Source organism: Pan troglodytes, chromosome 10 (genome assembly GCF_028858775.2).
Source record: "Pan troglodytes isolate AG18354 chromosome 10, NHGRI_mPanTro3-v2.0_pri, whole genome shotgun sequence".
NCBI classification, from domain to species: domain Eukaryota; kingdom Metazoa; phylum Chordata; class Mammalia; order Primates; family Hominidae; genus Pan; species Pan troglodytes.
The window spans coordinates 61,989,451-62,133,629 of record NC_072408.2 but is presented as its reverse complement, the minus strand read 5'-3'; the positions used below and the strand labels follow the sequence as shown (position 1 = coordinate 62,133,629).

General features: G+C 36.4%; 1 protein-coding gene and 1 pseudogene across 3 annotated transcripts; one reads left to right on the top strand and one right to left on the bottom strand.

Moving 5' to 3' along the window:
- Positions 1-33,749: 33,749 nt before the first annotated feature.
- Positions 33,750-102,727, bottom strand: SYT10 (synaptotagmin 10). 3 transcript variants are annotated; one of them, XR_673435.5, is made up of 8 exons: positions 102,110-102,727; positions 88,927-89,284; positions 69,570-70,137; positions 47,941-48,061; positions 45,122-45,293; positions 42,608-42,737; positions 37,350-39,664; positions 33,750-34,427 (listed from the first exon to the last, which is right to left on the bottom strand). XR_673435.5 is itself a non-coding variant. In XM_528725.7 (7 exons), the coding sequence occupies exons 1-7, from the start codon at positions 102,258-102,260 to the stop codon at positions 39,593-39,595; spliced, it is 1,572 nt and encodes a 523-aa protein (XP_528725.3). In that variant the 5' UTR covers positions 102,261-102,727; the 3' UTR covers positions 33,750-39,592. The 3 variants fall into 3 exon arrangements, 1 of the variants encoding a protein (XP_528725.3); XR_673434.5 differs by having other exon boundaries at positions 33,750-37,565; positions 39,521-39,664; XM_528725.7 differs by having other exon boundaries at positions 33,750-39,664.
- Positions 102,728-117,079: 14,352 nt separating this feature from the next.
- On the top strand, positions 117,080-118,342 carry LOC473353 (hsc70-interacting protein-like; annotated as a pseudogene).
- Positions 118,343-144,179: the final 25,837 nt, after the last annotated feature.

The following is a 144,179-nucleotide window of genomic DNA, read 5'->3' as shown; positions in this document are numbered from 1 at the left end:
AAGAAACTACCATCAGAGTGAACAGGCAGCCCACAGAATGGGAGAAAATTTTCGCAACCTATTCATCTGACAAAGGGCTAATATCCAGAATCTACAATGAACTAAACAAATTTACAAGAGAAAAACAAACAACCCCATCAAAAAGTGGGCGAAAGACATGAACAGACACTTCTCAAAAGAAGACATTTATGCAGCCAAAAAACACATGAAAAAATGCTCGCCATCACTGGCCATCAGAGAAATGCAAATCAAAACCACAATGAGATACCATCTCACACCAGTTAGAATGGCAATCATTAAAAAGTCAGGAAACAACAGGTGCTGGAGAGGATGTGGAGAAATAGGAACACTTTTACACTGTTGGTGGGACTGTAAACTAGTTCAACCATTGTGGAAGTCAGTGTGGCGATTCCTCAGGGATCTAGAACTAGAAATACCATTTGACCCAGCCATCCCATTACTGGGTATATACCCAAAAGACTATAAATCATGCTGCTATAAAGACACATGCACATGTATGTTTATTGCAGCATTATTCACAATAGCAAAGACTTGGAACCAACCCAAATGTCCAACAATGATAGACTGGATTAAGAAAATGTGGCACATATGCACCATGGAATACTATGCAGCTATAAAAAGTGATGAGTTCATGTCCTTTGTAGGGACATGGATGAAATTGGAAATCATCATTCTCAGTAAACTATTGCAAGAACAAAACCAAACACTGCATATTCTCACTCATAGGTGGGAATTGAACAATGAGAACACATGGACACAGGAAGGGGAACATCACACTCTGTGGCCTGTTGTGGGGTGGGGGGAGGGGGGAGGGATAGCATTGGGAGATATACGTAATGCTAAATGACGAGTTAGTGGGTGCAGCACACCAGCATGGCACATGTATACATATGTAACTAACTTGCACATTGTGCACATGTACCCTAAAACTCAAAGTATAATAATAATAAATAAATAAATAAATAAGAAGTCATGATAATTAATTGATGACATTTGTAATTTTCTTCTTCATAGAAATCATCTGCAGAGCTGGTAAACTAAAAAAACAAACAACAACAACAACAACAAAAACCCTGAAGTATAAGCAATCAGGCAGCCATTAATTTTAGTACACAGGTCACTCTGACATTACATGAAAAACAAGAAGCTACAAATCATCAGGGTACATTTAAAGATCATTGCCATTATCATAGTCAACTTTAGGTACGTTTAATATACATTAAGATCCTTGGGTAAATTGCAAGATTGAAATGACTACAGACCAGTTTTCCTAAAGAAAATTGGATGCTAGCCTGTCAAATTCATACCTGTCAATTTGTAGGAATTGTACACTACATATGGTGCATGACATCAATTTTCAATGGACCAGATCAACTTTGAGTTGCATCATGATTATGCTATTGGCATTTACATGCAACCAGCTTTGATTTCTGGCAGCTGTTAGAACAATGTGTACCGTACCATAATTAAATAAAGATCGCACAATTGTAGGGCCTATTTTTCCACCACAGTAACATTTATGTGTTTTTGAAGTAAAAGAAATTAAAAACTGACATGATTATAGACAAAATATTCAAGGATCGATATAATACATTCAAATTTGAGTATCGTATTCTCTTTACAACTAAATTTTGCTGGTGAAACACTAATACTACAACATTATGAGTCAGGAATTTCTAAAATATAGCCCCTTTTGGCTCTTTTCCCTTCTTATTCTTAGTTACTAAGGTATATATTTTTCATTTTTTTTCTTTTTTTTGAGGTGGTCTCACTCTGTTGCCAGGCTGGAGTGCTATGGTGCGATCTTGGCTCACCGCAAACTCCACCTCCCAGGTTCAAGTGATTCTCTTGCCTCAGCCTCCCGAGTAGCTGGGATTACAGGCACGCGCCACCACGCCTGGCTAATTTTTTTTGTATTTTTAATAGAGACCAGGTTTCACTATGTTGCCCAGGCTGGTCTTGTACTCCTGACCTCGTGATCCGCTTGTCTCGGCCTCCCAAAGTGCTGGGATTACAGGCGTGAGCCACCGTGCCTGGCCTTGTTGTTTTATATTGCCTGAAGAACTAAAGAAAAAACAAGTCTGACCAATTACAGCTAAATGTTAAGACATTTGCCATGAAACTTCCCTTATGCAAAACAAAACATAAATCCTTAAATTTTTAGAACTTTGAGATCACTAAATTTTTGCTAGGGTATCCCTATCAGTAATCTTTAAAGATGTGTCTCATTTTTCCCAGGTTGACAGGTTGAGATAGTCAACACTGTACTTGGTGATGGGCTGTTGCCCACATAACTTGTACAATTGTATTAAGAAAAAATGCACAGGTGCTGGAGAACAGATGGAGGTCTCTGACAAACCAGCCAGGGGAGCAAAATTATAAGCTCTTGCTTTTGTTCAATTTGTACTACTTTCTAGATATCCATCAGAACTTCCTCAAGTTCCTCTCAGAATTAATATCACCTTTCTTTAAATGATCCAATGAATATGCCAGTGTTATGCATAGAGATTGGCAAATACTAGACACTTTACAAATGTTTGTATCTGACACAATTGCATTTTGTACACTTTTAATAAGCCTTTTAAGACATTCTGCTTGATGTTAGCGTTGGTGGAAGATTTGTCTCTGCTAGGAAGTTGTCAACTTGTTCAGGGTGGGACTTGATTTTGTTTTCACACAACTCCTCCATTCTACATTATTCTGTCTCATATTCAGGCTGTCTTGCATGGGCTTATTTATGGCTTTTTCCTCCTCCACTAGACTATAAGTTCCAGGAGGACTAAACTGTGTCATCTTTATTTTAATGTTCCTCACAGTACCTAACACTGCTTGGTATATAATGAGTCTTTAAAAACTATGTGTTGAATTTGAACGTTATCTCCTCTGGGTAATTTTATTTTCAAAACATTCACTTTTGAACAGGACTTGTTTTATAGCAGCAATTTATTTTGCAGATTAAGGAAACTGTGAATTAAACTAGAAGACATGAAAAACTTTAAAGTGCTGCTTCAAACTTCATTAGAGATTTAACAGGAACAGTACAGTATAGTAGAATGCATACTTGTCACTTGATACCTAGTCATTTTCAGATTGTATTTTCTCTGAGAGGGTCACACACCTACCTCATCAGGCTTTTTTTTTAAATGCATATTCATTGTGACAAGAACACGTAACATGAGATCTACCATATTAACACATTTTAAAACATACAATACATATTGTTAATTATCAGTACAAAGTTAAACAGCAGATTGCTAGAGTTTATTCATCTTGCTTACCTGAAACCTTATGCCTATTGATTAGTAATTCACCGTTTCCTCCTTCCTTGGGGGCTTTTTAAAAAATGAGATAAAGAAGCCTTAAAGACTATATATATTTAAAAACCACAGATTCTTTATATGCAAATTTTGGCAGGATCAACTTAAATTTACATACAAGAGAGAAGAACCGCTAGGAAGCTAAGCCAGACATTTCAATCAGTCAGATAACTGAGCTTTTTGAATTCTCAAAGAGAATTGTTTATTCATTAATTGGTTGCATATGGCTGATATCTGAGGCAGGAAACTTATCAGGAAAAGGTGATACGAGAGTGAAGGAAGTTTTAAAAATTACGTGTTTCCTATTCTTTGACCCTCATTCCTAAAAAGTACCAATGTTAAGTTCTAGAAAGATTTAAAAAATTTCCCGCTTGTTACATAAAATAGGCTCACATGTATAGAGTATGTTTTTAAAGAAATTTGGCACATGTGTTTTCAACAGATTCAGTCTACAGCACTCAATTTCTAGAGTGGCTCAATCAAGGCTGTCTTAATTTCATTTCAGAATTGAACATTGATTTGTTTGATTATTCTATGAAGACAATAATTTGACATCATTGGGATGATCAAAATTAGCCCTGAAAGTTGGAAAGTTTGGGACTGAAACTGAAACGGGAGAGTTCCCTGACCCCCCTCGCAGGATGTCAGGTGTGTCTCATCTGTTTGGCTGCTATGTGCTCAAACCACTTACAGGAGGAGGAGCACTTAGATGGGCAGTTGCAGGAGCCAGGGCAAGTGATTTTGCACTCCAGCCCCACAGTAACCTCTAAGGGTGGGTGTTTGTGACTCTGGAAGCCCCAGTATGTGTGTTACAGTGATTTTTTCACTCTGTCTTCTGCAGACAGCTTAGGTGTTAACCAGCTCAGTGCCCTCTTGGTACCTAGGTCCTTGTCCAGTGTCCAGGAAGAATCAGGTCACACGGACAAATTAAAGGATGATAAATGCAGGGGATTTTATTTCCAGATGGAGGTGACTGTCAGTGGGAAGGATGGGGAGCTGGAAAGGAGATGGAGTGGAAAAATGATCATCCCCTGGAGTTCAGCCATCCCACGGCTCATCTCCTCTCTGACCACCCCCAGCCAAACTCCTCTTGACGTTCAGACACTCCTTCTCCTCTCTCCTTCTGTGCCACACTGCTGTTCTGCTCCTCTGCTCTTCTGCTCGTAGAACCTGGGGTTTGGGGTTTATATGGGTACAGGATATGGGAGTGTGGTGGGCCAAAAGGCAACATTTGTGTGCGAATACAGGAATGCCTATTCACATTTAGGGGTGTGGGTTTCCAGGTTTTAGGGTGGGGCCTTTGCTGGGGAACCACCCTCTTCTATCCATTATTTCCCTGTCTCCTGTCTGTATCAAAACCTTGTTGTTCATTGTCTCTGTAATCCAAAAATCAGCTAGTTTTCCAAAGGTCAGAAAAGGCCCAGCATAGAACATCCTCAGCAATGGATTCATTTAATCTCTTATTGGAGATTTTTGGTGTTTGAATGTAACCAAAATGCAAGTTAGTTGCTCACTGCAAGTAGAGTCCAATTAACAAGACAGAGGTCTTGTGCAAAAAATATGAATTTATTCTGAAGCTAACTTGGAGGAAGGGGCACAAAGTGTGCTGCCTTTAAATGTGCCACTTCATCTTTGGAGCAGAAAGTGGATATTTTTATAAGGTAAGAGGGGAAATTGAGCCAGGGCAGGGGACCCCTCTACTAGCTTGGTGCCTTATCTACAGAACAGTTGAGTTGACACCTTCTATGGAAGAAATAATTTGTAAAAGTGGCCAACTGGGCATGCTTTTGACATGCCCTCCTGGTGCATGAAAGTCCCAAGACAACCCTGGAGAGTGGAAGTTTGAAGGCAACCCCCTGGAGGTGAGAGTTCTGTGGTGGGTATGCTTTGGTCTGCAAAGCAACTGTCAACTCTCAAGGAGAGACCTGTCTTGGAGCAAAGAGTTAGAACTTGCATTGCAGGAAATGTCTGGTAAGGGAGATGAGAAAGAATATATTTGCATTTTTAAAGGGCTAAGTAGGAAGTGGGGAACCAGAAAAGAAGAAGAGAAGAGAAAGCAAATAATAATAATAATTAAATCACCTATTAGAAAAATGAGGGATACTCAGTTACATGAATAGGTTAAAATGTATGCAGTTTTCCCAAGAGCCACGAATAAAATTACAATTAGCAGCCAACAGTTAGCAGATATCTTCCCTGAAGAATTCATCTAGGGAAAATCTAGTTTTGAGATCCTATGGATATAGACCAACTCTGTCTTTGAAAAGGTACTTCTGTAATATTAAAGTTAGACCTCATTCTATTCTGCTGGTGGATCTGTCAAACATAATTTCTCATCTAAATTGAGACACTTGAGAGCGAAGGGTGCCCTGTAAATAAACACACAAAAATCACAGTCATATCCCAATGCTGTCTCAAGGCATATATGGCCATCACACCAATAGAAATTCTCATATTATACATGGTTCTATTACCACCTGTGTGAACCCAAAGTATCTGAGACAGGTGTCCAACAATTTACAAAGTTTATTTTGCCAAGGTTAAGGAGGTGTCTGTGACACAGCCTCAGGAGATTCTGATGACATGTGCCCAAGGTGGTCATGGCATAGCTTGGTTTTATACATTGTAGGGAGACAAGAGACATCAATCAATATGTGAAGATGTACTTTGATTTGGTCCAAAAAGGCAGGACAACTTGAAGCTGGGTTGGAGGGGTTGCTTCCAGGTCATACGTAGATAAGAGACAAAGGTTGTGTTCTTTTGGGCTTTGATTAGCCTTTCACTAAAGACAAAATTTACATGTGAGAAAGGGGTAGAGTAATAGTCACTTATGTCTTAGTCTGGCTCAGTGAATCTGCATTTTTACATAAACAATAGGGCAGAGGAAGCAATGATACACATTTGTCTCAGGCGAGCACAAGGATGACTTTGAGTTCTGTCCTTTGTCCCGCACCTGTGAAGATAAGCTAACAATTGACATCACAAGGGTGAAGTCCAGCAGAACTGTTTTAGGGTAAAGATCTTGAGGCCACAAGGAATTTCCTTGTGGGTTAATTGTGAGGGAGGTATGTAGCTTTTCAAATCTTTGTACCTATCTTATTTAGAATAAAATGGGAGGCAGGTTTGCCTGATGCAATTCCCAGCTTGACTTTCCCTTTGGCTTAGTGATTTTGGGGCCCTGAGATTTATTGTCCTTTCATACCCGAATCCTTCTTTACTTCTTTTCTCTCTTCCTCCCTGCTTTCTTCTTCTTCTTCCTCTTCCTCCTTCTTCTCTTTTTCCTCTCTCTATCTCTCTCCTTTTGCTTCTTTCTTGTCTAGAGTCTAGACTAGATACCATACTGGGAAGTTTTCAAAAAAGAAACTCTCTTTTTTTTTATTTGAAGAAACAGTAGAATACTGTCTTTTACTTATTCCACATACAACTATGTTATAGGAATAAAGGAAAATATACAATTATTTAAAGTATTTTCCTTCCATTTCCACTTCTATTGCATCCCTGAACTCCTTGTCCCTTTTGCTCTGGGTTCACAGTCATTCTTTTGTGTCTATAAGACCCTCAATATGCTGGGTATAGCAGAAGAGAGACTGCAAGAATCCGAGAGGTTCTCATCATCAACATAAGAAACGGCAAAAAAGGACTTAGAGTAGAGATTGGAAGAGTTTAGTCTGACAGGGGAAAGGGAAGTAAGAAGAAAGTGAGGAGTTCCATTAAATTTGCAAATAGAAAGGTTTAAGAGATGTGGGTAGTTACTTTTGAAAGTGAAACTTTGAGGGAGTTTGGAAAGTTTTACTCTCCGACATGCAAATTAATTCTAATACATCTTTAGGTGAACCGCAATAAGTGCCAGCAATATTCTCATTGTTTTATGAAGCTGGGGTTCTACATTTTTTTTGACTGTAAGAAGTAGCACTAGTTTTACTAGATATACCTACTAAGCACATATCAAATAACAGGCACTCAATTTGGAGAAGTAATGTTGAATAAAGCATATGTAACAGATGATGCTTGTGGAATGAATGAACAATGAATGCATAAATCAGTGATCATACTTGAAAAGTCAGAAAGTTTTTCTCCTCTGAACAGTCTGAGGGCAAGTGGCATACCTCAGCCCTTTATCCCTAAATATTGTAATGTGTATTTTTGTCAGAGTAAAAAAATCACAGTTTTAATTACTCTTTTAATCAATTTGATGGCTTTCTAGAGCGAATATGGGGAGATTCAGAACTGGGTGGTTGCTATTGTTTTCCTGAGAGTTGTTTATTAATAATGTATTTTCTCATACAGATATAACCAGAACAATACACTGGGCATATGCCTATGTGCCCCTTCCTTACCTCTCCGGAAATCACAATTTGCAAGAGATCAAGCTCTCACGTTCATCATATTGTTTCAAATGTGCTAGTGGTATGAGCAGACCATGAAAATAGTTCACAAAAATTTTTTCCTCATGTAACATTAATAATAATAGTGGTTCCCTTCAAATCTCAACTCCTTCTAGCAGAAATATGCTCTCATTAAGCTATTCTCCACAAGTTAATTACCTCCTGTATCCAGTTCCTCACAACTGCCACTCACTCCCATTAGCACCCCCTATTGTGTTCTCATGGGCCTGGGAATTCTCTTCTCTACCCTCTTCCCCTCTCTTATACATGGGTCACTAGGGTATTGCCTGAACATTGTTCTCCCTACATTTCTCATGTATTAACTTTAGTCACATTTTTACAGTTTCTATTTTCCTACTTTCCAACATTGTGTTAATTATGCCTTCACTTTCTTTTTTATCTCAGTTCTGATTTTGACTCTTGTTCATTCTCTTTTATTTTTCCTTGCTTATGCTTATGCAGTTTTCAAGAAGGGTGTTTAATATTAAATCTCTGAGGACACCAATGTATTGTTTACTGGCTCTTCTGAGAAGTTTTTCCAAATCTTAGAGGACTCCATTGGTGGTTCAGGAAAACAGGAGGAGGCCTGGAAGGATTGAAGTTTGTGTGAGCTTCCAAAGGTACCTTACGGGAGAATTTGCGAACTCATTACTGGCAGGTCAAATCTAAGCTGCAAGACTGACATTTCTTCTTTTTTCTTTAAAAAAAATTGGCCCACACAGTAACTTAAACAATTTTCAATTCGTTTCCAGCATTTAACATAGAGATTTTGGCTTCTCTTTAAAATATGTATCTGTAATCCTGCAGGGTAGCAATAAGTTGCAGCTGAGAAACTCCCGACCTCTTTAGATGGGGTATATAATTCGGAGTTTGCCACAGTCTCCATCAGACCCATTTAAATCATTTCTATTCCCTTCCTGACCCCTGTAGTCAGTTGAGTTTTTCACATTTGTATTAAAGTCTTAGGAGCAGCCTGTTTCGAGAAGTGGAGAACAGGGCCCTATCAAGGCGATAATTGCCCTCCAAGGACACAAAGAACCCGGAGTATTTCCACTGCTCTCCTTTGCCTTGTTCCCTACTGTTTGGTGATATTTTGTTGAAAATGACTGACTGACTGAAATATCAAGAATCATGGTGATACCATAATTTTATAAACCTTTGAAAACTCAGCAGACTTAGTGTGGAATTTGCAATCCTTTCAGCCCTCAACATTAAGAGTTGTGAGGGAGGAAGCAGTGCTCTGGCTTAGGCACAGTATTCTCGCATGAGGCCAGGGCCAGACTCAAACACTTGGCTTTACAATCTGGATTAAAACTCTTCTTGGACTCTGGTTGCATTTGAGGAATGTCACGACTCCTTGTTAGGTGCCCTCTGCCTCCTCACTTCCCCCATTGTAGCTCCAGGATAATCTCATACTCCTCTATGCCGTGCACTTCACTTCACGCAGACCTTCAGAGTATGTAAAATGCTTGGAAGCAGCCTGTTTGGGGAGGTGGAGAACAGGGTTATGTCAAGGTAATAATTTATCCTAAAAGGACATAGACCTCAGAGCAGGTTCTTCCAGGACATCAGTCTCTTCCCTGCCTCAGATACTGGCATTTGCTGTCTCTGCTTTCATTTTTTAGCTCATCTCTTGAATTGTTCTTCTCATCTTTTAGGTCTCAGCTTAAATGCGTGGTCCTCAAAAAGATATGCTCTGCTTATCTTATTCAAAATAGGCCCACTCGTTTACTCTTCATCAAATCACCTTATTTTCATCATAGCAGTTATCATGATCTTTTATTATATTTTTGTTTTTCTTCCTCAGACAGGAATATAAACTGACGACAGTGACCTTGTCTGCCCACTTACTCATCTATTTCTACCACCTAAGCAGTGGTAGACACCTAAGCCAGTGTCTGGCTCATAGCAGTCATTTGACAAAGATAATAGAATAAATAAATGCAGACTGGCTGGGCATGGTGGCTTACACCTATAATCCCATCATTTGGGGATGCTAAGATGGAAGTATTGCTTAAGGTCAGGAGTTTGAGACCAGCCTGGGAAACATAGTGAGATGCCACTCTCTACAAAAAATAAAATAATTAACTGAGCATGGTGGCATGTGCCTATAGTCCTAGCTACTTGGGAGAAATGCTTGAACCCAGGAGTTTAAGGGTGCAATGAGGTATGGTCATGCCACTGCAGTCCAGCCTGGGTGACAGAACAAGATCCTGCCTCTTAACAACAACAACGACGACGACAACAAAAAGTGGACCACACGTTGAATCCCTTTTGTGCCTTTGATATTTCTGCTTCCAATAATATAGTTTCTAGAGACAAATGATACTATTGGAGTATATTAATTATTTTCACCATACATATAAATTAACTTAAGAGTGCCAAAGCATCAAAGACTATAATTTACTCTAATCAAATACTGATATACTTTTCTTAAAATATGAATCAACAGTGCCATCTATTCCAATTTCTAGTAACCTTCTCCCTTGAATCCTTTTGGAGGTGTTAATAAGTTTAAAAACAGGAGAGTACACCCCTCATGCTAAAAAAAGACCCAAAAAACTAGGTATTGATGGAACATATCTCAAAATAATAAGAGCTATTTATGACAAACCCACAGCAAATATACTGAATGGGCAAAAGCTGGAAGCATTCTCTTTGAAAACTGGCACAACACAAGGATGCCCTCTGTCACCACTCCTATTCAACATAGTACCGGAAGTTCTGGCCAGGGCAGTCAGGCAAGAGAAAGAAATAAAGGGTATTCAAATAGGAAGAGAGGAAGTCAAATTGTCTCTGTTTGCAGATGACATGATTTTATATTTAGAAAACCCCATCGTCTCAGTCCAAAAACTCCTTAAGCTGATAAGCAACTTCAGCAAAGTCTCAGGATACAAAATCAACCTACAGAAATCACAAGCATTCCTATACATCAGTAATAGACAAACAGAGAGCCAAATCATGAGCAAACTCCCATTCACAATTGCTACAAAGAGAATAAAATACCAAGGCATACAACTTACAAGGGATGTGAAGGACCTCTTCAAGAAGAACTACAAACCACTGCTCAAGGAAATAAGGGAGGACACAAACAAATGGAAAAACATTCCATGCTCATGGATAGGAAGAAGCAATATTGTGAAAATGGCCATACTGCCCAAAGTAATTTATAGATTCAATGCCATCCCCATCAAGCTACCATTGACTTTCTTCACAGAATTGGAAAAAAAATACTTTAAATTTCATATGGAACCAAAAGAGAGCCTGTATAGCCAAGACAATCCTAAGCAAAAAGAACAAAGCTGGAGGCATCACACTACCTGACTTCAAACTATACTACAAGGCTACAGTAACAAAAACACCGTGGTACTTGTACTAAAACATCTATATATATATTAATGGAACAGAACAGAGGCCTCAGAAATAACATCACACATCTACAACCACCTGATCTTTAATAAACCTGACAAAAAACAAGCAATGGGGAAAGGATTTCCTATTTAATAAATGGTGTTGGGAAAAACTGGCTAGCTATATGCAGAAAACTGAAACTGGACCCCTTCCTTACACCTTAAACAAAAATTAACTCAAGATGGATTAAAGACTCAAACGTAAGACCTAAAACCATAAAAACCCTAGAAGAAAACCTAGGCAATATTCAGGACATAGGCATGGGCAAAGACTTCATGACTAAAACACCAAAAGCAATGGCAACAAAAGCAAAAATTGACAAATGGGATGTAATTAAACTAAAGAGCTTCTGCACAGCAAAACAAACTATCATCAGAGTGAACAGGCAACCTACAAAATGGGAGAAAATTTTTGCAATCTATCCATCTGATAAAGGTCTAATATCTAGAATCTACAAGGAATTTAAACAAATTTACAAGAAAAACAAACAACCCCATCAAAAAGTAGGTGAAGGATATGAACAGACACTTCTCAAAAGAAGACATTTATGTGCCCAACAAACATATGAACAAAAGCTCATCATTACTGGTCATTAGAGAAATGCAAATCAAAACCACAAAGAGATACAATCTCACACCAGTTAGAATGGTGATCATTAAAAAGTCAGGAAACAACAGATGCTGGAGAGGATGTGGAGAAATAGGAATGCTTTTACACTGTTGGTGGGAGTATAAATTAGTTCAACCATTGTTGAAGACTGTGGCGATTCCTCAAGGATCTAGAATTAGAAATACCACTTGACCCAGCAATCCCATTACTGGGTATATACCCAAAGGATTATAAATCATTTTACTCTAAAGACACATGCGCATGTATGTTTAGTTTATTGCAGCACTATTCACAGTAACAAAGACTTGGAACTAATCCAAATGCCCATCAATGTTAGACTGGATAAAGAAAATGTGGCACATATACACCATGGGATACTACGCAGCCATAAAAAGAATGAGTTCATGTCGTTTTCAGGGACATGGATGAAGCTGGAAACCATCATTCTCAGCAAACTAACACAGGAACAGAAAACCAAACACTGCATGTTCTCACTCGTAAGTGGGAGTTGAACAATGAGAATATATAGGGGCACAGAAAGGGGAACATCACACACTGGGACCTGTCAGAGGGTGGGGGCAAGGGGAGGGATAGCATTAGGAGAAACACCTAATGTAGATGATGGGTTGATGGGTGCAGCAAACTACCATGGCAGATGTACACCCATGTATCAAACCTGAACATTCTGCACATGTATCCTAGAGCTGAAAGTATAATTAAATAAAATAAAAAAAGAAAGAAGCTGGCTAAAACCCACAGAAACCAAGATGGTGATGAGAGTGACCTTTGGTCGTCCTCACTGGTACAGTCCTACCAATGCCATGACAGTTTACAAATGCCATTGCAATGTCAGGAAGTTACCCTATATGGTCTAAAAAGGGGAGGCATGAATAATCCACCCCTTGTTAGCATATAATCAAGAAATAACCATAAAAATGGGCAACCAACAGCTCTGTCTATGGAGTAGCCATTCTTTATTCCTTTACTTTCTTAATAAACTTGGTTTCACTTAAAATAAATAAATAAATAAATAAATATTGCCATCTTCCAAAGTTTTTGTCCCACTGAAAACACTTGAGAAAAAACTGTAAGAGTTTGGGATATTTTCATTTCAAAAATTTATCATTGGTTTTAAGTTTCTTCAAGGCATGTTTTCCCCTATTGTTTCTGCCTGAATTTGAATATTCCAGAATTCCTTAGAGAATTATATAGTTAGGAAAATCCATCAGTACTCTAAACTTAAAAACAAAGTTGAAAAAATAATATATGCTGGCCATATATCCATATAAATGTATATATTTCAACTTATCTGTGATTTTTATTTCTTTGCCTTAATAATAGACATTGGTATAATTAAAAAAAACAGGAGAGTAAACTTTTTGGATAAGGTTATGTCAAGGCGATTTAATTTGAAGCATATTTATTTGAGACATATGAGACTGTGTTCATCACATGAACTGTATGATTATCAAATAGGTTTTAATATCAAACTAAAATTATTTTAATGCAATGTACTCTTTGTGATGATAATAGCCTTATTTCCTTGTTGTCATAGGCATTTTTCACTCTATGATTCTCACTTATTTATTTATTTTAAAAAACTAGCCAATTTGACTTTCAGAGAATGTAGTGGCTCTTGGAATTTACATCTTTATATTTCTCCAAGCATAAAATCTGAAGTCATTCAATACCTGCTGGAAGTGTAGACATAGTCCAAATTTAAGTATAAATCCTAGCATAAGGCAAAAGAAATGTGGGAATCCATGTATATTAGGCCATTCTTGCATTGCTATAAAGAAATACCTGAGACTGAGTAATTTTTAAGAAGAGATTTAATTGGCTTAAGGTTCTGCAGGCTGTACAAGAAGCATAGTGCTGGCATCTGTTTCTGGGGAGGCCTCAGGAAGCTTACAATCATGATGGAAGGTGAAAGGGGAGCAGGCATCTCACACGGCAGTAGCAGGAGCAAGGGGTGGGGGAGATGCCACACACTTTTAAACAACCAGATCTTCTGTGAACTCAAAGCGACAACTCACTCATCACCAATGGGATAGTGACAAGCCATTCATGAGGGATCTGCCCCCATGATTCAAACATCTCCCACTGAGGCACCACCTTTCAATACTGAAGACTGCATTTCAACATGAGATTTGGAGAGGACACATATTCAAACCATATCGTCATGCCAGTTGCATATCCATTCAGTAGGCCCAGAGATTCCCAACCATAGTGATGAGCTTTGCTGCCCATGAGGCCATAGAGCACATCTGTAGTCAGTCAGGCTCTTACTGGCTGTTAGCCTTTTCTGACCCTCCATTTGTTGCTTTCCCCACCATTCTTCTAGATCTTGTCCTTTACTCTTGTTTATACTAATGTACAGCTTATTCTATCCCCCTTTGGACATGCACCATGTATATGAGAAAGATTGGTTCTAAACACATTGGTCCTTTCATTGTGTTTCCTGTGATTTTAGTCATGGCATCATGCTTTGGATTACTTTTACAAATAAGCCCATATGAAAAATACAGATATCATTGCATTTATATGATTCACTTTGATTTTTGAGTCTCATTTAGAAATAGAGCATTGACATTTTTAGGTGTTCTTATTTTGATGATAGGTCTCTTGGTGAGTTACTCCATAGTTACTTCACCTCTTATTGAGATATCCTTCTCGTTTCTAATTTTCTTAGGCCCACAGAAATGTCATTAGTATCTTTATTTATACTCACAGCATTGTCCAGTACCAGTTCCACAGGGGATCTTATCTAAAATCTAGCCAAACACCAGTGATATCCTATCTCAAACTATCGATTTTCCCTCACTTCATTATGATTACCTTTGATTTCCAGTCTTAGCAAATCTCTATTCTCTGTGATAGTGCTGACTACCAAGCTGAGAGGGTTATTTCTGTGATTAAAATTTCATGGTTTCTTGCATCTGAATTCTTTGCTAGAGAGAACATTGAATATTCTCTGGAGGGAAAAAAAATAGAGCATAACAATTTTTTGTTGCAGAAATTTACCATTACAAATTCTAGGGAGTGCCCTTTCATTAGTTCTCTCCAGGAGAAATCAAATAATGGTAATAAGCTGCACAGCAAGGTTTTGACAATTTATGTTTATAATAATGAAATAATACATTTTGCATATACAGAATAATATTTTATCCAGATTTTTATTTCCAGGACCAAATAGAAAATAAAACATTTGAAACAATTAAAACAAGAATATTCTATGAAAAATTGAGTCCTACATTGTGCTATTTCTGGTCCCTCTATGGTTTATTGACCCTGCTAATATAATCATGTTTTTTTAGCATTTAAAAAATAAGCCATTTTTTGTGCAATTAAGAATTTGGAGGGATATTATAAATTGAACTAATAATCCTCAATTTTCTAATCAAAGCAATAATAATTTCTTATAATCCTGATGTGTGGCTAATTCTATGTTATATACTCTAAAGAAATACATGGTCTTTGTTGCTGCAAGTTTCATAACTTTGACAAGAAAGCAAGTAAAAAGAGAAGTCATACACACACACACATATACATAAAATAAAGTTCTTATTTTATAGCATAAAAACAGCAAAATTAAAAATATTCTGTATGCTGGAATCCTATAGAGGCATTAATGGAGGGGTGTGAGATTTTGATTGGCCTTAGAGTATAGGAGTTAAGTTAATGGGTGGGTGAAGAAGGAAGAGCAGAGGACACAGTAGAGGAGAGGTTAGTATCCATCAAAAGATATGCCAGCTCCTTTCACCTAGGACTGCAGATCTTTGTCTAACGCTCAAATTTTGTTGGACAAACTCTTTGTGATATGTATAGTGTTCTCTTGAGAGCTGTAGGATTTTAAGTTTCTTGTTTTTCTTAGAAATGGATGGGCTTGCTGAGGTGATTTATACCAAGTGAATTAGACCAAGTTCAGTGATGTTCAATTTTGCCACATGAGTGGACACAGCCATAGCTCTGGAAGTTATTTAGATTTTGTGTCAATAATAGGAGGTTAACTGGTAAGGTCGCTTTGTGATTCAGAATAGAAAGACAAAATGTTCTGAACTGGATAATAAAATACAGCTGGACATGTGACCAAGATTGTTCTCGGGTACTGATATCTGAAACATTTTTTGTAATGTTGGAGAAAAGCAACAACATAATATGGTGAAATATGACACAGATAAGATTTAACATCTGATGTTGCCATTGTCTGCTTATAGCACACATTTGACTTCAAGTAGCTGCAAACAAGAGGAGATTTTTGGAATTGAATAGAGATATTACAGATCCAGTGTCTTCTGGGTAGTCAGAAAACCAATATTTTAGGCTCTTGAATTTTGCTTTTTTTTTTAACCAAAATTTCAGGAGCTAAAGACTCTTCCTGGTATTGTAGTGCAGCTAAGAAAGAAAATAAAAAATAGAAAGGAAGAGATAAAAAGAGGATAGAGCTAGAGAGAGACAGAGATATAAAGACAGAGAGAAACAGGGAGAATAAGACCATGGGAAAGACAGAGACTGGATGATACATATGTATGGGCTGTCAGCTCCCTTCCTGAACCTAAACCTAATACTCAGTTCTATGAACTAAATTGAGTTCCCTCTCCCCTAAATTCATATGTTGAGGCCCTAACCCCCATTGTGATTATAGTTGGAGATAGGGCCTTTAAGGAGGTAATTGAGGTTAAATGAGGTCTCAAGTTGGAGCACAAATCCATTAGAACCGATGTCCTTTGTCTATAAGAAGAGGAAGAGACACCAGGAGTCTATTTCTCCGCACAAGCACAGAGGAAAGGCCACATGAGGACACAGGGAGGAGGCAGCAGTCTGAAAGCCAAGAGGAAAGGCCCACCCCGAAACCGACCCTGCTGCTACCTTGCTCCTTGGACTTGTAGTCTCTAGAACTGCGAGAAAATAAATGTCTATTGTTTCAGCCATCCAGTTTGTGGTAAAGTATTTTGTCATGTCAGCCTAACCAGACTGATATACTCACTATGCCAGTAAAGGAACAGTGCAACTACCTCATCCTTGAATAACCAAGCCATTTTCTCTGCCAAAAGGAGAATGAGGAGTACATCTTGGTTTGTGTCTAGGTGAGTTTGAGGGGACATCACACTGGAGTTGGCTCCAACTTTGCTAGCATAAATAAATGTGTTAGATGATCCAGCAGCTCAGGAAGATCGTCAACTGCATCCCCATCCGAAATGAGTTACGGAGACTTTCCTTAACGTTAATTCTATTATGTGTCTAATATCAAAGACTGCAAGTCAGTTGGTGGTGGTTGGAATATATCAGTAGAGGTCCAAGCAGCAGTACAGGATAGGTAGAAACATTGCCTGTCGGGTAATGTGTAACTGTTTAGATTTGGCTGTGATCTAAGGGAAGCCCTCTAATCAGCCTGAAGCTTAACTGCTGGGAATGGGTGATGGGCAGGACGCTTGGAAGAGTGGGAAGGGCAGACTTCCCCTACTGCCAGGTCCTTGGATAAAATGCTCCATCAGCAGGATCCTTTGCTTTATAATCCCTCATTCCTGACCATATGATTTATTTGTGGCCAGCCTTCTAATCCTGCACTCAACTCCCCTACCACCCAGTCTACAGAAACTTGTAGTCTCATAGGAATTGAAGTGCCAGGAAGTTCTTCCTCGATTTGACTATGTCCTCTCCATGCCTCAATGAGCACAGCTTTTGAAACGAAAAGGCCAAGAAGAAACTCCTGTTTTCCTCTGTTATATTTCTCACCTGAGAAAATAATCATGGAAAATCCAGCTGTTTTGACTATGGCAAGCAGAAGAAGAAAGGGATGGAGTTAACTCCAAGGAGGAAGAAAGAAAAAGGGATCATATTGGTAAATATCTAAAAATATTATTCTTTCATACTTGTTATGCCACCTGCTATACACATGCATGTAAATTGTTATAAGCTCCACTTTCTTGCTCCTTAAATAAGAATTTAGAGAACCAGTGTCCAATAGGTGCTACTACAGATATGTCACACAGACTTAAACCATGGAGAAAGAAGTAATGTCATTAGATCAGTGGTTACATATTTTCAGGTGTTAGAGTCCTGTCTCATTTAATGAGAAAGAATGAGGGGTGCTAGATGTTTTGCAATATTTAGGGCAGTCTGCACAAGAAAGAACTGTTCAGCATCCTGCATGACTTTCGTATCTTAATAATTAAAATTTAAAAAATTTTTCAAATGGACAAAAATTCTATTTGTGGTGTACAGCATAGTGTTCAGATATATGCACATATTGTGAAATGGCTAAATCAAGCTAATTAACATGCATTATCTCACATACTTATCTTTTTTGTGGTTAGAACACAAAAATGACTCCAGTAATTCTCAAGTACAAAATATATTGTCATTAACTATAGTCACCGTAATGCACAATAGGTCTCTTGAATTTATTCCTCCCGTTTAAGTGAAAATTTGTGTCCTTTCACTAACATCTCCACCATTCCCCAAATCCCAGCCTCTGGTACGCATCATTCTACTCTCTACTTCTATGAGTTTGGCTATTTTGTATTCCACATACAGGTGAGATCATGCGGTCTTTGTCTTTCAGTGCCTGGCTTGTTTCACTCAACATAATGTCCTCTACATTCATCCATGTTGTCACAAATGACAGGATTTACTTTTTTTTTTAAGGCTGGATAGTATTCCATTGTGAATATACGGCATTAAAAAAAATCTGTTTAATCATTGATGGCTACTTCAGTGGTTTCCATGTCTTTGCTATTGTGAATAATGCTACAATGAACATGGGAGTGCAGATATATCTTCAACATATCAATTCCAATTCTTTCATATGTGTATACCAGAAGTGGGATTGCTGCATCACGTGGTAATTCTATTTTTAGTTTTTTGGGGGAACCTCCATACTTTTTTCCACAATGATGGCACTAATTTACACTCTCACCAACAGGATACAAGAGTTCCTTTTTCTCCACATTTTTGTCAAAACTTCTCTTTAGTCTTTTTGATAATAGTCGTTCTAACATGTGTTAAGTGACATCTCACTGTAGTTTTAATTTGCATTTCCCTGATTAGTGAGGTTGAACATTTTTTTCATATATCTGTTGTCCATCTGCAAATCTTTTGACAAATGTCTATTTAGGACCTTTGCCCATTTTTAAATTGGGTTTTTTGTTTTCTTGATATTGAATTACTGAATTCCTTATGTATTTTGGATATTAGCCCTTTATCAGATGTACTGTTTGCAAATAGTTTCTCTCATTCAGTAGCTTGTGTCTTTACTCTGTTGATTATTTCCTTGGCTGTGCAGAAGCTTTTTAGTTTGATGTAATCCAATTTGACTATTTTTGCTTTTGTTGTCTGTGCTTTTGGGGCCGTATACAAAATTATTGCCAAGACTAATGTCATAGAGCTTTCCCTCTATCTCTATATTTTCTTCTAGTAGTTTTACAGTTTCAGGTCTTAAGTCTTTAATTTATTTTGAGTTGACGTTTGTATATGCTGTGAGATAAGGCTCTAAATTGTCCCAAACTTTTGGCTAAGGTATAAATGAGGCAGAGGTTTTGGGCAGAAGTTCAGTTAAGTAACAAACATCTGGCTGAAGTTTTTTTTGTTGCTACTTCCCTTGAGAAGCTCAGAGCAGAGCCTTTGTTTGGTACCCTCCACACGCAGGTTAGCAGTTATCTAACAGCCTAACTCATATAACTTTTCATATCCAGAGTGAAAAAAATCACATTACGTAAAGTGATTTTGAAGTGTGTAGTCATTGCTTTCATGATATAGGTACAATTTATGAGAGTATGCACATGACTCATTTAGCCAAAATGGATTGCACAAATTGACTTTTACCAAAAATAACTTACAATAAAAGAATTGGTTAATGGAAGACTGTATGATACCTCAGCAGAAGAGTCTCCATTTATGGTGGAGGTACATACCACTTTATCCAAAGTTAAGTGAAATCAAGTAGCAGAAAATAAAAATTCATACTTTACACTGGAGAGTTTGTTTTTTAGATCTGCCCACAGGGCACAGGGGTGGTCCTTGGGGATGAAGTGACTCATGCTCCCAACTGTAACTAAAAGCTATTAATCTTTCTTCTTTTCCAGAAAACTGTTAACTTTTTTAGAGAATTAAAGGACAATTCAACTTGTTGGATAATGCAATTTAATGCAATAAAAGCTTCCCAGGAGCTTCCCACAGCTGTCACCCCAAGAGATCAAGAAAGCATGCTCCCTGCCGTATCGCAAAGAACCAAGCATCCTTTCCAGACTTCAGCAGCCCTAGGCAACTGAGAGCCCACCACCCTCCAGAGTCTACTGGGGTAAAAATCTGCTGCTTGGCATTCCTGCTATTCTCAGACCTATATTCATCCAACCACTCCCGAGTGTTTCTCATAATGCCCTGGGGCTCCTCTCCACTGATCTGGTTTCTTACTCCTCTTACACTTCCCTAAACCCTTTCACTGTGCTATTTGGTATTCCTGATCTACGATCAGGAAATTCTTACATAGTCTCAGCTTCTTCCACATATTTGCCTTAACCAGACCTCCTCCTGCAGCATTCTCAAGCAGAAGTTGCTCATTTACTCACCTCCAGGCCAGATCATGTGAACCATGCAGGCTATTAATGACTTGACCACTTGTCTCAAATGGTGTTCTCCCATCTACCTGACATTCTCACTTCCATGGGTGTGTCTTGTACCTTTTCTCATCCCCAACTGTTCCATTTTAAAATCCCCAATGCATTTCATTGAAAGGCCATAGCTGTCTATATTTCTTGTTGGCTTAAATAGCCTATTGGGATAATTGTTTTATTTTTATGCTGTAGCTCCTCAGCACCAGTCTTAACTCATGCAGCTTTCTCATAACTACTTCAGAATTGTACTCTTTATCCGCAAAGACCTAATCCCTTCCCTTCTTTCCCCCTTATTCTTAGCAAATGATTTGGACTTTAATATTCATCTACTTGACATAGACATTTAGATGTCTCAGTCACTTCAAGCACAGTGTGTAGAAAAATACCTTTTGAACTCTTCTCCTCCATCAAAAGTGCCCATCCTATCCCTTGAGCCCAGGAGTTCGAGGCTGCAGTGAGCTATGATCATGCTACTGCCCTCCAGCCAGGGTGACAGAGTGAGACCTTGTCTCTATAAATAGATAAATAAATAAATACCCCTCTTTCAGTGTTTTCTGTCTCTCTCTCACTCTTGCACACCTCTGATCTAGTCACTCAAAACTTTAAAGCTGTAAACTTGAAATGTTCCTGTCTGCAGGCATCTCATTGCCCCTATTGGAAAGGCCATCTTCTTAGTAGTCATATCACTACATGGGCTGGCTCCTACCTATTTCTGTCCAGCCTCATCTTGTGCTACCTGCTCCTCACTCTGTGAATCTTTTTATTCCACTCATAGTCACCATCTTTCATTTCTTCTAATGCACTCAGCATCTTTGCACGGGCAGTTTTCTCTGTTTACCACTATACCAGCAACTAGCTTACCCTTTTCATTCTTCCTGGCTCCGCTAAGATACCCTTTCCTCCAATGAAACCTCCACTGACCAAGCTCTCTACAAGACTAGGTTAAGTCCTCCTGTAATAGAATATAATAAAAAGTTGCATATCTCGATTAGAATGATTGATTATTAATATTTATTTCCTACCCTCAAAGTAAGCTTCATAGTACCAGGGTCTGGGACCATTGGATTCACCTATATAGGTGTTCAATAACATCCATGGAAAAAACAAACAGATGACTTTGAATCAGGCTGTTCACTGTATTTTACAAAGTGTAAGTGTGATGTCTTTATTGTGACTCACAGTGGTATGGTTTTCTCTCCTCATAGAAGATACGAATAAATGCAACCTCTCTATCATCTCAATTTAAAGCACTTTGCTCTTGGATCACTATCTCCTATCTTTCCAGCTCACTTCCTCTTTCTCTTCTATTCCAAAACTTTGTGCCAGTACCCCTGGAGCTGAGCATGACAGGAGAAAAACATAGAACAATACTGACTGTTCCCACTTTAAAGTCATTCCATAAGCCTAAAAAGAGACCCTTAGTTCTGCCTAGCAGGAGGAGTGCCTTCCCCTTGGATGGTCACCCTCTCATTTTCCTGGAAGATTTTCCTACCCCCTCCTTTCTTATCCTTGGAATCCTTCCCTTGTGACCTTCCTTCACAACTGGCATTCTTCCTTCTCCACTAAGAACACTGAAGCATGCAGAAAGGGAGAAATTAGCATGGGAAAAGTAACATCATGCTTGTGTGGTGTTGGGAATAACAGTGAAATAAGGACAGTATAATGATACGAGAAAGGGGACAGAATTTCTGGAGCAATGTCTTTACATGGGTGAGCATAAAAGCACAATGTTATTTTTACCATCTTAATTTCTCTTAAAAATCTATAAAATAATATTCTGATACTATTATTTTCCGAAATGTGATTTTTAAAATGCAGTATGTCATAATTTATTTTGGCAAAGTCATATTGTTGAAAATATATACTGTGTATCTAATAGTATTTGCTATAAATATGTGCGGTTTTCTACTTGTTTATATTAACTAATATTTAATCCTATGTTATCTTTTTATATAATGTACTTTTTTAGTGGTTTCTTGTTGTTTTCCTTCTTTTTGTGTTTTTTTCTTTTTGCTGTCTAGACTACTTTGTTTTTAACCTCTATTAACTTAGTATATTCATTGTTTTCATTGTAGATATATGCTTGTAGGTAAATATAGTGTAACTATTATTTTTTAAAAATATTAGTGCCAATTAGCCACCCATGTATTATAATAAATTCAACCCCCTTTCTTTTCTTCCGTCTCTTCACTCATTTCATATCTGCTTTTTTGGTGAGGAAATCTCAAATTTTAGTTCATGTTATCATTTCATACTTTTTATATTATGTTTTTTTTCAAGATTTTTCTACTATATTTTGTAGTAAATTAGTATTTATTCAAACAATTTCTATTTCAGTAGTTTTATTTCATAGAGACAGTTTCTTTATATGATGACTTTTCTGTTATTAAAATCTTTGTTTTTTTATTCTTTTCTCATTTTGTTGAATTACTTCTTCAATTATCCTGCATTTAGCGTATGGGTATGCTATACTCTGAACACTTGCACATTTAAAAATATATTTTCTTATTCTTACAGTTGAATGCAAATTTAGCCTTGTGTAGAGTTCTTTTGTTATAACTGTTTTTTACAACACAATAACAACAAAAATAACATTGAAAAATTTCAGAATATATGACATTAAATACATTAGAAATTGATGTAATTAAGGACAGATTGCCAATTTCATGATAGAACTGTTACTAATAATTACAATTATATAATTACAATTAAAATGAAATTATATAATCACTTACAACAGGTTAAACAAATAGAACACACCTGAAATTAATAGCAGACTATATTTATTCAGGCAACCATGTTTATATTTAAGAAAGATAGGCCAGATGTGGTGGCTCAAGCCTGTGATCTCAGCATTTTGGGAGGCCAACTCTAGGGGATTGCCTAAGCCCAGGAGTTTGAGGCCAACCTGGGCAATATAGTAGGACCACATCTCTACAGTTTTTTTTTTTTTTAATTAGTAAGGCATGATGGCACCTGCCTGAAGTCCCAGCTACTTGCGAGGTTGAGGCAGAAGTGAGCTGTGATTGTGTCACTGCACTCCAGCCTGAGCAACAGAACAAGACTCTGTCTCAAAAGAAAAAGAGAAAGATAGTGTATTTTATTGTGAATACCCTCCATAAAAGGATAATTTTTTCAATGTATGAGTTGATAAGCCATTCCTACAAAATTGTGCAAATTCAAAATAGGATTATAAGGATTAGAATGCCATATGACACTGGTAATTATATCCTTGCTGGCTTATTTAGTAGTTTCTGATGGAAATATGGATGTACAAATAAATGACAGCTGTCAGTTCAGGTAAGACAGCTGAATATAAAAATTTATTTAAAAAGAGATTCTTAAATTTTATTGTTTTGAAAAGACAGCTGAAAACAGTATCAATAGTTTCTTAGAATGAGTCTTTAACAAATCAACATTCATTTGAAATAAAATCTGTGTTTATATTTAAGGCATTTACATAGGTTTGCATTTTAGTAGGGATGTAGAAAATACATGTTTCGGATTGAACAATGGTGAGGCTTCATAAGGAGTAAAATAATTCCAAAATGTTCCAGACTTTACATTTTTTTTTTTTTTTTTTTGAAACAGAGTTTCACTCCTGTTGCCCAGGCTGGAGTGCAATGGTGCAATCTCAGCTCACCGCAGCCTCTGCCTCCCGGATTCAAGCGATTCTCCTGCCTCAGCCTCTCAAATAGCTGGGATTACAAGCATGTGCCACCACGTCCGGCTAATTTTGTATTTTTAGTAGAGACAGGGTTTCTCCTTTTATATAACACTATGCATCTGAGATATGGCAGGCATTTTGTTTCCCAAAATATTTGTGAAAAAGGCAAATGTGTACCATGTAGGAAATGACACTGTTTGTTGAAAACATATCGAATTGTATATCATTGTATATTGTGGATTACATAAAACAATGTTGCAAAAATGAAGCTTGGCTGACTATTGGAATGGTTTGCTGAAATTGGCTTTCAGATTTGAATTTCATGTTTTCCTTGAAACTTCTATATCACATGTGAAGGGTTTGGAATTTTGCCATAAAAGTTCCAAAGTAAAAGTAATGTCATTCCCTTCTTTCTTTCCAAAAGTAGAAGCATTAAAGAGAAGCAAACACACTTAGGAGAGTAAGGAGAAGTTTTGCAAAATCAAAAACCAAAACCCAAACAACCCAAAAGGTAAACATAAAATTCTGATATTTCAAAGTTACAAGAATTATAAATAACAAAACAAAAATTTTAAAATTAAATATTTTGTGAGACTACTTATAAACAATGTTATGTAAAATAATAACACTCTTCCCAATCTCTACTCCACTGCCAGTCTTTATGTGTCAGCTTTTGACCAACAATATTTCTATCACCACTCTTTCTTTCCTTTCCCCATAGTTTATATCATTATAAAGAATGTAGTGGTAAATGAAAATGAACCAGGTAAATTTAAAAGGAAATATGAATATGGGGTAGATAGGAACAGTCAGGGAATTAACATGGATGCAGTTTGTCTTTATCTTGGGTGAGTGAGATTTTAGAGATCAATGCCTGTTCATTTTTGCATTTATCACTTTAAGTAGTAAAATTACATTTCTCTCTCTCTCCCTTTTTCTTTTTTTTGATGGAGTCTTGCTCTGTCACCAGGCTGGAGTGCAGTGGCGTGATCTCGGCTCACTGCAACCTCCGCCTCCTGGGTTCAAGCGATTCTCCTGCCTCAGCCTCCTGAGTAGCTAGGACTAGAGGTGCATGCCACCACGCCAGCTAATTTTTGTATTTTTAGTAGAGGCAGGGTTTCACCATATTGGCCAGGATGGTCTTGATCTCTTGACCTTGTGATCCGCCTGCCTCGGCCTCTCAAAGTGCTGGGATTACAGGAGTGAACTACCGCGCCCGGCCCATTTTTTCTCTTTTTAACAGAATTAATTAACTACATTTGATTCACTGATCTAGTTTTGTAAACTGAGATGTGATACATAAAATATAACAAGGTAGATGTTAATTATATTAAAAATGGACCTCAGTTTTATAGAATTGTGTTCATCATCATGTTTGGTTTGTAGACAAATTATTTTCATTTGTTAATATAAAGAAAGTCCTCTTTTTGCTGGGCACGGTGGCTCACGCCTGTAATCCCAGCACTTTGGGAGGCCGAGGCGGGCGGATCACGAGGTCAGGAGATCGAGACCATCCTGGCTAACACGGTGAAACCCCGTCTCTACTAAAAATACAAAAAAAAAAAAAAAAAAATTAGCCAGGCCTGGTGGTGGTGGGTGCCTGTAGTCCCAGCTACTCGGGAGGCTGAGTCAGGTGAATGGCATGAACCCGGGAGGCGGAGCTTGCAGTGAGCCAAGATCGTGCCACTGCACTCCAGCCTGGGCGACAGAGCAAGACTCCGTCTCACAAAAAAAAAAAAAAAAAAAAAGGAAGTCCTCTTTTATTTTATGTACGCAGATAAGAGTGTGTATGTATGTATTTGTTAATATAAAGAGCAACCATGAACTCAAACCTTAATAATTAACTATACTGTGGCACACGCCTGTAATCCCAGCTAATTGGGAGACTGAGGCATGAAGAATCGTTTAAACTTGGGAGGCGGAGGTTGCAGTGAGCCCATCGTGGCACTGCACTCCAGCCTGGGTGACAAAGTGAGAATCTGTCTCAAAATAATAATAATAAAAATCTAGACCATTCTAGTTATTTGTATGAATATATTTATTCATCTTCATTCTATCATTCCAGTTACCACCTCCAAATAAACTCTGTCCTTAATTTTATGTCTATCATTTTCTTGTTCTGTTTTTGATAACAGCATTATTCAAATATAATTTTTATAGCAAACAATTTACATATATATATAATTTGTGTTGTATTCACATGGTTATACAACTATCACCACAATCAATTTTAGAACATTTTTATCACCTCAAAAGTTAACGCTATATCCTTTGCAGTCATCCTCAATCTTCTCATCTACTGCAACCCCAGGCAACCACAAATTTACACCCTGTCTCAATGGATTTGCCTATTCTGTATAAGGTATTTCATATAAATACAATCCTAAAAATATGTTGACTTTTGTAATCAGTTTCTTTCACTTAGCATAGTATTTTCAAGCTTTGCATGTTGTGGCATGTCCCAGTATTTTATTCTAAATAACATATTCCATTGCATGAATATACCATATTTGAGTTATCCATTCATCAGTTGTTGGGCATTTAGATTATTTCCTTTTTTTTTGACTATTATCAACAATGAAGGTATGAACATTCATGTACACCAGGAGTCCCCAACCCCCAGGGAACAGACTGGTACCAATTCATGACCTATTAGGAGCGAGGGTGCACAGCAAGAGGTGAGTAGCAGGCAAATGAGCATTGCTGCCTGAGCTCCACCTCCTGTCAGATCAGTGGCAGCATTAGATTCTCATAGGAGCTCAAACCTTATTGTTAACTGCACATGTGAGGGATCTAGGTTTCATCCTCCTTATGAGAGTCTAATGCCTGATGATTTGAGGTGAAACGGTTTCATCCTAAAACCATTCCCATCCCAGTCTGTGGAAAAATTGTTTTCCACGAAACCAGTCCCTGGTGCCAAAAAGATTAGGGAATGCTGATGTACACTTTATTTGGTGGACATATGTTTTTATTTCTCGAAGTTATATATTTAGGAGTGGAATTGCTGGTCATATGTAACTTTATGTGTAACATTCCTACCAACAATTTGTGAGGTTTCGAATTTCCCCATATAGATGTCAATGCTTGTTATTATCTTTTTAATTATAGGCATTTTAGTGATTGTGAAGTAGCTACTCATTGTGGTTTTGATTTCCCTGGTGACTAATAATGATGAACATCTTTTTATGTGCTTATTAGTCTTTTGCATCTTTTTTGGAGAAATTTCTTTTCAGATCTCTTACCCATTTTAAAATTGGATTCTTTGTCTTTTTATTATTGAATTACAGAGGTTCTTTGTATATTGAGACACAAGTCTCTAATAAGATATGTGACTTATATATAATTTCTCCCATTTGGTGGGATGTCTTTTCACTTTCTTGATGGTGTCCTTTGAAGCACAAATGATTTTAATTTTAATGAAGTCCAATTTATCTATTATTTCTTTGGAATTATCGCCAAATTCAAGGTCATGAAGATTTACGCTTATGTATCCTTCTAAGAGTTTTATCATTTTAGTTTTTACATTTAGGTCTTTGATTCACTTTGAATGAATTATTGTTTATGGTGTGAGGTAGGGGTCCAACTTCATTTATTTGGATGTGAATATCTAATTATCCTAGCATCATTTGTTGAAAAGATTATTGTTACCCTATTTAATTGTTTGACGCCCATGTTAAAAAATGATTGACCATAAATGTGAAAGTTTTTTCCTGAATTCTCAATTTTCTTCCATTGATTTATATGCCTATTCTTGTTCTATTATCAGTCTTTATTCTCTTGCTCTTTCAAAGTAGTTTATGTGCAGTTTTTGTTTGCAGTGACACAATATTCTTTAGAGATTTAAAAAAAATTGTATAAAGGTATAACTATACATATTCTTTAGGGAGAGTGTTTTCAGTCAACATTTTCTAAGATTTATTAAGAGTTTAAATTAAGGCCAGGCATGGTGGCTCGTGCCTGTAATCCCAGCACTTTGAAAGGCTGAGGTGGGCGGATAACTTGAGGTCAAGAGTTTGAGACCAGCCTGGTGAACATGGAGAAACCCCATCTCTACTAAAAATACAAAAAATTAGCCAGGTGTGGTGGTGGACACCTATAATCCCAGGTACTCGGGAGGCTGAGGCAGGTGAATTGCTTGAACCCAGAAGGTGGAGGTTGTGGTGAGCCGGAATCGCACCACTGCACTCCAGCCTGGGTGACAGAGTGAGACTCTGTTTAAAAAAAAGAAAAAAGAAAAAAAAAGAGTTTAAATTAAGATTTATCCATGTTTTAGGTAGAAATAATTAAGTGATTCCACTATTGTTTAATATTTTGTTGTTGAATATACCACACTTTCTTTATCCATCACTCTTTTTATTGGCATGTGAGTCATTTCTTCTCTCCCCTCCTTGATTTTGTGCAGTTTTCCTATTAAAATTTGGTATGTATCTCCTAATCCAAATGGTTGAAGTTTTCTCTGGGTATAGACTTGGGAGTGGAATTGCTCCTTCCCATATATGTGAAAGTTTAATAGATACTTCTAAATTGTTTTCTTAATATCACTCTCCTAATAGAAATGTATTAGAAAGTCTATTGGTTTACCACCTTTTTGGAGTTAGTGTTGTGAGACTTTGTGACATTGTCAATTAATATTATATATTGTTCTCATTATAACCCTGATTTGCATTTCCTTGATTCTTAATAAGATGGAGTACTTCTTTATGTGTTTGCTGCCCATAAGCATTCCCTCCTCTGTTAAAACCTTTCATGTTTTTTGCTTACTTTATACTGGGTTACTTAAGCTCTTCTTACTGATTTGTAAGATTTGTTTACATAACATGCTATGGACTCTTTGTTAGTTATATGAGTTGTTAATATCTTATCCTCAATTTGTAGCTTGTTTTCATCCTTTTTTTGTTTTTAAATTTTTTTTAATTTTTAATTTTTTAGAGATGGGGGTCTCAATCTGTTGCCCAGGCTGGAGTGCAGTGGCATGATCATAGCTCTCTGCATCCTTCAACTGCTGGGCTCAAGCAATCCTCTCCTTAGCCTCCTGAGTAGCTGGGACTACAGGCCTAAGCCACCACATCTGGCTGCTTTTTTACTCTAAGTGTTTGTTTTGATGATGACAAGTTGTTTATTTAATGTAACAGTATTCATCGCCTTTTTCAATGTGGAACACATTTTGTGTCTTTAGAAACCATTTCCTCTTTCTAACTTATTTATACTTTACAATAGAATTTTGAAAAATTTAACTTGACATTTGAATGCCACTTGAAGTTGAATTTAGTATGTAGACTGAAAAGAGGATCATGTTTATATTTTTCCCATTTTTAAAACCTGCAGTTATTAAATAGTTCCATTGTTTTCTCACAGCTTAGTATATCCCCTCTGTTATATATCTAATTTCCATATCTATGTGGCATGTTTTTACTCTGTCAATTTGCCTAACTTCATACTGTACCACACTGTTTTGATGACTGTAGCTTCAGGATAAGACAATTTTTTTTTTCCTTAGGTGAAATCTCAACTCCTCTTCTTCATTTTCAGCAGAATGTCTGCTCATAGACCTTTGCTTTTCCATATGCATTTAAGAATCAGCTTGTTAGGTTCCATTAAAACAAAAACAAACAAACAGAAAAGTTGTTGCAGTTTTGATTAAAGTTGCTTTGAAACTCTGAGTTGTTTTGCAGTCCATTTGGAGGAAATTTAAATCTTTAATTTTGTGTGTTTCTATAATTGTCTTTGGTCAGTTCTAAGAAACTAGAAAGTTTTGGCCAGGTGTGCCTACTCCAAGGTCACAAAGATATCTTGCTTTTTCATCCAGAAGATTTATAGGCTTAAGATCCATTTAAGTGTGATGTAGATGAAGTTAATTTTTATGTATGATAAGAGGTAGGGATAAGAAAATCCATATTTTCTTATGGATTTCCAGTTGTTCCACTACCACTCTTTTTTCTTTTTAAGGTCATGTAGGGTTTTTGAGTAAAAGTATGGGATGCTCAGAGATGCATTTTCTGGAGATGGAGCTGTATAGTGGAGAGTGAGTGGCCTTTAAGAGAATCTAGAGATTTGTAAACCAATTAGCAAGATTTATAAAATGCAGAAAATAGGTTTCATGGACTGAGATATGGTAGTGGCAATGGGAGAGATTTTTTTTAATTGAGTATGATTAACAGGAGTCTATAGAACTTGAGCCTATTGACTAGGCTCCTTCTCTACTCTTCATTGCTTTTTTTTTTCTTTTTTTTCAGGTCAGGGTCAATTTGGCATTTATCCCCTTCTTAGTTACTTCATCTGCACAAACACCCATCTTATGGCTTTAAAAAATATCCCATCTATGGGTTCTTCCTATTAATGATGGGAATGAAGTCAGTACAAAAACTAGTACCAACTATAGTTTTGCAGAATATTTTACATATTACAAGATGGCACATACATTAAGTGGTAGGTCAGGCAGAAATAACTAATCTCAATTTATAGATGAGTAGATTAAGTGTTAATGAGGTTTATATAACTTTCATCTTAGTGATTGATCTAAAGAGGCAAATTACCTTTAAATCTTATTTTGTTTCATAGTTTGAAGGCAACTAAAAAGCAACAGGTCATAAAATGTGCATGTAGTTTGAGGGCCAAAGACCTAGATTTGAGGTCCAGCTCCATAGTCTACTACAAGACCTTGGGCTTTCATTTGATCTCTGTTAACCATGATTAGCTTATCTGTTAAATGGGTGTGATGAAATCCACATGCCTTGTGATAAGAATTAAGAAGCAGTATATGTGAAAGTATTTTAAAATTGTATCAGTATGAGTTGTTATATTTCATGCCTTGTAGAGAATAAAAACCCTGATTTAGGAATGATTTAGCCATATTTGCAAGGTTGTGCTCTGCCGTTAACTACAGGTGTATCCACTTAATCAATCTGAGCCTCAATTCCTCCATCTTTAAAATGTTCACAATAGGCCGGCGCAGTGGCTCACGCCTGTAATCCCAGCACTTTGGGAGGCCGAGGCGGGCAGATCACGAGGTCAGGAGATGGAGACCATCCTGGCTAACACTGTGAAACCCCGTCTCTACTGAAAATACAAAAAATTAGCCAGGCGTGGTGGCGGGCGCCTGTAGTCCCAGCTACACGGGAGGCTGAGGCAGGAGAATGGCGTGAACCCGGTAGGCAGAGTTTGCAGTGAGCCGAGATCACACCACTGCACTCCAGCCTAGGCGATAGAGCGAGACTCCGTCTCAAAAAAAAAAAAAAAATAGTCACAATAATACATCACAGACATTTTGTACACAGAGATTAGGAATATGAGAGGTAATGAGCACAGTGCTTGGTGCATAGCACGTATTCTGTATGTTTTAGGTGACCTGTCCAATAAAAAACAATTTCTCCTTTAATTCTCAACTCTAGCTTTCAATTTTAACTTCTGGGTGAGTTAACTTTGTACCTATTAGTGCTACTTATGCCTTGTTATTTACTAATTAGAGGTTGTTAGAGTTGTGTTCCTGGAAGCACCATTTACATAGACCACAGGCTGTTCTATTCCTCCTGGAGTTTGTGGCCTGTTTGTGCCTTGTGTTCTCGGTGTGATTTTTATCTATTAGCCCCTTCACTTTTTGGGTTGAGTTTCTGTTATTGACTCAGGTCTAGATTCCCATTTAAAGTAAGTTTTTTACTCATGTATGTTCTAAAATTAATAAAAAAATTACTTGCTCATAAAAATGCACACAACCTAATCAGACTCACTAAATGCATTCCTAGTGGGAATGAATTCATTTCTGTTCACATAATTTATACTCATAGTTGGAACTTGGATGATTTTTTTTCACTTGGAGAAATTTTTTTTTTAAATTCTAACTATAGCATGAAAATGGAAACTGCTTGTCAAGTGTCCTATTCGTGGTTTCTGTTTAGATTTTTGGTTTTATTCTCTGTGGACATTACCGGATACAACTTTACTCCCTTCTGTGTCACTGTACAAGTGGATAGAATCAAAACTATTCAAATTTAGCACAACAAGGGATTTTTAAGCAACAGCATAAATAATGGGTTATCCATGAAAAGGATTTTTTTCTGCTTCTTTCAGACACACTGGTGGGTGACAGTCGAAATCATCCTGGAAATTGCCAGGATAAGAACTTGTGCTTTTCAGGGGAAGATAATTTTGTTTAAACTTTGCTTTACATTTCGTCACACATATATTTCGATATGTACTTTTTACTTATACATATTGTATAAATGTCCTTTATAGATTATAACCTAATATTTTGACATCTGCTTTGAAGAATGATTAGTTTGAGATATGCGTATATGGAAAATTTATCTGCATTAAAAAACAAAATAAAAACCTCTAAAAATAAATAAGGAAGAAAATCCTAATGGAAGAATGGGAAAAGACTTAATGAAATCCAAATTGCCAGTCATTATGTAAAATATGACCAATCCCTCTAGAAAAAAAGGAAATAGAAATTAAAATTTTTTTCATGTTCAAATTGGCAGATTCAAATAATAATGGCAATTGTGGATGAGGGTACTTGGAAGCTCTCATATATTGTTAGTGGGAATATAAATTTTAAACCAGTGTGAATATGATCACTTCCTGGGGAGAAATTTGGGAATACTACTAAGAAAATTTTTAAAAGTGGCAACCTGGCTACTTTTTTAAAACAGCAACTTAGATTTCATTCAGGCTTTTCATACTGTTTGAATATAGGGATTTCAACAAGGCCAGACAGGTCAGGTCATTGAGTTTTTATCCTGCCTCATTCTGGGACGAGGCATATATATATATGTATTTTTTGTTTGTTTGTTTCTTTTTTTGAGATGGAGTTTCACTCTTTGCTCTTGTTGCCCAGGCTGGAGTACAGTGGTGCAATCTTGGCTCACTGCAACCTCTGCCTCCTGGGTTCAAGTGATTCTCCTGCCTCAGCCTCCCAAGTAGCTGGGAATACAGGCATCCACCACCATGCCTGGCTAATTTTTTGTAGTTTTAGTAGAGATGGGGTTTCACCATGTTGGCCAGGCTGGTCTTGAACTCCTGACCTCAGATGATCCACCTGCCTCAGCCTCCCAAAGTGCTGGGATTACAGGCATGAGCTACCACGCCTGGCCTTACATATATATATATAATTTTAAATAAACAATGACTGTAGGTACAGAACATCTGATTTGCAAACAGTTATGATTTTCTTTGAGTCAGTGCCTTGTTTACTGTCTAAAACTAGTAGCTATGCCTGTACTCTTGGTGAAAATATTTTGAAAATTGGAGGCAAAGCACAAGAAGACAAATGACCCAGCAAAATATCTGATACACCCCAACTGCTGAATCACCTGCTAAGGTATTTCTAGGGGCTTGGAATTTTTTTGGGGGGGTAAAACAAATTTAGCTAATGTGTGTCAATGGCATTTGCCGCTTTTAACACTTGACTCATGCTTGTTTCATTGCTTCTTGTGGAAATAATCAAAAAATTTAAAGAATAATTTTGTGATAAAAATGGAATATATTACAGAAGACCTTTAACATATATTCAGTGCCTGAATTATTGGATTATTGATAAATATGTCATTCTGCACTACTAATGAGTGCCACAAATAATGTCTATTAAAGAAAACCTTAATAATATAAAGGTCACAAAATTAAATCTGGAAAAGATATTTTCTATAAACACAGACAAAAATAATTTATAATCACTTTATTTCTTTTTCAAAGTACATATGAAACAGAGTAAAATTATATTTCAAATGCTTTCCATTTTCTTTTACAAAAGTAATCATAAACTGTATACTTCATAACAGCTTTGAGGTTTAATTGTTACATAATTCATCTGAACCTGACAATATAGTCACACATTCTAAAGAAGACATTGTAAAAATACTGCATTGTGTAACATCTTTTAAAGGTGGTTGCAAAAACATTTGTTCTAAGTAATACAATTATATGCTGTCAAGTTTCACAAATGACTGTTTACCATGTACAAAAGCCAGAAACACGAATTTCAAAAGATTTTAAAATTTCTGTTCTATAATATGGAAATCAAAGATATTGATTTGAACAATGGCCAAGTATTAAATCACAAAATTCAGCTGAAGTCACCTTATGAACAAAGACTAAAGGTACAAACAAATCAGATATAATGGATCCAAATAATTTGATGTCGTATGTGAAATGATGAATTTTAGTGGTTCCTGGCAGTTTAGAATAATTGGCAACATCTTGGACTATTCGTTAGTGGACTCATCACATTTACAATGTGAGGCAGTTGTTTTCGACTTTGACTTCTTTTTCCTGAAATAAAGGTTTTGCTTCATTGTCCATAATTTCTCCATATTTTGCAGGTGAATCCAATCACTTCTTTCCATTGGAAAGGTCAATAACAAGTTAATGTGAATGGCACCACTTGGGCTGGACTTTTTGTCTATAAAACAAACTATAAATGCAAATATTTTGTATATTAGAGTTGGTCTACCTGCTTCTTATTTATACAGTGATAAAATTTATGAAGCTATTCACACTGGAGATTACTATGTTCTTTAAGTGGAAAGCTTCAAGGGTATTTTAAAAGAAAAACAAAAATTATAATGAAACTCACAAAATGATCTATATAAATATAAATAGAACAGATCATGCAATTTTTGTACAGAATAATTTAATGACCAGTTTGTACATAACCTAGGGATTATAGGTTGTTTTGGGTCCACCAACTTTATTCCATGGAAAAATCATAGCCGAATATAATTCATATATTGATGCTCAGATTAGGACAATTTAAAAAAAAACAATTTTGAAAGAGATGATGAAATAAACATCTGAAATGCATTAACCTTCCAACATTGAGATTGATTTCTCTTAACACTTTTGGCTTATATCTATAATATTCATTAATATCTAATAAATTATTTTTGAGGGAACAAAAACCTGAAATTGAATAACTGAAATCCACCACACTGTGCAGTAAATAAGGGGATCTGTATACATATAACAGATTACTCTTACAGCAAAATTTCAGGAGAAAGTGGCTTATTTTTACCCTATGCCTGACAAGATCAGGCATAACTTTGCTCTTTGGAGAGGGCTCTCATGGTACAGGTGAGTTTAGAAGAAATTATTGTCAGTTTGAGATAAAAATATTTCCATACAAATGTATCTATCAATAGCAAGTCATTTCTAGTGTCTCAGCATAGAATCATCGTAATAATTCCTCCTGGCAGGTATATGTTTAAATCATTTCAGGCATGAAAAAGGCTACCCTTTCTCTTAAAAGTTGTCTACTTATTTTTCAATCACCACTTCTAGTATTCAAAATGTTTGCATTCAGTAAACTGTTAAGTCACACTTCCACTTCAGCCTTTAATTTAGTGCTTGATTTTTCTAAGTCTCTGTAGCATGATGTTGTTGTGCCACCAAATCATACCCTGCTTTCTTATGATGAACAGGATGAAAGTGAAAATAACCTTTTACTTTGATGAGAAGACACTTGAACTGAGTATTAATTAACTGCCACTGTTCAAATACACATCTTTTTGGTTAACTGTTAATGGTAGATGACAACTAATTACTAATACATCTTTTATTAAATTACCGTTCACTTTAATTAACAGAATATTGAGTAATAAAACATAAAATTCTTACCTAAAAGGGTGTCACTGAATAATGTATTGGAAACAACATTTAGTTTAATTAGCTGTTTCTCATATAAAATATAAACTCATTCTTTTCTTCGAAATAATGGGTCTTTACAGCAGGTTCAGATGAATCATATCCTGAGCCATGTCACTGAGTTAACGATTAAATCCTCTGTCATAGGTTTTTTGGGAACAATATTAAATCATATACATTTCTCTAAAAGTTAAAACACACGTCTTTTGATTTTGCATCTCAATATCATATTTCCATATGCTTTAACTTCTTTGCTCAACTGTCATTTAATTATTTTACTTTCATTCTTTGAATCATTTCTCATTGACACCAACACATTTTTAGCCTAAAGTTTATAAAAATTTAGATCAAGTAGTGTACCTCAAAACAACTAGAGTAGCTTCAAGAACAAGTGAAGAAAAGTCTGCATTTTCTTTTTATTTAGTAGAGGTCAAATGATGTTCTCAAATCCTTAACAACTCCAGGTGTTTTTATTATCAGGCAATTAAATTACCTGGTAAGTATTACAACTAAGGTGGCAAAAAAAATCAGGCTAAATTCTATAAAAATATACGTTCTTAAATAATTTCAAGTACTCTTTTTGAGGAGGTAAAGAAATTACCGCACGTTCAATGTTAAGATTTAGTGTTCCTTTATTTGTAATAGTCTTTGGCTCTTTTGGTAACTGATCCTCGAATAAGTTACATATGTTTTTATGGATGGTAAAAGTTGACCACAGGTTTGGAAGTTTGGCTTTTTCAATTTTCCAGTAATTAATCTTTAAATGAATTCTTTAGGAGATTGATAGCTCTTTATTGAGTTGCAAAATTTTAAAATAATAAACATTAGAGGAGAATAAACACAGTTGGGAATGTCAATTAAATATCACCACCAAATAGGTTCAAATATATTTGCTTTTATTTATCAAAAACCTGAGTCAGTATTGATCAGTTGTGATCTCCCTGCAGTAACTACAACGTGCACACACTTCCCAAAACTGCATAAGAAAGTGAGTGCTTGGCTCTGCTTTCCTGTCTTTATTCCCCTAGCACTAGTCCTCATGATATTTGTTGCTGAACTGTGAATATATTCAATAGGGAAATTTTTACATGTTAAATGAAGTATCAGAAACACAGGGTTGGCCTGACAAAAACAATTGTTGGGAAAAATATTATTCGGAAACCAGTGTGAAAAAAACAATGTTCTGAGTTTTATGAAAAGATATACTCCACAAACATGAGTGTTCTTTTCATATTCAATTCCCTCATCGCCCGATTGCCTGGTTAATCGGTTAAAAACAACAACAAATCCCTCCCCTAAAACTAAAAAGAATATCAATGTTATAATGCTAATGAATCAACCCTTACTCTTTTTTTTCCTAGACTGATATTTGGTAAGTCCCTGAAGAAGTCCCTGAAATTAGATGTTCATTATATACCTGAACTGCAACTTCATAATGTGTCAGTACTGTCATTAAAATGTGATGTCCCACACAAATGAGAGGGGATTTGTAATATCAAACCTTATTTTAAATACTGAAACTGAAAATATTTCATCTTCAATTACAAGCAGAAAGATGGTAAGTTATGTGTATATGAATGTGTGGGCTGTGTAGAGTGAGGCTGTGTTGTATTAAAAGTGTTAGGATTACATTTTAATAATATGAACTGTCATTTTTAACAATCATGCCTTATTAATCTGAGCAGAAACCTACCTCCTGAATTACATGAAAGATGAGTTGTGGTGAATTTCCTCTCGCTGATCTCTTTCTCAGGATTAACACATATCCTTGCATGATGAGTTTATTCTAACTTCAAGGAAACATTTAAAAAATTCTTTTAAAACTTATTTTAATCTACAATTCCCATATTAGAGTCTTCTGATTGGCCAATGGTTCACATTTTTTCATCACAAGCATTGGCTTTTTCTCCTTAGGGAGTAAAGAAAAGAGAGTTTCTAAGAATCAACAAAAAGTCCTTAAAATGTGTTTTTGGGTGAAAATAATTATACTCACTTAGGAAACGTAATTGCTAATTTACTTTAAGCTGCAGTTATATCTACTAATAAAACAATTGTCTCCAAAAATGTCATTCTATTAATAGTATAACTTTTTGTCTTCCTATTTGAAAAGTTTTATTTCCCAATAAAACAAATAATTTCAAAATGCAAGTGTCATCTTTCATTTTACCTATAGCAAATAATTCTTTTAGGCTCGACAAGGTAGCCAAATGTTTCCAAACAGCTTTCTTCTATTATTTTCAATGAGAAAATGTTAGCTAGGAGTACCTGTTTTCCTTAGGGTGGTATAAGCATTTTTGAAAAATCTGAGGCAGAACTGTGTTTGCCTTTAAAATGGTAATGTGCAAAATATTTACCTCTTAGTTAACAGTAATGCCATCACTATAAGAGATGTCAACAAAATTTCAAGGCTTTTAAAACTTTTTTTTAATATTTAGAAATAATGGGATTTTACAAAAATAAAAATTTCATAACCGCTGATAAAATTTTCTCATCCAGGTAAATATGTTTTTATTTTCTTGCCTCTTTTTTAAAAAAAACCACCAATTTTGAAATAAGCTTGAAATATATACTATCTATACCACACATCTTAAAAGTAAGGTTGGGGTAATTCAGTATAGATACCTTCCAACAGGGCCTGAAAATGGGACAAAATATGTTGACCTGACTTAAAAGAAAGTTCTGTCTTGTAAAAACACTTGCATAGTTTTTACATGTAGTGGCCTGAACCTTGATCCTTATGAAGGCAAATGCCTTTCATGCAAGGACTGGAGGCCTGGGCCTTTAGAATTAATTTGTTTATTATTATTAAGCATTGAAGTTGTATTATTAATATTTATAGTATATTTCTATATGTTGCTGAAAATAAATCATCCTTTCTTTAAGAAAATACTGAATTCCAATGATGAGCTTCTGACTGGGTTTAAGAGTAACCATTACTGTGTACAATCTAAACGGTGATGAACACAGACAGTGTTGTTGTTCCTTTGGTGTCTGTTAGTATGGTCTATCAGAAATACAGGATCTATATGATAGCTTCAAGTCACAAAAAATACACGTCACAAAAAAATACATGTCACAGTACTTGAGAACCTTACAAACACTTAAAAAATTAACTTCTGATTCTGTTCACTTAGAAATACTAATGCTACATTTGAGATGAAGATTATTAGAATTTTAAAAATATCAGTTGAACAGTGCAACAGATATTTGAGCTAACGTTACAGTAAAACAGTGTAAAATGGTAGCCACAATGGCTCAGCCTCCGTTTTTCAGCCAATAAGTATTACTTCTTAAATTTATATTCAAAATGATTCTTTAAATTTACAGCTTTGTCTGTGTATTTTAAAGAACAAGCTTGAGAGACAAGTTTTGAGTTTAGCAGAGCCAAACCTCACCAAGAAAGTAATTTTCTGAGAATGAAAGAAAAGTATTATCAGATAAGTAACATTAATTTGATTGCGCAAGGATTTAATGTTGTGTAAGTTAAGTTCAAAATCTCCTTTTAAGTTTATACAGAACCACGTGCACAACTAGAAATGAACACAGTATAACAAAATCAAACCCATACATATATGACATGTGCTACTTTATACAATAGCAGCATAAACTATATTTAATTTTAGGTAAGTATGAACTGTTTAAAAAAACATTTCATATGCAAAGAATTACAACATAGTAAAACACTCTTTGTGCTAACAGGCATTTGATACAAAGGATAAAATGCCTTATGCAACTAAGGACTATATGTATTCAAGTAAAATGTATTGGTGTTCAAAGTTAAAAAATCAACAATAAAAGCAAATAAAAAAGTGCACATCAAGTTTGTTCATTAGTACGGATATATTTTAAATGAGGAAACCAAACCTTCCACTTTTTTTCTGATTCAATGAGCACGTGATCCTAGATGCTTAATATCATGGTCTCATTTTGGAGGCATTATGGTGTGGAAGGTGGTTTAGGAGAAGGGCAGGATCCTTGACTATCAAAACTGGTCGCCCGGCCAGGTAACTGAAAGACAAAAATTTCATAATGTATGATCTAGTACAGAAATAGAACACAGTGGTTAGTTGTTGCTCCCTTTTAATAGTGAATATTCAACCATAATATGCGAATCTCTGAAGAAAGGAAATACATAACTCCCTTTGCCCTTCAGAACTTACCTTCTCTGCTACAATGAAGGGACATGGATGTCTCATAGAATGTAGGCAGAGCATGGTACACAGATGTACATGGAGCAGCCCTGGGTAAACAACATATTTATGACTGCAGAATAATTTCAAATTTTACAACAGGGTTTTAGCTCTTTTCTATAAAAAATAAATGGTTTACTTTAGTAAACCATTCATCTCGGCTCACTGCAACCTCTGCCTCCTGGGTTTAAGCGATTCTCTTGCCTCAGCCTCCCGAGTAGCTTGGATTACAGGCGCCTGCCACCACGCCCGGCTAATTTTTGTATTTTTAGTAGAGATCGGGTTTCACCATGTTGGCCAGGCTGGTTTACTTTAGTGAGGGGCGATTTCTAGGAAAGAGCAGTAAGAGGTTCTAAACACAAGAGACTGCATTCCACTTGCTTTAAGGCAGGAGGTGATCATGGAGGCAGTTAATGAGATGAGAACTGCGTTTGGCAGATGGGATCCCCAAGTGACAGAGATACTTTCTCACAATCCTTAAATGCCTGTATGTATTTAAAAAGTTTAATTACAACAAAACAAATGATTATCTAGATAAATGGAACCTGATTTTCTTTTTCTTTTCTTTTCTTTTTTTTTTTTTTTTGAGATGGAGTCTCACTGTTGTTGCCCAGGCTGGAGTGTAGTGGTGAGATCTCAGCTCACTGCAACCTCCGCCTCCTGGGTTTAAGCAATTCTCCTGCCTCAGCCTCCCAAGTAGCTTGGATTACAGGCGCCTGCCACCAAGCCCGGCTAATTTTTGTATTTTTAGTAGAGACGGGGTTTCACCATGTTGGCCAGGCTGGTCTTGAACTCCTGACCTCAAGTGATCCACCCGCCTCAGCCTCCCAAAGTGCTGGGATTACAGGCGTGAGCCACCGCACCCGGTGGAGGAACCCGATTTTCTACATGATACTTTAGTCTTTGTTGTACCAATGGACACAACTCTCAAATAACTGTTCCCTTCTCATATTTATGCTTTCTGTGACAATAACATATATAATTATATACTTATTTTTCCTATAATGCACAATCCAGCTAGTTCTTAGGTCCCTAGTCCGTATATTCTGTTTGACTAGCGAATGTAGGAGCAGGGGTTAAAAGGAGCTATTTTGCTGGAGAATGTACATTTACACAATCTTGTTCTCAATAACTATCTGGGATCTTTTTCTGATGACTATATTGTAGCTTATCTTCCTGTATATTCAGTTATGACAAAAAAGTGTCTACACATTCTCAAACACAAACATGTGCCTATTACACAATTCCCCTTCATCAGAGAAATGTAAAGCTGCTTACTAAGCACTAATAAATAATTAATATGCCTTGGGTCATAAAGCACCTTTCTCTCATTCCTTGAGAGTTCTTGCTCACATTATCTCACTTCTCCCTGCATCATCCCTGTGAAGCCGGTAGAGGCATGCAGTTCTATTTTTGTTAAATATGGAGAAGTGTAGTTGGAGACGGAGTGAACAGGCTGCTCAGAAGTAGACAGCCAGAGAAACAAAATTAGAATCCACCTCTCCATTCAGAGTGAGTTCCTGCCCAACATGGCTTTACTCTCCTTTTTAGATTTTTAGAATTAATGTTCACTTTTCATACTTAAGAAAAGATCAGAACCAGGAAAAGAATACTAATTATACAATAAGCAGTAAAGTGTACTTTAGACAACATCCACTGTTAAAACAAATAATAACTTTCCAAGCCGTGAGCTACTCAGAGAATACACGTCTATACTTATAAAGTTCTAGGGGAAAACACCAAGTGACTGGGTATCTGTGTGTGTGTGTGTGTGTGTGTGTGTGTGTGTGTGTTTGTAGATGCATTTGTGTGTGTGTGTCTGTCTTTTATGATTTATACTAAATTATGAAGTCAGATAAAGACGACGCATTCACATATAAACAGATATTGACGATGACAGTTCACCTGTGTGAGCATGCAATGCTCATTTGGTGTTCATCCTATTTCCCTTAACATGTCCTGAGTAACAAAGCCAAGGTCACTTTTTTTGTGACTAAACTGAGATTAGAACCTCGTCCCACTGATATTTAGTCAATGGGATACTGCACAGCCTCTCCCATTCAATCCAGTCCCTAGTGCCAGAACAAGAAGCACTAAGCACTTAATATTCACCATTTCTTTAGTTTTACTCTGAGTTTACCACTATTTCAGAGTCATAGCAGAAACACAGAGGGTAAAGTAACTTGCCCGAGGTTTCACAATAAGCAGTCACACAGCAGAGCCAGGCCTTGAACTCGACTAAACTGACACCTCAATATTTTAAAAACCTGTGGGCAGTTTTACTTCCTGACCAGAGCTGAGGGAGACATATCTTTCCCCTTACGCAGAAAAGTTATATTAGGTGACAGCACCTTTATTTAGGGATTGTGGAACACTTTAGGTAAGGTGGCTGTTTTTTACGGAAGAGAAGGACAAAAATGCAGTTTCCAGTTAGTAATAAACTTATTAGATTGCTCCAGCACTCACTGATGTAAGTTTTCAGGCTATGCAAAAAAAAAAAAAAAAAAAAGAGACTTGCAAATGGCTTACTGTCCAAAAGAATATGAAGCCCAGAAAATGTACTGTTTTTTAAAATCCAGGAAGGCACACAGAACTTTGAATATTAAATGTTAGAGAATGTGGGACAAAAGCAAGAACAATCTTTTCTATTTTTTTTTAACAAGGGTGAATACATAAAATATCAGATAAAGGTTAGCAAATAAATAATATTTAAGCAAAAGAGACAACAAAAAGAGCAGACGTAAGGAACTCACAAGCTTACCTCCAGCAATGGGTGCCAGTGTGTTATTGGTTTTCGATGATAGGCCAGCATTTCATTCCAGTGGTCTCGCCCAAGACCCTCAGCGTCCAGTCCTGTTCTGCACACTCCTATGACCTCATTGTGTCCTACCCTATGATTTGTGGGATATTATATTTTCATTTCCAACATTCAAAGATAAAGGGGGTTTCACAAATCTTAGTAGAATTTTAAAAATATGATTAAAACATTAGATTCTGTAATTTTGCAGATTATGCTACTTCAGACCGAATGAAATCTCTTAAGTAAATCAACATTTACTAAACAGTATCAACATTCAAAAAATGAATGTGTATAAGAGGCACACACAAACCATTTCAGTGCTTTGTAGTTTAAGCACATTTCATCATAATAAAAATGGCATGAATGAGAAATACCAGTAGGTCTTTACCTATATGATGAGTGTCTTTCTTGGAAGCAGTCTTATTTGATACAAGTGATGTAAAACAAATCTTGTTCTTTCCACAAAGCTTAATGTTTTATAACGATGTTTAGATTTCTCACCAAGAAATACAGTACCAATTTTCTTTAATTGACTCTAAATGATACCTCAGTGTGTTACCACTTGTATTACAATTAAATAGGGCAGGATTATGTTCAGTTGCATGGCATGTGATTTATTTTTGCATAACAGAAAACATAGTGGACAGCATTTGTATATTCTATTCAGGTCCTGCTTTCATAGCAATGAATCAAGATGATAATAATAACAGTTAATATTTTTGAGAGCTTATTATGTGCCAGTGTTCTAGGTAGTTTAAATGTACTGACCCAATTAATTCTCCCACCATGACCATGAATATCATTATTATCATTCTCTCATTTTATGAATAAACTAAATGCCCAGAAGATTAGGAGCTGGCCTGACTTTACACACTTAGTAAGAGGCAGAGACAGGAGCTGAATCAAAGGAGTTGTTGGCTCAAGAGCACTTGTGGTTAAGTTGCTTCTCAAGAATGGAATGTCATTGAAAGGAGTTTCAATTTTGACAGACATCTCCAAAGATACTTTTGAGATGATTTTAGAACAATTTCATTACTTTTTTTCCATCATTGATGTAGATATGTATATGTAGTATTATTTTCTTTAATATGAAATTTCCCAAACAAGCATGTTTTTAGGTACAAAAATTTTGTCTTCCTGTGTATATCTTGTTAGCATCCATTTCCCTAAAATTGCCCGAGTGACAAATGCTCAGTTGTATCTACCTACACTTATTGCTGTGAGAAATCAATAGGGGTAATTGGCAAAGCAGAATAGGGCCCCTGATGAAAACATCTGCAACTTTTTTAGTTTGAAATTTCAATGGATTCAAGAGTTCGCTCTCTCTTTCTAAATAGTAGTCACAAGTTAAAATTTTTTAAAAATTATAAATTCATTTCTAGTAGACAGTGCTTGCAAATGTTATTTTTCAGTGTTTTCTCCCCCTAGCTCTAAGCCAGAGGAGAGCACATTAATATCTCTCAGTTACAGGGTCCTGGTGATGATACTATAAAATGGACACTTAGCGTGTGTTTGTGCGTTTTAGAACAAAATAAATATACTAAGGTACTGTTTATGTGCTGATAATTTTGTAGGTTAAAAACACAAGTATTCATTTCCAAAGATTTTATAAATATAAAGGGCAAAATAATAAGAGAAAGTATATAGTAAGGCCCAAATAAGAGACATAAACCACTGATGGGACAAGAGTTCAGAGGAAGAAGAGGATTGGTCAGCAAAGCAAGACTTACAGAGGTGCTGACATAAGCCAGGCTGTGGGGTGTTGGTGGGACATGATACACAAAGCTGGAGGACAGTCCAGGCAACGGGGAGAGTGGGAGGGCAAAGGTAAGAGCTGCAGTGGGAAGGATCTTCAGAGCTGCATAGGGGAGGTTGCAATGTTTTCATGAAAGCAGGAGTGACTCAAAGAGTGTGATCTGGAAGAACTATCCATAAAGCAATGCTTTAAGATTGATGTGAAGGCATCAAAGCTGTATCCTTATGACTACTTATTCACTTTCCACTCTTACTCCTCGTTGTTCACAGTTCTATATGATGCTTAAGTTTTACAAATGGGAAAAGTGATTCTCAAAGTGACTATGTAACATGTCCTCTCATGCAGCTAGTTAATGATAGAACTCGGGTAAGCATCATGATATTCATATTCCAGCCTAGTTGGTAAAACAAATTCTGTTGATTATAATCTCTGTTGTTACTATAAAAAGACTCCACAATAGTGCTTTCTTGAATATGTTCTATACTACTTCTGGACCCATTCTTTCACCAGTCCCCGGTGAATTTTAATTTAAAGATGACTTCTTTTGGAAATGAAAATCCAGAACTATAACACAGAAAACAATGAATTTTCAAGGAATCATTATTCCCTCCTCCAATTTAAATTAAAACTGTTGTGGCAGTAAATGACCTGAAAAGCTAAGTTTGGCCTGCGCATGACTAGACATGGCTGCTCTTCAGTGAGAAGAGAGATACACATACCTATCGTAATCCATGACCGCAATGGAGAGGCTGACCTGGTCCACGTTCTCTGGAGGGATGTCAAAAATAATGGCCTCATTGTACACAGGGTTTAGAGTGTTTTTCTTTGTAGTTGTTTTCCTCTTTTTTAATCTTCGACCTTCACACATCAGGGACACTTTGACATAAGGATCTAGGAATAAGAAGATAACTTTATTAAAATAAAAGTAATAGTACAAAGCATAAATAAAACTGCAGTTTATTTTTACTAAATAAGACCTATAGTACTAAGGCCTATATTAAGACCTTTAGTATTACCAATTTTAAATTTGTCTCCAAAAAAAAGAGTAATTGTAGTCAGGTTAGTTTCTTTCAAAATGGTCTAGAGTAAGAAGATCAAAACTTGTGAAAGACTTAGCAACTCTGTACCTAGACAGATAGAGATGATCACAATAAGCAGAAATTAGAAAGCAAAAGCTATACTTGGAATTTTCTTCAATTACTGGAAAAGGACCTAAAATTAAAAATATCATTTGCTTGATAAGGAACTTGGATGGAAAAAAATGATACTTACAAGTGATTTATTGCATGCACAACAGTAAATGATAAAAGGGGGGATATTTGGTTTAAAGATGGCCACACAAAAAGAAGCCTCCTGATATGACATTGTCTACATCATGCCAATTACGGGGGAAAAATTTAGTTGGGCTACATTTTTACAGGCCAAGGGGATCAGATAATTGTTGACAAGTTCTGCTACAGCTGACTTGACATCTATCCTATTACCCTTACCATCTTAAATTGTAAAACTGCTATAGTATTATAGAACATTATACGATGGTTATACAAAATTTCCAACAAGCCTTACTTTTGCACCTTTTATTCAAAGCAGGCACGGTTTTGGGAGGTGATACTGACATTGGGTTGAGTACACTAGATAGTTAAACAATCAGTGTTTGCTATCAATTTTTTTTCATTCTGACCATCCTCTAACTGTAGCACCAATATTTCTTTTTTCCTATTTCCATAGTAATACATTTTATTTCCATAGAATAAACCAAAATGATGGCAATATTAATTTATTTGAGCATGTGAATACTTCTTAGACTCTTGAAATATGTATCTGTGTATTTCCAAAGTATTCCCATCAAGAAGCAAGGTATTCGTGGCTGGAAATAGGGTATGTAGAGGAAAACAAGATAACAGGGTCATGTTAATGTCTGTTTCTTATTTATTTTTAAATTTTTAAATAATATGAAGTATGTCCTAAGGAGAAGCTCATTTCTGTGATACAGCTTTGTGTTTGAGCCCACAGGCCTAGGCCTTCTAATGAACAGTGAGAATGAGAGGCATAGATTACCCTTTGTAACTCCCGTCACGTCTCTGACTACATTTCTCTGCTTGTGACAAGGATAATTTACTGGCTCTTTGGTTGATTCACAACCCTGTTGTGAGGATTAATGAGGAGGTGCTCTCAAAGCATGCGCTCCTCCGATGAAAAGTTTCATATAAATAAAATGTAATCTTGCACTTAATTATAACTTTGATGTTGTTTTCTTGTCTCAAAATTTGATCTCTTTTCATACATAGTAAAAAGGAGTAGAATAAACAATTTGCAGAGTACACTGTTTATCTTAAATTCTTCAACATTTACTGACCCAAGACTTTTTCACCAAAATTAATGTAGAATTTACTTGTTCTACTTTCACATACACACTATGTATCGCAAATTTTAAAAAGCGAACATCATGACATAGCTCAAAAATCCATGATAGACAGATATACAATAAGTAGTGTCTCTCTCATTTGTCTTCATCCCTCTTCATCCCTTAGTTTTTGTATATCACTTCAGTATTTTTAATACAGATATTAGCAATATGAATATATATTCCAAATTTCCCCATTCTTACACAGAAGGGTGCATAATATTCATGTTAATTTTTTACCTCCTTTTTAAAATTCACTTGTACATCCTGGAGCTATTTCCACACCAGAACTTACAGCTCTCTTATGTTTTTTTGTGATGCAAATTTAGGTTTTGTTGTTGTTCTGCAAAACCACAAATTATAGATCTTCCCCAAATGTCATCCTTTATTTCCACCACGATTTCTTATTTCTGTTTACTACAACAAATACCTACCAGTCTCCCTACTGTTCCCTTATCATTTTTCTTCCACAGAGCTGTGCCAGTGTTTATGTATTAAATTCTAAGTAATTACCCAGAACTGCAGTGAATTAAATAAAGGGATGAAGAAGGATGATGTATCTTTATCTTTTTATCAAAGTTAGCACAAGAAGAATTTCCTTCAAGAATTTCTTTCAGAATCTTCAAGACGCATTAATTTATTTTATTATTTATTTCAGACCCTACAGATGTACAAATTTTTAGTTAGGTGGAAAAAATGCAAATGCAAATGATAGTCGTGGAACATGGCTATTTCTCTGCAGATCAGGTGAGGGGAATAAATTCAGACTAAACATATCTTCACATGGCCTCACTCATCGCTTAAGCCTAAGAATCTTCCTTTATAAACAACTGACTAGCTGAAAGTAGGGGAGTAGATGGTAAATTATGTATTTTTGAGACAGTACTAAATTGGTAGTGGAAGAAATAGAAACAAGAACCCAAATTCAGATCTATTTGATAACACCTTTTAAAAATTTCATAATGATAACATATATAAAAGAGATGAATTGGAACATTTAAATTTGTAATCTTTTTTTTCTTTTGTAATACTCCCATTATAGACAAATAATTCAGTAGTCATGTATCATTTTTAGATACATGAAATATTTCATTTGAGATTGTGCCCTTGGTCCTATGGCCATAGTGTACATACCTGATGAGCCAGTAATATCCATCGCCTTCAGATTTCTGCACTTAATGACTGTCAATGTCATACGCCCAGCCGTCGGCAAGTAACAAAGGGAAAACATGATTTCACCCAGGTCTATACTTTCCTAGAAAGGCAATCGGCATGTTAGCAATTTCAAACATTGAAGGGTGAAAACCAAAAATAATGAAAGATGTTGAATACAAAATCATTTTAGTAGAATCCTGGAATGTCATTTTAAATTGTTTTATTGAGGATAATACAGATAACACTGCAAGAAAGCTATTCTGAATGCAGTAAGCAAAAAGAGTGTATCCCAGTTGCTTATTTGCTATCTCCACTAGTATTTACAACAAGAATCTCAAACAACATAGTCAAAACCAGACTACTGATTCCACCCATGCCCCATCATCTTCCAAAACTGATTCTTCTGTCAGTGTTTCCGCAATCAACAAATGGCATCATAATTCACCCAAAGGCTGAAGCCAAAAACCCAGTAGTGACTATTATTCTTTTATCCTCACCCTATGAGCAACCCATGGGCAAGTCCTGTCTACACTATCTACAAAATATATCCCAAATCAGTGACTTTCTTTTCAGCTCTACTACTGCCATTCAAGCCACCATCACCACTTGCCAGGATTACTTCACTAGCCTCTAAAACAAAATTCTCATTCCAGAAGTTAATCTTCACACAGCAAGGTGATCATTTATGAAATGCAAATCTCTTGCTTAAAACTGTTTAAGGGATCACAACTGCAGTGGAATAAAATCCAAACTCCTTACCCTGGCATGTAAGTGGAATAACTTCAAGTCCTGGTGTACCTGGGACATTCCTGGTTTATACCTATTATTACGGTGTAATTATTAAAAACATCCCCGTCCACATTTGTTTTTTGAGACAGAGTCTCGCTCTGTTGCCCAGGCTGGAGTGCAGTGGTATGACCTCGGCTCACTGCAGCCTCCACCTCTGTTCAAGCAATTCTCCTGTCTCAGCCACCTGAGTAGCTGGGATTACAGGCATGCAACACCACACCTGGCTAATTTTTGTATTTTTAGTTTCGACTGTTGGCCAGTCTGCTCTCAAACTCTTGACCTCAAGTGATGTGCCCACCTCAGCCTTCCAATCTGTCCACATTTAAATATGTCTTTGTTTGGCTAATACATTAGAACATCACACACATTAGGTTTATGTCATCTGGGCCCTACCTTTCTCTCTAACATTTTTTCATTCCTTTCCCCTCCAAGGTCTGATGCAGACACAAATGTCTTTCTGTGTGTGTGTGTGTGCATGTGTGTGTGTTACTCAAACAAATGAAGTTTGTTCCTGCTTTGGGGCCTCTGTGTGTTTTTTTTCCCTTTGACTAGTACTTCTTTCTCTTAAATCTTTATATGGCTGACTTCTTACCATGCAGAACTCAACTCAAACAGCATCTCTGCAGTGGGGTCTTCTCCCATCATTCATTCTGAGACTGTACATCCTTCATATCCTATACTCACCTCACTCCCAGACCCTTCACATATTTTTGTAGTACTTATTGTCTGGTATCATCTTTAAATTCTTTTTTGTTTTCCTGACTCCCAGATATAACACCCAGGAGAGCAGGGTTCTTGGCTGTCTTACTTTCTACAACATACTGAAGTGCATGGTGCATAGCTGATACATACCAGTTCATATTTTTTGAAGAACTGAATACGTTATTTAATTAATCTGGATAAAACTTGACCTGTTTTGTTTCATTTTTATAAAGCAGAACTGTCCACAGTACCCTGATATAGATTTATATGTGGTCTTTGACTGCATAGATGGTGGACAAATGAAAATGAATGTGGACAATGGGCAATTTAGGATGCTCCTTAAAGAGCTGTTTACAGGATTCAATGAAATCATGCCTGGTAAGAAATTTGTGGCAGGTTTAGTTTTGGGGGAAATAACTCGCTGATTATGCACCCAGGTCCACAGAGCTGGGGTCTTAAACTTTTTTCATGATACACTATTAACATCTATTGGGCTTACTCATATAGCTCAGGTTCTGATTTACATGATTCTCATGCCTTTATTCATGGTCTAGAAGTTGTACAGACCAGTAATTCAGAGAAAAAACTAATTAAATTTGTGTTTGACCCCCAGTTTTCTACTTTCTAAAAGTGAGGTCCTGGGAAATTCAATTAAGTTTTTAATCTCCAAAATTTCATTTTCAAATTGAGAATAACGTTCACTTCACAAGGGTTGTAAGCATTAAAGGAGATAATGTAAATAAAGCATAAGGCACTTTATACAGGGTTTGGCATGTGTTAAGGAATGATGTTTTGTTTACTACTGTATTGCTAGCACATACAGCAGTGTCTTAGACATATCAGGCATTCAGTAAGTACTGGATATATGAAAAGCTTAATAATGGAAGTGATTAGTATTGCAAGACCATTAATAAACAAAAACTATTTCGAAAGAAAGGTATATCCAACTGGATATCCTTTGGGCTAGTGGATTGCTGTAGACCAAAAATAGTGAGCAAGATCCCATAGAAGAGGGTTGAGGAAAAACAGAAAGAGCACAGCCTACTGCTGAAGAAGGAACATCCTTCTCTTCCTTCTAACATGGTTTTTTTTTTTTTTTTTTTTTTTTTGAGACAGGGACTCTCACTCTGTCACCCAGGCTGGAGGGCAGTAGTGCAACCATTGCTCATGGCAGGCTCAACCTCTCGGGCTCAGGCGATCCTCCCATCACAGCCTAGCTGGGATTATAGGCATGTACCACCAAGCCTGGTTAATTTTGGTATTTTTTGTAGAGACAGGGTTTCACCATGTTGGCCAGGCTGGTCTTGAACTCCTGGGCTTAAGCATCTACCTGCCTCGGCCTCCCAAAGTGCTGGGGTTACAGGCGGGTCCAATCTCACACATGCAATGTGGAGATGGGGAAATTAATAGCAGTAAGTCTAGTGAAGACAGCAAGTAAAAATAGCTACAAAGACACAAAACTGCTAAAAAAAAGAAGCAAATATTCTAAAAAGAATAGCAAATTGGAATCATTTTGTATTAGGGGTATTAAACAATAATAATGCCTCAGTAACTTAAACTCAACATTTTATTACAGACTTGAACAGTAATTAATATTTAAAGTAATGACCTTGAGTCATCAAGGTAAGGAAATGTATCCTATATATTCTGTTCAAGAAAATAGAGACATGTATACTATTTTTCAGGATTATTTTTATCCAAAATGCTTAAAATGTTTAAAGTGGTATTATAATTTCAGCTTAAAATGAGTAAGGCTTTGAGTTTCTGAAAATTGCGTGTAGTCTCATTTTTCTACAATTTTATATAAACATGAGTTTCCCATATCAACCTCTGAAAAATTCTTGTATTTTGGGGCAAATAACCATTTGAAAGCCTGTTATAAAGTCTAGGATGCAGTATTCCATAAAATTTATTTCGGGTAAGAAGATTTTTATTCCATTCTCATACACACTAATTTATTTCGCTGAACAATCACAATAATAATCTTCAGAGTTCCTACTTGGAAAAGGAGCATATGAAAAAAGGGTAACACTGAAGCTGGCTCAGAGGTTATAAATTTGATTTCTTCATGCTGGCTCCACCAGAATGGAGCTGGGTAGATAAAGACCATTTTTTGATGATTGGCTATAGTCAACCTCACAGACTGAGTCACAGTTATAAAGTTTTTTCCATGTAGTCTCTTTCCAAAGTAAAAATAAAAGTCAATGGAAAGATAAATTGACATGCAAATATTTGCATTGCACATCCTGTTACAGGACTAAATAGTAAAATCAAGCTGTAGCAATGGAGTGTAAGAGATGGAGAGAAGGCAGATTAAAGCCTCCATAACTAGAAGGTCTATGAACCAAGAGTAGTATTCCTGGAGGAAAATAATCATTAGGTTGGGCTTAAAGAATTAACCAGATGGGACTTCACAGGGTGATGAGGAATAATGCTGTATGTGAGTACTACGATTATACTCAGAAATAAAAATGGTCAGTACGCATTGAGAAATATGGAGTTTGGAAACATGTTAGAGGAGAGTTAGGCTTGATGTAGTTGTTTGATGTCTTCTATGGGCAAGGTGTTGGCGACATGAAAGGGTGGGAGCTTGGCAGAGTGGAAAGGGCGTAGGTTCCTGGGTCAAAAAAACTGGAGTTAAAAATACCAAATCTTCCACGTTCTATTCCCAAGCACATGGCAAAAATACTTGACCTCTCTGAGCTTGAGTTTAATTGCAAATAAAATGGAGACTATAATAAGTAACTCGAAAGGTAGATATCAAACATGTAAAGTGCCTGGTGTAAACAGGCACTCAAAAACAATAATGATGTTAATGAAAATAATATTTGAAAAAAAATTTCTTTATCTTGAGTAGGCTAGATTAGGATGAAAAAAGACGTAAGAGAGAGAGGCCATTGAAGTAAAGTTGGTGTGGGAAGATGTTGGCTGAGGAAAAGTTTGAATTCAGTGATATATTAGGAAGTAAGAATCATTAACACATATTGAAAAAAAAACTAAACAAACAATTGGTTGCTGTGGTGATAGCAGTCATCACATCAACTTAGCACCTTCAGTGCAGGCTGTCTTCCACATTTCCTTGGTGGTAAGAAAACAGATGATTTTCTTCACACTGTTAAAAGTGAGATGTAGAACTAGATCAAATGAGCTTCTTCATCAAGTTACTAGTCCTTCATCCACCTGCCCACACAATAAGCTACAACAAAATACAGACCCAGAGTGAGTCTATTGGATTCAAACCACTGTAAAATGTATTTCTCCCTGACCTACACTTCTCATTCACCTGGAATTTAACCTTGAACAAGCTACTTAACCTCACTTGACCTCAGTTTCCTTGGTATAACATGAGGTGCTCAAAGAGATGAGCTAATTTATTTTCCAGCTCTAAAATTTTGTAATTTTAAGCACTGGTAAAAAATGAGAACTAAATAACACATAGAGTTTAGGCATGTTGGAGAATGTCTGGTCAAGCCCTTTCAGGCTTTGTTTGCTATAGCCCTGGCAGAGCCTCCTTGAAAAGACCACAAACAATCACTGATGTGAACAGATAAATTTATAGGTCAAGAACAAGTAGTCATAAAAAGTGGCTATCATTTAAACTTCCAGATAATATGCTAGAGGAGGAAGGATCCAATCCTCAAGGCTGAGCGTATCAGGCTTGATCTAGTTGGGGATTCATGAGGAAAGGCCATACGGGATAATAAATGTGCAATGTCATTTATATGATCTTCTGGCTCTGCTAAAATTCTCAAGAGGATTATCTCATGTGTGGTGGACACGCAGGATATACAATATGAAGTCCAAACTATTTGACATGACACATGTGGCCCCTACTAATCTAGTCTCTACATTTTTTTTCTGCCGTCATCTTACAAATTTTTTGTTATGCTCCCACAACCCAAAAACTCCACCCTCCATATATATATAAAATAAATAATTTGCAAGGTAGATAGCAAACATGTAAAGTGCCTGGTGTAAACATATATATATGTATGTATATATGTATGTGTATACACACACACACACATAATGTCTGGTCAATCTCTAAACTTTCATTCATTCATTAGCACGGTCATGTTTACTGAGTGCATAAAAAATGCCAGGCACTCTTCTAGTCATGAAGAAACACTGACAACTAAGACACAATTTTTCTCCTCCTAGGGCTTATATGTGATTTTGGACAAGTTACTTAACCTTGAAGAACACCACACAATTAATTAGGGGACAAGCTTTAACGATAACACAGGTCTGCATAAGGTTAAATTACGTTTTTTTTGTTGCTGTTGTTTTTTTGTTTTTTTTTGAGACGGAGTCTCCCTCTGTTGCCCAGGCTGGAGTGCGGGCAAGATCTCAGCTCACTGCAACCTCTGCCTCCTGGGTTCAAGCAATTATCCTGCCTCAACCTCCTGAGTAGCTGGGATTACAGGCACATGCCACCATGCCTAGCAAATTTTTGTATTTTTAGTAGAGACGGGGTTTCGCCATGTTGGCCAGACTGGTCTTGAACTCCTGACTTCAGGTGATCTGCCCACCTTGGCCTCCCAAACTGCTAGGATTACAGGCGTGAGCCAACGCCTGGCTGCTTATTTTTTTATTTTTTTAATCTTGTTTTGTAAACGTTTTCTAGAGAGATACTTGGATTTTAATTATGGGAAGAGCGATGAAAGATATTTGATTCTTTCCACGACGATCTAGGAGGGCATTAGAGGTGGGTGACAATGTAAATGATGAAAAATGAGTAAAGGCAAAGGGAATTAGAAACAGAGGGGTCAGCTTATAAGGAGGCTGTGAGGGGAGGCTTAGAGTGCTCAGTGATGACCAGAAGGTCAAACAGAAAGCACTGGCTCTGGCAATGCCAGAGTATGATTTGAATGGCAACACAGTGGCCTTATTCTAAATGGCCTCTCCTCAGGAGCACATAATCAAATCACCTCTGGCTGTCTCTGCAGTCAGGATGAGATCCATTTTTATGGCTAATAACAATTATGTGGAGGGGTTGCAGTTATATTTAAAAGGGATAATATACAAAGACAATATATGTCAGAGTGCAGTTTGCAGCCTGACACACAGTAGGTGCCAGAAAACATACTACTTTTCTTTTTTGCTCAAAACCATGTTTCTGAGGTCAGTGATTATCATAAGGTGAATGTTCATACAAAAGCTTACTAAATGAGTAAATAAATAATAAGGTATCAGGCCAGGTCATGACTTCCGTTAGTTGCAGGAGAGGCATCTACTGTTTGAAGGAGTGAAAGCTACCAGCAACTAGAAAACAAGTGACGAAGACACTTTTTACCGGTGTTGTGGTTTGTGTGAATGAAATTTCCTAAAATTGTGCAAGTGCTTGCCCACGTAAGATGACCTTGAGAATACAATAAACCAGTCATAATAGTTTTGAGCCATTTAAAGATACATGCAAGGTTTGGGGAGCTACAGTTAGAGGATACTTATCTATTAGTTTTATTGGACCTTATTTCTCTATAGAGCTCTCTAGTCTTGTGTGATATGGGATTATGTTTGCTGTAATTCTATAGCACACTAAAATTTCAGAATCAAATGTATCCCTAAGGTCTGTAAATTGCTCTTTTTCCTTACATATCTGGTAATTTCCCCCAGCCAGCCAGCACATGCAGTCTACTGACTCTAGATGGCAAATGGGAGGGAGGAAGAAGCAATTTGATGGAGTACAATTAGGAAATGTAATTAACATTGTAACCCTTTTCCAGTTTCTAGCCCACTTTCCCCTTTTCCTTCAAAGAACCACAATTTTTGCACAACACGCCCTCCCTGCCTTTCCTCTTCCTCCCAGTGATTCTGATTCAATCAGGTTTCATTGTGTTCCATAGAGGTCAGGGAAGATACAGGAAAAGGAGGCTTCTATCACAAAACCTAGTGAGATTATTGGATTTTTTACATCATATTTTCATTATTCACTCTTTTCTGCCTTCTCTACTTGAAGATAAAGAAAATGCTCACCAGGTGCCTTTTAGCAGGACCTCCTTGTGTTTCTGCACGAAAGAAGGAATGAATTTTATACTAAGCACATAATCTTAAGCATTGTGCTTGGCCATGGCACTAAATCCAGGTGAAGCATAGCTGAGGTCAGGGCAGGAACGGGGCAAAGAACATGGCTGTGTTAGAGACAGGATAATTACAAAACCCCTCTGGGCATTAAGCGATTAACAGCAACCACCCAGAGCTACTATTGCCAGGACACTGTTTAAGAATGCCCACGTTTCTGCTCAATGGGAGATCCATTTTCAGTTCCCTTCCAAATGGGAAATAACTACTAGTTTGGTGCAAAAATAATTGTGGTTTTTGCCATTTAAAAAAAAAAAAAATTGCAAAAACCGCAATTACTTTTGCACCATCCTCATAGATGCCAGAATGGTTTAGCTCTTGTCCTATCCAACACAACCATGGACTTTAGCTATCAGGAGCCACAAAGTGACAGAGCTGAGGCTTTAAAACAATCCTTCCTTGATTTAACTAATCAAGTCTCAAAATTAGCTGTGTAATGAAGACAGTGAAGTAAGAGGGAATAGCCCAACATAGATACTGAGACAAGTGCAACTTGAGACACAAAAAAAGGATACAAATTTCATAACAACTCTTCTCTTCCTCATACTGGTTAAGAGATAATCATAAGCTTCTGGATGCAAAAAACCAGAGACTTATTCTCAAACTTCCATCATCATTTACAGATAGGGGCATGAAAACCTGTGTAATAAACTATATACAACTCTCCTTAGACTGTTTGATGCTTTTAAATATTTTTACAAAATTCTTAAAGGAGTCCCTGTAAGTATTGCTGTATATAGACACCTAGACTGGATGAACTTGGCTCCACTATTTTAGAGTCTATCTTAAATTGATTGACATTGTTCCACTTCTTGCTCTCAAAGTTTCTTCTCCACGTAATAGCCACAGATCTTATTGATTCTAAGGGAGTCTATGGCTCACTTCTCAACAAAAGCCATCAATAGCCTCAAATGTCACTCAGAATAAAACCCAAAGCTCTTTCCATGGCCTGAAGACTCTAGATGACCTGACTCTCGGCTATCTCTCTGATTTCATCTCCCATCACTCTCATCAGACAGTTCTTATCTGAGCACTCTATCTAGGGTGGCCCCCACTCCACTATAACTGCCTAGTTCCTGCCCTGCCTCATGTTTCATATAGTACGTGCCTTCATTCATGTGCATATTGTATATTTCCTTCATTATTATCTGTCTTCTTTTCTAGAATGTTGGCCTTATAGAAAAGGAACACTTTATGTCCTAAGACGCTGGGAAGAGTGTCTGGTAAACAGGAGAACTAAATAAAAGTTTGCTGGGTTGATGGGTGTAAGATCCTTGCTCCTCCCTATATAAGTAGATTATACATTAGAACATTAGCAGTCTACTTGTTATGATAACAGTGTGTTTGGGCACAATTTTCTGTGTCCAGTTATCTACACGCTTCCGTAGACTGGTATTTGATAGGTGCCAGCTTCCTTTTACTTACCATGGGGTGTGAGATGATAGATATTGAAAAATCTAAAAGCACTGTAAAAGCATGAATAAAATGGGTATCCAGTCAGTAAGGTCTCTGGTTTACTGAATTAAATGTGCAGGACTTAATGCAATATGTGTCATGGCATAGTCTTGTATAATATTGCCACATTTTGTTCATTTTTTAAGATTTAGGAAAAGAGTTAAGGCATCAGTATCTCTCATTCATTTTTTCAAAATATGAGGGTAATACATTTAAGAAATCTAAATATTAGGGCAAGAACTTTAGGACATGGAAGTAGCTGGGATATTAGCAGTCGAGCGGATAACAAGAAGGTGTTTTCTCTATGTGCAACATGCTAGCATGTCAGGGATAACTGACAATTAGAAACTTTAAATTTTACAAACATTTTACATTTATTATCTAATTTTACTTTCAAAATATTCCTGTTGGGTTGATATTATTACAAATCTCTTTTTGTGGATGAAGAAATAATTTCAGAAATGTTAAGCAACTTATTCTAAGCGATACAGCTAAAGGTAACCGTCCCAGGATTCTAATGAAAGGATACTCATTAGCATTTTAATTCCTGTACTTTCCTACTTTACTCTGTGGCTTTACCTAATAGAAATAGTGCTTACACAGGCACGGTGGCTCACGCCTGTAAACCCAGCACTTTGGGAGGCCAAGGCGGGCAGACCATGAGGTCAGGAGATCGAGACCAACCTGGCTAACATGGTGAAACCCCGTCTCTACTAAAAACACAAAAAAATTAGCCGGGCGTGGTGGTGGGTGCCTGTCGTCCCAGGTACTCGGGAGGCTGAGGCAGGAGAACGGCGTGAAGCCAGGAGGTGGAGCTTGCAGTGAGCCGAGATCACGCCACTGCACTCCAGCCTGAGCGACAAGCGAGACTCCGTCTCAAAACAAACAAACAAACAAAACAAAACATAAAAAGAAATAGTGCCTACAATTTTAGTGGCCAGAAAAACAAAATTGTTTTTGTGGTCTTAGATTTCAAAGCCAGCAGATAAGGTACTATATTTCTTTGAAAAAGTTTTTTATAAATTAGAAAATCAGATACTTGATTTATAGCAAACTGCTTAATGCAGCCTGTTACAGAGGAGGAGAAGAATTATTCTGAACATTTGCATTTAAAAAGCATCTGCATATTCTTGTCACTATATGAGTGTGTTAATAACTAATAATAGTTATACTGGTTAAATGCAAGGAAGAAATAGAACAACTTTTAACAGTATCTTTGGAACCTCACTAAATTCCTAGAACTTACATTAGGGAGCTAAATAGCTTCTCTTTATCTCCTACAACCTTCAAGCATTAAAATACACCAGGACACAGCTGATAGAATAATAACCCAAATATGGATTTTTTTGTTAATTCCATCTAAAAGAGAAAAATTGCCTGTACATTTTCTGAAATAACATTGACTCCAATTGATTTTTAAAACAAGGCAAAGAGAAGCATTGCTTAGTTCTCTATGCATATCAGTCACAGTTTTACAAGACAGATTTGACAGGATTATAAGTTTTAAAGGCCTTATGCATATGTTTTTGCCACAAGTATTATGTTACAAATTTCTGTAATTCAAATTATATTAGTTTTGGCAATTCCAATTCTGTAAGCCAATAGTTGGACTTCCGTGTTTCACAAGAAAATTCATTTCTTTTCCTTTCTCTTTAGTATATTTCAAATATGGTAAAACTCTAATATCATTCAGGGCAAACAACTGAACTAGAAATGAAAGATTTAAAACCTAGTTTTGGCTCTTCTACTAATCAGCTTTGTGAATTTTAATTATTTTCTTAACATCCTTGGGCTTCAGTTTTCTAAACTATAAAAAGAAAGGATTAAACTTGGACTCTTTACCAATTCTAAAATAATGATTATATGATCTAGACATGAGACTCTCAAAATCCTGCCCAGAATATGCCCATGAACTTTTAAGGTAGTATGAAAAGACTTCTGACCTATTACAAATCTTATGCACTTTCTCTGAGAACAAGATCTCAGGTCATATTTAAGATATTGATTTTATTTATATACAATTATGTAAGTTGGGTATTTGATTATTCAACCTGAAAGCAACAAATTGGAGCAGTAAGGAATGCAGGAAGCATGCAAACTTATAACAGAGATGAGATATTTTAAATATAAGAGAACATTGGACAGAAATGAAAATCTGCTTTCTAAGTTTATATAATTAATGGTCACAAAGATCACTACTGTTAATAAAAGAGTAATTTACATTCAGAATACTCTAATTAAAAAGCAGAAACATCTGCGGCATTTTATAAGTATTTATATTTTAAATTTCTAAGGTAAGAAACTGGGAACATAAAAATATGTTTTGGAACCTATAAAATTAACACAGAGAGTTATTTTTTCCAGGCTACTCTTAATAAATGACCTATAATCTGTGTCTGAAATCTTAATTTTAAGAGGCAGAAATTCTTACTTTTTCAATTGCAATGAAATGTGGAATTCCACTTTTTTTTTTTTTGAGATGGAGTCTCGCTCTGTTGCCAGGCTGGAGTGCAGTGGCGTGATCTTGGCTCACTGCAACCTCCACTTCCTGGGTTGAAGCAATTCTCCTGCCTTAGCCTCCCAAATAGCTGGGACTAGTAGAGACGAGGTTTCACCATGTTGGCCAGGATGGTCTCAACCTCTTGACCTCGTGATCCACCCACCTCGGCCTCCCAAAGTGCTGGGATTACAGGTGTAAGCCACCGTGCTGGGCCCAGAATTCCACATTAAGGAGATCCTTTGAAGTTCTTTATGTAATAAAGTGTAGAGTGTTTTAGCAATGATCACGGCTCTTTCTAACTTTCTGTGGTTGAAGCCTTGTCTTATCATCAGCCTTTGAAGGACTAATTTGATTTCTCCTAAGGTAATGAGCACATAGATATACAGACACATACACAGCATGGTCCAGAAAGGTTATAGGAAATTAGCCAGTTTGTAATTAGGAAACATTTTCTTTCTTTAGAGTATCAGTGAGGGATCCAGCAGGAAACAGATGGCACACACAAATCAGAGTAATTCCAGAGGGCTTCATGAAGGGCTACTCACAGAGATGTGAGCTGGGAGGAGGAACCACAAGAGACAGTTACCCTGGAGTGGTAACAGCAGAGGCTGTCATGACCACTAGGACTTAAACAGCAAGTGGGGACAGTTACCTGGATTCAGAAAGAAAGTGGTCAGAAAAAAGGCCTGCTTTGAGAAAAACTGTACCCTCAGATGAAGGGCATAGACAGCCTGAGGTTTTCTTGCAGGGGAAGACAGCAATGGACAGAAATATATTTCCCAAGGTCATTCTTCCGCCCTTTCTGTCTTGCCTCAGGACAGAAAGTCTGAACCAAACCGACCAGCCTTTTGAGGCACCAAACAGGGTAGAGAACAGCAGACACTGAACCTAAAGACACACCTAGGAGATATCCAGCATCTTCAGCTTCTGAGGTTTTATAAGATGCAGACTGGTGAGGGAACAGAGGGAACAAAGTGCCTAATGGAAAGGGAAGAGAGCCCTCTTCCCCTAGGAAGAAGCCCAAGGAGCCCCCTTCCTTGGGAGAAGTCTGACTTTCTCAAGGAAGAGAATATGAATCTGAGTTGAGAATAAAAAGATGAGTGAGGCTTCCCAGGCAGAAACAGGGACAATGGACATTTCAGGCAGAGGTATCAGTCAATAAGAAAGCTTGTGGGCCTGGAAACCTATTGCTTTGAGTGAGGTGAAATTGATGCAGATAAGTCATATAGGAGAGTGGCAGAAATGAATAGGGAAAGTTAGAACTAACTGCCAGTTCATAAAGAATAGGTAGAGTCAGAAATTGGAAGGGATGGGAAGGATAGGCAGTGGAATAGGGTGTTCAGGAGGGTGATACCCAGAGTGGAAGTGGAGAGAAATGAAGATGCCAAAATCCTCAATGAATGTGTGAAAAATAATTGGGATACTGTCTCCAGGTAGGAGAGGAGGTCCAGGCCAGACGGCATTATGAGTATACACATCATACATTATAAAAAGAAGCAATAGTATCAGGCCGGGCGCGGTGGCTCACTCCTGTAATCCCAGCACTTTGGGAGGCTGAGGCGGGCGGATCATGAGGTCAGGAGATCGAGACCATCCTGGCTAACACAGTGAAACCCCATCTCTACTAAAAATACAAAAAATTAGCCGAGCGTGGTGGTGGGTGCCTGTAGTCCCAGCTACTCGGGAGGCTGAGGCAGGAGAATGGCATGAACCTGGGAGGCGGAGGTTGCAACGAGCCGAGATCGTGCCACTGCACTCCAGCCTGGGCGACAGACTGAGACTCCGTCTCAAAACAAACAAACAAACAAAAAGCAATAATATCTACTCACTGAATCACAGCACACAGTAACTAAAAAGAATTAAAGGAACTCTGAAAACTTTCTGACTTGAATAGAAAAATGTAACACTTAAAATTATCCCTTATGATACTACTACTATGATATAATTTTTAGCATCAAGGTCTTTATTCCTATTTAATATGATAGCTATCTAAACAATAACCAAAAATCTACCATAAAATATATCCTATGGCATATATGGAACATTTACAAATATCCAACTCTGCTAATCACTTATGTTATTTAGTCCTAACAACAAACTATGGTTAGCCTTCTCATAATTCCCATTTTACAGATACTATAATTAACACTTAGAGAGATTTAGTAACTTGGTCAAGCCATACACAGATAAGTGACACAGCAGGAGTATAAAGCAATGTGGGTTTGTTACAGAGACTTCATTGCTTCATTAAGCACTTACAGGCTACATTGCCTCTAACTACAGACACAGAGAAAGAGATAGTCTCAAGGATATAGTGGGGAAGCTAGATGGGAGTTATAATCTTTACCAGTACAACCATGTAGGAATTTAAATGGGAAATTATGTAGATGCGATGAATTTAGGCAAAAAATCATCCTTTTGCTTTTCAAACAACCCCAAATATTATGACTAAAATACGGTTGGGAGCTATTCCTTAAGTGGCTGATTGATACTCATTTTCGAATGACACCCTTCCAATGAGTCTATCACTGGAAGCACATATCATACTGTGCTTACCCAGCAATTCTAGATTTATCTAAAAAGCATGGCATCAATGCTGAATTACATTTAAAACTGGTGGCACAAATTTAAGTTTCAGATTTTCATTAACTTTGACTTTTTTGTTTTCTAAAACAGAAGGCTGTAATCAATGTTACAGGAAGCTGCTCTTTAAACTGCTAATAAGAGGCTAATATAATAATTGTTGTGGGCTATTTTATAGCCGCTTACCTACAATCTTTCCCATGAAAGTAAAAGTAGTCAAAACACACTGATCAGACAACAAAACCTTGTTCTCTAAATGTGCATAGATGTGATCTAACCTGAAAATAACATAATAAATTATGATGATTTATTTAATATTATTCATGAGACAAAGCTCCTTTAAGTAGGCTGGCTGAGTGAGGCAGATGTTAAGGCCAAGAAAAATCATACTTTGGGAACTGAACTCTCTTGGTCTTATGATAGCATATGAAGGACTCTACTATTTTTAAACTGAAGTTAAATTTAATTTTAAATTAACATAGATGCTTCCCATCAATTCTCGCAAAGTAAAAGACCTTACATACAGGTTCATGGAATTTACTTTCATCATTTGAGTTAATCTATCATCAGTTACTGGTGGCCCATAAGCAGACGTGTAATCTGTGACACACCAAGGCCAGGTTTATCGCAGAGATGAAACAGAAAACTAGGAATGTTCATAGAGGAGCAGATGTGGGTTCATTGTCCCAACCTGCAGGTCGATAGCTACAGTACTGACTGTTACACCCCAGGAGACCTGGTAAGACAGACAGCCCCTGACCAGAAAGGTTTGCTCCCTACTGCCCCACTTTCCATCATACTCTTTTCCTTAAAATAAAACTGGAATTTTGCCACTCTTTAAAATGTTATTAGCTGACACATATTTCATAGTTAATGAACTTTAGAAGATAATTCATTGATAGCTAAATGGGAAAAATATATAGTATTATTCTGATCCTATGATTGATCCAGGATGATTGGGGGTAGAATTAAAAATACACCTCTAGATTAAAAATAATTTTAAATATTAAAAAATTTTAGTAATGTGTAATAAAATATGTTATTTCAAACTGAAGCTCAGCAGGTGCATCCAATACTCTGAATTGCTGATACAATGAATACAACAGTTCCTTTGTACTTGTCCTGTCAAGGTGTACTCTTTCAAACAATACCTGACAGATGCTTAGTTAGAATATAATAGATTCATTTTATAACTGTAACCAGGTCAATGTGATATACACAAGCAACTTCCTTACTTGCAAGAATTTTAAAGTGTGTAGAACACAGTTGGTGCAAAAAAAAAATTTTCATTGAATAGGTAAGTAAATAAATACATACGCAAATGAAGGTAGTTCTGTTAAAAAAAAAGGAAATCTTTTCCTTGTCTACCTATATTTCCAATGGCTTCTTGAGTATGCATAGGAAAACTACATTTAAATATTGAAAATACATTAGTCTTGGTCAGGTGTGGTGGCTCACGCCTGTAATCCCAACACTTTGGGAGGCCGAGGCAGGCAGATCACCTGAGGTCAGGAGTTCGAGACCAGCCTGGCCAACACGGTGAAACCCCATCTCCACTAAAAATACAAAAATTAGCTGGGCATGGTAGCACATGCTGTAATACCAGCTAATTCAGGAGGCTGAGGCAGGAGAATTGCTAGAACCTGGGGAGGTGGAGGCTGCAGTGAGCCGAGACCACACCACTGAACTCCAGCCTGAGGGATAGAGTGAGATTCTGTCTCAAAAAAAAAAAAAAAATAGTCTTTATAGTGATTGACTTTCTAACAAAATTCAACATAATGTTATGCATAATAGCTTAAACATAAAATGTATATAAAGCCACATGCTGCAAATCATTCTTTTTCTATAGTCATTCATCCAGTTTCTACCATATATTCATTCTATCCAGTTGCCAATAGGTAACTTCTACTACTAAATTCCTGTGTGTCTTTACATAGACTTTTTTGTATATATAACTGAATATGAATATGTATTTCTCCTTTACATTTCAGAAATAGCAGCATAGGGTACACACTGTTTTTTAATATGATTATTCCCTATGCTGGAGATGTTTCTATGCTCGTATTAGAGGTGGTTGGCTTGCCAGATTTGTGATATATAGTAGGGTGATTGCTAAAGTGAAAACTAAATTTTTGCACAGAATGAAGATTCACCTTTATTGTTTCTTTTGTCAGTATCAAATTTCAAAACAATTGCTACTTCCTGAAAAATATTAATCCTTCATATATAATTTATTATTAATGAAATCATAAATACAAAATATATGCCTCTTGTTTCAACCTGATAACATTTTTCTTAATAAATTTAAAATGTTCCTGCTTGATTTCATGTATATATGGCTGCCATACCCTGAATATTAAAAAGAATTTGTCTACAAAAAGTAGCTAACATTAACAAAGTACACCTAAGCATATCCTTGTTTATTTGTAATCAATAGGGTACAACATCCCATTGTTTTTTCCTCTGGTAGTGGTAGATCTGTATTTATACATCTCTACACTTAATCTCATATGAAAATTTGCTATGTTAAATAACATTCAAAAAGCATTTATTCATTAACCACTAAGCACTCATACTATGTAAGGGATGCAAGAGATACACAAGATGATTTCTGCTTTCCAGAAGCTCAGAGTCTAGTGGCAGACATAAGACAAATACCTGCAGAATGTTTAAATAAGTGCAGCAGACAATGGTTCCATTAGCATATATTAGCTTCTTTCCATTCTCATTGCTACCAGCCTCAATAGGCTTTGTCCATCTCATCTTGTCTGTGGTGTTAGATTCCTACCTGAGCACTACATTTCACAATCTCCCACTCTGATCCATTGTACACGTGGGTTGCCATATGAGATAATGGCTTCAGTGATTTCACTCTTCTAATAAAAAACAAAACAAATAGAAACTCCTATGACATTAAATGTCCTCTTGATTATAGATTAAATATAACATTCTGGTTTGGGTTCCCTTTAGTCTCTTCATTTCATATTCACACTTCACTTTTCTGCCCTCTGAAAACATGCTACAGTCTTGATTTATTTCCTTTTCCTCATGCTGTTTTTTTCTTCAAGAATCATCCAACACTTTTCTTCAGAATTCTATCATCATGGAAAGGCAATGTGAAATATTTTCATATGGGATATAGTCTGTACCAAAATTGTGTGTGTAGATAAGACCACATTTGTGGAGGCTATCAGGAAACAATTATATAATAATTTACACTGAGGCATATACTTTATTTCTTTGTTATTTGTCTCCTTTGTTAAAGTCCTTGAGTAAAACTTGTATTTTACCAGTCTTTCTGTCAATTTTAGAACTAAACTTTGTTCACAGGAAGTTCTCAGTAAATATTTATGTAATCAAATTAAAGTTATTTGAATCAAATGCAGTAGAACAGAAAATTTTAGAGAATGAACTGTTCTAGGAAGATTTTTTTGGGTAAGATCTTGCACAGGCCTTTGGACCTGTGGAAGAAAATATGACAGAGACTCTGTAATGAAAATTTGTAGGAATGAGACACTTAAGACCTTAAAAACAACAATCACAAAAGCCGCTAGTCTGATTTTCCTAGAGTCTTATTTTCAACAATTATGAGATATAATTATATAATTAGCATGAAGAAGGAAAAAGAGAGCCATGGCATTTACAACAATATGATAATAAAGCAAGTCTTAATGATTCTGAGAAGAATCATTAAAAATTAAAGATACACCAGCTAGTGCTTTTCAAACTGATAGCAAAATGGTATTTTTTTCCCCAGTAAATTTTGGTCTAAATTACATTGGAGATTTGCAATTATACAAAGGTACTCTTTAAAAATCTCATAAATGATTATTTCAAATAAAAACTTTAGTTATAAGAGTTCTTAAAATTATAAAGTTATAAGAATTATAAGAATATTTATATTTGTCATTATTGTCTCTTAATCTGATAGTCTTTTTTTTTTTTTTTTTTTTTTTTTGAGACAGAGTCTCACTCTGTTGCCCAGGCTGGTGTGTAGTGGTGCCATCTTGGTTCACTGTAGCCTCCACCTCCCAGTTCAAGTGATTCTCCTGCCTCAGCCTCCCAAATAGCTGGGACTACAGCTGCTTGCCACCATGCCCAGCTAATTTTTTATTTTTAGTAGAGACGGGGCTTCACTCACCATGTTAGCCAGGCTGGTCTCAAAATCCTGACCTCAGGTGATCCACCCCCCTCGGCCTCCCAGACTGCTGGGATTACAGGCATGAGCCACTGTGCCCGGCCAATAGTCTTTTAATCCAGTATTTATTTTATTTGTTACATAAACTCTTTTATGTCTGTGTCTGCATAGTTTGATTTGCCTCTGTAGGTTTCCGCAGGACTTAAACAAGTGAGAGCATATACTACATTTCTTTTTATTTATTTCCTCTTATTCTCCATTTTTCTAGAAGACTCAATAATTTCTGCATGAAATTCTTAAAAATTAATGACGTGTGAATAGAAAAAGAAAGTTTCTTAATGAAATTTCCACCTACATCATTTTTTTTTCATTTTTACTAATAAGAAGATGTAACATTGCTTAATGATTTTTCAAATGCTGAACAGAAATTTTAATTAAATACTACCCTAACCATAATATTTGGCCACACAGTCTAGAAATTTAGGTTTCATTATTATGTTCCCAAACAAAAACCCAGAAGCAATATTCTGAACAATGTGTGGTTCAATGTTCTAGTTAAAGGAGAATGCCCTTTTATTAGAATAATCTAAGAATACATTTTATTTTCTGCCTACTTCTTTTTATATTCAGAATTCTGAAATGAGAATGTCTGCAGATGTGGCAGGTGGAATAAACGTAGCCCCAAAGATAGGCATGTCCTAATTCCTGGAATCTGTGACTAATGTTACTTAAATGGCAAAAGGGGCTTTGTGGATGTGATTAAGATTATGGATTTTAAGATGGGGAGATTTTCCTAGATTACCCACTGGGGCCCAATATAAGGCAATGAATGCCTGTGGCCTCTAGAGTCAGGAAAATGCAAGAAAATGGGTCTCCCCAAGAGCCTCCAGAAAAGAATGCAGCCCTGTCAACCACATTCATTGTATTTAAGTTAGTAAAATCCACGTCAGATTTTTATTTTTATTTTTATTTTTTTTTGAGATGGAGTCTCGCTCTGTTGCCCAGGCTGGAGTGCAGTGGCTGCGATCTCAGCTCACTGTGACCTCCGCCTCCCAGGTTCAAGCAATTCTCCTGATTCAGCCTCCCAAGTAGCTGGGATTACAGGCATGTGACACCAGGTCTGGCTAATTTTTTGTATTTTTAGTAGAGATGGGGTTTCACCATGCTGGCCAGGCTGGTCTTGAACTCTTGACCTCGTGATCCACCCACCTTGGCCTCCCAAAGTGTTGGGAATTACAGGCGTGAGCCACCACACCTGGCCCCATGTTAGGTTTCTAACCAAACTGTAAAATGTTTGTGTAAGACTAAATTTGTGGTAATTTCTAACCAAACTGTATTTCTAACCAAACTGTAAAAGATTTCTAACCAAACTGTAAAATGTTTGTGTAAGCTAAATTTGTGGTAATTTTTATAGCAGAAATAAAAACTAACATACAAGGCATATGGGAGAGTTGCAAATAAATTTAAGTAATTTATTAATATTTACCAAACAATGAATAAATATTATTAGCAATGAGAAACTAAAGTTTCCACAAGGAACTCCTACTTTTTTCTAAGTAGAACCAGTTTGGAAAACGTATGAATGTTTAAAAAAAAAAATCACAATCAATCTCCTAGTCGATTATACTAATTTTTTAGATTTCATTGGCAGATTATTTACCTCTGAGCCTGAATATATGTACATAACATACTTTACTTTTTTATAGAAATGTGTTTGTTGCAACCCTAGTACTTAGAGCATGCCAAACATATATAGGTAAATATTTGTTGAATAAATAAAAAGTAATAATAAGACTGAGGAATCAAGAGAAATAATCTAACAATTAATTGCCATCTGCATTTGTAGAATTCTAGAAGGTGTTATTTTTAAAAACAATAAAAATTAGTATTCATCATGTTTTCCCCGTGGGAATATAGGTAATAAAATGAACACAAATGTGAAATCAAAAGAGCCCCACTGTGCATTTGAAATATGATCCCCTTTCAAAATTCCTTCTTTGTTCCTTAATAGATATTGCAATAGAGATTATGACACAAAAATCCAACAACCAAAAATGTTATAATGCTGGAATACAATATTGAACTGGCAGTATAAATTTTTAAATTAATTTATCCACATAATTTACAATGACAATATAATTATCCCATATACCGATTGTAATTAGTAAAACATTCATAAATGGAAAAACACGAGCTATTTTGAATTAAAAAATGCTTATATTTTAAATAATCCCTTGTCTCTGTTCAAAACTTCAACATTTTAAACTTGTAAGTTGCGATACAACTCAAACAAAAGACAGTAAATATGTAAAAACAACCTGATGGTAAAAAATTAAATGTTCCCATTTAAAAACTAATAAAGAAAACAATCTAACTTAAGAGATCACTCCTCTAATTCCACTTCTATAATTCTATACCGGACAAATAATCTTGAAAAAAAACAGATTTACAAAAAAAGAACATAAATTTTCATATAACAAAATTTATCCCTAACTCAAGTGTCTAACAGTAAGAAAATGGTTAAATGGATCATGTATTTCAACATCATGCACTAAAACAAATATAGAATGAAAGAAAATTGGCTTGAAAAAATTAAACTTAGTATGGTCTTAATATTTTAAAATATGCATAGCAAAAAGTTGGAAAGCAATATGCCAAAATATTAAATATAATTGGTAGCACTGTAGATTATTTTAATTTTATGCTACGTGTTTTTACTGTTTTTAAAATTTTCAGTACTAAAGTTGGTATTATTTTATAATCAGAAAAAGTATTTTGTAATGAAAAAGAAAAGTTTTAATGTAAACAATGATTACTTCTTGATCACTGATCATTTCATATATTGTAATTGTGTGTATTCCCTGAAAGCTTCTGAAATAATGGGTTGTTTCAGATCAAACCAAGGACTTTTCCAAATAGCATCAAAGTACATTTTAGGTTTGATCTGATGAATTATCTTAAATAATGAAGTCATTATTCTTAAAGAGTGAAATAATTTCTAAAATAATGAAAATAACAAAATTACCTTAAATAATGAAAGTCAATACTAACTGTGAGGAAACTCGGTGCTGCAGATAGGATATTTATATTACAGATGAATATTTTAAAGGAGAAATAGCCTACCAGTTCTGCTAATTTATAAGAGCTATGTTTTTTTATTTACACAATCACTAGGGTTACCAGTATATTCAGCATTAGGTGACTGAATTATTATTAGTAGAAATGAAATCCTACCTTTGCAGGATCTTAGACATAAATTCCATAACTCTGCAAGGCTTATTCCGATAATCTGGGTAATAATTAGTCACATAGCATTGTAAGTCAAATAAAAAACAATATATTGGTGGAATTACTACTTACTGTGGTAGCACAGTGAATATCTTTCCATACTGTGGCTTCCCTGGAGAGATCAGAGACTTCAAACAAATTATCGAGAATCACTTCCCCAATCATATCATGTCTAGAAAATCTGTCAAAATCATACACACTGAAATGTAGTTTTCGGTTGCTTAGTTGATCATATGCTACAGGAAACTGAAAAGTTTCATCAAATAGAGGATTTAAAGTCTTTCTGTGCACGCGGGTCTGAAATTTCTTTTTCCTATCTGGAAGAAGATACATCTTCACATAAGGGTCAGAAGTTCCTGTGAAGTCTTTAGCAGGGAGATCTAAAGCTTTGATAATTTTAACAACTAGAAGTTCATTTTCATAATCATACTGGAGGGTAAAGTTAAGTTTCCCACAGATTTTGACATCTTCGTTTTGGTTGCCCTCAGAGTCAACTGATTTCTGTTTGTAGAGTTCTGGCTTTATCCTCCCAATGCTGGTTGTTGTTTCTCCTCGTTGTAAAACAGGTTCTGTGCCCATGCTAAAATCAACACTGGAAACCTGCATTTGCCTCGGCAGGTGTCTTCGGAAGGAATTGTGGCTGAACACACACACATATACACAAAATCATTGAGGGAGATCATTTTGATGAGAATGTTATACAGTGACATATAAACTCTTCCCCACCCCCAGAATAGTGAAAAGATATCTATATCTACATAGACAGACATATACATATAATCAAAGAGGTTCTTTTGAAAAAATAAAGAAGTACAATATTCAAAAAGAAGTCTCCTAAAATTCCAGAACATCTGAAACACTTAAATGTTCTTTTTGTTTGTTTGTTTTATTTTGTTTTTTGTTTTTTGAGACAGGATCTTGTTCTGTCACCCTAGCTGGAGTACGGTAGTGCTATTATAGCTCACTGTAGCTTAAAACTCCTGAGCTCAAGCCATCCTCTGGCCTCCGCCTCCTGAGTAGCTGGGACTACAGGCATGTGCCACCACACCTGCCCAGTTAATTTTTAAATTTTTTGTAGAGACAGAGTCTTGCTATGTTGCCCAGGCTGGTCTTGAACTTCTGGGCTCACGCAATCCTCTCACCTCAGTCTCCCAAAGTGCTGGGATAACACAAGTGAGCCACAACACGTGGCTGGCCAATGTTAATTTTCATATGCTTTTGGAATTTTGTACTCTCAATCATAAGCACATAATTAAAAACAATTCTAAAGAAACATGATTAGCAAAAAAATTCAATATTCCACAGAAAATTGTGAATGTTATCAATCATCTGTGTCTATCTAGATGTAAGTATTATACAGACAAAATCATTCAGATGGCTGGTTTCTTTTCATCTGGATATTTGAGTCTCATGAATTTCACATTTTAGTGACTATAGTATTAAAATTAAAAACATGTTATAGGTCCACATTTTCTTATAATGAGTTGTTTCTAATTCTTAATCTAACTAAATACATATTTACTTTTAAAAAGAATATATAGTTGTGGCAGCCAAAAATGAGTACATTTTCTTTTTTTCAACATGCTGTGGTCTTCAGAAACTCTAAGGATAAAAACAAACGTAGAATTTTAGAATTTGAGCCCAACAAAACAAGTTTTTAAAAATTCAGACTGAATTTCCTATAGTCACTATTACTACTCATCTAGTCAACATTTCCAGAATATTAAATATATAAGCTTACTAATGTCTTCTACATGTGACTTGCATTAAAGATCTGCTGCTTTTATACTTACTCCATGCTTTCTGGCACGAACTGTGCCAAACTACCCATCTCCTCAAAGCTTAGTCCCACGTCTTTTGTTATATTTCTTGTCAGTCTGTCTATCAGACTAATCATCAGTTCTTGGACTATAATTATTGTCTTGAATCTGATGGTTTCTCAGATAAATCCCAGCTACATAAACTTCTAGTCCCGTATCTCTAAATTTCTAAGGAAGATTTCTAAACAGATGTCTTCATTTCTCCCCAAATGCAACCAAACTCATCATTTTCTCCCTTTTGCTTGCAAATCGGTTCTTTATCCCACAATCTCTGACAATAGCACTAATATTTTTTATCAGTCACTCATGCTTCCAAGAATGAAGTATGCTTTGAAGCATTCTCCCTTTACCCATAGGATTTACTCAGTTTTCTAAATCCTGTTGCTTTTCCTTTGAAACATCTCATATAGTTGTTCATTCCACTCCTTTTCCATTGCTGTGGAGTCCAGATCCTTATCTCCATATATTTTGCTTTCTCTAGTCACCTTCAGCTGGCTTTTTTTTTCCTTCCAGCTCTGTCTTATACTTAATACTCAGTCAGTGCACCCTCAGAACACTCATTTCAAAATACTTTATTCACTTCTGTTGTCTATTGCAGCAGGTCTACACCTGTTACAGCACTAAGTAATATAGATGACATTGCATGATTAATATTTGATTCACTGATGCACACACGAAGCTCGATTTCTTTTTTTTCGAAATGGGTTCTCACTCTGTCACCCAGGCTGGAGTGCAGTGACACAATCTTGGCTTACTGCAACCTCAACCTCCCAGGTTGCGGCGATTCTCCTGCCTCAGGCTCCCAAGTAGCTGAGAATAGAGGCTCCCGCCACCGCACCTGGCTAATTTTTGTATTTTTGGTAGAGATGGGGTTTCACCATGTTGGCCAGGCTGGTCTCAAACTCCTGACCTTAAGTGATCTGCCCACCTCCACCTCCCAAAGTGCTGGGATTACAGGCGTGAGAACATTGATTTCTTTTCTTTTTTTTTTTTTTTGAGACGGAGTCTCACTCTGCCGCCCAGGCTGGAGTGCAGTGGCGTGATCTCGGCTCACTGCAAGCTCCGCCTCCCAGGTTCATGCCATTCTCCTCCCTCAGCCTTCCGAGTAGCTGGGACTACAGGCGCCCCCTACCACGCCCGGCTAATTTTTTGGTATTTTTAGTAGAGACTGGGGTTTCACCATGTTAGCCAGGATGGTCTCGATCTCCTGATCTCAAAGAAGAGTTTACAAATTAGTGACCATCCAGAAGTGAGATGCCTGGCCACAATACCATTTGAGAAGTAGTGACATGAGCTGAGGATGTTGAACCTAGAAAGGAGAAGCAGTTGAAGAATAGGGTAAAGATGGATTAAGGCTAGCTGTCTTCTAATGCCCGAAGGACTGTCATGACAGCATTTAGGAATTTATGGAAGGTGCAGGAAGATAAACTTTAGCTTAATATAAAGGAACGTTTAAAATAATCTAGAGCTATCCAACACAGTGAAGTAGTGAACTTCCTCAAGCTGGAAATGTAGAACAAAGATTAGATGCTGAAGAAAAATATTTCTGCCTCACGTAAGATTTTGGCAAGTCTAGCATCTCACTTGAGGCAGGAAACATTAAGTGTTTTCTAACCTTAAGTTTATTCTGTGATTCTCTTTCATTCTATAGTCCTTCAGTAATTTTACGGGCCTAAATGTTTACAACGCAGTATCAATATTATGTGCATTAATAGAATGGAATTTGTTAAAATCAGAATTATAATCTAAGGTGTTGCCAAGTTCATTCTCTTACATTTAATTTGCTTATTTACTTTAACTGGACTGAACTGTTGAGCAGTAATTCAAAAAACACCATAAGAAGTGCTTAGGGCTGTATTGAAACTAATTCAACCTCTCTCTATGGTCCCCTTTCATACAGATAAGGAAGACAAACTGAAATGAGCTGTGAGAGTATCAGTAGCTCTGCTTGTTTCTACTGTACTATTCACAGACTTCTCAGACATTTGTTTAAAGGACCTATGGTTCAATACATATATTGCAAATTAAAGATTCAAACTAGTAAAGTGGTGGAAGGGTGTCACAGGTGAAACTAAACTACAGTGTTTTTGAAAGATCTCGTCCTCCACATTCTGCTCAGCTTCACCCGAAGAATGAGAAGCTTTAGTGTGCTGTCACAGAGAATTATATGGATAAAAGGAGAAAGTCTATGGAAAAATGATATTCCAATATCAGATTAGTGCTAAAGTATGCCAAGAATTAGAATATGAAAAAAATAATGTCAAATACAATTTGGAAGAAAATAAAAAATAATAATAAAAGATGGGAAAAAATACAGAAATATACACTAAAACATTTTCACAATAAAAAGTTAGGATGCCTTTGCTCTTCAGATGTTGCCAGTAAAAGCTAACATAGGAGTACTTATGATGTGGCAGGTAGGGTATAAATTCTTTATCAATTCAACTGAGCCTCATGTAACCCAATCAGGTACTTACTATTATGTTCCCCAATGAGGACACTGAGGCACAGAGAAGTGAGTAATGCATTCAAAGTCTTGCTGGTAAGCAGGTGCTAAAATTAAAATTTCACTGAGGCAGTCTGGGTCTAGTGGCCACACCCTTAACCACCATGCTATATATACTGTCATATTAATGGTTATCCTATTTGATTAAATTACTTCAAAAATCAATTATTCTACTAAATAACCATATAAAATATTAAAGTATCATTTTATATGCTTTTATATGTTTTCCACTTAAATATTATATATAACATAATTATGTAATCCACTAAGATCTCAAGTTTATTTGTTTAAGATAGCTTGATATGTTTTTAGAGGTGCTTTTAACTTATTTGACTTGTTACCAAAAATTGGAAGGGAGCACAAATGTTTAATTTGTAAATGAAATTATGATCAGACCATTGTGTACAAAATTCTTATCGAGTTTATAGTTATGATATATTTTATTGGAAATGACATATTTTGAAAATAACAACAAAGTAAAATTTGTAAGGCGATTTGTGGTATATCATATATTAAAAATGACTTTTAAAATTTGACTATAATTGAAAAACCGTTACTATATAGAGAAACATACTAGAACTACTTTATCTCAGGTGAGAAAATTAGCTCCTAATTGAAACTACACTGGCTTTATGACTCGATATTTTAGTTTCTGTATCTAAGTGAGTATACACGTAAAAAAGTCTTTGCTAACTTAAATCTTGAAGTGATTTGTTTCTTCAGATATATGCCACTCTAATGCATTAGGCATGACATGAAATGTATTTTGACCTCGAATCTACCCCAGATATGAAAGATCAGGAGCTTAAATTAGGGTTAGCAAAGGTCAGAGGGAATTTATGAAAATAAAAAGAATATAAAAAGGAATATAAGTAGTATATATTACTGTGAAATATTAAAAGGGTCTAGTATAATCTAGTTTGCATAGTCAATATTCTTAAGATATTTAGGATATTTTATTGAATAGAAAATCTAACATTCTTGCTAAAATCACTTTCAGTTATGCAACAAGCTTTTGATTTTTGGGAGCAAAACCCCTAAGAAGTTAATTCTTTATTTTTTTATAGATTTATTCCATCATTTCACACTCCCTTGTGCTTTTCAATATTATAAAACTTCAATTTTCTATCCTGTGTGCCAAAATTAGTAATTTCTTCTTTATGACTCTGATTATATTTTTGCAGCTGTAAAGTCCCTTATAAGAATAAAAAAGTAGTAACATTTTTGTTCTAGTAAGTCAGTGTCCTAATAATAGGGTAAATAGCACATATTCTAAGTCACAGTTTAGCTAGTCAGTTAAGACAAGCTTTAATTATTACAATGTTTAAACTATTGCCATGACAACACAGATCTTCTTTTTCTTCTGGCTTTTTTTTTTCTCTTTTAGAATGACAGCGATTAGTGGCTATATAGTCTCACACAAATATCCAAACAATCACAGTGCAAGTCATTTGACTGTTACTAACGCCATTCTTATCCTTCAAACCTAGTATTAGGTTGGTGCAAAAGTAATTGTATTTTTTGCTGTTGAAAGTAATGGTAAAAACCGCAATTACTTTTGCACCAACCTGCAGCTGAGGGTCCTCACTGTTAGAAGGAAAACCAACAAACAGAAAGGACATCCACACCAAAACCTGATCTGTACGTCCCATCATCAAAGACCAAAGGTAGATAAAACCACAAAGATGGGGAAAAAACAGAGCAGAAAAGCTGAAAATTCTAAAAATCAGAGCACCTCTCCCACTCCAAAGGAATGCAGCTCCTCGCCAGCAACGGAACAAAGCTGGATGGAGAAAGATTTGGATGAATTGAGAGAAGAAGGCTTCAGACGATCAAACTTCTCCTGGCTAAAGGAGGAAGTTCGAACCCATCCAAAAAAACTAAAAACCTTGAAAAAAGATTAGACGAATGGCTAACTAGAATAACCAGTGTAGAGAAGTCCTTAAATGACCTGATGGAGCTGAAAACCACGGCACGAGAACTACGTGACGAATGCACAAGCTTCAGTAGCCGATTTGAACAAGTGGAAGAAAGGGTATCAGTGACTGAAGATCAAATTAATGAAATGAAGCGAGAAGAGAAGTTTAGAGAAAAAAGAGTAAAAAGAAATTAACAAAGCCTCCAAGAAATATGGGACTATGTGAAAAGACCAAATCTACGTCTGATTGGTGTACCTGAAAGTGACGGGGAGAATGGAACCAAGTTGGAAAACACTCTGCTGGATATTATCCAGGAGAACTTCCCCAATCTAGCAAGGCAGGCCAACATTCAAATTCAGGAAATACTGAGAATGCCACAAAGATACTCCTTGAGAAGAGCAACTCCAAGACACATAATTGTCAGATTCACCAAAGTTGAAATGAAGGAAAAAATGCTAAGGGCAGCCAGAGAGAAAGGTTGGGTTACCCACAAAGGGAAGCCCATCAGACTAACAGCGGATCTCTCGGCAGAAACTCTACAAGCCAGAAGAGAGTGGGGGCCAATATTCAACATTCTTAAAGAAAAGAATTTTCAACTCAGAATTTCATATCCAGCCAAACTAAGCTTCATAAGTGAAGGAGAAATAAAATCCTTTACAGACAAGTAAATGCTGAGAGATTTTGTCACCACCAGGCCTGCCCTACAAGAGCTCCTGAAGGAAACACTAAACATGGAAAGGAACAACCGGTACCAGCCACTGCAAAAACATGCCAAATTGTGAAGACCTTCAAGCCTAGGAAGAAACTGCATCAACTAACGAGCAAAATAACCAGCTAACATCATAATGACAGGATCAAATTCACACATAACAATATTAATCTTAAATGTAAATGGGCTAAATGCTCCAATTAAAAGACACAGACTGGCTAATTGGATAAAGAGTCAAGACCCATCAGTGTGCTGTATTCAGGAAACCCATCTCACATGCAGAGACACACATAGGCTCAAAGTAAAGGGATGGAGGAAGATCTACCAAGCAAATGGAAAACAAAAAAAGGCAGGGGTTGCAATCCTAGTCTCTGATAAAACAGACTTTAAACCAACAAAGATCAAAAGAGACAAAGAAGGCCATTACATAATGGTAAAGGGATCAATTCAACAAGAAGAGCTAACTATCCTAAATATATATGCACCCAATACAGGAGCACCCAGATTCATAAAGTAAGTCCTTAGAAACATACAAAGAGACTTAGACTCCCCCACAATAATAATTGGAGACTTTCACACCCCACTGTCAACATCAGACAGATCAAAGAGACAGAAAGTTAACAAGGATATCCAGGAATTGAACTCAGCTCTGCACCAAGCGGACCTAATAGACATCTACAGAACTCTCCACCCCAAATCAACAGAATATACATTCTTCTCAGCACCACATTGCACTTATTCCAGAAATGACCACATAATTGGAAGTAAAGCACTCCTCAGCAAATGTAAAAGAACAGAAATTATCACAAACTGTCTCTCAGACCACAGTGCAATCAAACTAGAACTCGGGATTAAGAAACTCACTCAAAACCACTCAACTACATGGAATCTGAACAACCTGCTCCTGAATGACTACTGGGTGCATAATGAAACGAAGGCAGAAATAAAGAGGTTCTTTGAAACCAGTGAGAACAAAGCCACAACATACCAGAATCTCTGGGACACATTGAAATCAGTGTGTGTGTAGAAGGAAATTTATAGCATTAAATGCCCACAAGAGAAAGCAGGGAAGATCTAAAATTGACACCCTAACATCACCATCTTATTCTTCAAATCTAGCACTGTCCAAGCACTCTACCAGAGAAAGAAAAACTTGCCTCATCTAACCTGGAACACTGAGGGTAGCTAGATATAGTCAACATTAGTTGATGGCACTGGAATATAATGTATTAATATGGTCACTTTCAAATATTTACTACAAATAGATCCTTTCCTTCCAATAAAATCTGAGGCCAGAAGTTGACTATGTAAAGACGGAGCTGCTCTGGTTGACATGTGGTTAGAGTCCTGGAAACTCACTGGAATACGAGCAAATTCTTCCCACCTATCAGAAGAAAGTGTTTAAAGACTTTTACAAAGAGATGACATGGAAAAAGTGTTGGACTAGAGTCTGCTACAGTTTGGTTCTAGCTTCCCTATGTAGTGAGGGCAAATTTAGGCACATCACTTAACTTGTTTGAACTTTATTTTTCTCATTTATAAAATGGTTCTTTTACAGTTTTTGAGAAGATTAAACGATATATTATATATGACTTTCCCAACTATCACTTTTCATATTAACATTAGTTATTACTTTTATAATTCAGGATACAAGAAGCCAAAGTACATATGCCATAATGGTTTTGACAAGCTCAAATCTAGGCTTCCTGGGGATGCAGAGACAGCTCAAAGTCATTTCTATGTGAGCATGTCGTGGACCACCTCCCTGGTCTAAAAAGACCCCCTGACTTCACATCTCAGCATCTAATGGGAAACCTATATCCTCTTGCTTTAATTTGCAATGTCTTTACTATCTATTAAATTAACCTTAGATATTGCTTAAGAAATCACAGAAGAAAAGTAAAAATATCTTTAGCAGCTTTCTATTTATTTAATAATTAAATGTTTAAAAGAAATTTATCTCTATTTTAATATTAAAATCTGCATCAGAAACTCTCATCATATATTCAGTTAGATCACCATTTCATAAAGAGGCTTGAATAGCAAGACGAAATCAAGTTTCTGGTAAACAAAGTTTTTATTCTGTTTCCTATTTTCTCCCGTTCAATTTGAAACAAAGAAAAGAGTGATTCATTACACAAATATCTGAGCATATACCATGCAAAAAACTATAGGGAGAGTAAACTGTATAAAATGCCACAGTGGATTTTTAAAAATAATCCATTGACCTCTATATCCTTAATCCCTTTTTGGAATGTTTCTCACCTTATTACCTGGTAGAAATCTGGCTCTTCCCCAAGGACATCATTTCATATGTGTTCCTCTCACATGGTGGCTGTTATTTCCCCATGGCCCTTATTCCACCAGCTTGCCAGTGAAGTAACAGTTTCCTTTTGACCCCCATTACCACTTCACACCATTCTCTTTTATTTGTTGTTGTTGAGACAGAGTCTCACTCTGTCACCCAGGCTGGAGTGCAGTGGTGTGATCTCAGCTTACAGCAACCTCCTCCTCCCTGGTTCAAGCAATTCCCTTGCCTCAGCTTCCCGAGTAGCTGGGATAACAGGAGTGTGCCACCACGCCCCGCTGATTTTTTTTGTATTTTTAGTAGAGACGGGGTTTCATTATGTTGGCCAAACTGGCCTCCAAATCCTGACCTTAGGCAATCCACCTGCCTCAGCCTCCCAAAGTGCTGGGATTACAAGTGTGAGCCACCACGCCCGGCCCACACCATTCTCTTTTAAGGTACCACACCCATCTCTGAAGCTCAAGTCAAGAAATCACACTTCCATTACCACTTACTGTTAGTGATCTATTGATATTGAAAACCCTTTCTATAAAGTCTTCATTATCTTAGTCTTCTGGTTCATGAACATTCTCTTTTACAACGTTTCTGCTCGAATTCCGACAATCTAAGTGTTTCTTCCAACCCTTTGGCCTCTAGGTTCAATGAACTCCTCTCTTCCAATGATGTTCTCTACTTAACCTCAGTCACTATCATGTAAATAGCCAGATTTTGTCATCATCAACAGCAAGCTCTTCACAACCACAATTTCAGGCATGCTTCCCTCTGATCAACACTTCCTACCTTTTCAGGTTCCTTTAAGATAGAAGAAATAATGGCATGCTCTTGTGCTGAGGATACTAATAAAATAGAGAGGGAGAAATAATAATGCAAGCATCAGAGAGGAGGATTCTTAGAAGTGACAGGAGGTAAAATGGGATCTAACATGAAAGTGGAGGGATTCGTTATAGATAGGAGCATTGATAGTTAATGTACTATCCATCAGGAAGGCAAGTATATGGGATAGATCCTGGTAAGAGGGTTGATGATGTGGTGGGAGCCTGTGGAAGGTTTCTGCCATTTGCTTCAATTTTCTTAGTAAAATGGGAAGTAAGGTAATTAATTAAAACTGAGAAGAGGAAGAAGGTGATAGAAGTTTGAAAAAAAGTGAGAAGGTATAAAACGGTGTGGTTTGAATGTCCCCTCCAAAACTCACATTGAAACTTAATCCCTGATGTGGCAGTATTGAGAGGCAGAGCCTGTACTGTAAGACATGACTAGGGCATAAGGGCTCTGCCTCATGAATGGATTAAATCCATTCATGAATCAATGGATTAATGAGTTAATAGATTTGTGGATGATCACGGGAGTGGAGCTGCTGGCTTTATAAGAAGAGGAAGAGAGAGCTGAGCTAGCATATTAGCATACTCTGCCCCTTTGCCTTGAGATGGTCTGCACCACCTTGGGACTCTGCAGAGTCCTCACCGGCAAGAAGACCCTTGCCAGTTGTGGCCCCTCAACCAGGGACTTCAAAGCTTTTCTAACTGTAAGAAATAAATTCATTTTCTTTATAAATGATCCAGCTTCTGGTATTCTGCTATGAGCAACAGAAAATGTATCAACACAATAGTCTTGTGACTCTCAAAAGATTGAGAGGGAAAACAGATTGCTGTGCAGCATTAGCTAGCTAAATGAGGAATGTGGTCATGAATTTCAAGTGGATCCATGAGAGTTGTTTATATTTTTTCCAGTCATACTCATTTGCACATGTGCAAGTGTAGAGATGACAGAGCAATGAATTCAGCTAGGGCTGTGGTTTTGCCCTGCAAATACAAAAATAGAAAGCAACAAGAGAATTGAGGGTGTACACAAGAGAGTGGCTCTGATTGACCATGGAATTGAAACTAAGAAGGAAACAAAATAATATCAAAGATATAGGAATTATGACATAGTGACAGAATCAATGGATTGGAGGTTTTGGTGAGTTGGAAGGGTTGTCTGAGTTGGGATGTAAAGTTAAAAGAACTTTCTATTCACCCTACTTTCTCTTTGCTGCTCTGTTTCTCTAACATATTTGCAGCAAAGCTCTTTGAAAGAGTTGAGGACAGTATATTCACTGTTCAAATTCTATTTAAACTTACTCTAATCAGCTTTTCATATACTGTACCACAATCGCTCTTGAAAATGTGAACAATGTCTCCCCAATATTGCTAAATTCAAACAGGTCCATTCACAATCCTCATCCCACCCGGCCTTAGCACACTCCTCTGACAGCTACTCCCTCCTGGGAGCTTACTTACTCTCCTCACTTGGCTTCCAGGTTCCGCCCTCCCAGCTTCCCTCCTACTTTACTAGCCTCTAGTTCTCAGTCCACTTGGCTGTTCCTAACCTCTCAACGCTCAGAAATTTATCCTTTTTCTTCTTTTTCCCATCTACTCTCAACTATTTGATGATATCATCTCCTGGCTTAGGACATAATCTACATGCTGAGGATCCCAAATTTATATATGTATCACAGATTCACTTCAGAGTTCCAGAGTCATTACCTGGTTGCCCACTGAACTTGTCCACTTAGATTTCTAACAGAATCCTTAAATACCACAGGTCCAGATCTCCTCTTCTTGCCTCTCTAACTCACTCCATTCACAGTCTCATCTGTCTCAACTTGATTTTCCCAGACGCTCAGTCCAAAATCTTCAAGTCATTTTTGACTCTTCTTATTTCACTCACATGCCTCAGCTCATCTATCAGGATGGTCTGTTTCTTACACCCTCAAAATATATCCAGTCAGTTCTCATGAACATTATTAACTACCACTTCCCTGGTCTGAAACACCATCACCTCTGGCCTGGATTAGAGCTTCCTTAGTGGACTTTCTGCTTCTATCCATGTGCCTTCCTCAATGTCTATTTTCAATACAGCAGGCAGAATCATCTTTTAAAAACAGGTCATGCTACTCTTTTGACTTAAAACCCTCTAGTGGCTTCCCATATTACTCAGAGTAAAAGTCAAAAATAATGTAGCCCCCTCTACCTCTGCTTTTTCTCCTGGATTTCTCTTGGTGGGAACATGTAGCAAGGGTTCTAGCTTCAGGGCCTTTGCAGCGCCTGCCTCCTCTACATGAAAAGCCCTCCCAGACTCCTCAAGGCCCACCTCTCTACCACTTTTGAGTCTTTGCACAATTTACCTTCTCAGCAAGATCTGTCCTGGCTACAATGTTTAAAATTGCAACACTGCCTCCCATTCAACCTATCCAATCCCTTTATTTTGTGCTATTATTTTCTGTAGGACGTATTACCTTGTAATACATCATATAACTTATAAGAATGTGTGTGTGTGGGGGGACTTTTGACAGTTTTGTGCCAAATGTGTATCAAATTTCAAGAAAAAATGTCTATGACATAAGTGTTCAATAAATATTGTTGAATAAAGAAAATATTTTCTCTGAAAAATTTAGCCATGTGACTAAATAGCAATTGAATAATAATAATAAAAGCTAGAGAAACAACTGGTTTTCTTCTCAATTATTTAAAGAGATGGCTAAAATCCCTTCAGTAATTTACCTTTATTCTGTTCAAAGAATTTACAGGCAATTGGTTCTTTAATAAATTTAATGAAATAAATGTTCAGTTATTCTGAACTTAAAACCTTCAGATTATGAGAATAACATACTGCCTACTGTGCTAAGGAGGCAATTCAGTTATTCTCAAAATACTTACCTTGACTTCTCTCCATGTTTAAAAAAAAGACATAAACACCATAAAAAGAGATGATAAGCAATTGCTTTTCATCTAGCATATATTTAAATGAATGTATATGAAGTAATTAGCTTGGAAAATACTTCTTCATAGCTTTTGATCTACAGATAACGTTCTGAGAACATATTATATTACAAGAAAAGAAGTAAATATAGACTGAAGCCTTAAACATTAAAAAATTCTCAATAATAACTGGTCAAAATAATAAATCCAAGAACTTATTTTTTAGTATTACTTGATTCCTAGAAGGTCATGTGACCATAATTCTAGCTCTGGATCTCTATGCTCAGTGTGCAATTTTATACCTTCCCCTTACTTTGTAATATGTTTCTGACTCTCATGAGCTTACCTCCTGGTGAGCTCAGCTAGGTTTTGGAGAAAAATAGTGATAGCTCTACAACCAGGTTCATGTACCACTCTTGATGACACTTCATCTGTGTCTCCACATCTCCTCGACCTTACTGCAAATAGTGTATTGAAATTACCTGTTTTCAGATTTGTCTTTCACTCTCCAAGACTTTCTTCTAAATTGTGGTCTTTATTATGGCAGAGAGTATTATTCATCTTTTAATGTATTTCATCATAAACATTTACTAGGAACTAAGAAAATGTCTGTTGGAGTTTGTATGAAAATAATTTACCCTAAGATTCCTGTGACTAATAAAATCAAACTTCCCAAGCATTTATTCACATTACGTAGAAGACTAGGAGGCTGAGGTGAGAGGATTGCTTGAGGCCAGGAATTCAAGACCAGCTTAGGCAACATTTTGAGACCTCATCTCTAGAAAAAAAAAAAAATAATAATTAGCTGGGCATGGTGGTGCATGCCTGTAGTCCTGGCAACTTGGGAGGCTGAGGCAGGAGGATTGCTTGAACCTAGGAGCTCAAGGCTGCAGAGAGGTATGATCATGCCACTGCACTCCTGCCTGGGCAACAGAGTGAGACTCTGTATCAAAACAACAACAACAACAACAGCAAAAAAGAACCAAATCAGTGTTTGCATATAAGACAATATTTATAACTACCAGAAAACAAACTTCAAATTTCAATCATTTTGTAAGGATGTGACTCTGGCCTTAGTTCAAAGAGTCATCTCTTTTCAGAAAAGAAGCAAGTGTGTACACCTAATACATTTCTTTCATGAAGGGAATTATTTAACCACCTCAATTTCCTGCAAAGCATGTTTTATGAACTTCTATTTCAGGGAGACAGATCTCAGGTCTTTCCATTGATCTGGGCAAGTGTCGCTCCTTGATACCCTAGCTAGCCATATATCTTTTAAACTCCCCCTTTTTATAATATCCCATTTTTCATTTCTTACAGTGTTTTAGCATAGATAATTTCAATTTTTGCTATCTTTTCAGAGAAATTTAATTTTTTAAAAACATTCCTACAGTAAAGTTAACTATGGAGTCTCATTTTATGTATTTTTACATAATTCTTAATTTTTCTTATAATAATGCACATTAAGCGTTCTTTTGGATACTATGCATGATGATTTTAAGCATTACGCTTCTAATCAACCATAGCTAATTGTAAATATTGTAAATTCATCAGCACATATAAGTCAGTGATTTCTTCCCATGTACATTTTCCTGTTTTTGTTTCATGTTCAATTTGTTCTGCTATTACAGTTCCTAATTATTTTCAATAGGTACTTAGAGTCCTAAAGGTGATAAATCTATATAATTCCTCATCCTCAACAAATTATTTTGCCAGTTACTATTCACCTCGTCTTTACGCCATTAATAAATTCAAAGAAAATTGGTTCTCATACTCATCTGTGAGAATACTATCATTAACCTCTTTCTAATAGGAACACAGTGTTATCTCACCACTCATCATCTCGTGTGGCTTTTAAAGATGATGTATTTAAAAAGGCAAAATGAAGTGGAGGATGATCAATCAATCAAAAGCATTCAATTGACACTTATGTGCCTACACAGTGGTGGAATAGGAGGGCATAAAAGTGGGTTACACACGCTTAGATGCTGAAAATTTAGCATCTAGTTTGGAAACAGCTGGAGCTCAATATTAAGATAGAAAATAATTGCTAGATTGTAATTACAGCTTTAAATAATAAAGGATAATAGTTAATAATTGGGCAGAGAAAGTGGACTCTCAGATGCATTTTCCTTAAAGATCTTGTAGTACATAAAAACGAGGTTGTTATTCCACACAAGGAAAGCAGCATGAACAAAAGCACAGAGGCAAAGAGAGTCAGATCTTTAGGAGGATGGTAAAAAGACCAAGTACCCTTCTAGTGAGCAACCATGGAAGATCAGTAAGATAAACAAGATGAGGTCATTGAATTCATTTATTGATTCTTTCAATTCAGTAAGTTCACTTTGAGTTCCTACAGTGCTTTGTTAAGGCATCAAAACTTAAAGTATTAAAAAAAAAGTTAAAAAAAGCAATATAGAAGTGAATACGGCTGATTTTCTGCCTAAGAAAGCAGCATAGAACTCTATATGTGGGGGTATATGGAACCAAAATGCTAATGGTAGCTTGGTATAATCATAGTATAACAGCTTTAATGACTTTTAAAAGATTTGGACTAGACATGGAATTATTGAAGTGCCACTTAATGTTTTTTTACAAGGGATCTTAGATTTTCCTTTACACATTTTCATATGTTTCTTTTTGTTGTTGTTTTCTATTTCCTGATTTTTATTACACTTGAACATAATAAAAATTACAAAGTAGATGTCTTCTCCTACAGTCTGTCTTGTAAAGTGTTGCCAAGTGAATTATCCTAAAACATAACACTTACCCACAGAACTCCTCTGCTACAAGTATTTTGTTTTTGACAAGAGAGACTCTGAACATGTTGGCCATGATTTCAAGGTTTCACTATACTTCAATTTCAGCTGATTTTATCTTCCATTATTCCTTCACTTTACTCTATTTTTTGATCACAATACCTTATCTGCTGTTTTCTTAGCAAAATTTCCTACTCCATGATTTTTCAAATAAAATATGTCCATCTAGAATGCACATCCTCTCCCAATTGCCACTTATCTGAATTTCCAGTTTCCTTCAACTCAGCTTAATGGCTCTTCTCCATGCCTTAGCTGGAAATAATGTCTCAATGTTCTGAATTCCACATTCTCCATCACATAGCTGGCACTTGTAATTCCTTATATTGGTATTACATGTATTGTCTCCACATTATATTATAAATTTACAGAAATTGTCACAGATCCTTAGAGTTTTTGGAGTGGAAAGAGTGAAGGATACGTTGACTATACCCAGGATTAAATATATGTTGAATAAGGTTATTGGATGAATAAACAATCAATCAAGATGACACTTGAAGAATATTAGTAATGAAGAAATACACAAATGCCAGCTGGGTTGTTTGGTTGCCTGGCAGGCTGATAGGGCAAAATGTCCACATACTTGAAAAAGGAGATGATAACTTGAAAAATGTGGGAGTTTCCAGCAATGCTGCTAACTTCTAGGCCCATCAGGATGCTATTTAAATACAGAGACAAGTAAAACTTGAAAGACTATGATGTCTGAGCCAAATTTTAAAGGAGTCCCAACAGACTGGAGCTGGGGCATACTAATAAGGTGAGGAAACAAAGTATTAAAGTTAAATTCAGTGTGTGTGTGTGTGTGCATCTGTGTGTGTTATGTGTGTGTGTGTGTGCGTGCCTGTGCATGTAGGTTTGATTTTGCTACATCTCAGTGAAAAGTTGGCATTTGAGCAGAATAATTTGATTTATAATAATGTACCCTTGATCTCTGTGTTCATGTGGACTACATAATGAACTCAGCAATTTCCTCTTCCTCTCTCTATAAAGGTAATTTCTAGTATGATGAAGTAATTAATGTAGATAAGGGTTTTGAGAACTAGAAATAATCATGTTTTCTGCAAGGAATTCATCCCAAGGCTAAACAAGTTCAAATAATGACTCTAGTCATTCATGATATTCATATACAATTCCAGATTTTTAATTGAGTATGATGAACAGGAAGATGCTGTTATTCTCCAGCCTTCAAACTACCTGTCCTAAGCATACTTTGTAACCAACATATTTAATTGCAGGAAAACTACATCCCTTTGGCGTTTATGCTTAATATGTGTTCATCCATCTGGATAAATTTGAATTCTTACTCTTCCCAGCTGCATGACTTCAGGCAAATTTTTAAATCTCTCTGGGTTTCAGTTAACTCACATGTCATGGGGATAATTAATAATACTTACTTCATGCAGGTTGGTGAAGGATTATCAGGAAGGGTGTCTTGGCATAGTGACAAAATTGCAAGTGCTCAAAATTCTTTTCTTCTTCTTCTTTCCCCAACCACTCATATAAACAATGAAAGTCAGAGGCAGGTGAAATGATTGATATCAAAGTTCTAGCAAAACTCTAAATGTGTGTTGCAGTTTTTCCTCTTACAAAATATCAGATATATACAATCTAATTTTTATGATTTTAAGGTTGAAATTTTTATGTTTTTCTGATTTGTTCAATTTCACATAATTACTGAGAAATTCATAGCTAGCAAAATGAAGTCTTTGCTCACGTGTTTTCATTCTCCTCTAGCTAGGGATAATCAAATAAGTGGTCTCTTTATACTCAACAGGTAATATTTTGGAGATAGTATTTTGTTTTTCTGAGGTTCCAAAAAAACATTGATTACCTGAATTTGTCTTCATTGAGTATCCACATATAATCTGTACATATCAACTAAAGAGTTGAATGATTCTGAATGCTAAGCTAATATACATTCACAGTGGTTAGTATTTTTAAAATGTTTTGCAGATTAATTGAAGATTTTTACCTTGAAATTTCTGAGTGTCTTTAGTCTTCGTGGCTATAAGATATCATATGTGGCCAAAGTTTTCCGGGATGGTAGTGATAATCAAGTAAATACATGAGGTAATTTTAAAGCAGTTTTCCCCTATAAGTATAGCGAGACCAATGTCTTGGAAAAAAGGAAGTTCCTCCCAAAGACATTTTTTCCCCTATTTGTAAAACATGTTTAAAAAAGTGGTTTATTGGACAATTATTTTATAGTTCAATAAATATATATAATTCAATAAATATATATAGTTCAATAAATATAAAAATTAACATGAATATTTATTGAGTTACATTACATAAAGATCATAAATAAGAAAATTTAAAATGAGCCTAAATGTCATTGCTCAGGAAAACTTGTCAAAATAAAAACAAAATATGAGGCATTCCTTAGTTATAAAATTTAAGTAGCCTAGAAAAGTGTAACATGAAAAAGACACTTCCATCCAACCTCCTTATCTCAAAGTCCCTTATCTCAAAGGTAATAATTATTCTTACTTATCCCTCTGGAATACATTTAAGTAAGAAGTGGATTTATTTGTAGATATAATTCTCCCATTTACACAAAATACATATTGAATAGCCTTTCAATTCTAGTAGCCAATATGACCCAGTTTTTCAATTTGATAGATTTCTAAACCCTTAAAAGTATTACCATATTGGAAAACATGGATGCATCTTCGGTTTAGAGAGATAAAAAGGTAAGATTAGGAAGTCAATCAGTTTGCAGGAAATACAGTTACCTCTCAATAAGAGACCATTGATTTTACCCTGCCCTAGAATAAAACTAGTTGCTACTTTTGGCAACCCGAGAAAAACTGCTAACATGCAATTTGTTTTAAGAACTGATGTCTCTACTTAGCAGAAAAAAATGCCTCTTTACAGGAATCATTTTTTCCTTTATAGTTAATACAATTAGAATATACTGTGGTTAATTATTTTCAACAAAGTTTTGTTGATTTTCCCAGGCTGAGTTAAAATGTATTTCCTTAAGGAAGTCCTCTTCTTCCTCCTTTTAATGTACACTCCTCCATATGCCCATGATATTTGGCCTCTTGTGGAACTTATACTTTGCCCAGTGTAAGAATCTGGTCTACATGAGCTCAAACACACAATGAAGTTTCATGTTTTTGGTATATGTGTTAAACAGTTGCAGACTAATGAATCTGTTAGCTGTGATTGTGAAATTCTAGATGATTTCTGATTGTGTAGAGCCTCCACGATATGCATTTCAAATGGCTTTCTTAATATTTATTGGTCGAATAAAATTAAGTTGGAAGACTACAAGTAGCAGCTATCAACTAATGATATTTCAGTGGAAAGAGTTTAATAATAATCTGTAGTTACACGATTTTACTGAGACCTCATATTCTGCTAAGCCCCTTTCATGGTCCTGCTCCTTATTTGGCTTCTTTGTTCTTAGTTTCTCTCTCTCTGCCCCTATGTACTCTGTCCTACCCTTTCTCTCTTTATTTAATTATCTATTTCCTATGTCTTTCCCATTTCTCCTGTTTCTCTTTTCTCCCAACTAAAGTTTTTCTCTCTTATGAAATTTCACACACACACACACACACACACACACACGCACACACACCAGTTTTATATATTTAATCTTTCCTTACCGGGATGATGACGTAGGCTCAGTAATTTGTCTTTGCACACGTGCATGTTTAATTAAATGTTCTTTTAAAGCAGTTTGGACTTCTGCTGGGATGTCAGGGGAAGTGTGGCTGATTTTTATTGCAGGCTCAATAGCTTTTACGGCTGGCTTTTCATTTTCCTTAATTTCTTTTTTCTCTTCAGTCTCAAAAACTTCAGTAGGAGCACTTGAAATGCTCTGTGGAAGGGTAGTGATGTTGGAAGTCACAGGTTTGCTTTTCCAGCATGGCCAACACAGCTTCCAGAAGACAAAAAGTGAGACAACCAACAAGGCCAGTCCACAAAAGCTGACAACGACTGCTAACAGGCTGACCGAAATATCTGGAAAAATTACAATGTAAAAATGATTAATTAATATTGTACATAAAAAAGCAGAAATGGAAAGAAAATTTTACATCATAATTGTTATTCTTTCCTGATTCAGAATTTCAAAAACTCAATTTTAAGTTATCTTTGTAGGAAGAAAAGGTTAATAATCATTCCTGGAAATTCTCAAAGGAGGTACTTGAAAAGTTCCACCCCGGTAAAAATTCTAATTATATACAGGAAAATTATGATGTATGCACATCATTTCCAAGTACACTATGATGGGTTCAAGATTTTGCAAACAAAGATTGAAAAACTGCAACCTGCCATGAAGCCATGAGGCAAGAAATTCTAAAACTGCACACAATAGGAAACTCTTGTTTGCTTCATCTTTGATCTAAAGATGCAAGCTTCTCATTCTCTAGGCAGAGAATCATTAAATATTTCTGTAAACTGTTTTCAACAGTATAAATGAGAATAACACATTACTAATAGAGAATGAGACATTATTAGTTACATTTTTCAACCTCCATAGATTCTTTCTGATAATTTTGTATTATTTTTGTTTCTAATTTCTCTTAATTTCTTGAGTCCTAAATTAATTAATGAATTGTGCTATGGCCTGAATTTTTGTATCACCCCCAAAATTCATATGCTGACATCCTAATCCCCAAGGCCATGGTATTAGGAGGTGGGACTTCTAGGGAGGGCATTAGGTCATGAGGGAAGTCTTCATGAGTAGGATTAGTGTTCTTATAAAGTAGGCCAAGGGTGCTCTTTTGCCCTTCTACCATGTGAGGGCATAGCAAGAAGGTGTCATCTATGAACCAGGAAATGGGCCCATGGGACTAGCACAGGCATTCTCCATGGGGACTTGACCCTGTACATTTTACAATATAGAGAAGCAGAAAATTTTTGTTTCCTGAAGATGTCAAGCTTTTTCCTCAAAGAAGGGAGAAATTGATATATCATTTCTCAAGGATGGGGGTGGGTCAAGATTCCATCATAATTACAATGTTGTAGCTCCTTGCACCCAGAGACATAAGGCATGGGAGAAAGTGAATTCTGCTTAATAGAAAACAGTGCAAGAAGTTAGATTAAGTAGAATTTTATCCTGAAAAATAAAACGAAAATTATGCAAACAAGCTTATTGTATTTTATTTATGTTTTGCATTGCTTGCCATAGCAATTATGACTAATCATTAATAGTATTAAAAATGAAATCAAGCGCTTAATGCGTAGCTCTTCATGACATATTTTTCTCCCAATAACAAGCCTTGTTTAACAAAAGAAAAATAACCTATCAAGAGATTGAGGATCTAGGAGAATTTATAAAGTCATCAAAAAATTTTAAATGACTTTTTCATGTTTGTGATTCATTTAACTATGACATGAAGTACACTATGAGTTTGGATTTAATTCAAAGAAAAATGAGTAATCCCAGAAACATTTTAAATCAAGGTGTTGAAATGAAAATATGCATTTCAGAACTAACATTTTGACTAAGGAGAAGATAGAAGTGAAGGCAAGACTGGAAGAGGAAACACTAGTTAATAGATTACAAGAGCTATCCGTGTGAGAGACTAGTGGTTCTGAATCAGGGTTGCTGAAATGGGAAAGAAAAGATTCCAGAGAATATCAAAGCTCTAGTGAAGGAGTGTGAAGATTAAAAAGGACAAGAATGTGACTCAGTTTTGCTCGTACTGAGTTTGAAGTACTTATGGTCATGCAAGTTGAAATTTTGAGTAGGCTATTGGTCATGCATAAATGCAACTTAAATAAATTGCAACTAATTTAACTTCCTTAAGTAGTGGGATCTGAATCCATAGAAGATAAATGTTCCTCAACAGAATCCTGAGTACACCAATATTTAAAGAGAGTTTCAAGGCATAAGAAACCTGCACAGAAGAATGGAGAAAAGGAGAAAGAAAGACATGCAAAAAAATCAGGTCAGTGGGTATTCACAGAAGCTAGGAGAATATTTTAAGAAATGATAGTGTAAATCATTAAAATAAGTTCAATTAAAACAAGAGTTGAGAAGTGACCATTAACTTTAACAAGTATGTCTTTAGTGAATTCTATGAGGCCAGTGAAGCAGATGTTGTGTTAACCAGATTACTGTGGATTAAGAAATGACTGGCGGCCAGGCGCGGTGGCTCACGCCTGTAATCCCAGCACTTTGGGAGGCTGAGACGGGCGGATCATGAGGTCAGAAGATCGAGACCATCCTGGCTAAAGCGATGAAACTCCGTCTCTACTAAAAGTACAAAAAATTAGCCAGGTGTGGTGGCGGGTGCCTGTAGTCCCAGCTACTCGGGAGGCTGAGGCAGGAGAATGGCGTGAGCCTGGGAGGTGGAGCTTGCAGTGAGCCGAGGTTGCGCCACTGCACTCCAGCCTGGGTGACAGAGTGAGACTCTGTCTCAAAAAAAAAAAAAAAAAAAAAAAAAAAAAAAAAAAAAAAAAAAGACTGGCAGTGTGGAAATGGACTCTGTGAGAGTAGATAATTCCTTCAAGAAATTATACCTAGGGAAGGAGGAGAGAGAGGGAGCAATAACTACAGCAGCACGTGGAGTTGATGAAGGTGTTTTCATTAGGATTTGCAATACTTCAGCATGCTTCAGAATGGTGAGAAGGAATCAGTGGACAAGAATGGATAGGCAATTAAGCAGAATAATTAACAGTGAAGTCCCATAAAAGGTGACAATGGATGAGATCTGAAGCAAAGATCAAAGAATTGGATTGCTTCTTTCTTTGTAAGAAAAAGAGAATAGTTCTGGATGCCAGTAAGGTTATAGGTCTCGAGGCAGGAAGTCAAGTGAATTCTTGTTTATAACTGTATTTTTCTCTCCAAAGGAGGAGTTAGGGTTAACTGTCAATTATGTTGGAATATTTGGGAATAGTTTGGGATATTTGAAGAGCATGAGAAAAGTTTGAAATAGGAACTATAGAGAATAGGAGAAACTTGAATAGGAAAACATTAGATGCCTGGTCAGAATATACATTTCTTTCAAAATTGGAGACCAATAAAGTGATACTAGTCTGCCTGGTTTTAAAATATTCAGCAGCTTTGGTGTAGGGGCAAAGAGACAAATAAATGCATCCATGCATAAGGTTTTTGGTTTGTTTATTTTTCCAGAAGAATGTGATAGACCCCAAAGGAGGAGTGTATTGGGCAGATAAAATGATGCATCATAAGTATGACATCATACTTACTGAAAGAAATTTCAGAGATAAATAGAAAAGTTAATATACTGGAGTTTCTAAATGAGAAAGATGAACTCATAGGAGATTTTGGTTGGGGATTGAAATATTTGGATTTACAATGCTATGGTAGTATTGTTCACCATAATGACAAGGGTTTGAGTATGATCATAAAAGAAAAGAGGTAAGTTGAACTAGAGAAGATCACTGGAGGAAGGTGGCCAATCACTGGGAGGCCAGGGAGATGAATCTGAATGTCCTGGCTTTTCTACACAGGCTTTCAAGTTACCCATTCCAACGGGCAAACTTGATGACTAGGCTCTCTAGCTCTAATTTTCACTGTCTCCGGATAATTAAAAAGAATCCATTACATAGCATTCATCCTATCATATCTGGAAAGATTAAGAGCTAATGAAATAAACAGAAATTAGATTAGGCTCTGAGATAATTAGGTTTAAAATTGCTCGAACTCTGGTTTGATTACATACACATGCATAAACATTATTCTGCCACTGTCTATATGTCTGTCGGTCTGTCTGACTATATATCTCTAACTAATTTTAGTCAGAAACATTTTACTCTTTTATCATGTTTTAATATCCCAAAATAAAGTGACACAGTTCAGAAAAACTGAGAAAAAGATCACTGTCATCAGAAAATACAGGGAACTTCTAAAATGCGAATTCCTCAGAAACTTTTAGCATAGCAGAACTTTGCTAAAGTCTGTATAACCAGGCCACAACATTTGCATGATCTTGTCCACTGAAACTTATAAATACTGCTAAGTCCAATTACCTACTACCCATGCAGCTAACATGATCATGCAGAAAAGCACAGGCCAAGTGTCCTGTTCTCAATTCCAATTTCTGCATGATCATGCAATTACTACTGCTTGAATTGATATTCTCCTCTGTGTCTATCTGTATCTTTTTAAAAATTTTAAAATTCTAGTTCATTTTTAATTTTTCAAAATGTACAAAATCTACAAAAATGTGATTTCCAATAATTAATCAGAAATTATATATAATTTAGTTCATCGATATTTCAAGCCCTTTGTTTCTTTCCTGCTTCCTGTTGTTGCCTAACCACAGTCCATATTTGCTTATGGCACCATTTCATAGAGAAAGAGGGGGAATAAAACTCACATCAGCAACTCTTAGTCAAAGATGAAATTTTGGGATTATCTTTGAAGTTAATTTATTTATACTATTCATCTGATATTACCATTATAATAATTAGGGCATGCTTCTGATTTCTATAACAAGGGACCAAATTAATAGTGACTGAAACAAGATAGTTTATTTCTCTCTCATGTGAAGTGAGACTGTCCCAGCATAAACAGGCCATGGCAGATTTATCAACTCTAAGGTGCCTGGAATTCTGGTTTGTTTTACATTTTTGCTCTACTATTCAAAGGTCTTTGCTTCTCTTTGAAGTCCAAGATGGCAAGCTACTACGTCCATATTTCAGGCAGCTGGATGGAAGAAGAAGATGGAAAAAGGGAAGGTGAGGGTATGTCATTTCATTTTAAAAGTACAAATTTGAAGTTGTGCACATCATTGCTAATTTCCCAAGGGTCAGGACTTAGTCATGTGGCTATACCAAACTGGAAAGGGACTGAAAAATGCTCTTTTAAAATTTTTTATGCTGCCATATTCTTAAGAAAAATAAGAGATCCTATTGCTGTGAAGTAGAAGCGGGAGATGAATACTGGGAAGCAACTAGTAGTCACTTTCTCATCTATAAATCTAATACATAATATCATCAATCAACAACAATCCTTTCACATTGCCTCTTATAATGTCCATTTTAAATTTATTGACCTTTGCCTTTCTCTTGAATTTCAATAAATGATAACAATTACATTAATACTATATTTAATCCATTATAAAATACATACTTTAAAACATTTTACATTTTTGAAATCAGAATGTTATCTTAGTATTGATGGCTTGTTACAATAGCTAATAGCCAAGCAGTAACTATGTCGTAATTTTCATTATTTGTGTATGCGCTAAAGCAAAAGCATCAGCATCAAAATTCATAGAATAAGTCCAAGTGGCTTATAAGAGAATATTGGAGAAAATAGTGAAGCACATCCTTCAACCTTATAAGTCAAATTTTTGGAAATGGGTGGTGAAGGTGGTGAGTCAGATGTATTTAGAAACACTGCCAACATCCCACATATTTGCACAGTTAGCTTTAGAGCACAGTACCCTTGGCCTGTATATCTTTTATGAATTATGTTAAGAAAAAAATGCATCATTAACACTTTTTATGACATAGAATATGATAATGTGTGGAAAAACAAGGACATCATTAATTCTGAATCAAAAAGCCATTCAGAAGAATCAGATTCAGAATTTTAGTTTTAAAATTACTTTAACCTATTTCTTTTACGTTTTCCTTCCTATATTTGTGTCAGAGTGATATAAGATTTCTTTAAAAGTCTAAGTTTTAAAAGAAGTATTTCTATACATATAAAATAAAAATTCCACGTGATTAAAAAGCATTGTGCCATAGTTTATTTGGCAACATTCTCTTTCCTTTCTTGGTGCCACATAAAATAACGGTGCATCTTATAATCAAAGGCATCTTCGATTTGATAAAACGTGGTACCAAGTATGGTATTCGAATATCTAAATTTATTAAAAAGCTTTACATATGCTCATAATTGAGTAAATTATTTATAATTGGTGACTGTATATTACTCATATATTTACATTAACTTGAACAACACACATAGCACCACATACATTTAATTAATGGCTCTAGTACATTTAATGCTTGGCGCAGTGGCTTTCACAGAGTAAGCGCTCAATAAATATTGCTTGAATAAAAGCATAATGCTAAAACCACTTCTCAGGTACATTAACAGCTTATATTGTAACAGATTAGAAATTATAGGCTTCTGAATATTGTTTTGTCCATTAGTCCTATAAATCCATGACTACTAAAACATCACTAAGGGAATAATATTAATAAATACTGAAGAGAAAACAACAGTCCTTGTTTAATTAAGACAATATTGTGGTATGGACAAGTTGACATTTACAAGGTTTTAAAAATTGACTGTCATGTTATCTAGTCAACAATGGAATAATAAATTAGACAGTAGATCATAACATACATCAAGGTCCATCTAAGGAAAAAAAAATCATTAATATCGGTTCCTTTCTATTCCCCTTAGGATGATTCCCCCCTTCTGGCTCCAAGGCCATTACAGCACAATTCCATAAAGAAACAAAGGTGTAAAGAGTTTTATTAATTTCTGGTAATAAACCCATAAGAGCTTCTACTTTTTTTCCCCAATAGTCTATGTGAGGCATGTTGATGCCAGCTCTTATAGCTTCAGTGACTACTTAGGATGTATTTAACATTATGAAGAAAAACAAAATTACCCTATAAAATAATAAAAGAAGCCATCTCTTTAGTCAGGAATTCTGTTTGTAAACTTGGTCAGTGTTAGATATTCCACCAACAGAGGAAACTGGCATTGTGCCAGTTAGACAAAAGACCTATAATAATAACACTCCTTATCTGAAGGTTCAGTTTGATAGATTCATACTAATGATGCCCTGAGATTTTTGAGTGGGTGGCTCTCAGCTCTTTTTCAGTTACATTTTGTCTCCAATGCCTCATAGTACTGAATTTTAATAGTATACACTGTTAATTACTTAACTTGACCAAAATATGGTAGGAAAATACAGCATACAAGATTTTAATGAATTATTTTTTCTAATTACAAATTAACAAAAACAATGTAACTGGTAATATAATATCTGTTTTCACTACAGACTTATTTATAAACATATGAAAGGAACTATATTTAGGATTATATGCGTTCAAAGTCGTGCATTTCAAACACACTAAAAATCTTTTATGTGATTTTACAGTTGACACAAATCAATTATATTTGGCCAAGAAGATGTAAACACCTACTCGTGTACACTGAAGTACACATGTGTGCATAGTCAAGTAAGAAAAATGAAAAACACTGCTTGTTATATTTGAATGATAGAAAATCTAATAGAAAGGTTTGAGATATGGGTCATAATTGCACACTAATAAATTTTATTGGCCAGTAATTATAGCCAATAATGTAATAATATTAACAGCTTATCTTCACAGACATTTTTTCCAATGCCCTTCAGCGCCAAGGATGCCCCCAGAATCTCCTCTTCCTATTCCTACTCTTTGTTAAACCTAGGCTAAAATCTAGGAAGCCCTGGTTTCTTAGCCTATCTCCATCACTAACTAGTGGTGATTTGAAGGGAGGTTAAATTTCTTTGCCTTAGTTTTCACATCTGCAAAGTGATGATTCCTACTTTCAACTGGAATGATTAACAGCAATTTGAATCATGAGATAGTTACTTTTCCCCTGCCACTTTCTACTTAGCACACTAACATGCTTTCCTTTTACTGCCATACGTGAATATATTGAACAGAGATTCTAGAACTTGTAGACTCAGTGCTTTATGCAACACTTACAAATTTAGTCATGGAATTACAGATCCAGCTGAACACACTCTGAAGAAAGTCAATGGATACCTGTATCAAGTTCAGTTGCTTTTTCATGAGTATATTGCTGACTGAATTCTAGCTTTTTAATGTTGTAAGTGCTCTAATTTCTGCTATTATCATAAACTAGATATTTTGTATGTCTATACAGGATATTGTATTAGATACTGGTGACACAAAAATACAGATGTATACAATTTAGTTGCAGAAGAGATTTGGAGGTTATTAAGACTCATTATCTTACAAATAATAAAGTTGAAGCTTCTTGATAATAAATCCCTTGATTCATTCATTCATTTAAAAAATATTAATTGGGCCAGGTGCGGTAGCTCACGCCTGTAATCTCAGCACTTTGGGATGCAGAAGTGGGCGGATCACCTGAGGTCGGGAGTTGGAGACCACCCTGGCCAACATGGAGAAAACCCCCGTCTCTACTAAAAATACAAAATTAGCTGGGCGTGGTGGCACATGCCTGTAATCCCAGCTACTTGGGAGGCGGAGGTTGTGATGAGCTGAGATCCCGCCATTGCACTCTAGCCTGGGCAACAACAGTGAACCTCCATCTCAAAAAAATAAAATAAAAATAATAAATAAATAAAGTAGCTAGTATGAACCACAGATTTTTCAAGGCACTGAAGATAAAACAATAAACAAGCCCCTGCCCTCAAAGAGCTGACATGCTATTGACTTAATGTGTACAACGTTAGTGGAATAAAATGTAGATTGGGAAGAATATAATCATATGTTCAAAATAGAAATGATTTTCATTGGCATTGGAAATTACATTAAACATTTATGGTAATGATTGTCTTCTGCCGGAATTTTGTATTTAAAAAAGCTTGTAAATGAATGCAGATGCATCTCAAACAATTACCAATTTTTTCAAAAAGCCAGTATTACAGTAATGACTGTTTTTTTAAAAATGTGATTTGAACTTGGTATACAAAATCACTCATAAGAATTAGATGTCAGAGACTCACAGTTCATAGAAAAAGGAAATACAGCTTTTAATTTGTCACAAAGGAAAAAGAAAAGGTTAAAGCAAAAAGAAATTCCTGCCAATACTGCTAACATACTGGGATTTAAGAATAAATGTTTGCTGAGATCTTCTTGGCTTTGAAGATAGGTCTCCATTTGCATTTGAAGTAAATCAGACCAAGCACAAGGTGATCATGTGACAATGAGACTAGACATAGTAGAAGCTGGCCACTCTTCAGTGGAGTGACAATGTGGAGGAAGGAAAAATATCCTCTTATATATTCTTCTTCAAACAGGCCAATCATTCTGAATTCACTGTGGCTCCATTATTCTTTTATAGACCTACAAGTCTCAAGGAAAAAATTCTACTGATAATATGTTTGTAAATTGGAATTCTTTATACAATCACTAGGATGTGTAAAACCCCGTTATGGTGATTAAAAAATGATAACTCAATTAATTGGGTAGTCATTTGCTTTGTCCCTCTACTATGAAGTCCCTCTACTAATTTTAAAACTTTATCATAGACCCACTATGCCTGATCTTAGAGGAAAATTATGTTGTAATTCTTATAATTTTACTTAACTATCCCTTTTCTTGTCAGTTAAGTACTTTAATCAAATTATTTCCCATATACCTACTTTTATCCCTACCTCTAAGAAACTGAAGAACATATGTATGAATTTAGAAGAATTTGTCTAAATGTTTATTTTATAATTTTTAGTCCCAAATTAAAATTGTGTAAACATGCAAAATTAGAACATTGATTAATTAAATACTTATGAAAATCTTTAAATTAAGGTTAGATCTATACAATTGTGATGTGAGCTCCAGTGACTGTGAGCTTAAGTGGGATTGATTAGCTGTGATTTATGACGTCTGCCTTTTAAGCAACATAGGTTCCTTGAAATTGATGAGGATTTGAGCAGCAATTAAGGAGTAATCAGAAATTAAGCTAAATCCAGTTTAAAAATGATTATATGTATTCAGTCACAGTATGCCTGAAAAATAACTTTTGGGCCCAATATGTTGCTTTGTATTTTCCCTAAGCATTCTAATATTAAATCATATTGTGCATTGAGATTAATTTAGTGGGTGACATATCTATTTCGGGAGAGGGAGAGAATCCATGGTAAAAAGACTCAAAATATCTGATATTCTAAAAAGTGCACATGGTGAACTTTCTAGAATATTAGTAATGCTGGCACATATAATGACTCTGACAAACTACGCCAAAAGAGTAAATGAACTTGTGTTGGCAACTTTAGTGTAAGTCTTCACCAATTTTATTAAAGTATGAGATTGGTCATGTTGTGATCATATTGTGATTGTGAGATCCTCAATGGCAACAATACTGCTGCTGCTTCTGCTACTGCTGATATGGTAAAAATAATGGTGATACTTGCACTTCACCAGCATTTGCAAAACCCGTAAGATAATATCTTACATATATACATGATTTGTAGCTCCCTTCATGTAGAATGATTTTAACTGGAATTACCTGAATTTCTCTCCCACTATCTCTATGTGAAGGAATTAAAAATATACACAATTTTGGAGCTTGTAATTATCACTGTAATGTTAGAACAACCAATACCATCTGGGCAGTGCTGATTAACTTTCAAAGTAAATAAGCACTGTGCCATTCAACATTGTTGATGTCTTCCTACAAAAAATGGCCTTCTCATTAAACGATGAGTAGAAGGATCACTGGAAGTGCTTTATTTAGGTACCTATAATAACAAGCATGAGAGCACAAGTTATAAGAAAATCTACTTTAAAGGACAGTGTGACGCTGGGTGGCTAAGAAATATAATTAAATATTTGGCAAACAATCTTTAAATCCACTTCATAGATATCTATTAACTTTGAGTGTCTATTTGTAGATTAAAGTATTTTACTTCTAACTGTTGCTTGGATTCGCAAATGAAAAACGTATAGCAATCTTGTCTTTATACGTCATACACAACTTAGTGGAATATCTTTCCTAGTAACAGCCAATAAATATGTGTGTTCCTATATTATAAATCGAATACCCCACTTGTATATATTATGTAGTCTATTTTTCCTCTTAAGGGGAGGAAAATATTCTTGCAATTGTTTTAGACTAATTTTTCTCACTTTTTATTCCCAAGGGGAAAAGTTCAAAAGGAATTCAGACTACAACTACTTCTTGCAGTGATTAGGAAAAACTGAGAACTATTTCTATAATTCATATACTATAGTTTATCTGAAGCTGATACAGTTGTGCATTTTGGACAGATTTCAGAGCTGGGATTTGGTTTCTAACTTCCACATATTTTCCTCATTACCAGCCAGTCTGAGACCCGGGAAACCACTATTTGGTGTGTGATCACAAAAGGGCAGGAAAGAGGAAAATCAGTAGTTTTATTTACAGCATCAACTGTTCAATTACCAAAGCACAATCTTCAAACTTAAATACTCTCATTTCGTCCAGTGTAGCCCCTTCTCTGAGTGTTACCTTTAGCAAGTGGGTCACTAAAGACGTTTCTGAAAAGCTTATCTAATATCACCACAGAGGACTCTGAGGTCACACTATTCTGGTCTTTACCTCATACTTAGCAACGATACGCACGACACAGAATACAACATGCTCACACAGTGCCTTCCACTGAGTTTCATACACTCCTAGGAATTTAACACCTACTGAACGAATGGAAATGATTCTCAGTTGTGTTTATACACTGAGAAAATTTTAAAGTTTTCCTATCCAGGGTCCAAGCAGCGGCATCTCTTCAAGCTCTGCCAAGTGCAGACAGAGCCCCCTTGGCTCACCTTGCCGTGGATCAGAGAATACCAAACCCTGCAGCTACCCATGTGAACGATGGAATGTAAAAGCTAAACTAAACCCATTCCCACTCCCCGCTTGGCTTTGACGCAGGGGTGGTGGTGGAGAGGATTCACTAAGTGTGCCCCGCTTTGCTCCCTCCCAGCACGCAGGGCTCCATGTTGTCCTGAGCTTGGCTGTCCAGCTCTTGTTGCCCTGACTACCTTCAACTCTTAAAATCCCGCCAGGAGATCAAAATGACAGGAAAAGCAAAGGGAAAGAACCTAGAGAAGGAATGGCAACCTTCCAGTCGAAAATCCCCAAAGCAGTGTTTTTTGACTCCTAGTGCAACAAGTGACCCTCTCAAGCGGCTCTTGAAACCACGCAGCCCGCAACTCGGGGATCCACCTCGCGTGCGCCCGAGCAGCACAGCAGGCTGGACACACCAACCTTTTCCCCAACCGTGACCCAAACAGTGGCTTGGATTCGATCCTTTCCACCCCCAAGCCTTGAGGAAAATCCACTTGAGACTTTTTTCCATCTCCAGATTTCCGACGGTCGATATCCTCCTGCATCCAGCCCATTTCCTAGTTTCCTGAAGGGTAGGGAGGACGTCTGAGTTGGATGTCTGAGAGCGTGCGTGTGCTAGGGATTTTAAACGTTTCCCCTCTCTTCCACTTCTTCGATATGTGCTCTGAGCTTTAGGTGTCGCCTCACAAATGGGATCAATAATCCCTGTTTTACCAACTTTGTCATGAAACCCTAGAAAATCATATATATTAAAAGGGCTTTAGAAATTGTCAGGTGCCCGACAGGTTGCAGCCGCGAGTTACCTCGGAGGCCAAGGCAGCCACCTCTGCAAGGGAGTTCTGCGTCCAAGCATGGCTTGTCCGTCCAGCCTGGCCCCCATCAACAAGGCCGGGACCAGCGGCCGGTGGAACGAGCGAGAGCAGCCCTAGTCCCACAGGTGAGCCGCCCCCACAAGCAGCCAAGCCGCGAGCCGTCCCGGCGCCGTCACCGCCCGCACTCACCTCTCCACTCCGGGAGGGAGATGGGAGGCGCGGGAGAACGCGGAGAGGCGCGGCGAGGCTGGGAGCGGGAGACGGCGCCGGGAGGCGGGAAGCGGACCAGAGAAAGGGAGAAGCCCGGCAGGTGGACAGGAGGAAACAAAACCCAAACGCCCCACCCTCGACGTCGTCAGGAGCTGAGCGAAGGAAGGAGCGAGGTAGGAAAGCGCGGCGCCCCAAATATGCCCTGGGAGCGGCGCGGGAGGCGCAGAACCCCGGAGCTTGCCGCCTAGCGCGCGGGGTCCCAGCGGAGCGCGAGGACGCGAGCGGAGCCCTCCCGGTTACCTGTGCTGCTTCCGCCCTGGCTGCCCCTGTCCCGAGGGAAGATGCCCGAGCACTTCTCCCACTCCACCTGGCCGGCGAAGCACAGCTCGGTGACGATGTGCAGAGCCTTCTGGCACAGACTGTTCACTCCGTCCTCCTTGTGGAAACTCATCGTTTGGCTTTTCTTTCGCTTTCTCTTTTTTTCCCAGTTAGCCGTCTTTTCCTCTTCCCGTACCTCTAACCCCTCTGGCGCCCTAAGCCATAGTCCGCCCGCGGTGACTTTGGCTGGAGATTGCGCCGCTGAGAGCCGGCAACTCTTAGGAGCCCCACGTTGGCCCCATGGCGGGAGCGGAGGGCGCAGGGGAAGGAGAGGCGCGCGAGGAGGCTGCGGCTGCGGCGAGGTTTGCGCCAACTCTCCCGCCGCGCGAGCGAGCCGAGGCGCCTGGAACTAGAGACCCGGCATGGAGTGCTGAGGGGAGGGGGGAGCCGTAAAAAAGCCAAAGCAAGCCCTCGACTCGCAAGCACGCCCCACTCCTCTCCCCAGCGCACTGGTGTTTCTGGCGGGTGCCTGGCGGCGACGCGTCCAATCGCAGCCCGGCGCGGGCGCTAGGTGACAGGCGGCGGAGCGCGCAGACCCGGCTCCCCGCGTCCTCTGAAGAAGGGACTCGCGAGGGAGGGAGGGAGGGAGGGCGGGCGGCCCGGCGCCCCTGCCGAGGCCGGGGATGCTCATCGTTGCCCAGAGTTGGCCCGAGGAGCCCTCTCCGTTTTCCCAATACTTTTCCCTGCATCAATGCAGCCATCCCCGCCGCCTTTGTCTCTCCAACTTTTCCACGGATGTATTCTACTTTCTGTGCTATCTGCTTCTGCCCTTCTGGAAAAGTCATCCCAATAGAAGAAAAACGGAAAAAGTTAATTAGAAAAAAGAATGCGTGAATAAGCAAACCCTCTTAGGTAGATCACAAAATAAAATGTTATTTGTACTAATAATCAGATAAGATTCTGTCGATTAATCCGTAATTGGTGATTGAGAATGCACAACTTGACTCCCTCCATCTCCTTTCTTAGCGACTTAAAACAAGACATGGGTGTTAAAGGGAACAGGATTAAGTTCAAATCTGTCACACATCTCAGCCTAACCTTGAAGTTGTTTTCAGGTCTTGGCGATCCTCCGACTTCAGCCTCCCTAGTAGCTAGGACTCCAGGGACTCCAGGCGCTATCTTTTTTTAAAACTTATTGTAAAGACAAGGATCTCACTATGGTGCCCTGGCTGGTCTTGAACTCCTGTGCTCAATCAATCCTACCGCCTTAGCTTCCCAAAATGCTGGCACTAGCCACCACGGCCGGCCTGCTTTCGGGTCTTTGCCTGAGTCTGTAAAATGGGAGATTTGGACTCGGATGTCTTAAGCTCACCTGTTTTTATAATTCTTTAATGCAAATGGGTGCAAATCACTAGAACTAAAGCGACAAAATAAAATTAATAAACATGGGCTTCAGGATATAATATGTTTATATGGTTTTTAAACTGTTTTCGGGCAGAGTTTGATCCCATATCATAACCTGAGGATTGATTTAACCCTCTTGTGATGAGGGATTCTTTATTTTTGAAGTGGGATACATTGAACTTGTTAGCGTGTCTATGCTAGTAGAATAAGTAGTCTTTTTTAAAAACAGCTAATCAGTTCATGGTAAATTATTTGCTTTGCACAGGACTATGGTAAACCTACTATAAATATTAGGCATAGCACTCCAGTAGGGAAGCATTCATTAGTTGAATCATTTTGACCTGATCCATAGGACGATTGGTTTAACTAGGACTATTTTTACCACGAATTAAGACAAACTAAAATCTGCAGGCTTCATTTGGTTTTTGTCTTTATGCACACTGACTTGGGTGGTTTTTAAGTCAAATTGTCTAAAGAAATAATTTCACTGTCAATCAAAAAATATTAAACATCTACTGTATGCCCAAAACTAAATAACACACTTTAATAAGGCCCTTTCCAATTGCCTTTTGCCCCCCATTCTGCTACAGTCTACACAGACAGACCGGTAGAAAACAACCTGCAATGCAATGCTGTACTTTCATATTTACCATATGAACTAATTGCTGTGTAGGAGGACCAAATGAGTAATTATCTTTATACTACTTACAGATTCTAATTGCTTAAGTGGAGTAATGCAGAAGGTCTCCCTAATGACCCTCTTGTGTTTGATTTCAGTGTTAAACATTAAGTAAACAGATTCTGAAAATAACTTTCCTGGTATTTGTTTATGCTGTTCCTGGCCTGTTGCTACTCTTACTGCTGTGTTTTCACAACAAGCAGAGTTAATTTCACTTGGATATTCGTTTTTCTGAATTCATTTCTCTGAAAAAAATTTTCTTTCATCTAAAATGAATATCACAGGTTTTGATTTTTTTCTTTGTTCTTTGGACCATCTCACAGCTCATTAGCAGGCGAATCAAAACAGTTTTGTTTGTCACTAACTAAAAGCTCAGGTAAGAATTTTGGGCAAAGTAAAAACTGCATTGAAGGTCATCTTTTTCAATGCTGAAGGATAAGATGACAAGAATTTCAATTTTCAGTCTTTAAATTTTTTTCCAACTATTTCAGCTACCAAGAACCTAAAAAGTAAATCAAGCAATACAGATTTGCATTTACTTCCCCACTCACACTCTGAAGGAATTGGTGAAATAGTAAAAGGAGAGGAGTGCAGGTTAGACTGATATTTACTGAGCATTGTTGGCTGTGCTAAGTACTATAGTAGCCATTGTTAGTCAAAAAAATACTGGCTGTAATGATCTCTGTCACAGCTTCTTTCTGGATGACCTCTACGTTATGTAGAGGAGGGATTGGTTTGGAAATAAGGAGCCCAGGAAAAACCCGTGTGAACTAAGCATACCTGTTAAGTGAAAATTTTAAACATTCAAAACTCTGATTTCCCTACTTGCTCAATCCTCTTTCAATTCCTTCTTGCCCTTTCTCGTTCATATCGTGGGGGAGGGAGAGTTAACTTGTTAGGCAGAGATCTCTCTACGGTAAGGGGAACTTGGGAATCACTCTAACACTATAATTTTAAATATTATTTGACCTCCAAGACAGGAACTAAGAGAGTAGGTAAATGAAGAAATCTCAGAGCAGCTGAATGAAGATCACAGAAAATTATTAAATTTGAACTTACTTCAAGTGTTACTACTTTCCCTTTCTGTATTCTATTGGCAGCTCAGATTCACAACAGACCAGTTGTAACTTTCTGTATACACTTGGGGCTGGTCCTGTATTCCTCAATTCAGAAAATGGAATTGCCACTCACTCCCAACTGGTGATCATGATGACCAAACTTCTGGCTTGCACAGAAGAAATGAGAAGTCCAGTTCTGACTCCAGATCCTTTTTTCTTTTCTTTTCTTTTCTTTTTTTTTTTTTTTTGAGACGGAGTTTCGCTCTTGTTGCCTAGGCTGGAGTACAACGGTGCGATCTCGGCTCACTGCAACCTCTGCTTCCCCGGTTCAAGCCATTCTTCTGCCTCAGCCTCCAGAGTAGTTGGGATTACAGGCGCCCGCCACCATGCCCATCTAATTTTTTTGTATTTTCAGTAGAGGTGGGGTTTCACCATGTTGGCCAGGCTGGTCCTAAACTCCTGACCTCAGGTGATCAGGCCACCTCGGCCTCCCAAAGTGCTAGGATTACAGGCATGAGCCACTGTCCCCGACCCTCCAGATCCTTTTAATACAACCCAATTCATCACTCTGGAAGATTTGGTGTCTTCTCTTTTTCCATTATGTTCAATTTGTTCATTTTTCCTGATGGATACCCAGTGAGCATTTCAATCTGAGACTCAATGTTGAGTTCTTCAATTCCAAGAATTCTATTGATTTATTCCTTCAGTAATGTTCTAACTTCCATTTTTTTTTATGTGCAGTCCCTTACTAGAACTCCTTTTTTGTTGGATTTTTGACTGCTAGGACTGAATCGCCAATTTTCACTTCTCTTCTATTTTCCAATTTTGTCACCTTACTCCTTGTGCTCTAATTTTGGGGAGATTTCCTTTGACCTTGTTCTCTGAGCTTTCTATTAAACTACTATGATTTCATCTTTTATAGTTCTAAGATCTGTATACTTTTTGGCTTAGTGATTCTTTTTTCTTATTTCATGAATGAAAATCTTTTCTTATTTGTCTGACCATATTAATTATGTATATTTAACACCCTTTCACCCTCGTTTTAGTCTTGTCATCTTTTTCTCTGAATAACTCTTTTTTTGTTGTTGTTGTTCTGTTCTTTATGTTGGAGGATTTTTTTCTCAGGTGTCTGCTGATCCCTGGATCTCCATTTAAAAACACTGTAATATGGATTTGCAGGACCAAGTGCATCAGTAAGACATAGAAACAATGAGCATCACTGAAGGGCAATTCAGAACTGAGCTGTACTTTTAATTGGAACACCCCAAATATCCGTTATCAACAGCTTTATTCTCTGGAGTGATTCAGTTCTTTTCAGAGAGGGACTATCTAGTCTCTCACCAGGGTTGTAAGGTAGTAATTAAAATCTGCCTGCTTTTACTTAATCCTCCTTCTTCAGTCTCTCGCCCGACTCTGTCCTCTTTTGGGTCTGGTGTCCAGCATCTAGAGCCTTTCAAGGTTAATATTTCTGGGCAAAACAAAGCATAAAACAAACCTCTTTTATTTGCAATTTGGGGAAGGGTAATAATTGAGGATGTGTGGGTGGAGACTTGAGCTTCAAGACATCTTAAGAATTACATTGACCCCCAACCCCTGCCTTTTTAGCCTCTTGTCTTACCCCCACCTTCTGCAGAATGAATATGAGGTGTTTCCATCTCTGTTTTTTTTCTGGGTCTCTCTGGGGTGAATCACTAGCTTCTCATTGCTGTCTGCCTCTAGAGGTTTAAGCTCTCTCTGCTTAGCAAGTCAGTGACTGCTTCTTCACCAGCTTCCATCTTCTAAACCTATTAACATCTTTTGTCTTTTTTGTCTTTTTAGTCTTTTTGTTCTTTTGGGTTTATAGCCTTTTATAGCTTTACTCTCATTGCAGTGTCATTTCAGGAGCAGGAACACAAGCACACAAATTCTTAATTTATCATATTTAGCTGTTTAAAAAGGCAATTCTCATTGTGACACTATTTAAAACTTTCCAGCGGCTTCCAACTGTGCTTTAGATTTATTGAATACCTTCAGTGTGGTCTGTAAAGCCTTATCTGACCTGACTTCTGTCTATCTTCTTTATTGTTTTCTGAGTTGACTGTGTACTTTCTTTTCATCCTCAATTTCTCCTTTGCAGCACAAATCATAATTAAAGTCAAATAATTTGTTGTAAGCTCTGGAAGGAAGGAAACATTTATTGCTTTATCACTGCTTTTTTTCTAGTGCTTCACACTGTGCCAGCAGTAATAGCTATTCAATAAACCTTTGTTGATGAGTAGATTGTTACTTCTTAACCCTATCTCTTTCTCTGTAGTTATCATCAGTAATAAGAGCCATTAGTTACTTATTTCAGAAATATATAGTATATTAGTCTGCTCTCACACTGCTAATAAAGGCATACCTGAGACTGGGTAATTTACAAAGGAAAGAGGTTTAATTGACTCACAGTTCCACATGGTTGGGGAGGCCTCCCAGTCATGGCGGAAGGCGAATGAAGAGCAAAGTCATATCTTAAGTGGTGGCAGGCAAGAGAGGTTGTGCAGGGGAACTGCCATTTATAAAACTATCAGATCTCATGAGACTTACTCGCTACCATGAGAACAGTATGGGGGAAACCACCCCCATGATTCAATTATCTTCACCTGGCCCTACCCTTGACACATGGGGATTATTACAACTCAAGGTGAGATTTGGGTGAGAACAGAGCCAAACCATATCACCAGGGTATGTAATAGAAACTAGTAAACCATTCTATTCCCAGGAAGGAAGAAGGACCACAAGGAAGAGCAAGTGGCAGTAGTGCAATATATCCTTTCAGAAGGAAAAAGATGGCCATTTATATCTCAGGAACAGTCACCCACCCTTGATACCTGTTTTGTGTCATGTCTGTGTTATATGTTGTACATCTATGCTTAATAATCATAATCATAATCATTATTATTTGATATATAAGCTATATAAAACTAGTTTTCAAGCTAGTTGTTATAGTATTAATATCTTATATATGAGCTCATTTAGAATAGTGGCAGACACAGTTCTAAGCTTTTTACATACATTTGCTATTTAATTTTCACAATAAACTTGTGTAATAGATATTTTTATTCATATTGTACAGTTAAAAAAACCACTTCAGAGAGTTTAAGTAGCCTCTCTTAGGGTATATAGCCATTGATAATAGAGTCTGGTTTCCAACTAAGACCTTAAGTTGCAGAATTTAGGTTCTTAGCTATTGTTGTATGCTGCTGCTTCTCATCTATCCTCATAAGGTGTCTACAGAGCAGGCAGAAAGGTATTAAAGGATCATTCAGCCAGGAAGGTGAATTGATAAAAGCGTGAAATGATAAAAGTATGGCCTTTATCTATTTCTCCATTCACATTAGCAACCAATCCATGACCCTACTAGTTATACCATTTAAGAACCTAGCATGAACCTTGTCATATTCGTTTCCTCTCCCATATAAGTAAATAAGCATATGGATAGACACATGTATAGATGTTACACCGTTGTTGTCTATTTTCCAAAATGGTGCAGTTCTTACCCAACTGTAACTAATGAAAATCCCTTCAGTTTGACTGATGTAGTTTTAATGAAATATTTTTTCTTGCTTTTTTGAGGTATAATGGACAAATAAAAAAAGTACACATTCAAGGTGTGTAATGTGATGATTTGATATAGCTATACGTGGTAGATGATTACCACAATCAATTTAAATAATATATCCATCATTACTCATAGTTACCATTTTGTGTGTGTAGGGTAAGTTAGTGAAGACACTACAGATCTCCAGGAATACCTGGGAGATATTGTGGGTTTGGTTCCAGATCACCTCAATAAAGTAAATATCATAATAAAGCGACAAAATATCATCAAAAAGTCACAGCATATTTTTGGTTTCCCAGTGCTTATACAATTTATCTTTACACATACTGTAGTCTATTAAGTGTGCAATAGTACAATGTCTAAAAAGCAATATATATGCCTTAATTAAAAAATACTTTATTGCTAAAAAATGCTAATGATCATCTGAGCCTTCAGCGAGTTGTAGTCTTTTTTGCTGGTGGAGGGTCTTGCGTCGATGTTGATGGCTGCTGACTGATCAAGGGTGGTTGCTGAAGGTTGGGGTGGCTGTGGCAATTTCTTACAATAAGACTGCAATAAAGTTTGCTTCACCAGTCAACTCTTCCTTTCACAAAAGATTTTTCTGTGCTTTTTGATATCATTTTACCCACAGAAGAATTTTGTCCAAAATTGGAACCAATCCTCTTAAATCCTGTTGCTGCTTTGTCAACTAAATTTATGGAATATTCCAAATACTTTGTTGTCATTTTAACAGTGTTTCCTGCATGTTCATCAGGAATAGATTCCATCTCAAGAAACCACTTTCTTTGCTCATTTATAAGAAGCAACTCTTCCTGCGTTCAGGTTTTATCATGAGATTGCAGTAATTCACATCTTCAGGCTCACCTCTAATTTTAGTTCTCTTGTTATTTGCACCACAGCTGCAGTTACTTCCTCCACAGAAGTCTTGAACCCCTCAAAGTCATCCATGAGGGTTGGAATCAATTTCTTCCAAACTCCTGTTCATGTTTATGTTTTGGCTGCCTGCATGAATCATGAATCTTCTTAATGGCATCTGGAAGGGTCAATCTTTTCCAAAAGGCTTTACATTTACTTTGCCCAGAACCATCAGAGGAATCACTATCTACGGCAGCTATGCCCTTATCAAGAGTGTTTCTTAAATACTCATGTCCTTTGCAGCAACAAATATGCAGCCAGAGGCCATTATCCTAAGTGAGTTCATGCAGGGACAGAAGACCAAATACTGCATGTTCTTGCTTGTAAGTGGGAACTAAACATTGGGTACTCATGGACATAAAGATGGCAACAATAGGCACTGGAGACTACTGGGGGTGGGGGAAGGAGGACAGAAGGGGTTGAAAAATGAACTGTTGGGTACTATGCTGAGTACCTGGGTGATGGGATCATTTGGACCCCAAACCTTAGCATCATGCAATATACCCAGGTTACAAACCTGCATATGTACCCCCTGCATCTAAAATAAAAGTTAAAAAAAAAAAAGAACCGTGAGAGCCATGTACAGGAAATGTATCAAAATGGAATAAGAACAAAAGCTTAATGAATCAACATTTATAAAAACCCCCACAACAACAACAACGAAAAGTATTTCTGAAATAAAAGACTTGAAAATCAAAATTACTCCTTGGTACATGGACGGCAGTCATGAAAACAACATTAATCGCTTTTTATATCTCCATCAGAGCCCTTGGATTTCTAGGTGCATTGTCAATGAACAGTAATATTTTGAAAGGAATCTTTTTTCTGTGCATTAAGTCTCAACAGTGGGCTTAAAATATTCAGGAAATCATGCTATAAACAGATGTGCTGTCATCCAGCCTTTCTTGTTCCATTTAGGGAGCCCAGGCAGAGCAGATCTAGTATCATTCTTAAGGGTCCTAAGAGTTTTGAAATGGTAAATGAGCGTTGGCTTTCACTTAAAGCCACCAGCTGCACTAGCCCCTAATAAGAGAGTCAGCCTGTCCTCTGAAGCCAGGCACTGACTTCTCCTGTCTCCTATGAAAGTCCTAGATGGCATCTTCTTCTAATAGAAGGCTGTTTCATCTATATTGAAAATCTGTTGTTTAGTGTAGCCACCTTCATCCCTGATCTTAGCTAGATCTTCTAGATAACTTGCTGCAGCTTCTTGCTTCACCTTGCACTTTTATGTTGTGGAGATGGCTTTTCCCTTAAACCTAATGAACCAGTCTCTGCCAGCTTACAACGTTTCTTCTGCAGCTCCCTCACCTCTCTCAGCCTTCATGGACCTGGAGTGAGTTAGGGCATTGCCCTGGATTAGAGGTTTGACCTTCTATCCAGACCAGTAAAACTTTCTTCATATCAGCAACAGGCTGTTTTCACTTTCTTATCATTTGTATGTTCACTGGAGTAGTGCTTTTAATTTCTTTCAATAACTTTTTATTTGTATTCATAACTTGGTTAACTGATGCAAGAGGCCTAGCTTTCAGACTCTCTTGGCTGTAGACATGCCTTCTTCACTAAGCATAATCATTTCTAGCATTTTATTTAAAGTGAGAGATGCGGCCAGGTGCGGTGGCTCAAGCCTGTAATCTCAGCACTTTGGGAGGCCGAGGTGGGCAGATCCCTTGAGCTCAGGAGTTCATGAGAAGTCTGGACAACATGGTGAAACCCCATCTCCACCAAAAATACAAACATTAGCCGGGAATGGTGATGCACTCCTGTAATTCCAGCTACTTGGGTGGCTGAGGCAGGAGAATCTCTTGAACCCAGGAGGCGGAAACTGCAGTGAACTGAGATTGCGCCACTGCACTCCAGCCTGGGTGATAGAGTGAGACCCTGTCTCAAAAAATAAATATATTTTAAAAATAATAATAATAAAAAATAAAATAAAGTGAGAGATGTGTGGCTCTTCCTTTCACTTAAACACTTGAAGGCCATTTTCGAGTTAGTAGTTGGCCTAATTTTAGTATTGTATCTCAGGGAATAAAGAGGCCCAATGAGAGGGAGAGAGATAGGAGAACGGCCGGTTGGTGGAGCAGTCAGAACACACAAAATATTTATCAGTTATGTTGCTGTCTTTTATGGGTGTGGTTTATTTTACTTCAAAACAATTAATATAGTAATATCAAAGATCACTGTGTTAGGCCATTCATTGTTGCATAGCTATAAAGAAATACCTAAGACTAGATAATTTATAAGAATAGAGATTTAATTGGCTCACAGTTCTGCAGGCTGTAGAGGAAGTATAATGCCAGCATGTGCTTCTGGGGATGGCTTAGGGAAATTTTATGCTGGAAGCTGAAGTGGGAACTTGCACGTCACATGGTGAAAACAGGAGCAAGAGAGAGGGTATTGGGGATAGAGGTGCCACACCCTTAAACAACCAGATCTCATATGAACTTAGAGAGAGAGCTCACTTATCACTAAGAGGATGGCCCAAGCCATTTATGGGGCATCTGTCCTCATGATCCAAACCCCTTTCATCAGGCCCCAACTCCAACACTGGGGATTACATTTCAGCATGAAATTTGGTCAGGACAAATATCCAAACTGTATCAATCACTGATCACATATCATCATAAAACACATAGTTATGTTTTAAGTTTCATAATTTTCAAATATTTTGTGTGTTCTGACTGCTCCACCAACCGGCTGTTCTCCTATCTCTCTCCCTCTCATCGGGCCTCTTTATTCCCTGAGATACAATACTAATTTTAATAATAATGAAAATGTTTGAATATTGCAAAAATTATGAAAATGTGACAGACATGAAGTAAGCACATGCAGTTGGAAAAATGGTGCCAATACACTTGCTCAAGGCAGGGTTGCCACAAACTTTCAACTTGTAAGCAGCACAATATCTGTGAAGTGCAATAAAATGGAGCACGATAAAACGAGCTATGCCTGTCTTCTCAGCATATTTCAAGTAAACAATACGGTATTGTTAATGATAGCCACTATGCTGTACATTAAATCTCCAGTATGTACAGCATGATGAGTAATTATTTTTAATGACTAGAAACATTTCAAGATGATGATATACCATAATTTATTCAACTATTTCCCTACTGATGCAGATTTTTTAACTTTAGCTATTTATCACAATGGGCCATGTTGCAGTGAATTTACTTGTAATATTTACTTAAATACTGATAATTTTATTTACTTTATCTATATTTCCAAGGAAGAGAATTCTGCTATATGAAATTACATTTAAATTCACGTTTCTACCAGAAACATATAAGATTATCCTTTTTTGCACACCCTGCTTACAAAAATAGACGTTAGTACTTTTAAATTCCTGCCATTATTTTGAGTGTATTATTTTCAAAGACTGCCCTGTGTTTATATGTAAACACTTATGCAAATTTTTATTTATATAATGTATATGCCTATCAGAGAAATTAAAATTAAAATGTAAAATATATTTATTTGTAATTTAAAAAAGGAATGTGAGATTAACCATTGCTTCTTTTCTAAACTTATGATCTCAAACCTTAGCATGTGTAAGAATCATTTGGAACGGTTGTTAAAACATAACTTGCTAGGCCCCACTCCTGGAGTTTCTAATTCATTTGATTTGAGGTGGGGACGGATAATTTGCATTTCTAAAAATTTCCCGTGTGATACAGATAATGCTGGTCCCGGGACCACACTTTGAGAACCACCCTTCTATATGGGCTCTTTAGACCAAAACGTATCCTTAAGAATTTACGTAGTATACTTACTTGCTTCTGGTGTAATATCTGGTCAATTCAAAATAAGCAATCTAAAATAACAAAAGATTGAGGGCATTAATTGAAATTAGGTAAAAAAAAAAAACCACATAGTTATGTTTTAAGTTTCATAATTTGCCAGCTGTGTAATGGATAACTTACTCAAACTCTTTGAACCTAGCTTTTCTTTTTTTACTGTTAGAATAATATCATGTTTTACTTTCATCAAAGGATTGCCCTGATGCTCAAAAGAGGCAGTGAATGGGAAAGTACTCAAAAACATTATGCAAATATAAATTATAATCATCACTCTGTGGATTAGGATTATTTGATCTATAAAGCAGTTATAGCTCAGCCTTTTTACTCTGTGTCAAATATTTTTCTCAAATTGGTATCTCATTCGTTAAGTAAAATAATTGGGCCCCCTAAAAGTTTTAAGAAGTAGCAAAATGCCTTTCTCAAGAGGCAACAAGTGATGAATTACCTCACATAGCACATCATTAACCTCCCTAAAATTCCTATTTACACCACATTCTTCCTCAATTCTCACTCACAGAGGAAGTTCCAATCATTCTAAATCATGTTAGAATATTCTATTATCTCTACAGCAGTGGCCTCTCTCTGAAATTATCTTGCTGGTTTATTTATGTGTTTACCATTTATCTTTTCCATATGAGATTACAAACTCCCTGACAGCCAGATCTGACTTTTTCGCCACTGCATCCCAGAACTGAGAATAATTATGGGCACAGAGCAGGAATGAAATGGCAGTTTAGTTTCTTAGTGATCATGTGAAGCCCTATAATAGCTCTTAAGTAGGATTTATCTGGGACTGACACGTTTGAATTAAGAGCTTAGAATGTACTGTGTCAATTTCTAAACACCAAAATCACATAAACATTACTGGTTATTTTGAGAAGTTCAATAAAGAGGATATATTGATTAAAATGATTTGTAAATCACTAGGATTACAATTCATTCATTAAACAAAGTTATATAGTTAATACATGATGATATAAATAGTATGTAAGTTCTCAGGAAATTTTTATTCTCAGCTTCTCTCTTGGCAGAAAGCTGGCCTAGAAAATTTCAATTTAATTTGTTGAGTAAGTTTTCTGCAGAAGAATTTGTAATATTTTTTATTGTAAACATTAAAGAGTAAGTGCTAGAATATGGAATATGACTATAAAGTAAAATATATTGGTTTTCTGCATAGTTACTTTTATGGACTCACCAACAATTTAAAAATGCTGCATTTAGGCAAATTTTTTTTGGAGTGATTCTTTTGGTATTAACTTCAAAGCCAATTCACATGCTACAAAACACAAACAAAAACAAACAAAAAGCAGCCAGATTGGAAAGGAAGAAGTAAAACTATCTCTATTTGCAGAGAACATCATCTTATATACAAAAAATCCTAAGGAATCCATATTAAAACTACAACAACTAATAAATGAATTTAACAAAGTTGCAGGATTTGAGATCAATATAAAAATATTGTTGCTGTACAATAGTAGTAAGCAATCCAAAATGAAATTAATAAAGCAATTTCATTTATGAGAGCATTAAAATAAAAATACTTAAGAATAAAGTTAACAAAAGAAATGTAAGATTTGAGCCTTGAAAACTACAAATATTGCTGAAATAAATTTTAAAAGATAAATGAAAGATATGTTCATGAATCAAAGACTTACTATTGTTAAGAAGGCAAAATCCCAAAGTTGATATACAGATTTAATGCCATCTATATGAAAATCCTAGCTGCTTTTTTTGCAAAAATTAATGAAATGATCTTAAAATTTAGATGGAACTGTAAAGCACACAGAATAACTCAAACAATCTATTAAAAAAAGAAGAAATTTGAAGGACTCATACTTCCAATCAAATTTACTATAAAGCTCTAAAGTAATGCAGACAGTGAGGTGTTAGGATAAGGACAGATATACAGATCAATGAAATGATAGTCCTGAAAAAAAAACCCTTATATTTATGGGCAATTGACTTTTCAATAAGGTTACAAACACAATTCAGTGGAGGAAAAATCGTTTCTTCAACAAATGGTGCTGAGACAACTGGTATACACATGCAAAAGGATGAAAGTGTACCTCTTCCTCACACCATATATAAAAATTAATTCAAAAGAGATCACAGACCTAAATGTAAGAACTGAAATTATAAACCTTTTTGAGAAAAACAGGAACAAATTTTCATGACTTTCAGTTAGACAATAATTTCTTAGGTACGACACCAAAAGCACAATAGACAAAATTTTAAAAAATAGGTAATTTGAACTTAATGAAAATTAAACCTTTTTTACTTCAAAAATTCATCAAGAGTGCAAAAAGCTAACCAACAGGCTTGGAGACAATATTGCAAAACACTTATATAATGAGGGACTTTTATCTAGAAAATATAAAGAATGCTTACAAGTCAACAACAAAAAGACAGATAACTCAATTAAAAAAAAATGGGTGAACACTTGAATAGATATTTCCCCAAAGAAGATATACAAATGGTCACTAAGCACATTAAGATAGTCACCATCATTAGCCATTAGAGAAATGCAAATTAAAACCATCGTAACATATTACTTCTTATCAACTTAGATAGCTATTATTAAAAGACAGATATAACACATGTCAGTGATAGAGTGTAGAACACTTACACATCTCTGGTAGAAATAAAAATGGTACAATGACATAGGAAAACCAGGTAGAACTTCCTATGAGTTATCTACTAATTCACTTCTTAGTATTTCGCCAGGAGAATTGGAAACATATTTTCACACACAAAAAATTGTACATTAATATTCATAGCAGTATTATTCCTATTTTGCAAAAAGTGGTAATATCCATCAGCTGATTAATGGATAAATAAAATATGATATATTCTGTACTATAGAATATTATTTGGCAATAAAAAATAATAAATTACCGATACAAGCTACAACATAGATGAATCCAGAAAATATTGTGTTAAGTGAAAGAAGCCAGTTACAAAAGACTACATACTGTGAGGCACCATTTATACAAAGTCTCCAGGGTACCTAAATTCTTAGAGATGAAAAGTAGATTAGTGGCTTTCAGGATCTGGGGAAGGGGGCAGGAAGAACTGGGGAATGGGGCAGTGGCTACTAAGGGAAAGGTTTTTTTTTTTTTGGTGATGAAATGTTTCAAAGTTAGTAGTGATGTTTACACAACTCTGTGGATACACTAAAAACCACTGAATTATACACTTTCAAAGATTGAAATTAAATGTGAATATCTCAATAAGCTATTATCTTTAAAAAAGCAACAAATGCTTATTTATCACTACACGGCATTTAATTTTGAATGCCTTATATATTTAAAATTAATTCTAAAAATTAATTCTAAAATAAAAATGTTTAGACCATTTTTAATGTAAAAATTGAAACCACAACACAGGATAAGAATATAGTGAAAAACATCATAAAAAATGAACTGAGGTCATTCATGTGGAAACTGAGGACATGCTGAGCCAGGGCCTGGCCTGGGAACCCAGCGGCAGCCCCTCAGCTTCACCCACCACCTACCGACCATGGACCCCTGCAAAGTGAATGAGCTTCCGGCCTTCGTGAAAATATGTAAGCAGGATCCGAGCGTTCTGCGCATGAGAAAATGTGCTTCCTTAGGGAGTGGGTGGAAATCATGCAGGGTAAAGTGCCATCTGCTACTCAGAAAGCTCAATCAGAAGAAAATATCAAGGAAGAAAAAACAGATAGTAAGAAGGCTGAGGAGATTTAAAGACAGACAAACCATCAAGTGAGGAAAGTGATCTAGGAACTGATAAAGAAGGTGTGATTGAACCAGACACTGATGCCCCTCAAGAAATGGGAAATGAAAATGCAGAGATAGCAGAGGAGATGATGGAGCAGGTAAATAATAAGAAAGTGGATGCCACTGAAGCCCTAACTGATGACGAACTGCAGAAAGCCATCGACCCATTCACAGATTCCATCAAGCTGAATCCTCCCTTGGCCGTTCTGTATACCAAGAGGGCCAGTGTCTTTGTCAAATTACAGAAGCCAAATCCTGCCATTTGAGACTCTGACAGAGCCATTGAAATAAATCCTGATTCAGTTCAGCCTTACAAGTCATGAGGGAAACCACACAGGCTTCTTAGGCCATTGGAATGAAGCAACCCATGATCTTGCTTGGCCTTGCCTTTAAATTGGATTATAATGAAGATGCTAGAGCAATGCTGAAAGAAGTTCAACCTAGGATGCAGAAAATTGCAGAACATCAGAAAAAGTGTGAGAGAAAGCATGAAGAGCGAGAGATCAAAGAAAGAACGGAAAGAGTTAAGAAGGCTCCAGAAGAGCATGAGAGAGCCCAAGTAGAGGAAGAACCCAGAGGACAGTCAGGAGTTCAGTATGGCTCTTTTCCTGGTGGCTTTCCTGGGGGAATGCCTGATAATTTTCATGGAGGAATGCTGGGAATGGGAGGGTCCATACCTGGAGTGGCAGGAATGCCTGGACTTAATGAAATTCTTAGTGATCCAGAGGTTCTTGCAGCCAAGCAGGATCCAAAAGTTATAGTGGCCTTCCAGCATGTAGTCCAGAACCCAGCAAGCATGTCAAAATACCAGAGCAACCCAAAGGTTATGAATCTTATCAGTAAATTATCAGCCAAATTTGGAGGTCAAGCATAATAATGCCCTCCTGATAAATAAAGCCCTTGCTGAAGGAAAAGCAACCTAGATCACCTAGGATTCTTGGGATGGGTGTCACAATAATACGAACCAGTGTACTTCTGACCTTTTAATCAAGAGAACTGGGTCGCTTTGAAGATAATCACTACCCCTCAACCCCAAATGCAGCTGAAGCATTTTACAGTGGCTTGCCATTGAGATAATGTTTTCCTACTAGGAATTACAAACTTTAAACATTTTTTAAACTTTAAAAATATTTAAAACAAACAAAAAAAATGAACTTAGAAAAATGTGTGTGGCATATATGCCAAAAAGGTAACAATAATATCTCAATAATAAAAGATTTCATAAAGTAATTAAAACCAAAGTCAAATTTTAATAATGAAGTAGGCAACAGGAATTTTTGAAAAATTTAGCCATGACAAATTAATACATAAAATAACCTCATTAATAGTCAAGTAACTGCAGAATTTAACAATATAATCAGCTTTAAAAAACAATTATAAGAGCCAGTGTAGGCAAGATAACTGGCTAGTTGTGTACACTGTTGGTAAGAAAATAAGTAGATGTTATATTTCTCTAAATTACTTAATAATATTACATTTTTGCATGCTTTACTTAGAAGTATACTTCTAACAGTTTATCCTAAAGGAAATATCATGAGTGGATTAACTGATTTAGCAAGAAAAATATTTATCAGAACATTGTTTATAATACTAAAAACGTTAGAACAATTTACATTTCCAAAATGGGGGATTTATTAGATCATGTGTGGCATATTGGCAAAATTGAACACCATTCAGTTATTCAATAAAGAGCTATTGGTGAGAGGAATCTGAGATGATGGAAATAGGAAACACCAGGAGTCTGTCTCCCCACCTAGACAACAATTGCATTAGCAAAATGGGTCTGATGTAAATATTTTGGAACTCTGGAGTCTATTGAAGGCTTGTAACTTCCAGGGATGGTTTGGATGGTATATTGCAGTTAATTTAGGTCGATTTTAGCTCTTACCACCGTAGAATCTGTCTCCCACCCCCAACCCCATGGCAGGCAGCTTGCATGTGTTCCCAGAACAACCTGCCCACAGTTTGCAGGAGCCACGGTGGGCAAAAAGTATCCTGTCTTCCAAATATCAGGTTCTGTGTTCTCATTACCAATTGCTATTTCTGATCACAGAGGTGCAGGTAGAAACTGGCGGGGGGGGGGGGGGAGGGTGGGATATGGAGGCATTGTTGTTGCCTCTCCCCCAGTTGTTGCAAGCCCTCCCTCTACGACTGAAACGACTTCCAGGTGATTTAAAGGGCCAGTGATTCCTGCCACACCTATTTTTCTCCTTTTCCCCTCTTGAAGCCAGACATTAAAGACTAGGACCTTAAAAAGCAATTGCATACATGGGGAAAATTAGAAAGTTACCATGCATGTTTAAGGAAAGGTGTGGGCTCAGAAAAGACTTGAGAAGACCTGAAGTTTACACCACAGGCTGATATTTGGCACAGAGACAGCCTACAACAACAGCAACAAAAGCTATAATAAAACTGCAAGCCCCGGGAAAGGGAGAGGATTTGATTTCCAGAGTTAACCATATTATTAGATTCAAATGTCTAGTTTTCAACAAAAATATCAAAAGACATACGAAGAAATTGGTAAGTATGACCCATTCAAAAGAAAAAAAATAAATCAACAGAAATAGACCTGATGGTAGATCTACTAAACAAAGATCCTAAAACAACTGCTTTAAAGATGCTGAAGGAACTAAAGGAAGATGTGGAGAAAGTCAAGAAAATGATGTGTGGAAAAAAATGGAAATACCAATAAAGAGATGGAAAATGTAAAAGGAAACCAAAGAGAATTTCTGGACCTGAAATTATAATAATTGAAATGAAAAAAAATCACTACAGGGATTCAGAGAGATTTGAACAGAAAGAAGAAAGAATCAATAAAGTTGAAGATAGGACAATGGAAACTATTGAGTCTGAGGACCAGAAAGAAAAAAGATTGAAGGAAAGTGAAAAGAGCCTATAGGACATGTGGGACAGCATCAACCAACATATTCATTGAGAGAGTCCCAGAAGGAGAAGAGACAGAAAGAGAAAGAGTTAATTTTTGAAAGAATAATAGCTGAAATATTCCCAAATGTGATGAAAGACATTAAAATAATTATTTAAGAAGCTCAATGAATTCCAAGTAAAATGAACTAAAAAAGACTCACACTGAGGCACATTATAGTAAAATTTTTTAGAGACAAAAACTAAGAGACTCTTGAAAGCAGCAAGAGGGAAGGAACATGTCACATATAACAAATCCTCAACAAGACTATCAGCTTATTTCTCAGAAAATTTGGAGGCCAAAAGTCAATACAGTCAAAGTGCTAAAAGAAAAACAATACTGTCAACCAAGGATTCTATATCTAAAACTTTCTTTCAAAAGTGAGGGAGAAATTAAAATGGTCTCATAAAACAAAAGCCAAGGGAATTCTTTACCAATAGGCTTTCCCTGCAAAAAATACTCAAGGGAGTCCTGCAAGATAAAATGAAAGGACACTGGTCAGTAACTCAAAGTTGTATGAAGAAATAAAAATCTCAATAAAAATAAGAATGTGAGCAATTAAAAAAACTAGTAGTAATATAACAATGGTTTGTAACTGTACTTTTAGTTTTCTACAGAATTTGAAACTTTAAAAAAGTGGTCTAAAGGTTAGTATTATTGAAGCTTTCCTTTATAACTCCAAATTTTGTTTGCTATGTGATTTAAGAGACTAATAATTATTAGTATATGTTTTGGAACACATAATGTATACAAATGTCATTCTGTGAATGACATGAAAAAGGGTGGAGGCAGAACTGTTAAAAGAGTAGAGTTTTATATGTTACTTAAGTTAACCTGGTATAAATGCCAATTAAAGTATTATAACTTTAGGGTATTAAATATAATCCTCATAACCACAAAGAAAATATCTATAGAATATATACAAAAGGAAATGAGAAATGAATTTTAACATTCCACTACAAAAATTAAACTAAACCTAGAAAACAGTAATACAGGAAATGAAATACCAAAAAGTTATAAGCCATATAGAAAACAAATAGTAAAATGACAAGTCCATCCTTATAAGTAATTACTTTAAATGTAAATGGATTAAACTTGCCAATCAAATGACAGCCATTGAAGGAGTGGATTGAAAAAACATGGTCGAAGTATATGCTGTCCACAAGAGACTCATTTTAGATCAAAGATACAAATAGATTGAAAGTGGACAAAAGGAAAAAGATATTTCATGCAAATACTAATCAAAAGAAATCAGGGGTAGTTATAGCAGACAAAATAGACTTTAAGTCAAAATAAACTTTAATCTTCTTAAAGACAAGAAGGAAACTTTCTATTCATAAAAGGTTTAATACAGGTAGGAAGATACAACAATTACAAACATTTAGACACCTATTGAGACTAAGAAATAAAGAGAGAAGACTCAAACTACTAAAATCAGAATGGAAAGTGGGCATATAACTACTGATTCTACAGAAGTAAAAAGGATTATGAGAGTGCAATGACAAATTATATGCCAACAATTGGATAATTTCAGTCAGTGAAGTGGGCAAATTCCTAGAAACATGAAACAACACTAAATCATGAAGAAATAGAAAACATGAATAGATCTATTACTAATAATGAGATTGAATCAGTAATCGAAAAATCTTCCAACAAAGAAAAACCTTAGACCTGATGGATTCACTGGTGAATTCTGCCAAACATTTAAAGAAAAATGAGCACTAATCTGTTCAAACCTTTTTAAAAAAAAATGAAGAGGAGGAATTGAAGAGGAGGGAACATTTCCTGTCTTATTCTATAAGGTCAGCATGAACCTGATACCAAAGCCAGACAAAGACACTACAGGAAAAGAAAATTACAGGACAATGTCCCTGTAAATAATGATGCAGAAATCTTCAGCAAAATATTAGCAAATGGAACTCAGCAGTATATCAAAATGATTATACACTATGATCAAATGCAACTTATTTCTGAATGCAATGATGTTTAATATATAAAAATTGCTCAATGTAATATATCACATTAACAGAATGAGAGAAAAACCTACATAATTATCTCAACTGATGCAGAAAAATTATCCCACAAAATTTAACATTCTTTTATAATTGAAACATTCAACAAACTAAGAATAGAAGGAAAGTACCTCAATATAATACAAGCCATATATAAAAAGCCTACAGTGAACATTACACTCTACTGTGAAAGATTGAAAGCTTTTCCTCTAAGATCCGGAACAAGGCAAGGAAGACTGCTTTCACCACTTCTATTCAATATAGGACTGGAAGTCCTATTTAGGGCAATTATGCCAGAAAAAGAAATAAAAGTCACCTAAGTTAGAAAGAAAGGAGTAAAATTATCTCTGTTCACAGATGATATGCTTTTATGTGTAGAAAACCCTAGATTCCACAAAAAAACCTGTTAGAATCAATAAATGAATTCAGCAAAATAGCAGTATGCAAAGTTGACACATAAAAATCAGTTGAATTTTTATACACTAACAGTAAACAATCTGAAAAGAAAATTACAAAAATAATTCCATTACAATGACTTCAAAGAAAAGAAAGTACTTAGGTATTAACTGGGCAGCTGAAAAATTTGTACAATGAAAATGATAAAACATTGCTGAAATTAAAGAATACATAAATACGTGGAAAAATGTCCCACATTCTGAGATTGGAAGACTTAATACTGTTAATATGTCAACACTACCCAAAGCAAGCTACATATTCAATGCAATTCCTATCAAAATCTCAATGATTTCTTTTTGTAGAAAGAGAAAGCCCATTTAAAAATTCACATGGAATCTCCAGGGACCCTGAATAGCCCAAAATATCTTGAATAAAAGGGAACAAAGCTGAAGCACTTACACTTCTCATAAGGACAGATATGTAGACCAATGAAATAGAATAAAGAACCCAGAAAAATAGGTGGGCATGGTGGCTCATGCCTGTAAACTCAGCACTTTGGGAAGCTGAGGCAGGCGGATCACCTGAGGTCAGGAGTTCGAGACCAACCTGGCCAACATGGTGAAACCCCATCTCTACTAAAAATACAAAAATTATCCGGGTGTGGTGGTAGGCACCTGTAATCCCAGCTACTCAGGAGGCTGAGGCAGGAGAATCACTTGAACCTGGGAGGCAAAGGTTGCAGTGAGCTGGGATCATGCCACTGCACTCCAGCCTGGATGACAGGGTGAGATTGTGTCAAAACAAACAAACAAACAAACAAAAAAACCAGAAAAAAAAATCTTCCCACATATGGTCAAATGATTTTGATGTGGTGCCCACACCATTAAATGGGGGAAAAATAGTTTTGGTGCTAGAAAAATCAGATATCGACGTGCAAAGAAATGAAGTTAGACTCTTACCTAGCACTGTCATTCAAAAATTAACTCGAAATGAACCGAAGACCTAAATAAATGTAAGACCTAAAACTATAAAACCCTTAGAAGGCAATATAATGCAAAAGTTTCATAACATTAAACTTGGCAAAAATTTATTGGATATGACATCAATGTCACAGACAATAAAAGAAAAAGAGAGAAGTTGAACATTATTAAAATTTAAACAATTTTATGTGTTCAAAGAACAGAGTAAAAAGGCAACACACAGAATGGGAGAAAACATTTGCAATTTGTTCTCTGCAATTGAACACTGATATGATTGGATTATTTTAATTTTTATCCTTTAGCTTATATACCTATATCACCCAAATTTTATATGACAACCATGTGTTACTATTATAATATGAAAGAACTACTTAGATAATAATAATTTCAAATAAATCTAAAGTTTAGAAAGGGATTTTTTAAAAGATTGCAATAATTTTTGGAACAGGTAGTCTTAGTCCGTTAGGGCTATTTATACCATAAAATGGATTAACTTATAAACAACATAAATTATTTCTCACAGTTCTGGAGGCTGAGAAGCTCGAGATAAAAGTGCCAGGAGATCAGTGGTGAGTACCCACTTCTTAGTTCACAGAGAGCAGATTTCATCTTGTGTCTTCACATAGGAGAAGGGCCAGATATGCTCCCTTAGCCTTCTTTTATCAGACCAAATTACCTCCCACATCCTAATACTATCATCTTTGAGGTTAGGATTTCAAAATATGAATTTTGGAGGGACACACACATTCAGACAATAGCAAAAGTATTATAGTTTAATAATTATGAGCTTGGGTCTGGAGTTAGTATAGGTTCAAACCCCAACCCTGTCACGTCTTCCAACATTTTAAGCAATAACTATGCCAAAAGTTCAGTATCTTCTATTAATTTAGAATCATGACACTTTATGGTATATGGATTAATGATGTAATATATGTAAATCTCAGATCCCAATGCTTAATATTTTGCAGAAATTCAATAAATGGTGGTAACCTCCCTTTAAACTTTCATAGAGTTCATATTTCTCTGTTTTGATCCTAAGAACATTTGTGCATATCTTTCTTAAATGCTTTGCTTTGAACTTCATTATACTAAATCAAAATAAATATAGAAAAATGTAATCTCATTTAAATTAGATGCAAGGAACATTATAAAAATATTAAATGAAAATTGTTTCTCCATGTGAGCTTGTATTTCATTATCATTCAAATTATTTAACAAAACAAATTTTTAAGGTTTAAGTGATTTTAGATTTTTTTCAGCTGGCTGATTGTTTCAAATTGAAACAATTGCCAGTCTGGTGTTCAAAATACAGTAACATATCAATGTCTGATAATTAAATTAAAGAGTCTGTGCTTCCTTGTATTCACATGCATAAATAGCACTTAGTAAACTTAATAGTAAATGAGGGAGTAATATAATTTTCCTATGACTTTAAAGCAAGAACATGCTTCTGAACTGTTTTCAAGTATCCAGAGTACATAGGGTAAATGTTACTTTTAAATGAACACCTTAATATTGTGTACTTACACTTTCTGTGATACACACAGATAATTGAAAACTGTCAGTGAACTCAGAGCACTTTGTCCAGTAAATCTAGTGGTTTCAGCTGATTTAGTTGTAGTCACTTTATTCTTTTGCTATGTTAAGTTGCCTAGAAAGAGGAATGTGGGATTGCTGTCAAGACGGCTGAATAGGAAGAGGTCTGGTCTGCAACTCCCAGTGACATCGACGCAGGAGGTGGGTGATTTCTACATTTCCAACTGGGCTACCCAGTTCATCTCATTGGGACTGGTTGAGCCAAAGCAGGGTGGGGTGTCACCTCACCAGGGAAGCGCAAGGGATTGGGGAACTCCCTCTCCTAGCCAAGGGAAGCCATTAGGGACAGTGCTGTGCACTCTGGCCCAGATACTGCGTTTTTCCCATTGTCTTTGCAACCCACAGACCAGGAGATTCCCTCCAGTGCCCACACCACCAGGGCCCTGGATTTCCAGCACAAAATTGGGCAGCCCTTTGGGCAGACACCGAGCTAGCTGCAGTTCTTTTTTCATACCCCAGTGGCGCCCAGTGAGACAGAGCCATTCCCTGGAAAGGGGGCTGAAGCCAGGGAGCCAAGTGGACTGGCTTGCTGGGTCCCACTCCCACGAAGCCCAGCAAGCTAAGATCTACTGGTTTGAAATTCTCGCTGCCAGCACTGCAGTCTGAGCTCCACTGGGGATATTCAAGCTTGGTGGGGGGAGGGGCATCCACCATTGCTGAGGCTTGGGTAGGTGGTTTTACCCTCACAGTGTAAATAAAACCACTGGAAGTTTGAACTGGTCCCAGCCCACCTCAGCTCAGCAAGGCTGCTGCGGCCAGACTGAATATCTAGATTCCCTCCTCTCTGGGCAGGGCAGCTCTGAAAAAAAGGCAGCAGCCCCAGTCAGGAACTTATAGATGAAACCCCCACCTCCCTGGGATAGAGCACCTGGGGCACTTGTGAGGACAGCTTCAGCAGACTTAAACGTCCCTGCCTGGCAGTTATGAAGAGAGCAGCAGATCTCCCCACACAGTGTTTGAGCTCTGATAAGGGACAGACTGCCTCCTTAAGTGAGTCCCTGACCCCCATGTATACTGCCTGGTAGACACCTCCCAGTAGGGGCCAACAGACACCTCATACAGGAGAGCTCTGGCTGGCATCTGGCAGGTGCTCCTTTGCAAGAAATCTTCCAGAGGAAGGAACAGGCAGCAATCTTTGCTGTTCTGCAGCCTCTGCTGGTGATACCCAGGAAAACAGGGTCTGGAGTGAGCTTCTAGCAAACTCCAGCAGACCTGCAGCAGAGGGGCCTTTTAGAAGGAAAACTAACAACAGAAAGGAATAGTATCAACATTAACAAAAAGGAGGTCCACTCAGAGACCCCATCCAAAGGTCACTGACTTCAAAGACCAAAGGTAGATAAATCCAGGAAGATGTGGAGAAACCAGAACAAAAAGGCTGAAAATTCCAAAAACCAGAATGCTTCTTCTCCTCCAAAGGATCACAATTCCTTGCCAGCAAGGGACCAAAACTGGACAGAGACTGAGTTTGACAAATTGACAGAAGTAGGCCTCAGAGGGTGGGTAATAACAAATTTCTCCAAGATAAAGGAGCATGTTCTAACCCAATGCAAGAAAGCTAAGAACCTTGAAAAAAGGTTAGACGAATTGCTAACTAGAATAACCAGTTTAGAGAAGAACATAAATGACCTGATGGGGCTGAAAAATACAGTATGAGAACTTCATGAAGCATACACAAGTATCAATAGCCAAATCGATCAAGCAGAAGAAAGGATATCAGAGATTGAAGACCAACTCAATGAAATAAAGTGAGAAGACAAGATTAGAGAAGAAAAAGTGAAAAGAATCAAACAATGCCTCCAAGAAATATGGGATTATGTGAAAAGACCAAATCTATGTTTGATTGCTGTACCTGAAAGTGACAGGGAGAATGGAACCAAGTTGGAAAACACTCTGCAGGATATTATCCAGGAGAACTTCCTCAACCTAGCAAGGCAGGCCAACATTCAAATTCAGGAAATACAGAGAACACCACAAAGATACTCCTCAAGAAGAACAACCCAAAGACACATAATCGTCAGATTCACCAAGGTTGAAATGAAGGAAAAAATGCTAAGTGCAGCCAGAGAGAAAAGTCAGGTTACTCACAAAGGAAAGCCCATCAGATTAACAGTGGATCTCTCAGCAGAAACCTTACAAGCCAGAAGAGAGTGGGGAACAAAATTCAACATTCTTAAAGAAGAATTTTCAACCCAGAATTTCATATCCAGCCAAACTAAGCTCCATAAATGAAGGAAAAATAAAATCCTTTACAGACAAGGAAATGCTGAAGGATTTTGTCACCACCAGGCCTTACAAGAGGTCCTGAAGGAAGCACTAAACATGGAAAGGAACAACCGGAACCAGCCACTGCAAAAACATACCAAATTGTAAAGACCATCGTCTCTCTGAAGAAACTGCATCAACTAATGGGCAAAATAACCAGCTAGCATCATAATGGCAGGAACAAGTTCACACATAACAATATTAACCTTAAATGTAAATGAGCTAAATGCCCCAATTAAAAGACACAGAGTGGCAAATTGGATAGAGTCAAGACCCATCAGTGTGCTGTATTCAGGAGACCCATCTCATGTGCAAAGACACATATAGGCTCAAAATAAAGGGATGGAGGAATATTTACCAAACAAATGGAAAGCAAAAAAAAAAAAAAAAAAAAAAAAAGCAGGGGTTGCAATCCTAGTCTCTGATGAAACAGACTTTAAACCAACAAAGATCAAAATAGACAAAGGAGGGCATTACTTAATGGTAAAAGGATCAATGCAACAAGAAGAGCTAACTATCCTAAATATATATGCACCCAATACAGGAGCACTCAGATCCATTAAGCAAGTCCTTAGAGACCTACAAAGAGACTTAGACACCAACACAATAATAGTGGGAGACTTTAACACCCCACTGTCGGTAAGAGACAGATCAAGGAGACAGAAAATCCATCAGGATATACAGGATTGAACTCAGCTCTGGACCAAGAAGACCTAATAGATATCTAGAGAACTCTCCACCCCAAATCAACAGATTATATATTCTTCTCAGCACCACATCACATGTATTCCAAAATTGACCACATAATTGGAAGTAAAACACTCCTCAGCAAATGCAAAACAATGGAAATCATAACAAACAGTCTCTCAGACCACAGTGCAATCAAATTAGAACTCAGGAATAAGAAACTCACTCAAAACCGCACAACTACAGGGAAACTGAACAACCTGCTCTGGAATGACTACTGGGTAAATAACAAAATTAAGGCAGAAATAAAGATGTTCTTTGAAACCAATGAGAACAAAGACACAATGTACCAGTATCTCTGGGACACATTTAAAGCAGTGTGTAGAGGGAAATTTGTAGCATTAAATGCCCACAAGAGAAAGCAGGAAAGATCTAAAATTGACACCCTAAAATCACAGTTAAAAGAACTAGAGAAGCAAGAGCAAACAATTTCAAAAGCTAGCAGAAGACAAGAAATAACTAAGATCAGAGCAGAACTGAAGGAGATAGAGACATGAAAAAAACCTTCAAAAAATCAATGAATCCAGGAGCTGGTTTTTGGAAAAGATCAACAAAATACATAGACTGCTAGCCAGAATAAAAAAAGAAGAAAAGGGAGAAGAATCAAACAGATGCAATAAAAATGACGAAGGGGATATCACCACCAATCTTAAAGAAATACAAACTACCATCAGAGAATACTATAAACACCTCTATGCAAATGAACTAAAAAATCTAGATGAAATGGATAAATTCCTGGACACATGCACCTTCCCAAGACTAAACCAGGAAGAAGTCAAATTCCTAAATAGACCGATAACAAGTTCTGAAATTGAGGCAGTAATTAATAGCCTACCAACCAAAAAGAGTCCAGGACCAGAAGGATACACAGCCAAATTCTACCAGAGGTACAAAGAGGAGCTGGTACCATTCTATCTGAAACTATTCCAAACAATAGAAAAAGAGGGAATCCTCCATAACTCATTTTATGAGGCCAGCATCATCCTGATACCAAAACCTGGCAGAGACACAAGAAAGAAGGCAAATTTCAGGCCAATATCCCTGATGAACATTGATGCGAAAATCCTCAATAAAATACTGGCAAACCGAATCCAGCAGCACATCAAAAAACTTATCCACCGCTATCAAGTTGGCTTCATCCCTGGGATGCAAGGCTGGCTCAACATATGCAAATCAATAAACGTAATCCATCGCATAAACAAAACCAATGACAAAAACCACATGATTATCTCAATAGAGGCAGAAAAGGCCTTCGACAAGATTCAACAGCCCTTCATGCTAAAAACTCTCAATAAACTAGGTATAGATGGAATGTACCTCAAAATAATAAGAGCTATTTATGTCAAACCCACAGCCAATATCATATTGAATGGGCAAAAGCTGGAAGCATTTCCTTTGAAACATGGCAAAAGACAAGGATGCCCTGTCTCAACACTCTTATTCAACATAGTATTGGAAGTTCTGGCCAGGGCAATCAGGCAAGAGAAAGAAATAAATGGTATTCAATTTGGAAAAGAGGAAGTCAAATTGTCTCTGTTTGCAGATGACATGATTGTATATTTAGAAAACCCCATTGTCTCAGCCCCAAATCTCCTTAAGCTGATAAGCAACTTCAGCAAAGTCTCAGGATACAAAATCAGTGTGCCAAAATCACAAGCATTCCTATACACCAATAATAGAGAGCCAAATCATGAGTGAACTCCCATTCACAATTGCTACAAAGAGAATAAAATACCTAGGAATACAACTTACAAGGGATGTGAAGGACCTCTTTGAGAACTACAAACCCCACTGCTCAAGGAAATAAGGGAGGACACAAACAAATGGAAAAACATTCCATGCTCATGGATAGGAAGAAACAATATCATGAAAATGGCCATATTGCCCAAAGTAATTTATAGATTCAGTGCTATCCCCATTAAGCTACTATTGACTTTCTTCACAGAATTAGAAAAAAAACTACTTTAAATTTCATATGGAACCAAAAAAGAGCCCATATAGCCAAGACAATCCAAAGCAAAAATAACAAAGCTGGAGGCATCATGCTACCTGCCTTCAAACTATACTACAAGGCTACAGTAACCAAAACAGCATGGTACTGGTACCAAAACAGATATATAGAATAATGGAACAGAACACAGGCCTCAAAAATAATGCCACACATCTACAACCATCTGATCTTTGACAAACCTGACAAAAACAAGCAATGGGGAAAGCATTCCCTATTTAATAAATGGTGTTGGGAAATCTGGCTAGCCATATGCAGAAAGCTGAAACTAGACCCCTTCCTTACACCTTATACAAAAATTAACTCAAGATGGATTAAAGACTTAAATGTAAGACCTAAAACCATAAAATACCTAGAAGAAAAGCTAGGCAATACCATTCAGGACATAGGCATGGGCAAAGACTTCATGACTAAAACACCAAAAGCAACAGCAACAAAAGCCAAAATTGACAAATGGGATCTAATTAAACTAAAGAGCTTCTGCACAGCAAAGGAAACAATCAGCAGAGTGAACAGGCAACCTACAGAATGGGAGAAAAATTTTGCAATCTATTGATCTGACAAAGGGCTAATATCCAGAATCTATGAAGAACTTAAACAAATTTACAATAAAAAAAACAACCCCGTCAAAAAGTGGGTGAAGGATACGAACAGGCACTCCTCAAAAGAAAACATTTATGCAGCCAACAAATATACGAAAAAAACCACATCATCACTGGTCATTAGAGAAATGCAAATCAAAACTACAGCGAGATACCATCTCACACCAGTTAGAATGGCGATCATTAAAAAGTCAGGAAATAAAGATGCTGGAGAGGATGTGGAGAAATAGGAATGCTTTTATACTGTTGGTGGGAGTGTAAATTAGTTCAACTGTTGTTGAAGACAGTGTGTTGATTCCCCAAGGATCTGGAACCAGAAAGACCATTTGACTCAGCAATCCCATTACTGGGTATATACCAAAGGATTATAAATAATTATCCTATAAAGACACATGCACACATATGTTTATTGCAGCACTACTCACAATAGCAAAGACTTGGAACCAACCCAAATGCCCATCAATGATAGACTGGATAAAGAAAATTTGGCACATATACACCATGCAATACTATGCAGCTGTAAAAAAAGATAGGTTCATGCCCTTTGCAGGGACATGGATGAAGCTGGAAACCATCATTCTCAGCAAACTAACACAAGAAGAGATAACCAAACACCGTATGTTGTCACTCATAAGTGGGGGTTGAACAATGAGAAAACACGGACACCGTGGGAGGGGGGCATATCACACACCAGGGCCTGTTGGGGTGTAGGGGGCTGGGAGAGGGATAGCATTAGGAGAAATACCTAATGTAGATGACAGGTTGATGGGTGCAGCAAACCACCATGGCATGTGTATACCTATGTAACAAACCTGCACATTCTGCACATGTACCACAGAACTCAAAGTATAATAAAAAATTTAAAAAAAAGAAAGAGGAATGCAGTACATGGCCACTGCTTAGAGAGAAAGAAAACCACCACTTTTGTATAAGCTAAAACTTATCACCTTGGTTTTGTTGACATAAATATCAACCAAGCTGATCTGTTTTAAATGTGAATAAATCATGATATATCTGCTCGTTACTTTGTGTAATCCCTGTATATTTGAAAAAATTATGTTCTTATGGATTATTCTTTGAGATGAATACTTCTGAGCTGTAGGTAACTATCCTGAGATTCCTTTCTGCTTTAGATAATGAGAAGGAGATCAGGGATGCCTCCTTACAACTTCTTATTTTAAATAAGTGGTTGACATTCATTTGTTATGTTGAGAATTTGTTAATACGTACAAGAATCATGTTTGCTATTCATTAATTAATTCAATATGTATTTATTGAGATCAAGTAGACAGTGTTCTAAATGCTGGAGATATAACATTGAACCAAATAGACAAAGAATGTAAATAGTACAGTTACTTTGGAATGCAGTTTGGGAGTTCCTCAAATGTTTACCACAGTGTTATCATATTACCAGAAATTCCCCTCCTAGGTATCAACTCAAAAGAATGGAAAACGTGTTCACACAAAAGCCTGTACACGCTAATAATCACAGCATCATTATTCCTAGTGGCCAAAAAGTAGTGACATCTATTGATTGATGAATGGATAAACAAATATCGTATATCCTTACCCTAGAATATTATTCAGCAATAAAAATGAGTACATATTGATATATTTTACAATATGAACGAACTTTGTAAATGTTAAGTGAAAGGTGCCAGTGACAAAATACCACACATTGTATGATTTTATTCATGTGAAATATCCAGAATATGTAAATCTGTAGAGACAGAAAGTAGATGAGTGGCTTTCAGAGTCTTGCGGGAGAGCAAACCAAGGAGATGAGGAGCAACCACTAATGGATTTGGGGCTTCCTTTATGGGGTGATGAAAGTTTTTAAAAATTATGTAAAGGTGATGTTTGCACAATGTGTGATTATACTTAAAATCCACCAACTTTATCTTTAAAAGGTTGAATGTTATGGTATGTGAATTACATCTTAATAAAGCTGATATATGAAAAAATCCAAAAAAATTAATTGAATATCCTTTTCGTGCTAAGTAAGGTCTCAGGAACTGGGGATACTGTAACTGTCAAAAAGTAGCAATCTTTGCTTTCACAGAGCTAACCATTTTTCAGTAAGTGTTTATTGAAACTGAAAGACTGCTCTATGTTTGAGCAAAAGCTTATCCAAGATGAAATTATTACTGGTTATTATAATTGGAGGACCATTATATAGAAGTGGGAGGATCTTGCTTGTGTAATGTTATATAAAGAGTTTAAAATAAACAGGATAGGTTGGAGCACGACAAAAGAAGAACACTTCATTTTGGATGAAGCCTAAAATAATCTGGGAGCTTTTTGAAGTATGCTTTTCCATATTTTTACATCAGAATTTCATGGAAGATGGCTGTGACCTATGGAAAGTTTTGGGAATTAATTTAGCACTTAATGTCACTTCGTGCCTGTTCTCATATTGGAATATCAATGTACCTGCTGATGACATTTTCCAAAGTTTTTGTTTTGGGATAAAATGACCTACAGTGATTTTCATAAAATATAACTTGTTTGTGGAAACAGACGTAAACATTAATGCTAAATTAGATGGAACATCTAAATGATTTAAACAGAGTAAGTTAACTTATTATAGCTATAATAAGTTATAGCAATAAATTAAATATCACATAACAAAGAAGACATAGACCTTATGAAGATGTTGAGGTTGATTTATGGTTCGCCTGTAAGTTGTTACTTTCACTTCCAAATGTAGGGGTCTGCATTGGTTAGTTTTCTGTGTCAACTTGGCCAGCACGTAGTACCCAGTTATTAAATTACACACAAATCTAGTATTGCTGTGAAGGTATTTTTGTATATGTGGTTAGGAAATTATCATCAGTAATTTGGAGCTAACTCATCCAATCAGTCGAAAGGCCAGAAGGGCAAAACAACTTTCTCTGAGGAATAATAAATTCTACCTATGGGATGAAACTTCAGCTTCTGCCCCAGAATTTCCAGCTTGCCAGCCTTCCCTACAGATTTCAAACTAGCTAATCTCTACAATTCCATAAGCCAATTCCTTGAAATAAACATATTTATCATATCTATCTTTCTGCCTAGATGTATTCTAATTCCAGGAGACCCAAAATGTTATTGTGTTCTACCAGTCAGAGTAGTGGCTTATGGAGGTCAAGTTAGGGGCTTATGGAGTCAGAGTAGGAGATTATGGGGGTCAGGTTATCAATGGAATTTTAGCTCAAGCCTGTGTCCGTGTTGAGCAGATCCACAGACCAATCCTGTGGTTGTTTCTCCAGTTCCACAATGTGTAATTGGGATAGATGTACCCAGCAACTGGTAGACTCCCCATATTATTTCCCTGACCTCTGGGGTGAGGGTTATTGTGGTAAGAAAGGCCAAATGGAAACCTCTAGAACTGCTTCTACCTAATAGTAAACAAAAGACAATATTGCAATCCTGGAGGAATTGCAGAAATTTGTGTTACCATCAAGGACTTGAAAGATGCAGGGTTGGTGATTCCTACCATAACCCCATTTACCTATTTGTGCAGAAAAAAAATTGATCTTGTGTGTGTGTGTTTGTGTGTGTATAAATATATGTGTATGTGTATGTTTATAATGTACATATGTTTATCATTAACGTATAGAATTAAAAATAGAGACACAGAGAGGTTATGCAACTTGCCTGAGGTTACCCAACTGGGAATTGTGGGGCTGGAATAAAAAGGTAGTTTATTGAGACTCTAAAACCTGTGAAGTTTACACTGCATGAACAGGAGTTTTGTCCTCTAAGAGTGATAGGTATCTGCAGCCGTTCCTTGGAAGTCTGCTCTTTTTCGGTGAGAAAGTCTAGGAGTCATTGTCAGTCTATTCAGGGAGTGACTGTTGCTTCATCATTACACTGATGCCCTTCCAAATGTTCTAGAATTAAGGTTACCCTTCTGTCCCAAGTGGCTACTCTTAAGCTGTTAATAGAGTCAAAACTAGATTTTAATTCATATTTATATTCTTATTTGTTATCAGGAGGAAGAAAGGTCCTTGTGCTTATAATGAAATTATACTGAGAAACCCAAGCAGGCTGTGACAAAGGAAATACTGCTTCCATGTCAGAAATAATAGGAAATGAATCTGATGCACATCAAGTTTTGACCTTTTAGGCAAAGACTCTGAGGTTGGGGCAAACTTGGTAATTTACAATAAGTAGTTACTGAATGTTAGGGCTTGACAAGATGCATTTATACATTACCTAGTTTTCTACTTTTTATTTAATCATTAAATAAAAATTTAGCCCACAAAATAAATATATTAAAATTCATGCATTTATTTATACTATTTTGGAGTCCCCCAGAGGAACAGAGATTAGAATTTTGCCTAATGAAATGAGTTCAGATATATAAAAATAAGGATATCTATCTATCTATCTATCTATCTATCTATCTATCTATCTAATTTACATGGAACATCCTAACAGCTGAGTCAGCAGTATACATTCCTGGTCATGCATCATCGTTGCCTGCAGGGCTTTGTAAAATACCCATATCTGAATCATACCAAAGACCATGATTAAGAATCTCCCAAGCGAGTGCCCCAAAACTTGGATTTTCACAAAGTGATAAAGGTGGCATCAATTCATGGCTGGGACTGAAAACTATAAAAGTTGGAAAAAAAGACTTTAAGATTGCATCAGTTAGTTGAGTCAATTGATTTTCTAGCCTGCTCACTCTTTAGGAGCCCAATCCCTCATCCTACACATACATTCCTAATCATTTTTTATTGGATTCACCTTTGTCTACACTTTTATTTTGGACTTGCTGTTTCACTTCATTCTCCTTCGCTGATGGGAACATTTTCTTTAATTCTGGCTTCTTGCTATTTGTAAGGATTTTGTAAAGCTCTGGCATATATTTGTTCTTATTTGGTTAATCTATTCTTTAAAACAAATATTTTTTATTTATATATGAGCATATAAATTTAATGGGTCAGACCAGATTATTTTCGTGAGTTAATTTGTTAGATTCCTGGTTGGAAAGGAACAAACAGCATTTTTGAGAACAAATACAAATGGCTTATGTTCCATCAGCTGAGTCCTGGAAGAACATCAAAAATCAGTTGTGCAGAGCTACTAAATTGAAGAAGAGCACCCATTCTGAATGCTTTTATTTTAAACATGTATATAATTATTTTGGAATTGTATTTTTATTATGTGTAAATAATGACATTTAGACATGAACAACATGTTTCCCATGCTTCTTTTTTTTTGCAATGGGAATGTTAGTAAATAGGAATGTCATTAAGACATAATCATGTTTATAGTTTTAGTCAGATTTGGCTAGCACTAGAAAACAAAATAGAATATAATTTTAAAAAATAACTGTAAATAAAATTCTCTTTTTGAGCTTATTTATCATTTGAATTGAAATAAGATGTAGAGGAAAAAGAATTTTATGGTAAACTAGTCTGTGTTGTGTGACACTACTATTCTTCAGGTGGGTTTCTCATGTCCTCTGGAGGAGTGGTATGATTTTTTAGGAAAACCTTTAAATGTTAGGCTATAATCACTTATAACCTAAAATTTTAAGATGGCCAATCTTGGTCTAGCCAGAAAAAAACTTGTACTCATGACGATATTAAACAAAATGGTAAATTTCTTTTAATTTTTTGCAATGATTATTTATATGATACTATATTCTTAATTTCAATAAAATATACTAGAAAACATCAGATCCATTTGAAAAAGACCTGCTTGAGGATATTACTACTTTTAAATTCTACTGTATACATTTTCAGAAAACATTGTTAAAAGGGTAAGCATGGAAAATAGCTTGATAACATTATTGAGATCCAATAGTTTAGCAAAGTTTATTGATCACCTAGATCCTAAAGGTAATATGTTTCTAAGTAAGTTATGAATGGAATTAAAATAACTATTTTCATTTGTAGCTCATGGAGTCTGTCTTTTAGTTTGTTAAACTTTTTTTTGTATGAAACAGTTAAAAAACACAATTCAGGAGGGACAACCTAAAAGATAGCAGAGTAGGGAGCTCTCTCTACTGAAACAAACATTAAGATGAAAAATAGCTAACTGAAACAACTTTTCAGAACGCTGGAATCTAACAAAAACTAATCTAATAGGAAACTTGTAGGAACCAGAGAAGTGCCTAATGAAAGAAAACACTGCTAAATTTCAGCATTTAAGGAAATCTCTGTGAAGTCACTGGCTGAATGCTGTGGTAACGGAACAGAGATTTCAGTGACTACACGCAACAAGGAATAAGTTTTTGAAAAAATAGCTTTAAGAAGTCACTAAACAATTGGATAACAGCAGCCCTCAACAGGCAACAACAATAAAGTTTGGGGAGGGAGAATATGATTTCCAGATTTTCCATGTTATAATTTTCAAAGTTTTGATTTTTCAGCAAAAAACTAAAAGGCATACAGAGAAACAAGAAAGTATGCCCCTCACAGGAAAAAAAATGTTGACTGACAGAAGCTATCACTGAGAAAACCCAGACATTGGACTTACTAAACAAAAACTTTAAATCAACTGTATGCTCAAAGAGCTAAAAGAAACTATGGACAATGACTAAAGGAAACCAGGAGAATTATGTCTCATCAAATATGGAATATTAATAAAGACATAGAAGTTATTAAAAAGGAAACAAATAGAAATTCTGGAGCTAAACAGTAAAGTAGCTAAAGTGAAAGATTCACTAGAGGAGATAAGCAGCATATGTGAGCAGACAGAAGAAAGAATCAATAAACTCCAAGAAAGGACAATTGAACTTATCCACTCTGAGGAGCAGAAAGGAAAAATAATGAATTAAAATTAATAAAGCCTAAGGAATCTTTTGGGCACTCTCAAGTATAACATAACATTCTGGGATTCTCAGAAGTTGAAAAAGAGATAAAGAAGAAGAAAGAATATATAAAGAAATTATGGTTGAAAACTATAAATTTGATGAAAGTCTGAATTTACAAATCCAAGAATCTTAATGAACTCTAAGTAGAATCAACTCAAATATAGTCATATTGAGACATATTATAATCAATCTTTGAAGCAGCGAAGTGAAGTGACTCATCACCTACAAGTGATTCTCAGTTAAGATTAATATTTGTTTTCCTATTTGAAATTATAGAGGCCGGAAGACAGTGGGGCCACATATTTAAGGTGTTGAAAGAAAAAAGACTCTCAATCAATCATTTTATATTTGACAAAACTCTTCTTCAAAAATGAAAGAGAAATTAATACATTCATGGATAGACAAAAGCTGAGAGAGTTTATTGCTATAGGCCCACCTACAAGAAATATTAAAGGATACCAGATAATAAATCAGAAGCATACACAGAGATAAATAACTAGTAACGATAACTACATACATAAATGTAAAACAGTGTTGTTTTGGTTTGTAACAATTCTTTTATCATATATGATTTGAAACATAAATGTATAAAACAATGATTATGAATATTTAATACAGACACACAAGGCATACAAATGTAACTTTTGACTAGAAAAGCATAAAGGGGGTGAGGGAGCTAGATAGGAATAGAGTTTTTTTAATGCTACTGAAGCTAGGTTGGTATCAATTTAAACTAGCTATAAGTTTGTGATTTTAATTGTAATAGAGAAATTACTAAGAAAATTACCAAGACTATATAGAAAAGAAAATGATGAGGAATTAAAATGATTCACTGGAAATAATCAAACACAAAAAGAAAGCAGTCTTGGAGAATTTGAGAAACCTTAGAAAACACAAAGCATAATGGCAGAAGTAAGTCCTTAATTTTCACTTATCATGAATCACTTTGAATGTAAATGGATTAAGCTTGCCAATTCAAGGCAGATTTTAGCAGAATAGATTTTAAAAAACATAACCTAGCTATATGCTGTCTACAAGATATTCATGTTAAATCCTTACCCAGTCTCAGATATTTTGTAATAGCAGCACAAATGAACTAAGACAAATTGGGACTGAGAAATGGGGTGTTGCTATAACAAATATCTATAAATGTGGGAGCAGCTTTTGAACTCAGTAATGGGTCGAGGCTGGAAGAATTTGGAGGTCCACACTACAAAAAGCCTAGATTTTTGCCCAATATGGAGTGTTAAGGGCAATTCTAGTGAGGGCTCAGAAGAAGAGATCTGTACAGAGAGCCTGAATCTTCTTAGAGATTATTTAAGTGGTCATAATCAGAATGCTTGTAGAAATATGAACAGTTAAAGGCCATTCTGATGACGTCATAGACAAAAAATGAGGAGTACTTTATTGGAAACTGGAGGAAAGGCAATCGTTATTACCCACAATGTGGTAAAGAACTTGGCTGAATCATGTCCATGTTCTAGTACTTTGTAGAAAGCAGCTCTTAAGAGCAATTAACTGGGATTTCTGGTGGAAGAAATCTCTAAGCAAAGGTTCAGGGTGCTGCATTGCTCTTCTTAACTGTTTATAGTCAAATGTGGGAAGAGAGAAACACATTAAAAATGGAATTTATGATTAAAAGGGAACCAGAACTTAAAGATTTGGAAAATTCTCAGCCTGGCCAGGTTGAAAACACATGTTTGAGAGAGAAAAGCAAGGGTGTAGCCAAGTGACCATTTGATAAGGAAATTAGTATTGATGGAAGAAAGCCAGATATTATCCATCAAGACAATGGAGCAATGACCCTGCAAGGCATTTCAGAGATTATTGGTGTCTCTCTGCACTTCCCATCAGAGGCCCAGGGTGTCAAAGCCTAGGAGACAGAACTGTGTCCAAAAAGGGGTCCTGGGTGCCCACGGGGGTGAAGTTGCCATAGAGAGTCCCCACTAAGGCAGTACTCAGTAGAGCCATGGGCTTGGGGCTACCACAGAGAACCTCTAGTGGGGTGATATCTAGTGGAGCTGTAGGCATGGGGCCGCTCCCAAGATCCCAGAACTGTGGAGCCACCAGCATGCAACTTCAACTCATGAGAGCTGTGTCATGGGCTGTACTCAGCAAAGCCAAAAAGATGGGGTCACCAAGAGCCTTGCTGATCCAACTCCAACTCTAGTATGTCCAGAAGGTGGAACATGAAATCAAAGAAGATTGTTCTCAAGCCTTAAGATTTGCCCTATTGGATTTTGGACTTGGAACCTGTATCACTTTCTTTTTTTTTATTATTATTATTATACTTTAAGTTTTAGGGTACATGTGCACAATGTGCAGGTTTGTTACATATGTATACATGTGCCATGTTGGTGTACTGCACCCATTAACTCGTCATTTAGCATTAGGCATACCTCCTAATGCTATCCCTCCCCCCTCCCCCCACCCCACAACAGTCCCCGGAGTGTGATGTTCCCCTTCCTGTGTCCATGTGGAACCTGTATCACTTTCTTCTTTCCTATTTCTCTACTTTGTCATGGGAATGCTTATTCTATGTCTATCCCACCATTGTATTTTGAAAGCATATAATTTGCTTGATTTTATAATCACATTGCTAGAGGGGAATTTGCATCAGCATGAAACACACCTTTGAGTCCCACCCATATTGGATTTAGATGATATTTAGATAAGACTCTGGACTTTAGACTTTCGTGTTCATGTGGGAACAAGTTAAGAATATTGGGGCTACTGGAATGGAATGAATGTATTTACATCTGAAAATAATTTTTGGAGCCAGAGACAGAATGCTATGGTATGTACCCCCCTAAATTTGTATGTTGACACTTAATCACCAATATGATAATATTGAGAGGTGAGATCTTCAAGAGGTGATTAAGTCGTAAGGGCAGAGCCTTCATGGGTGGTATTTATAAAGGGGCCTGAGGAGGCAAGTTGATTTCTCTCATCTCCACTCCTATGTGAGGACATGGCATACATTCTCTCTGGAAGAAGCAGAATTCAAGGTATCATCTTAGAAGCAGAGATGGAGCCCTCACCAGACACGGAATGTGCTGGCACATTGATCTTGGACTTCCAAGCCTCCAGAACTATGAGAAATAAGTTTCTATTATTTATAAATCACCCAGTCTAAGATACTTTGTTGTTGTAGCACAATTAGACTGAAACCCAAAGACACAAATAGGTTGAAAATTTAAAAAGATGCAAATTTCAATCAGAGAGAGCTGGAGCAGGTATAATAATATCAGAAACATACCATTTAAGTAAAAAATTGTTAAAAGAGATAAGAATGATATTATATATTTAATTCAGCAAGAAGTTATAATAATTATAGGCATCTACTGATCAAACAACAGAGCCCTAATATATATATATATATATATAGCAAACACTGACAGAATTGAAAGGTGAAAGAGACAGTTCTACAGTGATAGTTGGATATTTTAATACCCTACTTTCAATAATAGATAGAACATCTAGACTGAAGATTAATAAAGAAGTGGAGGACTTGAAGAACACTGCAAAACAACTAGATCTAACAAACATATGTAAAACATTCTACTCAACAACAGCAAAATATACATGATTCTGAACTGCACATAACGTTCTCTACAATAGATTATAAAATAAGTCACATATCATGTCTTAATAAATTTAACAAGGTTGAAATTATATGAAGTATCTTTACTGACCACTTAGAATGAAGCTGGAAATTAATGGCAGAAGAAAAACTGGAAAATTCACAAATACATGGAAATCAAATAACACACTCTTAAACAACTAATCGGTCAGAGAAATAGTCATGAACGAAATGAGAAATTATTCGGTGATGAATGAAAACAAAGTCATAACATACAAAAACTTACAGAATGCAGTGAAAGCAATGCTTAATAGAAAATGTATAGATTTAAATGAATAAATTATAAAATTATAAAGATCACAAACCAATATTCTAATTTTGTACATAGGGACTTAGAAAAAGAAGAGAAGACTAGACCCCAAATTAATGGAATGAAGCAAAATTAGAATGGAGATACACAAACAGATAATAGAAAAACAACAGAGAGAATCGATGATATCAAAACTTAGTTTTGGGAAAATATCAACAAAATTGACAAAACCTTAGCTAGACTGACTAAGGAAAAAAGCAACAACAGAGAATGTGCAAGTAACTACCATCAGAAATGAAAATATGGATATTACTGCTGACCTTTACAGATATTAAAAGGATTATAAGGCAATACTGAAAAGAACTGCACAGAAACAAATTATATATTATAGACATAAATTAGAACAAATTCCTAGAAACACACGAATTATCAAAATGGACTGAAAAAGCATTTAAAAATCTAAGCAGACGCCTAGCAAGTAAAGAGATTGAATTAGTAATCCAAATTCTGCCTACAAAAATATCTTGGGTCTGATGCCTTTACTGGTGAATTCTACTAAACACTTAAAGAATAATTAACATCAATTCTTCTCAAACTCTTCCAAAAAATATAAGCTGAAAGGATAATTTCTAGTGCATTCTATCGGACATCATTACCTTATTATCAAAGCCAAAATAAGACACCACAATAAAAGAAGACAATAGACCAATATCTCATATTAATAAATATGCAAAAATCATCAACAGTATACTAGCAAATCAAATCCAACAGCATATGAAAAGGATTATACATCATGACCAAGAGAGATTATCCTAGGAATGTAAGGATGGTTCAACATAAGAAAGTCAATATGATAAATCACATTACTAGAATGAAGGGGAAAAATTCCATGATCACATCAATTTACTGAAATAAAGCATTTGACAAAATTCAACCCTCTTTCATGATTAAAATACTCAGCAAACTTAAATAGATGGGAACTTCCTCAATATGAAAAGGACATTTATTAAAAACCCATAACCAATATCATACTAAATGGTGCAGGAATGGAAGCTTTCTCCCTAAGACTGAAAATAAGACAAGTATACCTATTCAATGTTGATATTCAACTTTGTACTGGAAGTTAAGTCAGGGCAACTAGTAAGAAAAAGAAATACAAATTAGAAAAGAAGAGGTAAAATAAATGACATAATCTATATGTAGAACCCCCCCCTAAAACTAATAGGGCTAATGAATGAATTCATCAAAATTACAGGGTACAAAATCAACACATAGAAATTAGTTGTGTTTTTATAGAAAAGCAATAAACAATCTCAAAAAGAAAGTAATGAATTTATTCCTTTTACAATATTATCCAAAAGAATAAAATACCCACAGGTGAATTTAACCAATGAGGTGAAAGAAGTTAAAGAAGACCCAAACAAATTGAAAGACATCTTGTTTGTGTGGATTTGAAGACTTAATATTGTCAAGATGGTAATACTATTTAAAGTGATCTACAGATTCAATACAATTTCTATCAAAATTCAAACATCCATTCTTTTTGCAGAAAATGGAAACATCAATTTATGAATTCACATGGAATTGCAAGGATCTTTGAATAGTGAAACCATAATGAAAAAGAAAAATAAAATTCAAGGATTCACACTTTCTGATTTCAAAATTTACTACAAAGCTAAAGTTAATCAAAACTGTGGTACTATTATAAATATAGACATTTAGACAGTAGAATTAAGAGCCCAGAAGTCAACTCATACATCTATATCCATTTGATTTTTGACAAGGGTGCCAAGTGCATTCAATAGGAGAAATAATAGTCACTTCAACAAATGATGCTGACACAGCTGAATAGCCACATGCAAAAGGGAAAAAAATTGATACTTACTTCATACTATATACAAAAAGCAACTCCAAATGATCAATGACCTAAATAGAAGGGTTAAACTGTACAACTATTATAAGAAAATGTAGGAGTAAATCTTCATGACAGGGAATTTGGCAGTGGATTCTTCAATATGAGCCCAAAGTATGAGCAACAAATGAAAAAGATAAATTGGACTATGTAAGAATTTTAAAACTTTTTACCATCTAATGACATTACCAGGAAAACAAAAACACAGCCTACACAATGGGAGAAAATATTTGTAAATCACATATCTGAAAAAGATCTATTATCTGGGATATTTAAAGAACACATACCTTAACAACAAAATGGCACACAACCCAATTTAAAATTAGGCAAAGAATACATATAAATATTATATATCTTTACAATTTTTAATAAATAAATAAAAGGTAAATAAAAAAAGGCAAAGGATTTGAAGACAGATTTCTGTAGGGCAGATATGAAATCATCAACAAGCACATTATGAGATGCTCAATGTCATGTGCATTAGGGAAGTGCAAAACGACAATGAGATACTGCTTCACATCCACTAGAATGGCTATAATTTAAACAGTGGAAAATAACAAAAAGAACATGGAGAAATTAGAGCCTTTGTATATTGCTGGAAGGAATGTAAAATGGTGCATCCACTGTGGAAAACAGTTTTGTGGTTTGTCAAAAAGTTAACATAGAATTAGCCTAAGATTCAGCACGTCTACTTCTGGGTATATATCCTAAAGAAT

Excerpts from the sequence above, each read along its gene's own strand:
- SYT10 (XM_528725.7), bottom strand. The coding sequence starts at position 102,260 with ATGAGTTTCCACAAGGAGGACGGAGTGAACAGTCTGTGCCAGAAGGCT. Across the intron at positions 48,062-69,569 it reads ATATTCACTGTGCTACCACA|GAAAGTATAGACCTGGGTGA; the intron begins GTAAGTAGTAAT and ends TTGCCTTTCTAG. Across the intron at positions 42,738-45,121 it reads GCGGTCATGGATTACGATAG|GGTAGGACACAATGAGGTCA; the intron begins GTATGTGTATCT and ends CACAAATCATAG.